We start from the raw sequence: 143,587 nt of genomic DNA on the forward strand, positions 1-143,587 counted from the left end.
CCTGCCCGGCCGTGTCTCCCGCGGCTCGGAGGCGTCGGGAGCCGCGCGGGGCTCGGGCCGGGCGCGCGGCGCTGATTGGCAGAGCGGGCGCCGCCGTCCAGGAAACGGCTCGGGTTTCAGCGGGGGCGTGACCCGCGCGAGGAGGAGGCGGCGGCGCGGGAGGCGGCGGCGGCGGAGAGCGCCGCGGAGAGCCGAGCGGGCGGGCGGCGGGTGCGGAGCGGGAGCGAGCGCGCGGCCGCCACAAAGCTCGGGCGCCGCGGGGCTGCATGCGGCTACCTGGCCCGGCGCGGCGACTCCTCTGCGGGCTGCCGGGGGCCGGCCGCGAGCCCCGGGGGCGCGGAGGCCGCAGCGCTGCTGCGCGCTCTGAGCGTTCGCAACTTGCAAGCAAAGTTTGGTGGAGGAAACGCGGAGCCTGAGTCCTTTCTTCCCCTCGCTCCCCACATCCGAGGGCAGCCCGCGGGCGTCATGCCCGCGCTCCTCCGCAGCCCGGGGCGCGCGTGAAGCCTCGGAGCCTTGGCACCGGCGGGGACCCAAGGACCACTTTTACTGGAGTTGCCCCCGGAGCTCGTCGCCTGCTCCATCCCGACCCACGCCGGGCGCGGGACAGACAGATCGCGGAGGAGCGTTGCCATTCAAGGTAATCGCCGTGCCGGCGTCTCGGGGAGCTTCGCCAGCGGGGAAGGTGGGCGCCGGGGAGCCGGGACGCCGGTGTACCGTCCCCAGGCGGAGGGCGCGGGAGAACTGGCATTGTGCAGGGCGTTCTCTGTCCTCGCTCTTGGCTGCATAGGTGATGGAGGATGTGGGTGCGTGAAGACGGCTGGCGTTTGGGAAGTTCTGCCTCCTCCACCCCCATCCAGATGCCGACATCTGCCTCTGGTGCTGACACCCCCCTGCCTGTCAAACTCCGGCAGGCGCAGTCCCGCCGGCTGGGCGCGTCCCTCTGACCCCGGAGCGGACAGACAAGGACTGTGCCTGCCGGTGTCCCAGCCCCACAGGCCAGGCCCCCGAGGGGCATCTTTGGGGTGCCTCATCCCTGGGCCGGGGGAGCTCCTGCCCCGTCTTATTCTGGCCTCGCGGGGGACCCTATTTTGGGAGGGAGCTGCTGGGGCGAGGCCGGTGACATCCTTGTAGGGGTGGCGATGGACAGGGATGGCACTTTTGGGGAGGCGGCAGCCCTGGTTCCCGGGTTTCGGGGCCGGGCGCCCCTGCCCGCAGCCGCCGTCGGCGCCGGAGGGAGCGCTGCGCGCCCGGGGCTAGGGGGCGAGCGGGACCGACTTTTCTCAGTTCGCCCGCCTGCTCCGCCGCAGCCGCTCGGAGATGTCGAAAGCGCCGGCGAGTTCTAACTTGCGCGCTCATTCCTTCGGCGGCGGGGCCGCGCGGGGAACCAGCGAGGGCCCTGCCTGGCGCGGGCTCCGACCCCTGGCTGCGCGCGGGAGTTCTGCCCGGGGTTCACCAGCTTCTGCCGCTCTCCTCGCGGCCGGCTCCCTTGCAAACTATTCTCCAGACCTTCCTCTCTCCCAATTCAGTAAAACCTACCCTTAAAGGCAAACCTGCTTTCACACTCTGGGCACCCATTATGTGTTTGGTGTGAAACGCTATCAACATTTAGAACTCCATTGTGTCCCTAGTCCCAAATCCCTATAAATCTTCCACCGGCCTCGACTCATTTTCATCTGAAAAGCCTGTTTAGTTTGAATAGAAAAGCAATCAGGCGCCCCCTTCCCTCTCCCTGGAATGTCAATTAAAATGCAGATTTCTCTGAGCTCTTTAGCGCCCCGAGAAGGGGGAGAAAAACGGGATATTCCAGGCAAACTAATGAGAGAAGTGCTGCCCCGAGACGGGGTGGTGCGGAGCACCCCTAAACTGCTTGCAAGTGCCCGCTGGATTGCCAGCGTTGACCGGGAGAGAACTGTGGTCCTGGGGCAGCCTGTGTTTTTTGAGAGTTCAGTGTGTTGAAGAGTTCCACCTCCAGACTTGACCCCCGGACACCTCCCAGCCCTACTCAGTGCTGGGAGGAGCAGGGAGCCCAGCACCCTGACCTTGCCCGGCACTGTTGACTTTCCTGATGCGAAACCTACCCGGGAACAAAACACCAGGTGCTCAGCGTGGGGGAGTTGGCAGCAGATGCATCACCCCTTAGGTGGAAGCCGGACTTGGTGGGCACCGGTGGGCACCTTCTTGGAGGGTGGGGGGTTTGGGAATGTTCTGGTAAACTGAAGAGCCCAGCTCAGGCCTGGCATGGGCGACCACTCCCTAGCCAGGCTCTTCTTGCTTGTCACTTTGCCTGTCTTTAGGGGCAGGCTTGTGCCGAGGTGAAAATGGACGGGGGTTTGGGAGGTGGCTGTGAAGAGCCATCCATCAGAGGGAGGGTGACAACTCCTCCCGCGCAGGCTGAGAAGAGAGTTCCCTTTCAAGGGGAAAAATAAACACGCTGAGGCTTTCACTGGGGCTCAGACTCCAGGAAGGATTATGGTATTGAAGGCAGGAAGCCGGGATTGTGGCCGCCAGCAACATGCTGGGCCTGTGTTCCCAACACCGAGCCTCGGGACCTAATTATCCTGCCTAGGAGGTCGCGCCATACTTTTGTCCACTGGGGTAAGGGACTGTGCAGACCTGTCGCCTTAGGTCTCCGCCTTCCAGAGATTTGGGGAGGGGGCTGCCGAGGGGCCTGGACCTGGATGTGGCTGAGATGAAAGTTTCCAGCGCAAGCTGTTGGAAAGACTGGATGCCTTGAGATTCAGGGGAGGGCTCTGTCCACCGTTCTCCATCTAGAGCTAAGGAGGCTCCTCTGGGTAGGGGTGGGTGGGTGAGGTGGCTGGTCAAACAGCCTGGGGCGAAACCTCTGTGAGGACTCTAGATTGCTCCTGAAGTAGTGTTCAAAGTAGAAAATTCCCCTGCATTCTGGAAATGCTTAGTAAATCAGTGAGAATGTTTGTGTACTTTCCTCCCACATGTATGTAGAAATAGATTTGGAATTATCTTTTGAGGTTCTCAATTTTAAGAGGAAAGAAATGTTAGGGGGAAAAAACCCTTCAAGCAGTCTGAAAACACAGTAGTCTGACAGCAGGCACGTACACTTTTCTTGCTTTTGCTGTGAATCATACAGTTTTCACTGGAGCTTTCTGTTCTGCAGAGGTTTTCTTTCTTCCGCCTTTGGAAATGGTGGTGCATCCTTTCTGCCCTCACCCACTTTAATCCTCAGTCGAGGCTAAAAGGAGCAATTTTCATGATAGAGCTTTGGGGAGGCTCCAGCAGTGTTGAAATCCTGTGTCATAATTGGAAATATCAAGTCCAGTAAACAAAAATCACACGATTTAGAGAGTTTTTGTATTAAAGGCCTCTCCACCCCTAATCCTCTAAAGTTTTGCATTTTAAAGTTGTGCATTTTGATTTTACACATAGTCACTGAAGTTACTGAATGAATTTAAAGTTATTTGGAATATTTTAAGTTTTCTTGGAAAATTCTCTTTGCCCTGGATGAAATGCGTGAACAGAAGAGTAAGTCGAGTGCCCCTTTGTAACTTCTATGCCGAGATTTCAGCCAGTAGGTTAGCGTACTCAGAATCATTGGTCCAGTGGCATACCATGACAATAATTTACATATCATCATCATTATTAATAAACTCCTGCATTATTCATCAAAGTTTGCATCTGCTCTGCTTCTTGACCCCCTCTGCAGAGATTGAAGACATTTAGGGGGCCGGGGCTGCCACTTAGTCACAGTGGAAGGGAGTTCAGGCTTCGAATACCTTTTTGGTTTGGCTGCTTTGAATGCATCTCTGTTCCATTCATTCTTCCTAAGCGGCTGCCTGGCGAAACGTTGACATACGCTTCTGCGCTTGAAAATGAATCCTGACAAGTGTAAACTGGTGGGAATTTTTCATAGCCTTCCTGGGATTCTTTTGATTTTGCTGGTCTCTTTCGCTGCTTCCTGAGAAGCACAGTGAGGGTGGAACAAACCGCTCGGCCCCAGCGCAGCAGAAATGCGGGTCTGTGAGCAGACGCCTCCCCAGTTTAGCTTTCTAAAGCCCGGCTGGACTGAGAGAAGTTAATGAGGTTAGCTATGCCAACCCGAGCATTTTTAACTTGCTTTTGTAGCTGCCCTTGAAACTAAGGTCACGTTGCTTCTGCTTTTTGAGGGCGGTAGAGGCGACAGCGGGTAGTGGAAGGGAGCACACTTCGCCTAACTGGAGCGGCTGCGGGTATCTGTTGGCGTCCTGTAGCTTGTTTTATCTCCATGTTTCTTAAAAGTATGCTTTCTGAAAGATGAGCCTAACACGTTTTGTGGACCTGTTTGGTGGAGACACCTGGGACTCCGAGGTGCGGCTGGAAGGCTTTTGCAGAGAATGGAAAAGAGCTCCGTTTGCACACATTTGAGAGGCTGAAAAACGGTTTGATTCCACTTGGGTTTCAGTAAATTGGGGAAGATTCCACTGACTCGCCAAATCTCTTTCCTTCTGTGACAGCAGCAGCAGGAGCAGTAGCAGCAGCATCTCGGTCCCTGAGCCCACCGCAGGCTGAAGGCATTGCTGGCAGTCCATGCTCGTAGAGGAAGTGTGCAGATGGGATTGACGTCCATATGGAGATATGGAAGAGGACCGGGGATTGGCATTGTAACCATGGTCAGCTGGGGCCACTTCATCTTCCTGGTCGTGGTCACCATGGCAACTTTGTCCCTGGCCCGGCCCTCATTCAATTTAGTTGAGGATACCACATTAGAGCCAGAAGGTAAGTTATTTAATTTCGCTTTCAGGGTACCAAGTTTGTTTTGGGATGTGGTTGGGGGGAGTGGCACTTACGTTAGGGCCTGTTTTGGAATCAGCTGCCCTTGCATTGTAAATGCAGCTTCTAAATGCACCGGGAGAGGGTCTCTCAGCTTTTCCCAGGGCAGAGATTATGAGAGAAGGTTCTTAGCTGCAGCGCTGTAGGCAGAATGGTATAATTAGATGGTCTCTTGGTGTGTGTGTTTGTTTCTCTGTGCTGGGTGAGGAGGCAGTAGCAGTTCACCTTTATCCAGTGCCCAGGAGAGCTGTGGAAGGGACGGGCTGTGGGAGCATGGAGGATGGAGGGTGAATGCCGTCTATAGTCTCCTGCAGCACCGTTCTTACTGGAGCGAGAGTCTTGCTTACAGTGTGGAGAATTGCTATTTTCTGACAAAAGAAACCTGTAAGGGAAATTGCCAACATCTGAAATGCTGACGTCTTATTTTCATTGTTTAAGGAGCAAAGAAGGCTCTGAAGTTCAGCACAGGGAGAGGCTTGACATAGTAGATTTTTTTTTTTTAGCCATTGTAATTCATAATACTTAAGCAATGCGTCACAGAGTGGCGGATTCTATTTTAGGTAAACTTGAAAGTGAATATGTCAGGGGGTCTCCCATTTCTGGGAACTTCAAGATCTCGCAAGGCGTGCATTGGTGTTTGAGCTTTGGAAATGTCATTTTGAAGGTATAAGGCCAGTTGTAAGGACTACAGGAGGCGAAAATTATTCAGCTGGGCAGATTTGGAGCCTCTCTCCCAGGTCCTCTGGAGACGTTAGCCAAGCCTCTACTTGGTGCTGCATTGAAATCTGTCATCAGTCGGGAATATTGGTAGCTGAGTTATTTTTCGAGTGGTAATCCGAGAATAAAACGGCAGATCCTAGCACTCATCGCCACTTAATGAACCTGTTTGCTGGGAGCCCACCTGGTGCCTGCCTGGCTCTGGGTGCCTGCCTGGCTTTGGGAGCCCGCGGCTGTCCTGAGTGGCAACTGGGGTCAGCTGAGCTGCTCTGGGAACACATCCTGCGAGTGGAGTGTGTGAGCAGCACGCTTCACCGGCGGGAGGCTGGGAGAGGACAGAAAGCCCAGCCTCCTTAGCCTGCCAGGGCGATCCGTGGAGGAGGGTTGTGTTCCATCTGAGCTGAGAGTTCTGAGAGACCTGGTCTCCCCAGGAAGACCCTGTGCACACGTCATTAAGGGATCAGGACCGAAGCACTTATCACCCGCAGCAGTTTTGTGAGACTGGGGTCCTTTTTGTTACACAGAGGCATGCATGGTGGCTTTATAATTAACAGGTGTGGTGACATCGACCTACCACATCTCCGTCACTGGGAAGGGAATCTGGTAGGAGTTTGCGTCTGAAGCTTGTATAGGCCACTGCTCTAGGCTGATTATGGAATGGCCTCTTTGTGACTTGTGCTGGGACATCAGGACGAATGCAGTTTGCAATGGTGATGCATTTTTAAAGGGCTTATTGTGAGGGGGAAAAAGTTTCCAGTTTCTGAAAGTCATGCCTGTACTCTTTAATTTTGCTAATAATTAAAATGGATGTTTCCCTAATTGGTGGTTTTCCCTTGAGTACGTGGCTCAGCACAAACTGAGGAAGCTGAGCTGGGGTTTCTTACAGTGTGGGCTTCAGGAACGGCCCAGGTTAGGAAAAAACTGTCGTTTTTCATTTGGATTTTCAGGGCAGTGTTATTTTGAGTTTATTTCAACGTAGAGTATAAAATGGTCCTGGAGGATTTCTTTTACCATCTTTAATTATTGAAAGAAGTTTAAAATGTGTGTAAACATGCAGGGAGAGACGGATGAGGCAGAGAAGGAAGAAACTGGAAAGGAATGGAGCCCCCCATGGGGCTTTGTGTCAGAATTTGTGTCCAACAATGTGAGTATTGTTGGAAGCAGGTCTTCCCAACCTGGGATCTGCAGTTGCACTTAGGTCAGAGAGGAGGTTCATGAAGTTCCTGACATTGTAAGTAATGTTTCCTGAAGATCCTTTTGTGCATTTTTTAGGTTCATAGTTTCCATGAGGTTTGTATCCATAGTTGTGAGACATTAAAAACAATGGAGATGATTTAGAGGAAGGTGCAAAAGCCTACTAGGAGAAGGCTTTGGAAAAGCATGGAAGGTCCTAGACCTCAGTTTCCCTTTCTGTCATCTGAGGGTTTGATAAGATTATCTTTAGAGTCTCTTCATTAATATTCAATGACTATTAATATCCTCAGAAGCCGTTTGACTACCTACCTCTAAAGGTGGTTACTAGATTGGAATTTGGCCTGGATATAAAGAGCAGTTAGCACAGGGCCTGGTTAGCTAATAAGCACCTGTTGCATGGTATTGTCATCATTGTCTCCAGTGAGCTGGGAACATGGGTCTTTCCAGTCCTGTGGGCTGGCTCTGCCAGTTGCCACAGTGTCAGGAAACATCTAGGCTGTTGGATACAGTGGAGAAGAAAACAGCTGTGTTTGTTCTCTGCAGGGTCCAGGCTTCTCTCATCTGTTAGTCTGATGTTGGCAACTGATTTGGGCCCTAAGACCACCAGTTCTTCCATTGCAGGAGTTTTGCTTTGGTGTCAGAGGTGATTAGGAAGGTAATTGAATTATAGATGAGATAGGAGTTTTTGACAACTGAAAGTGAGCTGGGGTTTAGGCCCTGTGGTGTCAAATTGGAGTGTGTGTTGTCTGTGTGTCTGTGTCCCCATCTGTCCATCCTCCACGGTTAACATAGCTATGGCTTTGGTTAACAGTAAGTTCGACCCTGACCTTCTGTTGCACAAGGCCTTATCTTGGAAGACTTTTTGGTTTGCTTATTTGGAAGCTGAGTTTAGATAATTTCTTTTGGACAGGAAAAAATGTGACTGCAAAGTTCCAGGAAGGAGCCTGGGCCCTAACACTAGAGGATCCTTTTCTTTGGCCTTTTCAAGGAAAGGTTGTGTCCAGTTGTCTCAGCTTTGTACAATATTATATCATGTATCATGTCATATCATATATGTCATTTGTCCTCTGGGCACCTTCTGAAGTGGTAACAGTGGGGTTGGGTCTACTCAGTTGACTTAAGAAAACAATCTCTAGAAGATTTTTGTTTTTAATATTTCAGATTAAAAATGATTATTTCCAGTTGGTCATTCATTATTATAGGGGACCAACAGAAGGGTGGGAAACACAGTTATTGACTCAAAGTGGGGGCTGATTGCAATGCTAAGTACTATTCTGTTGATTAATGTTCTAAATATTTAAAGTATAGTCAAGCTTGATTACCCTGAGCAACTCTTACTTTCAAGTTCTTTCTGACATTGTCACCTTACTCTGGTTAATTAAGTCACTGTTGACATTAGCAGCATTTTTGTTTACACCAACCCAGTAGGAGCTAAAATAAAAGGGCTTTTCCAACCCAAAACCCTTAATTACTTTCCCACCCTCCACAAAGTGTGATTCTGAAAAGGAACAACTTGGGAAAAAAGTAGTTTTCATGCTTTTTTCAAAAAATTCAATTTTATGGGGCAGTCTTTCAAGAGGTGATGCTGTCCTAGACCAGTATGAGTTGGTCCAAAGTTCAACAGCAGAGAGAAGTTGAGGATGGGATCCACATGGAGACCTTCCTAAGTGAGATTTTTCCAGCATGGTTTAAGTCCTTTGTTAGAAGTATTGTAAATACCATAATATCAGCCACACGCATTTAATTGTAAGTTAAAAGAAAAGAAAAGAAAAAAGAATATATCCGCATACCAAGAGTGAATGGTTTAAAATAATCTTCTGTTTTGTATTATCTGCATCTTTGTTCCTCAATGAGTGTTAATATTTAAGAGTTGACTGTAACTTGATAGTTAGCTTAGGAACAAGGACTTATTCTTGGTCAATTAAACCAAATGCAGGCTTATGCAGTTAAATACACAATGAAGTACACATTCTTTATTAGTATATAAAGTATTTCACAATTCATAGACAAAGAGCTGTGTTTAATATTACTTCTAGAGCAAAAATCTGGCAAGCCCAGAGAATTCGTATTTGTATCATTTCTATACTGGCTCTGGTGTATGTGCATGTGTGTGTGTGTGTGTGTGTGTGTGTGTGTGTGTGTGTGTGTGTGTGTGTTGCCTGTTTATTTTAACCAGTTAAAAGACTGAGCACCTGTTTTATGCAAAGAGCCCCCACCAGCCCATAACTGAAGACTTGTTCTGTCTTCCCTATCCAGTTGAGGGTGAGAATTCAAATAACCAGAACACTCCAATATGAGATGTTTCTAATATCAGACTTCATGAATAATTACATGGTTATGAAATAATGGGGGTAGTGTTTAAATTGAAAGAGTTTTGTTTAATGTTCACCTTCTCTACCAAATGTATCCACTAGACCTCCAGCTTGCAGACTGTTATTTGTTTGGGTGTTTATTTAGCCAAAGTTTATTGCTAAAAGCATACCAACCCCGTTGAAACCAGAGTCCAGCTTACTTTTATATTTCTGTTTCAGCTAATTTCAGTCTTTAAAGGAAAACGTGGGAAATAGGTTTTTGGGGGCTGCCTGTTAGACTAGGTAGGAAATACAGCTGGTGTGGGACTGTTACGGTTGAGTCTTAGTAGGGTGACTTGTCCTGGTAGGCAGTGCAGAAATTATTTTTTTGGAAGTTTGTCAGGCGAGTCCACCAGATAATTCTGATCCAGTGGGTTTTATGTGGCTGTGCAAAAATGTGCATGGTCTTTATTTTTAATTTTTTTCCCCTGAGGGATGATTTTAGCCTTAGATTTTGCATTCTTTTTACCCGTTTGTTATGTCCCACGTGAGATTTAGAGATGGCTCTAGTTTTTCAGCTTTCCTAGGATGGAAGTGCTTGGTGTCGCTAACTATACCACACCGTCTTCCTCCCTGACCTGTTATCTTAGTGTAGTTTCTTTTAACTGATAGCGATGGTTGTTGAAGGCTGTATGTGGCTGAACAGTGAGGCTTAGGTAAGGGCTGCAAGTTTAGCAGCTACCTGAAGGGGCGGGTTTCTGAGCAGTTAATTATGTATCAGTATCATTATGTCCAAGATGACTCTGTGGAGGAGGAACAAACCCCTAAGAACTCAGCTTTGACTCGGTAGCACCTCTTGAGCCTGAGTTTTTAAAGCTGTGTATAACTTGGGTTCCATTTTGGGGAGAATGTTTATCTTGGTGGGAAACCTTAAGCAGGCTTTTTGGAAGCCTGATTCTCTACAAACTGGTCACTCCTCCTGCTAAGCCAGGTGGACATGAAGTGACCCAGCCAGGTCGTAGCTCTGGCCTTCTTGGATTAGGGAATGTGAGGTTGGATTAAGCAATGTGAGGGGTTTGGAAAGGGCGCCTGAGGGCAAGTTTTCAGGAGAGGTCAGGTTGGACAAAGTTGCTGGACACAGCACTGTGATGTGTTCTTCAGTCTTGGAGATGTCGCCTTCCGAAATTAATAAAGGTCACATTTTTTTCTAGTTTATCTTCCCTTGCTCTGATCTGTTACCACCTCTTTTTAGGGCATGGTAGAAAATCCCAAACGGTAGCCCCATCAGTGGTAAGTGGTGACCATAGGCTTTCACTGGCTTCTAGTTATGTAACGTCAAGCTTTTACCATTTATGTATTCATACAAAAAGGTATTCACTCATTAGGACAAGCCATGGTTATCCTTGGCTTGAAGAGTGTGCATCAGGTAAAATAGGCAAGCTTAAGATTTTCAGTAATTTTGGTTTGGGGAAACTTTCACCGTGAAGGAGTTTTAAGGGATGGGATATGTTATTTATTCCACTTTGAAATTCCATAAGTAATTTTATTTCATTGTAGACTTTTACCATATCATGTGAATATTAAAACTTCCTGATTCTTTTAGATAGTACTGAGTCAGAGAGCTAAGCCGTGGCATATGTTTTATTTAGACCCCTTATCCAACTAAAGAGGGGTAAATTCTAAGTCATTTCTGAACAGAATGCACACACAGAATTTCAGGTTATGTTGAACATGTATTTTACGAGGAGGCTAAACGTAGCTTCTAAGGAAAATGCTGATAGATTCAGGAATGAGAACAAGGGACATATTTGTATAATTTATGTAGCATCTTTTCTTGAAACAACTCCATTCTGAGCTTTAACATTAATACAGTAACCTCTATATAAATTGTCATAATTATTTTCTAACCCTAGAGCTCCTGTATTACTATATGTGACCTAGTTTTACACATGACAGTTTGCTGTTAAGTGTCCCATATGTGACCAATTGTAATGTTTAAAAAATATACAGACATCGAAAAGGCCAACTATGTGTGTGTATACAAGGGGGCTTGCTGTAAAATGAAATGTCAAGATCATTGCAATGGTTAAGTTTAGGGTTCAAACCCTTTGAACACCCTCAAAGTTCAGATTGTCAGTTGATGATGGAATTGCCACAGAGATGTGTGGCTGCTTTCGGGAGACTTCTTGTCCTGCTAAGCCTCCTGGATTTCCACCAAGACATGTTACATTCTTAGCTGGCTGCAGTAGGCACAGTCAAATATACAACCTAGATGTTATAAGTGTTTCACATTTAAAACCCCTCAAATCTTTACAAGACTAAGAATCTGCTGTGCAATTAATCTAAATTCTGCATCTGACATTTTTTAATAGAAATAAATAACATTGTTTTGAATGGCATATAATATGCTTTATGGAGACATACACTAATAGGGAGTTTGACCTTGGGAGCTAGGTTTAAATCTCCACTATCTACTGGTGCTGCAATCTCAGAAAAATTAGATAACCTCTCTGAGCCTCAAAGATATTGTCTATCTTGAAGGGTGAATGTATAGATTAAATGCAAATGGAATGTAAATCTCCTGCTATAGTTCCTGGCCCAAGATAGGTGCTCAGTAAATGCTGATTTCTTCCCTATTCCACTTCCTTGTCAAAGTAAATTTAAAACCAATATTTCCTGGACTGATAAGATACTTACCCTACAATAGACAATGATAAATCTTCTGTTGAGAGGCATTTACATTAATTAAAATAGAAAAGCAACTCTAGGCCCTGGATTTGTCCATCCCTTTTTATTATCTTGGGCTTTTGCAAGTGCCCTGGATTTTGGGAATGGGATCGTCTTGTTGTTTGTGGTCCAAATGGTTCAAGGTTGACATTGTTTTCTTCCCTGATCAAAAAAGTCAGTTGCAGCTACGCAATGACAGCGGGACATGCAATAACAGCAGGACACATACTTCATGAGGAACAATATATTTTGGCAGAAGAGTTTTTCGTTTGAGGCTTCCAAAGGGTTGTCATTAGGCACTGTGAGGAGTGACAGGGACAGGTTATGGGATTGGGTGGGGTGGGATGTAGGTGTAGCATGTCCTGCTTTTGTCCAGGCTGGTGAGGGGAGCTCTGTAGCACATTATGATCATCCTTGCCGCATTTGCCTGTAGTGACGTCCCCTGGTCAGCCTCCTGGGCGTTCCTAGGTGCACAGGTTGCTGTGCTTCCAGGCTGCCTGGAAGAGGGCAGAGGGAATTGGAATGGGACCCACAGTACTGAAGGGGGCAGAGCTGAACGGTCATTTGCAGGTTTTACCCCTGTGGGGGTTACTTGATGGGACAGGCTAGGGGGCCAGTGCTGGTGAATGAGGTCGTGTTTCTGTAGTCCATTCCTTGAGATAATAATGAGCATGACGAGGATGGTGGTGATGATAACTAGCTGCCATTTAGTAGGTGCCCGCTGGATGCTGTACTAGGTACTTTGACCTATATTACCCCTAATCTTAATAATCCAGCAGATCCCAGGTATTCGTTTTCCTGTTTTATGGACAAGGTAGCAAGTTCTTGGAGATGAAGTGATTCCTCCAAGACCTCATAGTGAGTGTGGAACCAGGCCTTTGGGTGAATGTATTGGTGCAAGACAGATTTCCCAGTTGACTCCTCCTTTCTGAGCCGTAGGATCTTTTGTGGGATACTCTGGTGACCCTCTCATTTTTTCCTAAATCTGTCCTTTGAGTGTGAAACTTGTAAGAGTACTACTGGTTGATTCTTTTTCTTTCTCACATATCCACACCTAGTTCCCTTAAAGTCATTTGAAGAAAAATCTTGGACAGTAAAAACATTCTAAGATTGACATTTTGTGATTCTTCTAGAAAGGCCTCTGGTGGTATGTGGCTTATTGGTAAGACACTAACCCTGTCTGGTCTGCCTCCCAAGGAGACCACTGGGAAACTGCTCTGGGTCCCAGTGGGTGGCCAGGCTGAGCCATAACTCCGCCGTTCAGGACGAGAAGGGCCGGCCTATTGCACATTGGTATATAAGCCACCTTAGCAGAGCAGGCTGTCCCCAGTTCTTCCTTGTCACAGGTACCTCTGGTGGTTTGCCCTGGAGCCTACTAAATGCTAGCCTTTTTGGTTGCCACTCGGATATTATGTCAAGCTTTTCCCCCCAGCACTTCTTTTTTTTTTTTTTTTTCTTTGAGACAGAGTCTCGCTCTGTTGCCTGGGCTAGAGTGAGTGCCGTGGTGTCAGCCTAGCTCACAGCAACCTCAAACTCCTGGGCCTAAGTGATCCTACTGCCTCAGCCTCCCGAGTAGCTGGGACTACAGGCATGTGCCACCATGCCCAGCTAATTTTTTCTATATATGTATTTTTAGTTGGCCAGATAATTTATTTCTATTTTTAGTAGAGACGGGATCTCGCTCTTGCTCAGGCTGGTCTCGAACTCCTGACCTCGAGCGATCCACCCACCTCGGCCTCCCAGAGTGCTAGGATTACAGGCATGAGCCACCGTGCCCGGCACTTCTGATTAGCAATTGCGTGAGAAGTCAAGGCCCATCTGCAGAGACCCCCATACCTGGGACTCCTGCAACCTGTGGTCATGGAAACATCAGGCACCAAAGCCTACCTGGCCCTTTTAAGGTCACTCTCTGCAGAGATTAGGAGCAGAAAATAGGAAAGCCAAAAAAAAAAAAAAAAAAAAAAATTCCAAGAATGAAAAGGCAGAAGCAAAACACCTACTCTTCTTCCAGCCTTGGCCAGGAAAGGTGTCCTTAAAGGGGGACCAGGGAATGGAATCCATTTTTAAAGCAAGCAAAGTTCAGTTTGGTAGTTAAAAAAAAAGTGAACTCTGATTGGTTCCAGCTGAACGTGGAGGCGAATGGAAGCCGGGTTACTCAGCTGCACTTTGCACTGGTCCCTTGCCCAGTGATTGCAGAATGCCCAGGGGTCGTGGGCATTTCCAAGTGGGAGTTTAGTGTTGGAGGAAAGTCGTGGAATTCTTCACTGGAAGGAGACACGGCAGCTTTCCCTCTTAAACTTTCAGCCCCGGGTGTGATGACAACTTTCAGAGCTTGGCGGAGGCGAGATGGTACAGACAGGCTTTCCGGGTTGCTGGGGAGCTGCTGTGGCATCTGAGTTTCTTTACCCATTTGTTCCCCCAAATAATTTTTGAGACACTACTATGTGTCAGGCCCTGTGGGGATAGAATGGCAACCAAAAAACAGTTCCAAGTCCTGTTGAGTGGGAGAGATAGGCTTTTGTCAAATAATCACAAAAATGAGGGGCTGTTCCAATCCAAGCTGAGGATGCTATGAAGGAAAAGCAGGTGTGTCTCAAAGGGATTTGGGACCCGCAAGAGGCCAGTGTGCTGGGCAGGGCCGGGATGGAGGGCATGTGCCCCTGTTAAGGATTCTCTGGGGACTTCAGCCTGTGCAGCTCCCCGAGGGTGGTCTCCTCCTTAAGGAGCTGGGCACCTACCCCGGTTCTCCAGCTAACCCACCTGCACTGGCTCTGCTCAGTACCAGCCGCAGCCACCTTGCTTGCCAGGTTGACCTTGTCCATTGAGGTGACTGTCCAGGGCCTGGCCTCTCCGCTGTCTGTTGCTGGCTTCCCCTGTTGATGGGGGTGGAACAGAGGCGGCCACGTGACCACCTTTACTGAGAGGTGCTCGCCTTTGAAGACAGAGTGAGGAGGCTGGCCTAGGGCATCTCTGGCAGCTGCCAACCCGCACTTGAGCTGGTCCCTTCAGCCTGCTCCTTGACTGTCTCTTCCGGCACCTCCTCTGGTTGGCAGAGTTGCTTGCCAGGCCAACGTGGAGGCAGGGAGATGGCCGGAGGGCTGGGCGGCTGGGGGAGCCAGGCCAGGCCCAGGCAGGATGGCGATTCTGCCCCTTCCAGGGCACAGCCCTCTGGAGAGCCAACCAGAATGCTGCTTGCAAGGGTTTTGAAAGGGACTCTGCGGAGAGGTAGCAACTCTTCAGTTTGTTTTCTCAGAGCTCTTACCTCTATGCAAATATGTGGTTTAGGGTAGGGGAGAAAGGTTAACCATGGTGGCGTCTATCTCTTAATTTGGAATTTCCTGAATTAATGTGGGTTTTGGTCGTCCAGCACAGGATCCCGGAGGGGAAGTTTTTCTTTTCTCTGCAGAACACCAGAGTAAAGGGATCCCTGCAGCTCCAGCCTGCCTTTCTCTGGTCCTGCTGCGGTGCACAACCTGCTGGGAATGTGTCCCGCCCACCTCGGAGGCTCCCTGCCCCCTCTGCCCAAAAGCGATTTAGGAAAACCTCTCAGCCAGGTCATTCCCGCCCAGCTGCGTCCTGACGACTCCTTGGCCTACAAATCTCAGCCGTGGCCAGGCCCGAACTTGCTGAGCCTGGAGCCCGTGGATCAAACCCATTCAAATAAGGAAGGCCATCTGTTCCTGGCTCCAGCTGCTGTCCCTTCATTTGCAAATGGCTGGGGTGCTGCTGGGGGGACTGGTCCTGGGACACATCTGCAGCCACCGAAGGAGTATTAGAACCAGGGTCCTGCTGAGAGGAGAAAGGCCGAGCCCTTTAAATAAACTTGCTGAACAATACCCCCAAAAGGTCTGGAGTTGAAAAAGCAGGAGGCAGCCTTGCCCTGGTGGAATAAATGTTAACCTCCCCCGCCTCTTCCTTTTTTGCTTTTCTTTTGTAGCTGGGGCCACTTTAAAGTATTCAGAAAGTACTTGCCTGTTTGGGGAAGATGTCAAATAGGATTTGGACATCAATCTGACCTTTCAGTAGCGTACAGGGCAAATGTATCCACTCGACTACACACCGTTTATTGGATGTTTATATCAGTTTCCGAGAGGTGAGCTTGTCCCAGCATCAGCTGCTAGGAGCCACAGGTAACACTAAGTGTGGAAAGGTGACTGTCCCTGAAACCTCACCTCTGGAATGTAGTCAGGCTGCCAGCTCTGGGGCATGCTCTCCGGAATGCGGGCCGGTCACCCAGACTCGCAGCAATGCAGGCCCTCGAGCTCACGGGCTGTGTGGAGGCACAACTCTCGGGCCTCTTGCCCACGGTTTGCTGTCTGCAGGGCTCTTCCCGGCACGCTGTGGGGTTGGGACAAGTTATTCAGCTCCTGAGCCCGTTGGGATCCTCACCTCAAGGGCATTCTGCGGGATGTTACTGTGCCCCACGTGTCAACGTCAGGTACTCTCAGATTTGTTGGAGGGGTGGATAGTAGATGGTATTTTAAGCCACAGCCTCTTCCCTTAGCAAGCTCATCAGACAGGGTTACACCTGGGTGCTGATAATGACAAGTCTCACAAGATTTTCTGATATTTAGTCCCATTTGGGAACATTCCAGAAATCCCCACTTAGGTAAGTTACACATATATGATGTGACAGATTTGTTCATTTGAAATAAAACCCTGTTTTGAAGGCAGAGGAATGCAAACTGAGGTTCCCACGTGGTTGGGAAAAGCAATCTGCTGACCAGTTAGTGTCAAGCTCTCACCCGCAGACAGGAGCCCAGGAGTGCCCTCCTGGCCGGTGAGCTACTGGCAGGTACACAAAGGCCTTTCCAGGCATCCTCTGGTTCTGTCCTTGTGACCTTGACCTGCAGCAGGCAGGCCTGGAGGTATTTTTCCATTCTGTAAACCGTGACTCTAAGGCTCAGTGATGTGAAGGGCTGCTCACGCTGACACACACATTCCTGGCAGAAGCAGGTCTCCACATCTCGTCTTTGGACACTAGAGCTGAATTTCTTACACTGTGGTCCTTGGACCAGTCTTTATGCACAGTACAGTCTGAGGAGCACTACGTGGAACTCACTCCAGAAGCTCTCTGTACGTCTGTTGGGTGGGGTGAGTGGGGGGCCAGAGGTAGACTGTATTTGGTTATGCTTATACTAGACGGACAAACAAAGGCTGTGGTGTCTTGGAGATGGGAGCAATGCAGTGTCTTAGTGGGAATCAGGGGAATTTCCACAGAGGGGTTATCTGAGATGGACTTTGAAGGCTGCGTAGGAGCCTGCCAGGAAGCATAGCAGGGTGGGCATGTAGGTGGAGGGAACATTGCGTAGGGAGAGAGGGATGTGGGGCCTGGCTCATGCCTTAGTGCGGGGATGTTCTTTGGGTTTTATCATATCTGAGTGTGGAATGGTCTGTGCCTTTTATTTCAAAGTAGAGATCAGGTTTGCTTTTCAGAAGATCTATGTGGGTCTGCAGTGGCACATCACGGGAGGTCCTATGGAGGGGACCTGTGGCATGCAGTCTTGCCTGTGCTCGCTTTCAGAGCCATTTCAGGGATTGGCTTAATAGGTGAGGGGATGTGGGTATTGGTCAGAGGACGGGCAAGAGGAGAAAGGGGGCGTCAGTGAGGCCTCGGAGCCTGGGCTGCTGTTTCCCGGCGACTTCCTTCAGTGAGAGGCCAGCGGAGGAGGAGGAGGTGGCAGGTCACTTGCTTGTGGACAGGACCTCTGCAGACATCCAGGTAATGTGTTCCTTCCCCCTAGGCAGGTGGAAATATGAACCTGCAAGCCAGGAGTTGAGTGGCATCCACTCGGAGCTGGGAAAAGCCACAGGGGCCCAGGAGATTGGAATGTAGGGGAAGGACCAGCAAAGCCAGAGGTGGAATTCTGAGCACATTCACGGATACAGGAGGGGCGAGGAAGAAGTTTCCTAGAAAGGCAGGAAGACCTCCCTGCCACGTTCCTGTGCTTAGCACACACACATACCCACGCTGGCTCGCACCCCAGCAGAAAGCGGAATGGTAACCGAAGACAATTAACCCTGAAGTGTGCGAATGGGGTTTGAGAAATAGAAGGCTTCCCCTCTCCCCTCTCACATCTCATTCTCCCGGCTGAGAAACCCGGTTGGGTGGCGGAGGAATAGTGATGCCCACTGGAAGGTCTTTCCAGTGGTGGGTACATTCGTGCCGGGCAGCGTGTGAGGTGCTCTCTCTTGGCTCTGGCATGTGTTATTGTCCCTGGTTTGCGGGCGAGGTGGAGTGAAGGACTGGAGAAGCTGAGGGCTCGTCTCAAGGTCATGCAGTCTGTGAAGTTGCAGAGTTGTCACTCAGGTGTGTTCAGTCTGTACTTCAACATCCCAGCCTTGTCCTCACCTTTTCTGAAGAGTCACCAGGGAAGGGACGAAAATGAGACCCTAGCCTTTGTGCTACGGTGTGTGGGAATGAAGGTTTGGAAGGTTTGGAAGGTTTGCTGACAGATCAACTCACAATAAGGCTGATTAATAAAGAGGAAGAGATTTATTCACTGTACACACAGGGAGACTCACAGCGACAACCCAGTATCCCAGTGGGGTCTAGAAATTTATATGCCCTCGTTTTAGAGGGTAGGGGGAAGATGAGGAATCCAGGTAATTTTGTTTAGGGGCAATAAATAGTTACTAGGGAGGATGAATAGATACTTGGGAGAATGGATGGATAGGGGGAAACAGATTGACTTGTCAATGATTCTCTTTGGAAATTAAATTAACCAGAGAGACAGATACTGTATTTAAAATGATTTGGGCCTGGTCTGGTTGCATTCTTCTTCTTCTTCTTTTTTTTTTTTTTTTTTGTGATAGAGCCTCACTCTGTTGCCTGGGCTAGAGTGCCATGGAGTCATCATAGCTCACAGTAACCTCAAACTCCTGGGCTCAAGTGATCCTCCTGCCGCAGCCTCCCAAATAGCTGGGACTACAGGCCTGCGCCACCACACCCTGCTAATTTTTTCTATTTTTAGTAGAGACATATCTCACTCTTGCTCAGGATGGTCTCGAACTTCCTGAGCTCAAAGGATCTGCCCACCTCAGCCTCCCGGAGTGCTAGGATTATAGGCGTGAGCCACCGCCCTGGCCTGGATGCATTCTTGATCTTCTTTCTTGCAATACATTGATAACAGGGAGGGGAAAGGAAGTCAATTGTTCTTTTTGATGAGTCTGTCTGGTTTTATGCACATAGAGGAAAAGCTCTTCCAAGGGCCTGTTGATCTCTAAGGGCCTTTAATTCAAAATACTGTTTATATCAAGGAGACCTATTGGGGTAAAATTTCCTGAGCTCCTTTAGGTGCCGTGAGGGGCTCGGGGTTTGGCTGTAGGAATTTGAAGGAGTGTCTGAGTAGACAGGTGGTTCACCACTTTATAAAATGAAGAAGGCCGCCTCACGGTGAGCACCGTTTTTGGGGCAGAGGGGTAGGTTTCAGAACCGGAGATGCTGTGTGTTCATTTTACAGGGCAACAATTCTGCAAGGCCACTCTTGACCTTAGGATTGTGTCGATAAAGGCTAGAGGCATCCCATTCGCTCCTTCACCTCCTTGTGGGTGCCCCACTGGCCTTCTGATGATAGCGTTTCCCCTAGAACACTGTGCCCTAAGGAGCCCCAAAGAGCTTAAGACGCACCACCTTCCTCTGCCATGTCCAGCAAATATATTTCCAGAAGGCGGGAGGCTCGGGCCCGGCATGGCCAGGCAGCCGTGTACACAGACTCCTCATTGTACATCCCAGCCGGGGCGTGCAGAGGACTTTGACATAACTTGTAGCGCAAGTTTCTACTTCCTGGGCACTATATAACCTAATGGCCTGTCGCTTTGGGAAATGCTTTCTGAACAAAGGGCTCAATTTTGAAGTTCTTGCTCAAGCAAAACTGCCAATATCTAGGGATTTTATGCAAACGGTACTGATTCAATACCTGCATCTTGGTGGTCCGGTGGGAATTTTGCTCTAATGACTGTAAGAATTCAGTACACATATTGGGACCAGGGAAGACACGTTCCCTTTGTGCCTCTCTGCCTTTTGGAGAACACTGTCACGAACAGCCTAAAACATCAGGATCAAAAGAGAGGGATGCTGACAGAACAGGGAGTAAAGGTTTCCATTTGGATCCAAATATTGGGTGACCCAGGTGTCTCACTCTTAAATGAGTGCATTGTCAGGCCCTTTACTGTTCGTACATTTTTATTTTCTCATGGACAACCACATAATTTCTTTCCAACGTGGAGAGCTGTTCACCATGTCTCCTAAGACAGCTCTAAATTGTATGGGGGCTGTGCCTAAATAGATACTTGTAAATGGTTATCATATTGGAAACATTAGCCATTATCCCATCTGATCATGAGGAATGGGAGCCTGTCTGAAGTTTCTGGAACAGTCAGCCTGCCGCGGCAGAGGTAGCTGTTACTGGTTGTTCCTGGCACCCATGATGCGGACGAGGAGAGGTTTAAGTCCCCTGCACACCCTGACACTGGGCGGAGGGAAGACTGCAGCCTTGCAGACTGCTCACGGCTCTGTTTGCCCTGCTTTGACTTATTTTTGTGCCTCGTCTTTATGGTGGCAGTATTTCTTGAGGTAGAGAAATTTATATTGTTTAGATTATTTGTCCCCTCCACGCCCCCTTAAAGAACACGTAGTACCTATGCCTTATAAGGGCTCTGTTTGATGTGAGGAATTTCGTCTTCCTGCAAGTCTGCTCTTGTGAAGGGGATCTCTGAGGGTGTCTGAGCTGCAGCCGCCAGCTCTGCAGGGCTGCCTTCGGTGTCTGTGTGCACGGAGCCCTCGTGGTGGTACACAAATGTGATCTTGTCTGGCTTCATCCTGGGGCCCCCACTGCCTTTACACCATCCTGCTAAGTTTTGATGCCGGCAGGACTCAGACTGTGCCGTAGGAAAGCGGAGGCCAGGCTCTTCCAAAGCCCCTGCCTTGCAGAACGTCCTGGGTTACTAAAAGGCTGTGCTGCACCTGTGTGATGTCCATCTGTCCGTCTGTCCGTCTGTCTCTGCACACTCCCTCTCTGTTCCTGTGGACAGAGAATTGGGTATCGGCCAGTTAAAACTTCTTATCAGAGCCCCCTGTGTGGCCACTGCAGGACATCTTAAAGACCGGGAGGGCCAGGAGGGGCTACCTGGGACAGGGAGGACCAGTGGTCACTTACTCACCACATGCTGTGACTCTGCAGTGACGCTTGTAGCATGTCTCCGTGTGTTTCTTCTGTCGAGACGTCTGGCAGTCCCACAGCCGGGACGTTTATTCCTCTTGTCCAGAGTGGCAGCAGGTCTGGGAGGGCACCAGGAGCCCAAGGCCATTTTTCTGCTCTTGTCCTCAGTGCTTCTATTCCAGCTCCTATGGGAGGCACGAGCTGTGCCACGAGGCAGCGACAGGTTCAGCCCTGCAACCCACACCCTGCAGCCTGCCTCTCCCCTCCCCTGCCCTCCCTCGTCCTCCCCGCCCCTTCTTCCCTGCTTGTCTTCCAAAGGAATCCGTTCAGGCTCCCCTCTCTTTCTCCCTTTCTTCCTCCTCCCAGGGGAATGTGTTCAGGGATTGGATGCCCCTGACTTTGGGGGAGGGAGAAACCTCAGTGGGACGTGTTCCAGGGCGACCCCGCTGCATCCTTGAAACAGGATCATCGAGACGTTGCAAAAGACCTTCCCGGGGAAACCCCAGAAAAGGCTGAATTTGCGAAGGGCAACGTAGTGAGTGTCCCAGGGGCACACACTGCTTTTTGCTTCCTTAACAGTTTAGATCTGTCGTCCACCCTCCACGAACTGCTTGGACAGGGCAAGACTTGGGTTTCCCATCTGTTCTCTGTTTGCACGTGGGCGCCATTTCAAAAACCACACGGGAGGAGTTTATAGGCAAACATTATAAAAAGTGACAGTCTGAAGTGCTGCTATGGCTGGTTTGGCAACATGAAGTGTTACCTGGAATAGCTCACCATTTCCAAACTCTCTCGAGCTGTTTCAGCCGTCTCATGACAACCCTCCTGATGACAGTGGTGACGAATTCAGCTGGATGTGTCCAGCGTAGTCATGGAAGTCACAGCCTTTTTGACTTTCACAGGGTTCCCGCCTCCCAGGGCCATATTCACATACAGTGAGGATTTTTTTCTCTTAGTTTACTGACAGAGGGATAAACTCATGCAGCTTGTAGCTAGTGACAATCAGTGTGATGTTGCCCTGACAGGTCATGACCTCTGCCTTGATCTGCTGAGGGACTTGGAGGGTCAGGCAGCCCCTGCCTCAGTTTCCTTCTCACCCTGGTCGAAGGCCCCTCAGTTCTAAATTCCTGTTAGCTACCGAGGAAAAGCAGCCCGAGCAGTTTCTTAGGGCAGGAGGAAGGTCCCCGGAGAATGACACACAGGCTATGTGCAGATGCCTGGTTTTGTTCAGACCATTTATTTCTTGACTGGCTGTGCAGGCATCCATCTCTTTCATTCGTTTACTGTCAGAGGAGTCAATTGATTGAAAAGAAACTGCCTGATAACATGCTGCTGGCACTTCCCAAGTGTTGGAAACTTCTGGGAGAAAATTCAGATGGACACAACTAAACCTTGCAATGGGGCTATGAACAGCGGCGTGGCCATCCAGGTGGAAACGAGTGTGTTGAACCTCCCGGAAAGGAGACCTGTCCCCTTGTGTGTTTAGCGATTTTAGGTAACAGTGACAAAGAATGGCCAACACTCGCGTGTGCCTGTGTTTCAGCTTGCTTGCTTCTTTTTGAATTTTAATTTATTTTATGAAAAATATGTGGAAACATATTTTCTGTGTGTGGAAGCCTCTGAAAGAGCATTTGGTGTGTAGCAAAGCAGCTTCTGGAAACTTCTCCCTGTCCTGTCTTGGCAGGAGAGGAGGGAAATGTTGGACCGTGCGTGCCACGCAGATTTGCACAGGAAAGGTGAAAAGTATGCCACAGCACCAGAAAACAGTAGACCCAGGAAATGTTCATATTGCTGCAAAAGGTATCGTGTACATTTCCTGGGAATTCTTTGCCCCGTGTCAAAGGTCCTGGTTCCCAGAGCAGGCGGTGCAGTGTGTGGAGTAGGGGTGGCCGCGTCAGTGGAAGGTGATCGGTGTTAGGGAGGCGTGTCGGGGCATGGCAGGCGTAGCATCACTGGTGTCAGAGGGACCACAGGGGCTTGGGGAGCGCGTATCTGCAGGGAGTGGGCGGTGAGGTCACCTGGAACATTCAGACACTGAAGTGCAGCCCCCTAGACAGCAGGTGGCCTCCTGATATGCCTTTGATGTGTGCTCATGTGCAGGGACCTGCATGCTGGGACACAGGGTGGCAGGGAGGTGACTGGGTTGTCCTTGGGCCCTCCCCTGCTGTGGCCCCACGCCTTCCCCACCTCTCTTGTTTTACGTCCTTTTCTTACTGTTTCTCCTCAGTCTCTTCCTCCCTTCCTTTCCTGTGTATCCACCCATTCTCCTTCTCCCTGCCATGTGCTTGTGGTCATCCCAGGATACCTGGGAATGTTGCTGGATTGTTTGCTAACAACACTGCTGACCCCCAAGATGGGGCTTTTGTGAAATGATCACATAGGGGAGGGAGGGAGGGAGGAGTCCCTGCTTTCAGAATTTCCTGAGGCGGTTGTTACTGGTTTGAGACTTTGAAGTCGGGATGGCTTGATTTTATGGGTAAATGTCATTACTTTACTAATGCATTTTGGGGAGATTATTACTCTCCTTGAAGCTCAGAAAACTGGATGACAGTTTTGACCTGGTTGTACCGGAAATAAAAACACTTTTTAGTTCATCATCATCATGTCTGTTGAGATGGGGGCCCATGAGTAAAACTTTTCTGTATTGAGAGATACAAATGCAAGTGTTCTTGGAGTATCCTCTGAAAATCATGGTGCTCAAAAATGTGGCATTTTCAGCTTTGAAGAATAACAGTGGTAGTGACAGTTGTTGGGAAATCAGGTTTGCAGCTGTTGGCTCCTTGGCCTGGTAGGTGGGTGTTCTTGCTCTTCAGTAGTTGGGGAACCTGGGGCCAAGAGGTTAAGCAGGACCGAGAGGTGCGGGAGCTCAGGGCTCCATCCTCCTCTCATCCAGGACAGCGCCCTTTGCCAAGCATCCTCACGGTCCCGCGTTCTTCCTTCCAGAACGGCAGGTGGTGATGTCTTCTTGGTGACATTGGTCTAGCATCTCAGATATCCCTGGTTGCAGCAAGACTTTGCGGTTTACTGATTTCAGGCAAAGGAAAAGATTCTTAGTGAAAACACTTTCCTTTAAACATGGAGAAATCATAAGTCACAACTCTAGTTTTGTCAGGATAGAGATTTTTCTGCATCACAATTGTAAATGTCTCACTTATCTTTTTTTTTTTTTTTTTTTCCCATGTCCCGATGCGGTGTTAGAGCATTCCACCGCACAGAATGGACTTCACTGTATCTGCGGGGCAGGAAAGCGGGGCCCCAGTCGCCTCCCCTTTAAGGGAGGGAAGCTTTGCTGCTTCTGTCCCCCGCTCGGGAACCTTGGCCAGTTCTGCCTCAGAGCAAAGCAAATTTCACAGCATTCTTGACGACTTGCTGATCACATCACGTGGTCATAATAAATATTGATTATTTTATGACCCCAGTTGATCCAGTGTAAATTCATTCTGACACTGTGGGTGCTGCTTCAGTACTTAGTTGTTGGGGACATGGGACCCCAGTGACACCTGATCATTGCTTCAATCAGCTGCGAAAGGGATTGGGCCGGGTCTTTGAATGAATCGGTGACTCTCAGACCCTGGGAATGGGAGATGTTTTGAGACTGGGGGCCAAACCGAACCGTCTCCTTCTGTCTTTCTCAGATTTCTCTTCCTGTCTTTTTTCCTGTTCAGTGTTCAAAATATTTCCCTTAGTCGCTCAGTTCAGCCACGATACAACTTAACCAGCCTTGGGAGAGCTGATCTGAGAACCTTCCAGCTAAGTTCCCGACAACATCTTTTAAATTTCTCTTTGTCCTTCACTTCCCAGCTCAGATGGCTGCTCTCTGGAGAAGCTTCTCTGATCATCTCATGCAACAGGAGTTGAAAAACTTTCTGTAAAAGCGGGACTGTAAATATTTTAGGCTTTGCGGGCCATAGGGTCTGTGTCACAACTACTCAACTCTGCCCTTGTAACACAGAAGCGGCCCAGACGGTGCACTAAGGAGTGAGCGTGGCCGAGCTCCAGTAGGGCTGGTTTGCCCGCGGGCCACCGTTTGCCAGCCCCTGCTAGGGCACGAGCCCTCGCCCACCATTTCTGCGCGTCCGTTACCTTGCTAACGCGTAACATTCTTCTTCTGAACACTTGAGACCACCTCACATACTTTCTATTTTTTGTAGATTTTTTAATTTATTGTCCGTCACCCCCACCATACTGGAAGCTCCACAAGTGCAGGGGCTTTGTCTTGTCTCCTGTTGCTCCCTGAGCAGCCAGAACAAAGCTTGGTCCATAGTAGGTGTTCAATAAATAACTATTGAGTGAAAAAAACCAACTTCTGAAACATAAACTTGCCCGTCAGTGGGCAGGCTGTTTGGGGGTTTCTGTTATGTTGGGGGTGTGTTTGTCCACGTTGAGTTTAATTTCTGTTTTCTTCCTTTTGTTGTGGTTATCTCTTTAGGTTTCCCACTATTAGTGTCTGGGCCTCTCTTGGCTTGTCTGGCATTGGTGATGCCCCTCTAGGAAGCCCTGGGCCTCCCCGTTGGCTGTGGATTGTGCTGGTGAGGGGGGATTTCCTGGACCAGATGCTTGTGCCCCTCACTGCCCCTTTAACAGTGGGACTGAAACATGAATTGACTGTATTTCAGTCTCATGTGGGAGGTTGTCCTTTTGCTGGGGTGTGGGCAGAACAACTGCCCTGTGATGCTGCCCAGGGCTGGGAAGCCGTGTGTTTCTGGGCACCGTTCGCAGTTCTGTTGTAGGGATGAAAGCTCGCTGCGTGGACCTTCGTGGCCTCGCCCGCCAGCAGCTCTGGCTGCTCTGAAAGGCCAGTGGTTTCCTTTTCTGGGTTGGATGCTCTGCTGTATAAGTGCCTCGTGCTAACCGATTGCACCACTGGAGCATGCTGGGTTAGAGGCTCTGCAGTCTCATCCTGCCTGCGCTGCGTATTTGGGGACTGTGGTCCCATTCAACATGGCCACCTTTGCTGTGTATGCCAAGGGTGGCCCAGGTGGGCTGGAGTGGGGAACACAAAGCGCCCTGAGACCTGAGCTTTCCCTCTAGGATCTTGGTGTCTGCTCAGGAGATGGGACGTTGTAAGAAATGTGACACATCCCATGAGCTGGTGAAGTGGGCAGACGTACGGTGGAGGGACAGAGATCACTTCTGGCCAGGGTAACTGATAGGCTGTTCCTTGTCATGGAGGGCACGGCTCGATTTGGGCCTTGAAGGATAGATCGGGTTGAACAGGGAGGAGAGGGAGGAAGGAGTGTCCCTACAGAAGAGAGAGGCACAGGAGGCTGGGAGGCTGTGGGGCCCCAGGTGCGTGTGGTGGGGTTGGTGGGCAGGGTGGGATCCCGCTCTGTAAGGTGGGGTGAGGGCCACGCAGCACTCAGCGGCCTCGAGTCAGGATCCGTTTAAGTGCAGTGGAGACGTCCTCTCAGCTGTCTGGGCATTTTGTTCTTTTTGTGTTTGGTATTAAGGCCTCCAGCTTTTATCATTTTGAGAAAAACAGCATGTTCCAGCTCACCCAGCACAGAATTTAAGTCTTGATTCCCACTAAGTACTGATTTGAACTTGAGAGCTCATGAAAATTCCAGGCAGCAAACCATTTTGTGCCGGGATCCATCAGTTTCCCTTAAGTGGGAGATGTTTCGACTGAAGAAGCTTGGCTTTGTGAGAACAGGCTGAGTCTCGCACAAATAAATGGATAATTAAGAGTGTATGTGTGCATGTGTGTGCTCGTGTGTGTGTGTGTGTGTGTTACACATAGTCACGTTGAATGCACACATTTATAAAACTCAGTGTTCTTACAAATAAAATGTGCCACAGTGATAGACTTTCCCAGGAGTTACAGTGCAAGCGGGCTTTGGACTGGCAATTGACTGAAACATTTTCTTGCGAACTATCCTTCCACGCTGGGGTTTGGTTTGTTTTTCAAGCCCTGCAGTGCCTGGAAACCAAGGCAGGACAGCTTTGCTGGGTGCTTCCTCTGGTTGCTGTGTCAGATGCCCAGTCTAGTCTATGAGTGGGGGCTGCCTGGCTTCCTGGCATCCAGGGAGAGATGGACGCCTGCTGGGGCCATTTGCAAAGCACGAACAGCTCTTCCTGGGAATCAACAGGCCTCCACTGACCTTTGTTGGACGTTCTCTCCTTTCCCTCCTTCCCATCTGTCTCCGCCTTCTCTCCTACCTTTCTGCAGAGCCACCAACCAAATACCAAATCTCTCAACCAGAAGTTTACGTGGCCGCGCCAGGGGAGTCGCTAGAGTTGCGCTGCCTGTTGAAAGATGCCGCCATGATCAGTTGGACTAAGGATGGGGTACACGTGGGGCCCAACAATAGGACAGTGCTTATTGGGGAATACTTGCAGATAAAAGGCGCCACGCCTAGAGACTCCGGCCTCTATGCTTGTACTGCCGCTAGGACTGTAGACAGTGACACTTGGTACTTCATGGTGAATGTCACAGGTGAGTTGGCCTGCGAGCACTACGCCCTCTCTTCTCTGTAGCTGTTCTCTGGTTAGAATTTTTTTGGCCAAGTGAAATCATAGTGATTCCTGCTAATTGGATGCTAGGCACACAGCTTCATAATTTATTATTGATCTGTTTCTGAGATTCTTCCATGGGACCTGGTGCACCAGAGAGGCTGGTCATTAAGAATGACAGAATTCTCGTGCACAAAGCAACATTTTTCTTTTTAAGACAGCATGCTTCTATATAAAGGAAAACATACCTTCCCTCTCACCCCCATACCGATAACACCCTTGGCATTTAGAATACGGGATTGAAATTTGAATGCTGAAGATTTCCAATTTCTTTATTAAAATTTGAGTTTCTCTCCGTGATTTTCCTTCCATGCAGTGAGTGGGACTGGACAGGCCCTCTTTGTGGCTGAGTTAAAGTCCTACTTTCAGAGTGTTACTTGACAATCAGAAGGGCCACACAGGGGCTAAGTTTTGTTAGGGACTGAATTCCTTTCTTGAAGGGGACCCTGAATCCTGAATGGTTATGCTGGGAAAAAAAAGTCTTTGGATATTATAAGTGGGAAATTTGTCAGAGACTTGAACCCTGTTTGAAGCTTAAAGCCCAGTTCCAGTATATCCAATTTTATGGCATGTTTAAATAATGTGAAAGCAGATAGCACTGAGAATCATAACATTGACCAACTGTCATCATGGAGAGAAAATTTAAGCCATAAAAACCGTCTTAACTATGCACAGTCCCAGGCTTTTCCTGTGGGTTCCTGGGTTGTTGAATTCGCTACAGAGAAGGGCTAAGCTGGAGATAATTGCAAACTTTCACCTTGCAAAAACACATCCATGGATATGTTCTTTTGAATGCAGATGCCATCTCATCCGGAGATGACGAGGACGACACGGATGGCCCTGAGGATTTTGTCAGTGAGAACAATAACAACAAGAGTAAGTAACTGCCCAGCTCCAACGGTCCCTGCAAGAGGAGCGCGGAGGGAAGTCCTGCCTGTCACCTGTCTTGTCCACTCTTCAGCGCGGTGCTGTCTCCTCGGCCCTTGCCTGTCCCTGCTGTGTCTACTCTCCTGACTTTCAACCCTCAAATAAACCAGTGTTGCTACACACCTTCTCTACTGTTTGTCCTTTTTCTTCTCGTGTCAGTGGCCACTCGCTCTTCAGAGCAGTTACTGCTTTCCTTGGTTTTCCTTTTCCCTTTGGCTTCTCACTGTTCTGAGCGGTAAAGATAGTAGACCATGTAACACCTTGGTTTTCTTTGTAACCATTGATCTGCGCTTGGCTCAACCGAGGGATTCCTGCCTGGGGGTGACTGCCCCCTTCTCTGCTCTCTGGGGACATTGGGCAATGTTTGGTTGTCACAACAGGGGCAGGGGGTGCTAGTGGCATCTAGTGGGCAGAGGTCAGGGATGCTGCCTGTAAACGTCTTAAAATGCACAGCGTGGCTCCCATCACAAAGAACTGTCTGGTCCGAAATGCCAGTCATGCTGTGGTTGAGAAACCTGGGCCTTCTAAAACGTATGCATCATGCGGAGGGAGGGAGGGAAAGGAGTGTGGCTCACCTTGTAGGCCGTGATGGAAAAGGGGTCGAGGGTTTGCTTACTGCAGGCAGTTAACAGTGAGCACTGGCACCTGGGAGGCCACTGTCTTGGTGAGTAGGAACATGGCAATGGGGCAGCCTGGGTTCGAATCCTGCTCCTCTACTTCCGAGTTTCTCATTTAACTCTGGCACCCAGTTTCTTCACCTGTAAAATGGGGAAAATTAAGAAGAAGAGGAATAAATCTCATGGGGTTGTTATGAGGATTCAATGAGTAAGAATTTGTACAGTACTCAGAAGAGCGAGTGCTTGTATTTGTTCAATAAAGAAAATAAACTATACAGCATTAGTTGCATTTTCTATTGACATGGCTGGAATGTTCCTAAAGTGATTGTACATTGGGGTTCTTTGCTTATGTAGTGTATGCTACATGTTCTCAAAAGGATTTTAGAAAATTTAGTAAATTTAAACAAGGCCTAAATAATAAGACAATTAGTTAATAAAATAGACCCAGAGTTTTTTTTTTTTTTTAAAGAAAAAAAGACTTTAAAAAGAGTAGTTTTAGGGTCATAGCAAAATTGAGAGGAAAGTACAGAGATTTCCGTTATAGCCTTGTCCCCACACAGGCATGGCCTCTCCTAATATCAACATCCCCACTCGAGCGTACATTTGTTACAATTTCATTATCACCCAGAGTTCACAGTTTACATTAGGCAATGTAATCTTTCTGTAGCTTCCTTCACTTAGTAGTAGGCATTTATGTTTCCTTCATGTCTTTTCATGGCTTGATGGCTCATTTGTTTTTAGCACTGAGTAATACTGCATTATTTGGATGTACCACAGTTTGTTTATCCATCCACCTACTAAAGAGCATCTTGGTTGCTTCCGACTTTTGGCAGTTATGAAGAATGCTGCAGCAAACGTCTGTGTGCAGGTTTTTGTGTGAACATGGTTTTCGGCTCCTTTGGGTAAATATGAAGGAGTGTGATTGCTAGATTATATGGTCAGAGTATGTTAGATTTGTAGGAAACCACCAAACTGCCATCCAAAGTGGCTGTACCATTTTGCATTCCTACCAGCAATAGATAAGGGTTCCTATTGTCCATACCCTAGCTAGCATTTGATGTCAGTGTTCTGGATTTTGGCCATTCTAATAGGTATATAGTGTTATGTCATTGTTTTAATTTGCATTTCTCTGATGAAATACAGTGTGAAGCATCTTTTCATATGATTAATTGCCGTCTGTATGGCTTCTTTGGTAAGGTGTGTGCTACAGTCTTTGGCCCGGTTTTTTAATTGGGTTGTTTTCTTATTGTTGAGTTTTAAGAGTTCTTTGTATATTTTGGATAGTAGCCCTTTATCAATATGTCTTTTGCAAATATTTTCTCCCATTCTGTGGCTTGTCTTTTCATTCTGTTGACCGTATCTCTCCTTGAACAGAAATTTTTAATTTTTGTGAAGTCCAGCTTATCAAGTCCTTCATAGATTGTACCTTTGGTATGGTATCTAAAGTCATCCTCAAACCCATGGTCATCTAGATTTTCTCCTATGTTATCTCCTGGGAGTTTTATAGGTTTGTGTTTTACATTTAGGTCTATGATCTATTTTAAGTTAATTTTTGTGAAGGGTACAAGGTCTGTGTCTAGATTCACATTTCTGTGAGTGGGTGTCCAGTTATTCTAGCACTGTTTGTTGAAAAGACTGTCTTTTAGACCAGAGCTTTTTAAAGAGAGAAGAGAAAACAGATACTGTTAGGCACCTGGGATAAAGGTGTTAGGTAAGGGAAGATTTGGATTTGTCCCTGAGTCTCTGAGCAGCTTGGGCAAAATGGGAAATATTTTGGTTTATGCATTTTTTACTTTCTGGCAAGAGGAAGCTTAGGGGCAGTGGTTCTCAAAGTGAGGTTCCCTGGACGGGCAGCATTGGCATCATCTGGGAACTTGTTAAAAATGAAAATTCTCAGGCCCCTCCTCAGACCCACTGCATTAGTGTGACTCTGATTCACACTAAAGTGTGAGAGCCCCTGGCTTAGGGATTGGCACATGGAGCTCTGCCTTGAGTGGGGGTTCACCATTAGCTGTCTTGTTCACACAGCAGTGGGTAAGAAGGCCAGTGAAAGTGTCTCCTGTGACGATTTGTACCAGCCTGGTAAAGAGGTCATTACTACTATTTACTGAAAGCCCTGATACAGCAGAGTGCGTCACTCTCTTCTGTGGTTCTTCTGGCGTGAAGCTGAGGGCTGGCTTTGGGCAGGCTCTGTGCTGGCTGTTGGCTCGGTTAATGCCACCAATAACCCGATAAGGTAGAGAAGAGAGTATTTGTGTTTTATTGATGGGAAAATTGTGACTCGGTGAGCGAAGGCAGAGCTGCGATTCAGTCGCAGGCCTGTTGCACGTTGGGCATTCCAGGGTGGTGAGGGGGGTGGCGTGGGCGTGCGCAGACGGTTGTTTACGGCTTTAAAATGATACCTGCATGTCAGTGCCATTGCTGTTGATTGAGACACCGGATTCCGCCAGCTTGGTTTTGTTGGCATGCCTGGGAGCGGTGTTGTCCTGGTGGTCAAGCACCCTGCCTGATTGCAGGTCACCACGAAGCCACGTGGAGTAATAAAATGCAACAGCAAGGTATAGGTCACACGACACCCAGGCCAAGTGGTTTGAGTGCTGTGGACCTCTGGCCTTTCATTGTGACCTCGTCCTGACTGCCCAGAGCCCCTGCAGAATGGCCGGGCAGAAGAGCGCTTGGTGTGATGAATGCCAGCCCAGTGCACTTGCCATGCCTGCACCTCGCAAGCAGGGTTTCTTTGTAATTAGCTCTCGAATGACACCAACTCTGCCCCCGCAATGGGTGCTCTGCCGTGATTAAGGGCTGGTGTTAGCTGTACCAGGGAGATACTGCTGTCGGGAGGTGCCTCTCGTTGGTGCCTGTGAAACATTAGATGCTATTTAAAGTGATAGCAGTTCTTAGCTGGCTACTTGGCCCCTGCCATCTGTTAGTGTGATTAGGCCGGCCTGACTCACAGGTGCAGCCTGGGGCGGCTGAGATTAAGCAGCTGTGGCCTGTGTGGACAGAGGAATGCCACGGCCAGGGTAATTGGCAAGCCAGGGAAGGGGATGTTGCCATTAAAACAATTTTTTGCCACCTCAAGTGTCAAATGCCTGACCCGATTAATAGGGAAAATTGCAGAAGCACCGAATTCTTTGCATTTTCAGCCACCTGGAAAACACCCACATGTCCAGATTGATTCCACTGGTGCCTTCTGATTGTCTGGAAATGCCACTGGGGTGTGTTCGAATTTTCCTCTATAGTAACATTAACAAATGATGCTCCAGGGACCCTGGGTTGGCAAGTGACAGTTTTGGGCTTTTCTAAAGAGTTTAGTTTAGTGTTTTTTTTTTTCGTTTTGGATTGAGACATCACATATTTCTGTATCTTCCGACTTGAAAAAATACATTGCACGTTATTCCCCGTGCTGGAATGCGATATGTTGTTTATTTAATTTTGATGGCGAACTCTAAGAAGGCCAGCGTATCTGCCTGGCAGAGTTCTTTTTGGGTTCTGTATGGAGTACAGAAAGCATGCTAGCCAAATATAGTGGCAAAAATAACAGTCAGGATTGTTGAATTTTGGCCATGAAACTGGTATCCAGTAGCATCGAGGTCTTGTTTGAGTTTTATAGGAATGTTCTGCCATATTCAGGTTGCTCTTAGCTCTTAACCCATCATCTGGGTCCATCTCGGCAGCCAGCTTCTCTGTGGAGGAGTTCCTTGCTCTCGCTGACAGATCAAGTGGCTCATTTTTGAGCATTCACCTGTTCTATTATATTGCACCAGGTGCAATATGATGTAGTATTTCAGGCTGCCTTTTCCAGTAGACTGTTCGCTTCTTGAGGGCAAGAACCATGTTGGGTGAATATTTTGTGGAATAATAGTCCTCACATATATCTTTTATGGATCTCATTAAAAATAGAGCAATGTTCAGGCCTGCTCTGTACATTAAGAAAATAAGCTGGTGTCTCCCAAAGAATATTGCTTGGAACCCTCGTGCAGTATAATGCTCTGCCAACATTGAGTTGTATTTTGAAATAAATTTGGAAAATACTTTGACTCTGTCTTGGAGACTTACAGTGTCCTTCAGCACAGTACAAGTTCTGAAAAGTTCTGTAGTAAAACATCTGTTTAATTTTGCCCTTTTCCAGGCTTTTCCAAGTTTATTGACCGTAAGACCCTTTTGAAAATACAGCATCTATGAACATCCTGTTGCACATGCATTTCAAAACCCGGCCATGGGCTGATTTGATTGATCTGATTTTCCCCTCCTGTTTAAGTCGAGTTCTTCCATCACAGATGTGCAGGGCACTCTCCGGGCATATTTTAGCAGCTGACTAGCTGATGACCTCACACCTTACCAGCTAGATGTTTCCCGAGCAGAACAATCCTGTGATGTCATCGTGAGCCCGGCTGCCAGGAAGCGATGCTGCTGTGTCGGCCCATCAGGGCAGCACATTTTTCTTTGGACAGAAAGTTGCAATTTCAAATGCTAATTTTTGAAATGCATCCAGGTTGAGGGTTTTAAAAGGATCAGAACCTATTTTTTTGCATAGGAAAGTGTAACTTGCCTTCCCTAGGTACCAGGTATCTTAATGGGGTATCTGGCAGCAAATAGGTAGACACATCTGCTCCTTTTGTCCAAGGATTTTTTATCTCCTCCAGCTTGTCTTTAAGGGATTAATGTTTTTGAAGAGCTTAAGATGTAGTTCTTGGGCAGATCATGATTGACAAAAAGTTCAGGTCCGTTGTGGAACTAGAGGCAAGTGATAGTGAGGTGGCTGTGTTAGGGTTCTTGCTGCCGGAGTGGTTCTCTCTATTGAGTGAAGAGAGAGACAAGGTGATTTTCTATTTTGGTTTCAGTCCTGTTGAGACCTGCACATGCCCAGATTCCACGTCAGGGAGAAAGGCCATTTTTTTTTTTCTTGTTTTTTGGAAGTAATTAAGGAAAACAAAGGTAGTTGGCCTGAGGTTCCAAACTATATTGATTAACTTGTTGATAATAGCAAGGGAAGCCACCTTTGTTCTAATTGGGATTTTTACTTGGTAGAGATTGTATCTAAATTGGTCACCACAGGTTTGTTTTGTTGTGTTGAAATTTCTAGGAATTGAAAAGAACAAAAAAACAAAGCACACAGGCCTCCTAAATTTTTGGAAATTCCCTTTGTGGTAAAATCTCATCACTCATTGGGTTTGGGCATTTTGTCCCAAAGGCTGGTGATGGTTGGTGTTGTATCCAGTGGACTGGATTGAATCTCTCTTCTTTCTCAGCCCCTGCCCTGCGCACAGCATGGCTGATGACGGGAGCAGTTTCCTGGCAGATCCCGGGAATTCCCGCGGGCGAGTTGGTCCGCCAGTGGACTTGGTCCTTTCACTTGTGGGTAACTTGCCTAGGTTTTAAAATATGTATTTCTGAGTGAATGCCTTGCTGGCCAGTGAGTTGTTTGTTGTTTTAATGAGATTTATCAAATAAAACCACAGACACAGCCTGTCATAATTATACCCTTGCTCACATCTTCATGTGTTGTTAGATTTGTTTTCTCTTAGTTTATGCCAAATGAAAACAGATGAATTGCAGTCTACTGCAAGGACAGTGGGGAGGTCTCAGAGACATTATCCCCAACCCCCAACCCCCTACCCCCCGCCGTCAGGGGTCAAAGCATTCAAATGTTCTGATTAGTGATATTTTTAAAAGCCCTAATTATAGACTTAAGACAGAGGCCTTAGTGGGGCTTTAGGGAGTTTGGGAGACTTAATCTAGGAGCTGAAACAGGCTGTGTTTTCAAAAATTTTTGCATCAATAAAAATACAGTTGGCAGTCATCAGCATCCACCACTCACATAAATCTTGAACTTTTGACTTGATTACCATGGGAGAGTTCAAAGGGCAGGCTGGAGTGGTTGCAAGAGCTCTGCTCAGGGAGCTGGAGACGGGTCTGGCCTTAGCCTGGCCTCTGGCTGTGCGACCTTGATCAAATCACTTAACCTTTCTGGACGACATTGATAACATCAGCCTGTGGGCCAGATGGTCACGGAGTCTCTTTTGGTACAGCCTGGTAACATGATTCCATGTTTTTCCTTTAAATCATTTGGCTGTGTTCTCTCTTTTTGGTTCCAGAGAGAGAGAGAGTAGATTGTAAACCTTAGGTGTCAGTATTGGGATACATCAGGGCTTTTGTGGGAGCAGGCCCAGTAGTCTATGGTTTCTCATTAAGTTTAAATTGCAGGGCCAAAAGATACCCTATAATCCCACCATTTATTGACAGGATCAATACCTGCCGAGCATGTAGATACCTGGAAAGAGTGTTAGAACTGGGAGGTACCATATAAAGCAATTCCCTCATTATATAGCTAAGGCTTTTAACAGTCATTGATCCATCTGTCCACCGCCCCCATCCATCCATCCGTCTGGTGAGTGCTGAGTGCCTGCTCCACAGGCTGAAGATACCTCCACCTGTACCCTCTGGGTACCCCACTCTTGTCGGTCAGCGGACATCAAATGGAATGTTGTTCAGTGCTGAGACACCCTGATGCTGGAAGCACATCAGTAATGATGTGATGAAGAAGTAGCCCAGGAAAGAATGGTGAATCTTCCCCGTGGGATGATTGGTAAAGAAAGGCTGCACTGGGTTACTTTTCAGGAGGTTTCTATGGGGTTATAAATCTCTCTTTAACTCACCATGTCTTAAGAAACTTCTGCTGTGTTAAAGTAAAATTCTGCTTGCTTAATATTGTCACTACTAGGCGATGACTGTTTCAGTGTAGAAAATGGTAGTAAGTGGGCAGGTGTGCAGTACCTCTGATGGAATTTTAATTCATTGATTGTGGCTGGGTCTTACTGTTCCTTTAATCTGCTCATCATCAGTATTTAATGACTAAGAGAACGTTGTTCTCTTGCTACGTATTGTATCAGAAGATCTATGAATGTCAGTGCCAAAGGGACCATGCCTATCATTGAGGTCAACTTGTTTACTTTACAGGTGATTTAGTATAATTCATTTTTCTTTGCCATTGGAGGTTTTTCCCACAGCTCTCCCTCTATGAATTGACTTTAAATCATGACCTTCATATACCCCAAAGAAGGTATATGAAGTTCAAACAACCTGGTGTGTTCCTGGCTTGCAGATTCATTTGAAATAGGATTTTGAGTAAACAGCTGTCTTAAGCACCTACTGTGTGCAAGGGTCATCTCTGCCTTTGTAGATCTTTAGTTTGTTAACCCAGTTTCTTCTCCACATGAAAGTTGTTAAAGCTGTTCCTGAGCCTTGGTGTACAGGAGGTGCCCTTAGGTGCAGAGGAGCTTGTCCACGCACCTGGACCGTTTCTCTCCTGCGGCATTCTGGTTCTTTGGAAGCCGCGGTGTTTCTGTGTGTGTAGAGGACAAAAAGTGGCAGGAAAGATGAGGACTTGAGGCTACTGATGAAGGAAACAGTAGGGCTCTTCTTAGAGTGTTATTATTTTTCTAGATCTTCCAGTTTCTTCAAGCTTCATATAAAGCTAGTTTGTTTCAGGACGAGTCATTGTGAAATAACAAAATAGTCCCTCCCATTCCAGTGCCAAGTTCATTAAAAATATTCATGAGCTGGACATCTTAAAGGGAGACTGTCCTGCCTGTGTTAGCGCTCGGCAGAGTTGGGGCTGCTCAGACAGACAGGAGCCTGGCGGAGGGTTGTTGATGGATTGTATGGGTGCCCCACCCGCCCGGATCTCTTGGGCATTGATGAGAAGCGTTGTGCCCATACCCTGCTGCATGATTGTGTGTCTGTTTTGCAAGAGCAGATTTTATATGTGTAGTTTTGATGATTGGAACTTCATCCCAGGAAAGTGGCTACCTGCCAGAAATTCCAGCAAAATTCTTTCACCCTAGTCCTTAAATCATTCCTAAGGCACCGAGACAAAGGTGCCGGTGGCCAGTGTGCTGTTGCCACAGGACGGGGCTGCACGGGCACCCGTGGTCTGGGGCATCCCTGTGTTGTCGCAGCCTTACCCATGACCAAGTGGAAAAGAACAACATTCCTGGTTCCTTAAGCTAAATCCCACTTCTTGACGTTTTAGGGAACATAAAAATCATGCCTAATGGTATGTAAGCACATATCTGTTGCTTTCTTTTATGTAAAAAAGAAAAGACATTCCAAAAGATCAGCTCAGCGTAATTGAGGCAATCTGAAAAAGTTACTGCATTAATATTTAGCTAATTCATATGAATAGGCTATTGTGTTTACTTAAACAAATGACATGAGTGCAGACACCTGACAGCATGAGGTATGCTTTTCATTTAGGTCAGATTTGTAAAAGTCTTTGTGTAGCGACAAAGCTCATTATTTGTTTTGTGCTCTCAATGGTTTCTTTTTAGTGGCTGTGGCTGTGGATGGATTTTTCTAAGTAGAAGCTTTTAAAATGAAAGATTATTGAAATTGTTTCAGTATGTGCCAGGCCCTGGAAGTCTTGTGATAAATAGGAATCAAGTACCCCCTGGTAAACCCCCCAAAGAATAGGTGGGCTTATGGGCATGTGACACCCAAAGCCAAATGGCTACCCAAGCCGCCTGCTCATTGCAAATGCAGCTAGATGCAAAGGAAAGAACACAGCACCTTGTCCTCTGGCCCTCCCTGCCTGCTCTCTCTCTCTCTCTGGTATATATGACTACCAAGTTTTTTGTCTCTTTGCACTGTCTTGGCTCACGTAGATGCCACCTAAATCCCTCGACACTTAGGTACGCACAGGAATAAGGAAGATGCAGTGTGCCCTTGTTAGGAAATCTCAGCTCCACCTTTTATAGCAGGTCCAGAGAAAGCGTAAGGCAAATTGGGGTAGGTGTTTTGGATGCAATGATTCCAATCCCTAATTGTACCGGAGTCTGACTGCTAAGTGAAGGCGATGGTTACCCCCACCAGGGGCGTGCTGTGCCCCCGTAGAATAGAGGAGACTTCTGAATGTGCATCAGAGGCAAAGTCCCTGCCTAGGACCATTTTGCCTCTGGTTTGTGGTTTGTGAGCTGTTGCTCAGTCTAACGCTTAGCAGAAATAAGTACAGTTATGAATTGGCAGAGCCCTGTTGATGGATGCTTTAGGGGAATACGGAGAGTTGGATTACCAGTTCGCAAAGACAGAAGCATACATGTGAGAAATTAACTTGAGGTACAAGACTCCATTGGAAGTTCTGGACCGTAGTGAAGGAGGAAGTGTGCCTTTCGCCCAGGTGGGCTGCTCCCGACTCTAGACTTAAACGTCAGAGTGATTGAAGGTATGGGTTCCGGATCCCAACCGTGGGAGAAGCCGGCTCTCCCTAACGGTGGAGAGTAGGGTTGAAGACAGTGGGCTCTGGCATGAGACAGATTTGGTTCAAATCCTGGCTGTGCTTCTTCCAAGCTTCGTGTCTTTTAGCAGATTAAATTAACTTCTCTGTGCCTCTGTTTCCCTACCTGTAAATGGGGATTATGGTAGTGCCTTTCTCATTGTGTGATTGTGAGGATTCTGTGTCAGGCACCTTAAGAGCTGATCAAGCCGTGCTTATTAGCAAGCACATCAGACGCAGTCAGGCAGTCGTGGTCAGTACCAGTAGGTGTGAAAAATTTACAGCGGGATTCGGACTGATGCTGTGGCTCTTATTTAGATAAAATGGACTTGGCAATTTAAAACCTTACCTCTTTTCTTGAGTTTAAAAAAATTCCCTTGTATTTATGACTTCAAGGGCCATTTACAGGGCACGACTTTACATGACATTTAATTGGTGGCCTCCTATCAAGTTATCCACATGGGATGGTGGTAGGATAATGGTGTTCATAAGCTCCACTGAAGAGAAAAAAGAAGGTTTTTAAAATATATTGATTTTTTTTATTTGTCATGTAAAATGCTGGGGAATTAATGATACCTCTCTGGATTATTTTGTCATAATAAAATAATTTATACCACTGAGTGCCTTTTAAAGCTCCCATGCATAAGTTGGTGAGGCTTTTGAGGGACCACTTGTTACTGGTGTGTGTATGTGATCATTTACTAGGTGGGGCGATCTAAAAAGATATACTTTTGGAGGACTCGGCTGTTGTTATTGTATGTGTGGTTAATTTGTGTATAAAGAAGCATTTTAAAACACGGTTCGGCATGAAATTATTTTCTGGCACCAAGAACAAGAGAGAGAACAGGCCTCAAACACTTTTTCCTGTTAATAGACATAAACCAATAAGCAGTCCCTCTCTGGGACCTTCTGCTAGGCCAGCTGGATTAGACTTCTGAAACTATTTTCCAAATGTAAATATTACCCAAAGATGTAAAAACTGTCAGATCTTTTACATACAAAGTGAAATGATCTTACCTGGTTGTAGTTTACACGTGGAGATGAAGCTATCCATCTGTACACATTTTAATGCTGTTTTCCAAAACAGGAGCACCGTACTGGACCAACACAGAAAAGATGGAAAAACGGCTACATGCCGTTCCTGCGGCCAATACTGTCAAGTTTCGCTGCCCAGCTGGGGGGAATCCAACACCAACCATGAGGTGGCTGAAAAACGGAAAGGAATTTAAGCAGGAGCATCGCATTGGAGGCTACAAGGTAGAATTAAGCTTTCAAACTATTCTATTTCTTAAATTCCTGTTTATTTTTAAAAGCACTCAAAAGTTAGCAGGAACTAGAAGGAATTTTTTAAAAAAATCAGTAATTATCATAATCGATCACGTCCATATTTGATGTTTAAAAAAAGATTGCCGTGGACTTGCATGTCATTTTAAAGGGCAGTCTCCATTTGCATTGTTCTTTATGGGAGGAGAGTTTAACAACAGAAAGGTCGAAAGTTGAGGGTCTGTTTTCTATATGCTTTATAGTTTGTAAAACTAAAACTAGAGTGGAATTTGAGAAGCCTTAGTCCCGTTGCCCTGTTGGAGCAGGATCGCATGAATAGTGAGTGGACTTGGATTAGAGACTGGAGCATGAAATATTACTCGTTAAGGGAGAGCACATGGAAATGACAGAGGCCATCCCTTGTCCTCCTTTTTCAAGGATTCTGAAGAGCCCATCACACAGTGCCATGAAATTTAGCCTCATCACTCCCTGGGGAGTTTGAGATTGACAGCTGTCTCCCTGCAGATGCTGGGATGCACCTTCTAGCCTTTGCTCATCCGTCCTGCAAATGTCGATTGAGCGCCCTCCGTGCCAGGCGCCATCCTAGGCTCGAGCAGCCCCTAATCCAGCAGGGGAGGCAGCAGGAGAGCTGGCTGTGAGCAGTGATAGGGATGAAGTCACAAGATCATGTGTTGTCCTGTGGATGTGCAAGGAAAGGTGGTGTTGGGTCTTCGGGAGAATAAGGATAAAGAAGATCAGGGAAGGATTTTGGTCTGAGTTGGAAGGAAGGTTGTCTCAGAAAGAGAGAGATAGAATCTCCAAATTTTTTAGTATGTAAGTGGAGAACTTTAAGACTTTAACATATGAAGAGGACTTAGCGAAACCTTATTATGACATTCATTGTTGCATTTGGAACATAAGTGGGCATATTAGTTACCTCTTATTGCATAACAAATCACTCTGAGATGTGGTGGCTTTAAACACCATTTACTGGGTCAGGAATCCAGCTGTGGCTTGGCTGAGTCTTTTTTTCTCCAGGTCTCTCCTGGGACTGTGATCAAGGGTCAGTTAAGGCTGGGATCTCATCTGAAGGACGCACTGGGGAAGGAGCTGCCATGTGGCTGCTGTCAGGATTCCCTTCCTCGCAGGCTGAAGGACCAAAGGCCTCAGTTCCTCACGGGCTGCTGGCTGGAGGCCGCCCACAGTTCCTTGCCTCATGAGCCTCTCCCTAGGGTGGCTGATGGTGGCAGTGGCTGCCACCAGGGTGAGCAAACAAGAGAAACCAGAGAGAGAGAGTACAGCAACACAGAAGTCACAGGCTTCTGTAACATAATCAGGAAAGGGACATCACTACCTTTGCAGTTTTCTGTTATTAAGCAAGTCACTAGGGAGGAGATTGCCCCAGGACATGAATGCCAGGGGACGTGGGGATCACTGGGACCCATCTGGGAAGCCACACAGTGGGTAGAATAGAAGACACTTCAGCTCGGACCCCAGGTCCTTACAAGCCAGGTCGAAGGGGATTTCTTGGTGGCAGCAGAGGAATGTCTGGAAGGACCGTCTCTGGTGTGAGTTTATCACACCAGCATCACTTTAGATGGCAGGAAGCCCCACTCCATGCCTGCCTTTGGTAAATGAGCTTCCCCTCTACCTAAAAGTGCCCAGGAGCCCTTTGCTGAAACGTCATACAGAGTTATCTTTAAAGGAGTATTTGCTTCTGCAAAGTTTTTGCCTTTTTGTTTTAACATTGAGAAAATAACATCTAGAGGTCAAAAGCCAGAGGAGAATGAGGAAAGCCTGTGAGTTAATTTCTAAGAGCAGGTAGTGGGTGGGGGCAGTTGATGTGTGAAACAGATGTGAGGCAGAGCTGCTGGAAGGTGGGCACTTTCGAAGCTTGGAAGTAGAAATGCTTTAGTCGGCATCCACGGCTCATACTTGCTGGTAGAACCAGGAGGCAGGGGAGTGATTTGTCCTTTTGTTCTTAGTTCAGTCCTTAGACCAGGTACAATGAGATTGGAACATTGGCCCTTTTTTAAAAAGACAATCTTTCTTTTTAATAATGAATAGACAAAGCTTCCATTGGGGATACTGATGAGAAAGGAAGAGTTATACCACTAAAATCATGGTCCCTGGGATTGCTTAAACCACCACGTGCTTTCTGAAAACTCACATAATTGGTGCACTTTCAAAGATTTATCTAAATACAATGTAAGTGTGAGCATGGTGGTCAAAATCTCAGTGGTTAACTAATCTAGTCAATTAAGACAGCCTTGCAAATAAGTACAAAGAGAGCTGCTGAGCCCTCAGAGTCTCCTGGTCTCAAAATAAATGGAACTAGCATCATTATTATGGGTAAGGAGCTTTTTGCAAATCTGAATTTGTGATTATAAATATGCTGGAAGACTAAGTGTGCCTAATGAGAAAATGCCGCTTGATTTTTAACAGGTGCAGTTTAGTTTTAATTATTTATGCCAACATCCTGCTAAATGAAGGCTCCTATATCCTAAAAGCAAAATGAGTCACCCCCCACCCCCAACACAATGCCTTTAATAGCCTATCCTCGCGGAGCACAGATGACTGAAATGATTTTGTTGTGTCATATTTGAGACGTTTCTGGAGTGAAAGAGAATTAGAATTTGAGTGCGTGGGAACAAAAACTTAAAATGTATTTTGCTTTAAGAAAAAAAGGCAAAAGGGGAAGAGTATGACACCTTGGACATGGTGTGTTGGCTGTGACTGGGGTGAGTTTCTCGTCCTTCTGGACTTTCTCTGCTGGACAAAGAGGCTGTGGCCTTGGGGCGGGGCGGCCTGGGAGGTTGTTAACCTGGACTGAGTGAGGGGCTTTCACAACAGTGTTGGCATTGGGCATTCATTTGGGGCATACTGGAAACTCTAGAAATTCCACAGTTACATAAAGCATAATCCTTGCTAATGAAGTGTTAAGCTAACCCCAGGTACCCAGGTCTTGAAGTCACTGGCAGTCAAAGAGGCCCGTACCCACCTGCGGGCGTCCCCACGTGGCTCCGAGCACCCCGGCTGGCCCCGGCCTGCTTCCGCCTCACCGGTCCTCGTCGGGGTCTGAGCAGGGCAGAGTTCGGGGAGCATGGTCCTGGTGTTGGGTTTTCTCTTTGATGTTTTCTTCATTACTTATGCAAACTTGTAAAGAAATGTGCCTCTGAACATTTCACCTGAGGGAACTATAATTGTGCAATTTCTAGTTTTCATTCTTCAGCACTTCCCTAAAAGGAAAGAGACCCGATGGAAACGTGGAGGGCCTGACATCTAAACGATCCACTCCTCTGATTCCTGTCCACTTGCCACTTTATTTAAACAAGAAGCAAAGTGTCAAGTTTTCCAAGATACGTTTTTTCAGAAAGCAAAGATCCGAAAGCTTCTGCAAACAAAACACTTGTTTTTCTTTGTCCTTCATCAATCTGCTCATTCCATAAACCACGGCTGTGCTTTGGTGGCCTTTCCTTCTGGTTCTTTCTACCTGTTCGTGGGTCGGGCACCTTGGCCCTCATCCCCTGTGTTACAGCTTGTTTTGAAACGGTATGCATATGTGGCCAATAAAGGGAGAAGGGAAAATAAAAAAAAAGCAAAACAAAATCAGAGAGAATTAGGAAACAGAACAGGAAGCTCATTTTAATTAAAATGGCCAATAGAACGATGTGGTGTTCTGCAGTTCAGTCTTGTTTATTAAAGAATTCATGCTGAGCCCTCTTAGGTGGTTAAGAGGCAAATTATTATTTTTTTAAGGATGTGGGCAAAGGCTGGTTGGACATTATTAATGTGTAATTAATTTAATATAATCGTAAAGCTTGACTTGAGTCATAACTATATCTCCCTAATTGTCCTTGTTCCTGGGCTTTTCCATCGGTCTTGACCATGGGTGAGTGTTTAAGGCTCTGTGTGCCTCAGATCCCCTTCCTTAAAACGGGAAGATTGGGTAAATAATCCTGAACATCTGATCCCTGCTAGCTCTAAGAACTGTGATTTAATAGCATAACCATAATTCAGCATCAGCCATTTTTCATCTTAAACAACAGCACAGATTTTTTTTTTTATAAAGAGGTTGCCTTTATGGCTAGATATTTCATATGGCTCTGAACAGTTATTGCTATTTAATGGAGAAAAGCAAGAAGACCACTGAGATAATTAATAGACACCCTGAATTCCCAGCTCATTCTTAGGTAATGACTTACGTGGGGGCAATTCTTAAAAACTATCTTTCACGCCATTTCGAAGTGTACGAGAACATAGACCAAGAGGGATCTCAGGATAAAGGACTCTTCAACCTGGCTGTGAAATCAGCACAAGAGCCCACGGCACCATGTGTCCTCAGGCTTAACATTTCCATGAAGCCCCTCGGCAGAGGGCAAAGCATTACTGAGGATGGGCCGTTCATTTCCAAGTCTGTTTCAGATAAGACAACTTAAAACAATGTTTTGTTATCGTCACTGCTAAACTGGTTGTTTTGAAGCATAGATTAATTAGGTTTACATTTTCTAGGTTAGTTACTTAAATGTCATTGTAAAGACTTTTGATGTAAATGCTATGCTTAACCTGCAAGTGCGTTTAGGGGACAATCAAGACTAATGTACTTATCCGCATATTTATACTTTCTTGAGGTTTTTCTCAGCTAAGATGTTTCAGCCTTAATCTCCCAGATCAAGCAGTCTGTGATGAGGAAACAGGTGTGGGTTGGTATCAGCCAACATTTACTGAGCGCTCCCCTGTGTGGGGACTGTTAAGTGCCCCCCAAGTGGTGTGTCCCTCAGCCCTTCCACAGCCGGAAGAGGCAGGCACTGTCACTTTGCCCCCTTACAGAGGAAGCTCCTGTGCCCCAGGGGTAGCAGCAGAGCTGCCGTCTGGACCCAGGTGGTTTTGCACCAAAGTTCATGCTCTTCCTAAACTGCTCTCTTCAAATCAGGAAGCCCTTCTAGCACAGGGTGTGCTGGTGAGAGCACGGGGGCGGGGTATGATGCTCTTCTCCCAACTTCCGTGACCTCTGTGGGCTATGAGTATTTTTTTTAATTGCGGTAAAATATAAAAATTTACCAGTTAGATCATTTTTAAGTTTAGTAGACATGAATTATATTCACAGTGTTGTGTAATCATCACCACTATCTATCTAAAACTTTTTCATCACCCCAAACAGAAACTTTGTACCCATTAAGCAGTAATTCCCCATTTCCCCTCCCCCGAGCCCCTGGTAACCTCTAATCTACTTTTTGTTGCTATGAATTTGCCTATTCTAGCTACCTTGTATAAGTGGAATCATAGGATATTTGTCCTTTTGTGTCTGGCTTGTTTCACTTAACATAATGTGTTCAAGTGTTCCTTGTTGTAGCATGAATCAAAACTGCATTGCCTTTTATGGCTGAATTGTAGTCCATTGTATGGGTACATCCTATTTTGTTTATCCATTCATCTGTTGATGGACACTGGGTTGTTCCTACCTTTTGGCTATCGTGAGTAATGTTGCAGCTGCTGTACGAGTGTCTGCGTGAGTCCCTGCTTTCAGTTCCTTTGGGTCCATACCTAGGAGTGGAATTGCTGGATCATATGGCATTTCTCTGTTTAGCTTGTTGAGGAAGATCCTGAGATTTTTGAAGAGATAAGTTCAGCAGGCAACGGATGCCCTTCTCCAGTCACATTTGTGAGTGCCTTCAGGCAACAGGCATCTAAGGAAACAGCCTTGCATTTTGTAGTTCACTTCCCACCTCCTCTGGAGAGAGCCAGTGACTGTTTACTGAGCGGAGGGAAGAGTTTCTCTCACTGGTCCAGAGGATCAGATCGCCCCACCCTGTTCTCTGGACACCTCCTGAAAAGCAAACTTCTTCTATCAAGGTTGGGGTTTAAGCATTAACAGGTGTTTGCCTCTACAGCCCTTGACACATGCAAGCTCAATTTGCACAAACACGTTTTGGAGGGATGGTTTGTAGCCCTCCAGGAACCTGCTGGAAGTGGGGGTGGGGAGGGGGAGAGTAAGATGTGCATCTTAATGACAACTGATCTGTGGAATCGCCGCTGATGAGGTGCCTTCCTGAAGGCCAGGGTTACAGGGGATTGCTGCATTCCTGGCTAAATTGGACCCTGATACTGGTGGAAGAAAATCTTGGCAGTATTTCTCATCACAGGGACCCAGCATTCAACCTGGCACAGAGTAGAACTTCCCACCAGCTTCTGCATGTTTATTCTGCTTGCTATCGACCACCTGGGTATTTGGAAAAGTCTGAATTTTTTTTTTTTTTTTTTTTTTTTTGCAGTGTGGATGCCAAACATCCAGGTGACAGCCTGAGTCTTTGACCTTTCACCTAGGTGTTTTGGTATCATACAAACCAAATCTGCGTTCCCGGTTGTTGCTTGGAGGTGGCTAGGAATTTAACAAGCACCTTGGGAGATTTAGTAACAGAGAAATTCCAAAAAAACCTGTCTGGGCCACCTTTTGTCTTTGCATTGACAGGGTACGGAATGTGTATGGAATTCGTTTTTTTTTTTTTTTTGGTACTACACTTGAGAGTTTAGGCCATTAGCTTCGATCTGCTCTGTTTCTATATTGAAATGTTATTTTAAAAAGTCTGCAGTGAACAGTTTTGAAGCCCACACTCTCCTATTCTGTTACTTGGCAGATGAAAAATAATGATGAATTTCACAAAGGTTTGGCCAAGGGCAGGAATGAAAGTAAAGAATTGTGCTTGTGTGGGTCGGCACAGGATTTCTTTCCTCCCTGGCGTTTGTGCTTGGTTTGCCAGAGAGAGACAGAGGCAGCGGCTCTGTAGCGGAGCAGCAACTACAGAACCAGTGTCCAAGGAGTTGTGTTATTTTACTTCTTGTGTGTGTGAGCGACTTCTGCTTAAGTCTGAAAAGTGAGAATGAGAAAAAAGTAAACAATATTCGTAATCCCACTACTTACTTGTATAAAGTGCATTGCTGATTTGACATATTTTCTTTCTGATTTTAGTGATGTTCATATAGTCACATTTATACCTTCAGGCCTGCAGGCTTCTATAGGATTGTGCGTGTGTCTGTTTTTTTTTTTTTTATAAAATGTAATCATGAGTAAACTTCTTTGTATTCAATCTACTGTTTTTCATTTACCAATAATTATATATTGATATCTCACCAGGTCTGAACGTAAGAATACTTCATTGTTTTTATGACTATAATTCATATAGGATAAACTATACCTTGTTTATAACTCTCTTCTTTGATGGACTCCAGTTTTTTGCTGTGACAAACAGTGCTTGAAGCAACAGTTTTGTTCATGTGCCTCAAAGTAATTATGCTATTTTCTGTGGGCTAGATTTCTAGAAGTAGATTTAACTGGGTCCAAAAAAATCTGCATTGCTAATTTTAATAGGTACCACCAAATTATTTTACAGAAAGGTTTTTCCCAATTTATGTTCCATTCTCAATTTGGTCTCTATTTTCCTACACATTTACCAAGTACTGAATAACATTGATCTATCTAATTTTTGTTAATCAGCTGGTGAATAACAGTGTCTCATTATTGTTTTAATTTGCATTTCCCTGGTCATTAATGAGAGTAGGCATCTTTTCATATGTTTATTGGGTATTACCTTCCCTGTTCTGTGAAAGCAAAGATGGGGTATGTGCATTCAGCCTAACTGGCAAAAGAATTGTAGCACTGAAAATCTGAGGAATTTAGAAAAACTCCTTGAAGGGCATATCTTACATTTTTGTTGGAAAGATAGTTTCTTTAGGTTTATACTAAATATTGGTTTAGAAACAGAGTGATTGAAAACAACTCAAACTTTGTGCTTTTGTTTGCCATCTTTTTAAAGTTCCTGTTGTAGAGGCTTAGTTTGCTATTAAGCAGCTGCTTGCTAATTAATGGTAGGATATCCCCTACAAAGGTGTCAAACATTTTGAATGTTGGTGGCTTCAAGGGCATCCATTTGGAAAATGCCACAGCTCATAAAATTTGGGATTGGTGGTATGTCAAGGAATCAAATACTGGAGCGATGGTGTAAGAAAATTAATATTAACAGCACTGCATGTGGCAATATTGATTGAGTACAAGGTTTCTGGAAGGGCAGAAACACCCTGTTTGGTAAATGTGCTTCTCATTGTAAAAGCATTTGATAAATGTTAACTTATTAATATTTGTAGTACATCTCCACGGAGTAAATATTCAGGGAGCACGTGCCCTTGAAGAGGGATCTTGCTTGGAATGCCTTGGCCCCACCGAGCATGACCTCGAGCTGACCATATGCCCTGGGGTTAAAAAAATGGGGAGCAGCATGCTGAGCTGCATATGCCAAGATTTAATGTCTGGGCCAGGAAGACAGTGTCCCCTCCCTGTGCAGTTCAGGTTCAACTCCATTTGGAATACACCATGTGCCAAATCTGGATCCAGGCGCAAGAGAGACATTGACAGTTTGGATGGGGTCCAGAGACAGGCACTAGCCATGATTAAGGGCTTATGGGCATGACATTTGAGCGAGGGCTCAAAGAACTGAATATTTACAGCAGGGCTAAATGCTGGATTACGTGGCTTGGTGATGTCAGGGCCTGTGGCTATATCCTAAGTTACCCACATGTGACTGGTTCCTCAGAGTCAAGGAGAGAACCATTTCTGATATCCCTAAGAGCTTGGGGGCAGGGGGTTGTCCTTGTGGACCCATCTGCCTCAAGACCAGTCAAGGAGCTCATCCCTGCCTCTCCCATGCTCTTAGCATGACAGCTCCAGAGTAGCTCTGGGAGGCCAGGATTTACATCGAGAATTCCCATCACACTGGAAAACTTAGCACCCACATCTCTCCTTCAGAACACCCATCCTGCACCCTCCGTGCTTATCTCTCCTAAGGGGAGACCTCGCCTCCTGTTTTGGTTCTCCTACAAGTCTGTGGCCCAGCCAAGAGCAGCATGTGGGTCTTCTCTGATGCTGAGTCCAGATTCTCGCCGCTGTAGCTCAGCGGCCTTCAGGTTCCTGTCACCTGTGGCAGCGAGAATCAGTTCCCCATCACCAGCTGCATGATGTGAGACGCTGAAACAACCTCTGTGACAGCAGCAGCTGAGTAAAGTGACTGCCCAGAACTGTCCTAACTCGCTGCTTGTGTCCCGTTAGGAAGAAAAGAGTGCACCCACTGCCCCAGTGGTCCTTCCTAAGACTGTTAGTGGTGAGCGGCGATCTTGCTTTTGAACTCAGCAGCGATCACTCCGCTCTGCAGCGATGGCTTGAGCAGGACGGAGTGCCCGGCATGAAAGCGGTTGTGCTGTCACTGCTCCTGTCCCGTCGTACCTCTCTCGGCAGGCTGATCACTGGCGCCGCTTTGCAGAGTGGACAGCTGCTCTGCCCTCCTGTTTTTACAGTGGAGTAGTTACAAGGCGGTTTTCTTCATTCTCTAGTTTAGTTCCTTGAACCACTCACGTGCTTGCGAAGGCTCTGCCTGCATTATCGGTTTTTGCGTGACTAAGGGCCAAAACACTTGAGATGCCCAGGGCACCGTTCAGAAGGTCAGTTGAAATTCCTGAAATGATAGTTAAGGTTAGTAGGACCTGGCTTTTTGCTTTTTCATTTCATTTCTCTGGAGTGCCTCGTCCAAAATATCTGTAAAGAATGATTTGGATAAAAATGTCAAAGCTTTGTACCCTGAAGATACCGAATGTTGCATTTTGTCCTGGTAAGGAAAACTCGTGCTTGTTTGAAAATTTGAGTCTATAGAACTATTTTAAAAGCACATTAGCGTGTTTGTGTATTGACAGAACCGTGGGCAGGAATCACTCTAACTTATTTTCACATGTGCTGCTTATCTTTGAAGTCTCAAGGAGTTTGTGAACAGATGGATATACAACTTACGTTTCATAAGGATTCATTGCTCCCATGTTTGGAATTCTGGGTATGTCTCTTGGGAACATGTAACATCTCTTCAGCCACCAGGAGCACCAGAAGTGGGAAAGGCAGGCCTGAGTTCCCAGCTGAAACTCCTTGAGACTCCACACACCACCTGGGGGCCCTGGGGCAAGAAATGAAGAGCTTTCAAACCAGAAGGCTCCAGGAACGACACCAGTGCCTACTTCACGTGCTCCTTGGGAGAATTAAATTAGCTAAGGCAGGAAGGAGGGCTCAGAGCAGGGCCTGGCATGCAGTAAGTGCTCACTAGTGTTGGCTCTAGATGGTCGTTGGTGCTTTAGGGGCTGAGGGTTCCTGGTGAGTGGCAAGTCGGTTGCTCAGCTGCCCAGGGGCACTGAAGCTATGCAGGCTGGAGTTCAGGCTCCCTGGGCCCTCAGCCTCTCCTGGAGGGTCTCTCCAATCCACAGCAGGGACAGACCTACTCTGCACCCCCCTGATCCTCCTGCCCATCTGAATGTGTCAGTATCCACTTCACAGGCACTCACCAGCATGGTGATGATCGTTTTCATTTGTCACCATTCTGAGTACTTATTATGAGGAACATTTAGAAGTCAGGTGATTCTTTTCTTCCCTCCCTTCCCTGCCTCCTCCCACTTCTCTTTAAATCAAGAAAGCACAGTCGTTTGTATGCTGTGCTGAGATTAAATAACCACCTTTACTTTGGTTTTTTCAGGTACGAAACCAGCATTGGAGCCTCATCATGGAAAGCGTGGTCCCGTCTGACAAAGGCAATTACACCTGCGTGGTGGAGAATGGCTACGGGTCCATCAATCACACCTACCACCTCGATGTCGTGGGTGAGTTGGCTTCTCCTCGCGGTGGCAGCTGCGCACCAGCCTGTCCTGGCTCGACTCATTTGGAATCGTGAAAATGAGGCTTGTTTCTCCCAAAAGTTTAAGGAGAATTGGTTTATGCTTACTCTTTTTTCACACACCCTGTCATTCGAGAAGGATTCTCTGCCATTTGATAGTACTCTGTTTTCCGATTAGCCAGGCTGTTGAGCCTCACGGTGTCATCCTGTATAAGATGCATGTTATGTGAGATTACTCTGAAAAATGTTAGTGTGGACAGGAAAAGGGTACACATGCATGGCAGGAGGGCTCTGTTTTTAAAAGAGAGGCAACATTGCCCCAGGAGGGACAAGTGTATGACGCTGGCTGAAGAGTAAAGGAAAAGACATGGGGACTGAGCCTGTAGCTGTCTGGAAAAAGGGCCCTTCACTTCCCTGAGAAGAAAGTCATTGGACAGGACAGTGCCCGCTCAGTGTCTGTTCCTGGAAGCTATTTCCTCTGGGAAAAGGGCACATATATATGAGCTCGTAAGTACCTTTTTGTCAGAGTGCACAGATAAATGGACCATTTTAATTAAACATCTTAAGGCCAAATTTTTCCTAGGTTTTGCCTCTTACGATGAGGTTGTGTTGTAACTGATGAAGAAAGGGTGTTTCCTGCCTTGTTGGAGGATTGCTAACATGTGGAACTACACCTGGGCCGTGTCATTGTTGCAGGGATGGTGGGTCACGACCTCTTCTATGTAGGAGCCATCTTCTGTCTGTTTTGTTCCATGCCGTGGCGCTCTACCTGCCACCGTGAGCCGTTTGGGTTTGCCCTTCTCCACAGGCAGGTTGCTGACTTCTGCCAAAGTCTCAACTCACAGTTCACCCTGATTCATTTTTGCCTTCATGTGACTGTTGGTAACGCCACAGACACATGCCCAGCCACGGTGCCTGTGTCAACAAAGTCTGTCCTACATCACTGCCTGTGTGCGTGCCCCCTCAGCTGTCTCACGTGTGGGTTTTCTTCTCCTTCAATGAATTATACTCTTTGAAGAGAGAGACCCTATAGGTATTTGAATTGTCCAAAGAGCCATTAAAAGAAATTTCTGAAAGCTGGATTAACCAAATTGCATAGACTTGGTTAATTTAAATTTTAGGTTAATAAAATTAAATTGAAAACCATTTTGATTTTCTATCAAGTTAAATGAAATTAAATCTATAAGACACCCTGCCTTAGACAGCATGATACAGTCTTTACTTGCATTTGCATATAAGCATTCAGTGACAAAAGTATTTATTTGCATGGTTTAATCTTGTTATTCAGAAACCTTAATGTGAAATTGGATAGGTCTTTGTATGAAGTTGACCCTGTGATTCCTAAGAGTGAGTTTTAGAATGTCTTTTCTCAAAGAGATATTTGTGGTGTGTTTCTTAGTGAGAATTATTATGTTTAGATATTTTACAAGACAAACACAAAGAGAGGTAACACTCCAATATGAGAACAAAATGGTTAACTTTGTCTTGGCATCGATGCACCATAAATCCATCCATCAAAGAGCCCATGACTTGGAATTTACCTTGGGGCTCACATATACTGAATTTGACATGAAAGTGTTTCTATTTTGGTGCAGAAAGTTAGATTTGGGGCTAAAAGTTCTAAATACCTAATTTTGAAATTAAGTAATTTATTGTAAGAAAAAAATAATTGTACTGTAAGAGTCTTCAGAGATCATGGCTTTATGTAGGTCTACAAATCTACAAATCGTTCATTAAGATTGGCTGGGGCTGTGCCAGGAATCTGGGAGTCATGTCAGGGCCACTCCAGCCAGCTCTTGCTTACAGCAGGTTTTAGGTTGAGTTGTTATGTAAAACATGCAAAACCCCTCACCCCACCTCCCCTTTTGAGCTTTCTGGCAGCTCATCCCTGTGAAGCCCTGAAATCTCTCTTAGAGTTTAGGGCTGGGATTTGAATTGGGCTGCTGAATAATGGAATTGTGCTGTCTAATGTTAATCCCCTGGCAATCGGTCTTGTTGAAAAGAGCGTATGATTCAGTGGTGTAACGCAGAGGGAGCGTGGAGTGTATGGAGTAATGCAGAGAGAGGCCTGATTATGTCACAAATTTGGGAGATCGCCCAGCTACACGCGGGCCAATAATGACACAATGCTGGTTGGGAATATCCATTAAAGCTCAACTCCAATAATTTTCCAAGCCTTGAACCTTCTTTATAAATAGAAGCCAAAAGTCAGTGGAGTATAAGACATTTTCAGCAAAGATGGAGGTGTGAAATACTCTCATCTCTGCTCAAAACCCCAGTAATTGCTTTGAGAAGCACTAATAAAATAAGAATTGAGTCAGCTAAACAGTCTCATGTAGACTTACAGGGTTGGCAGTCATTCTGAACATCTCCGCAAATGGAAACAAAAAGGATTCATGCTTAAGCAATGAATTTCTGGTGGCCCACGGGCTTGAATTTAAACATTGCTGTGTGATCACAGCTTTTCGGCTACCTCTCTGTTTCCGGGAAAACCAGAAACTCTTCCCCAGTGAAAGTGAAGTCCTGTTCACGTTCACAATTCTTCGAGGTTTTACCTTTGTTACTATGATACATAGATTTGTGGTTCAGATATTATGAAGCATCAACATGGGTGAGATCTTTTTATTGAAATTCTTCCTTGGAAAAGGCATTCCCATAAGCGCTTTAATGTAAAAGCCGTGTAATTTAAGTGACATTCTTGTGTTCTGGAATTCAACAGCGGGCCATTGTTGTATGTGAGGGAAATGCTTTCATTTATAGGAGCCCTTTTAGGAGCCTTGCTTGATCCTCATTAAAATTGACACCATTACTTTTCAGCTATTTACTGCAAGAGAAAATTAGTGTGACGCTCTGCATTTTGGTAATTGTGGCAATCACAAAATGGGGTCCCCTAAAGTAGCTGGCTCATGGAGGTGGGAAGTCTTCGCACCATTCGTCAGCGAGTGGTGCTGAAGGCCTGGATTCTGACGGGTCCCTGCCACCAAGAAGCCACAACCTGGGACAGGTTACTTAGCTTTTCAAAGTCTCTGTTTTGTCAGTGGTACAATTGGAGTGATGATACTTCCCTCGTTCCTGCAATGGTTATATTCATTTCCTAGGGCTGCTCTAACACATTATTACAAACTGGCTTAAAACAACTGAGATCTATTCTCTTACAGTTCTGGAGCCTGAGCGTTCAAAATCAAGGTGTTGGCAGGTTTCATGCATGCCTTCTGGTGGCTGGTGGCTTTCCTTGGCATGTAGATGGGTCACTCAAACCTCTGCCTCCATCTTCTCAGGGGTCATTTTCTCTGTGTGTGTCTCAAATCTCCCTCTCTTTCTGTAGTGAGGACAGACACCTGTCTTTGGATTTAGGGCCCACCCTAAATCCAGGATGAGCTAATCTCACTATTTTTAACTTATTTACAACAACCTTTTTTTCCAAATAAGGTCACGGTCATAGGTTTGGGGGCTTAGGACAGGGACGTGCCTTCCTGGGGGCCATAATTCATTCCACTGCAGTGGTTGCGAGGCGTCGCTGGGGTTAGCGGATGAGACCATCCACTGGGCATGTGGGTGGCCAGCAACAGAGGCCAGTTTCCTCCCTTCCCTACCAGGATTCTTCTGAGGGTTAGAAGGCGTCTTTCATAGCTTTTATGAGACTCAATCAGAAGTCTTATTCGACAAACAGAATGGCATTTGGGACCAGCAGAACTGGCCAGTGGCTGACATTTCACGTCTCCTGCTGAGAGTTCCACCTCTGGTCAGTGCTGTGCTCAAGGCCGTCCCAAGGCTGACGTGGTGGCTGGACTTGCAGGAGAGCATCGTGGAGTTTGAGTCCTTAAAGTTCACTGAGTTGGCCTCTCGACCTCCACCTGTGCCCCTCACCCCACTTTACAGTTGAGGAAACTCAGCTTCCGCTGGGAAAAGTGATTTGCTGAGGACTTGGAGAAGGTGCCCTGGAGCTGGGGCCTCGGCCCAGGTCGTCTCGACGCCCCGCTGGACGAATGCTCCTCGCACTGCGTCTCGTGCTGACTGTGGTGTGGACCAGCAGCGGCTGCTGCGGCCAGACTCTGAGAAGGTGCTGCTGCTCCTGACCCCGCTTCCAGCTCTTTGCTGCAAAAAACAAAAATGTGAGAGAGAAAGATGGATGTCTTCAGGAAACCGGGTGTCTCACGGAGACCCTTTGTCTTTGAATCATGAACTTCTGCTCCTTTGGGGTCAGATGAGCTTTCCACCTGGCATTTGATATTTTGGGGAGCAGAGTTCAGTGGGGGTGCGAACAGTGCCTCTGGATTTGCCACGGCCAGCTGTGTCTTCTCCCTTATCAGTTTAACTCCGGAAATTTGTCCCTGCCCTCTGCTGTCCCCCTGAGTGACAGCTGTAAGCAGCAGACGGTGTCTCAGGGGAGGGCTGGGGGCCTGTCGGGCCACGCGTCACTTCTGGCTGGGTGGAGACCACAGAGGTGTCACCACCAGCCCCAACTTGCCTGGTGGCAGACCAGGATGGCGCTGTCGACCAGCCCTTGACATATCCGTCGTGTCTCAGCTCTGGACATGATGGGACACAGCCGGAAAGCACAGGGGAATCTGTCCCAGCCCTGACTCCCCCTCAGGTGTGTGTTCAGGAGGAACGAAGCATCTTTTATTCCAGGCACTGACTGATAAGCCCAACTGTGGAGTTGACACTTGGCATTGATGTTCTGGCAGCCTGTCCTCAGCGGGAGAAGGAGAAATTGTGCAAATTGTTTACTGCTTGGGGCAGCCTCTGTCCTGGGGAGACAAAGGTCCCAGTGTGATCACGGAGCAGAGGAGAAGGGACAGAGACAAGTCAGAGTCCCTCAGACCACCTCTGCGGTGTGAAGTTGGGACTCTCTTGAGGGTTTGGAACAAACTAGTAGTTAAGTAAATGAAGAAGTGGTGACCTCGTTAATTAATTAACTGGTGAGTTTATTACCAAAGCTGTCAGAATTCCATCCTTCCTGCACACTTGGCCCTGGTAGAAGGCAATTCTCTGTCCTGGTTTCTCATACCATGGCTTCTGGACAGAGCTTTGTTTCTTTGTGTGATGAAAAGTGGCCGTGGTAGTAGCTAAAGGACAAGAGTCTGAGTACCTGGAGATTTTCCCGCACTGAGCGCCTGACCGTTACCTTCTAGTCTAGGTTGTAACACTTGTGCCTTCTGAGACACAAGGCCTTGGCTCCCTAGATCCCGGAGGGGCTCTGAACTTGAAGCCTCCTGACTTACAGGCTTCCTGGCCGGGCCTCATTTGATTTTTCCATATTCATGATCTTGCTGCCAACAAATTCTTTTGCATTTCTTGCTTTAAGTTTAAGACTTGAGGTTTTATCCTGATACCGGCTCTGCGTGCCAGCTCCAGAGTTGTGAAATCTCGCTGGAGGGAGGTAGAAAGCCCCTCTATTAAAAATGGATTGAGGTGGCATGCCAGGTAATAGGTCACAGCGACTGCCTTTCTGAGTGGGCTCGTTTGGTTAGCGGGAGATCACGGAACTGGAGTAGGGATATGCAGAGGGAGCAGACTCTTGGTGCTGTTTCTGTGGCCCCAGCAGCCCCCTTTTCTTCCCAGCCATCACTGTCACAGCCAGCCCACAAGGGTCTCCCCTCCCTGCCAGAAGGCATCTCGGGAGGTTCCATTGGGAATGATGTGGGGGAGGGGCATTCAAATTATCCATCCTTGCTAGCTCTGTGGCCTCAGAAAAGTCACGGAACTTCTAAGCCTCAGTTCCCTTGTCTGTAAAATGGGGGTGATGGCCCGCTTTCCTTGCAGCTCTGTGGGGAGGAGGGGGTGGTAGGTGGGGCAGTGCTTTTATATAGTATTAACAGTACCATGTGACTGTTGACCACCATCATTAGGTGGTCCCGTACCTCCTCTTGCATCTCTAGACTGAGACACGCACACTTGGCCGATCCCTGATGAAAGCAGGGGTCAGTCCTATCCTTCCGTCCAGGACGAGGTTTCAGAACTTCCTTCGGTAGCTACTGTCTAATGAGCTTCTGACTGCTGCAGGGCAGCTTTTCATTCCTGTTTCCCAACAGGGATTCCAGGGGGCAAAGGCTGGTCAGCGGGCAGCTCGATCACACCAAATGTACTGACTGGCAAATCCAGCCTTCCCTGCAGAACTGATATCCACAAGAAGTTATTCCTTCCAGGCCTGGAGAGCAGGTGGTATTCCGTGGGTGCCAGCTCCCGGGGTTGGAGCAGGCACAGCCAGTGTGGACGGGGCATGTTAGAACTTTGCGGTATCAGCGTTTTTGCCATGTTCCCTGCAAGCCGTTCATTGCCCTTTGCCCCCAGTGGAGGAAGGAAGCCCTATTGATCGCTTTCGATTCTGGCAGGGGGCCTGCGTGAGGTGGCTGGAGAGAGGGCTAATATTTGGTCTGTTGTCTAATCTTGGCATTAAGTGTGGGCAAACAGGATGTAGAAGTGTTATAATCAAGTTAATGTCTTACAGTTTTATGTAAGAAGAGGGTCTCTTCACCATACCTGAAGATCCAGGCGCAGATGGGCAGAGAAAGCTACTTGTGTCAGAGCTTGGGCGAGTGAACTCGCCGTGAAGATGCGAATTCACTGATGGCAGTCATGGTGCGCAGCCGTGGGCCTGAACTCAGCACGGTTTCTATCGTTACGTGCCGAACTGAAATCATGGAAAAATAGTTTAATGAGTGACTTATATTGGGAGTTCTGTGGTTCTTAGTGTATTGCAAATTCCAAAGCAAGAACTCTGCAGTTTCTCTCTAAACTCACTCGTACGGCTTAATCAATGGCCAACTTTACAAACTGAAAGGCCCCAGTTAGGAAATTTTATGCCAACTCTTGTTAAGATGTGAGTGTGGACACGCCACTGTATTCTTCCCCTCTTAAATAACGTGTCTCTTGGTTTGCTTTCATGGAGTCCCTCCACCTTAGAACACCCCACCCTGGTAGTCATGGCCTTCGTGTTTGCTAATTTTCACAGTCAGGGAGAAGGTGGGGTATTATAATACGGGTGTGCTCCTCACTTGGAGAGCAGGTTTGATTTGGAAGGGTGGCTTTGAGAGTTGCTGAGCGTCTTTCACTGTGGTTGGTCAAATGCAGGAGGCTACGGGGAAGAGATGCCGAGGGTATTGGTGTTGCTATGGGAGCTGGGTCTGGTTCACCTTCTGAGAAGAGAGAGATGCGGCAGCGAGAACCTTATCTCCTTGGTTTGGAGAGAGAGCAGAGCACAACAGCTGGGATTGTCTGATGAGTACTTATCATTGCAGTGATGAGTACTCTGTCTATGGAGCACATAATATGTCAGTGCAGCCTGGGCTTGATCTAGAGGGTGAACGTCACTTGAATGGGACATAGGCTTTGCCCTCACAGAGTTCTCATTTCATGGCACCAAAGATCCCAGAGAGTTCTCACCATGAGAAGATGATCAGTAGGGATGGAGATTCCTGGATCACTGTGGAACTCCAACTTTTTCTTTCTTTCTCCTAGCACCTCCCCATATAGGATCCTCTCAAACAAGGCCTGTAGGAATTCTGTCCCTCCCGGCTAAGTATACAGATGAGCAGGTCAGATGGTGTCCCAGACATAGGCCCCATCACATCAGGGAGCAAGTGCATCTTTTGAGAAGACAGGCATTGGATATTATGCTAGAAGGATCTTTTGGAAGTTGTGCTTCAGTTGAGAAAGGGAGTTCTCATGTTATTGGTTCAGTGTACACTCTGCCCTGAGACTGAACGCTGACGGACTCAGTCCTTTACACTTTATATTCTGGTCAAGAGAAACAAAATAATTCTGTGTGTGAGGCCATCGCTGACCCTTCACTGGGGAAGGGGCTGACTCCAGGCCTCCCACCAGGCTGGGCGGTGAGAAGAGACGCGGGGGTTGGATGTGACCTTTTGCGAGCTGGCTGCCTGTTCTGAAGCTTCTCTTAGGGGATGCTGTGCAGAGGAGTATCCAGAACCACCGTTATTTCCAGTTTCTGGGTTTCGTCTCCAAGAAAACAAGCAGGGTTTATCCTTCAACTTCTCACGTTGTTCACAGCAAAGGGAGGCGTTTCTTGTTTGCTCAGATGGGCTGAAAGCTTTTCTTTCTGCTTGAAACTCCCCAGGAGCAAAACAAGGCATGTGAGAGATTAGCATGATGGGTTTCTCTAGACTTCCTCTAGAAGAAAGGCTTTTAGGTGGTGAAAGTTGATGAAACCTGTCAACCTGTTCACCGTGGACATCCTGCCACGTCTGTGCGTGTCTATCTACTTCATTCTCACTAGTGGCCGATATGCCATCCTGTCATTGATTCGGTGTAGTTTATTTAATCATATTTAGGTTGTGTACATCTTTTGTCTTCCAGTTATAAGAAAAATGCTACAGTGACAAGCTTTGTACACGCCTCTTTATTGGGCATCTGTATGAATATTTTTCTAGGACAGATTTCTAAACGTGGGCTAACTGGATCCTGTTTGACAGATATTTTCAAATACTTCAAAGCCAAGGAGCTTCATGTTGAGTGGTGCTTTCTCTGACTGGGGACTCCCCAGTGGTTTGGTTTTTCGCCTCTTTGCAAATCATTTGAGAGATGATACTAGAGTATTGGAAATTCAACTTTTGTAACAAGAGTATTAGTTCTTGGACAATTTTTTTTTTTTTTTAACTTTTCCAACATCTTCTTCCCATGAAGGAAACCCAGCTATGCAGACACCAGCTGAGAATCTCGCATTCCTGAAAGCTGCTGCACCCCCTGTGGACTGTGGTGGGGCACCAGGCTCTGTGATGTGGGTCTCCTGCAGGCCTCTGTCAGCTGTGTTTACCCCGGCTCCTCAGGAGGCAGCTCAAGGAGGCTGACGTCTGAGTTTTACATCAGCATCAAAACCAAAGCACAATATAGGGAGGGACCTTGTGCAAAGTCTTTGCGTTGGGAGAGAGAAAAGCTCTCGTTTAGTAAACTGGGCAAGGTAAATACACTTAGCTAATTGAGAAGGTAGGTTTTCCACGACCCTGGAAATATATCTTGTTACCTCTGTGATATTCTCACCTTTGCCATGTCTCCTTTTCTAAAAACATGGAGGTAAAATATACATAACGTAAAAATGTACTATTTTAACCATCTTTGAATGTATAATTCAGTGACATTAAGTGCATTCAAATTCTTGTGCAACCATCACCACTATCTGCCTCCAGAACTTTTTCATTACCCCAAAGCCTTTTAACACATCTCCTTTTAACAAAAGGAAAGGCATTTTTGAACCTATATTTGGCATAACTCTGTGGTCACCAAAGAGTCTTAAGTTTTGGTTAAACTTTTTGAAGGAGCAGAGCTCAGGGTCTCTTAAACATTTAGGGTGTAAATAGCACCCGATCCACTCCTGTAATTCACCCAAGCAGACTCAAATTGATACCCAGCTGGTGGAAGCCACTCAGCCGCAAGCCAAATAATATAGTCTGTGACGTTAATTAGGGAAGGTACTTCACCTCCACCTGCTTCATTCAGCCTTCCCAGGCCGGAGCCCCACCAGCACTTTGCTGGGCTTGTCCACATCATTGAGCCAGCACCAAGAATTAATGGTGTTTTGCATTTGCAGTTCACATGGTGCAGCCTCCGTAAGTCACTTTGTGACTTAAGTGCTGGAGGGAAGACACCTCATCTTTCTTTCCCCAAACAAGCTTGCTCTGAAGACTTTGCTGCCTCTGCAAAGAGACTTGTGTGTTTTAGAGGAAGCTGATCCCCCGCCCAATTCTTCAGGACTTTTGAGAGTCAGATGTCCAGGGAGAAGATGGGGACACCTGAGTGACCCGACAGCAAAGGGGAGAGAAGAACAAAATTCAGAAAGGAAAATGCAGCCAAGCCTGCGAGGGAGAAAGAACAGCAAACCTGTCACCTTCTACAAAAATGAGATTTAAAAAAAAAGTAATACAGGGTGCCCAGCATCCCAGGTCAGTCACCTGTTCTAGTAGGTGACACGCCAGAATACTGGCACCTGGCCTCTTTCTGAAAGTATAGTACTCCTTCCCATCCTCACCTTCCCCTTTTCTGCTGATCAGTTTTAGTTCTGACCTTCCTTTGTGCCTACCTCCAGAGGCTGCAGAAAGCTTAGGGAAAACAAAACAAAACTCAGAACCCAGCTAGATTTAGCCTGTCTGGTTTGAGTGCATTAGGCAATGAACTCATTCTACTAATTGTAATTAGCGTGAGGCCTTTAGCAGGTTATCGGGCTCCTCAAACTTCAGAGAGCTTTGATCTGCCTCCTCCTCCTAATAACCGTGCCTCTTGCTAACTGGTTTAGTGTGTTTTTATGCAACAAAAGCAACCACCGCCTACTCTTTAGAAAAAAGCTAGGCTAGGCTTTAGAAAAAGAATTCTCGGTTGTTTTCACTTGTCCTGCAAACTGCAGAATGTTCTTTCCCTATTCAGCCCTTTGGAGTTGCTAAGAAACTGCCATTTTGGAGGAAGGGTAATTAAATTTTGATTTTAATTTAAAGACAGAGCAGGCGAGGTTATCCGTGCTCCCTAAATGAATGGGTGCCTGAGAGCAGGAGACTGGCTGTTCCCAGATCAGTACTGGGAACTGGGTGCCATTCGAGTCTCTTGGTGTTTGGCTGCCAGAGAGAGCGACTTTGACATGGTTCTTTGTGGCAAGCACTGCTTAACTTTTGGGGAGAAATACTCAGGAGACCAGTGTGTGCCAGGAAGCCAGCGACTCTGGGCTTGATTAATTTATAGGTGTAATTTAAGAGCCCGGTTCTCTGGGATGCGTGTTTACTGAGCCTGTAGACATGAGGCCTCTCTGCTTGGTGGATGTTTTTTATGGCCTTTGCTACGTCAGAGCAAAAGTTGTAGATCTCCTATGAGCAAACATACTACTGTGTCCAGAGGAGGACTGGCCTGTTATAAAATTTCAATGGTCAATTAACAAAGATTTATTCTTTGTCACTCAGGTATTTTCTCTTTCTCTCTCCCTCTCAATAATTACCTTTTGGAATGAGGCAGGCTGTGTTTTCCTCGTGCAGTCTGTAGCTGGGTTATGGCTCCCAGCTACAGAGCAGGGCTTGAGAGAGCCCAGCTCAGTGTTTAAACTCTCAGCAGCTGGGCTTTCTGCTTTTGCAGAGTGGACACTTGAAGGAAGGGGTGAGACAGAGAGAGGGGGAGAGAGGGAACGCAGGAGGGAATGCAGTTTTTAAAGCACTTCAGTCTGTGTTTACTACGCGTTTATTTGGTGGAACCTCATTCCAGCAGTGCAGCCAACTGTCCCATCGGCAGCAGCCGCACCCTTTGGACTGCTTTCCAGTCTGCCTTCATTTGGAATTCACACAGGGACCTTTGAATTGCTATTTTAAAGTTTCTCATCCTGTTCCAGGTCCATGCACTGTACCTTTGCAACCTGCTGAACTCAGAAAAAATATACATATTGCAGTAAAGAAATAGAGGCAAGCTGTGCGTCCACCTTTCTGTTTTCCGTGTATTTATTGCACTACTCCCCTGCCTGCCCCCACCCCCCGAAAAAGAAAGATCTGTTTCATATACGTAATATCTGAGATATATAAGATAACCTTGCCTAAAATTGAAAATCCTTCCTGGTGGAGAAGATGTGATTTTTGTTATCACCTGGAAGAAGAGGAGAGCCAGCCCCGGGCTGCAGTCCACACCCAGAGATATAATTCACTGGCTAATTCTCTTTATATCAGCTCGCTACAAAAAGCTGCCAACTTGAGGGGTTTGGTCTGCCCAGGGCCTGGTGAGGTTCCTGGTGGGGAGACACACTGGCCGTCAGGGTCATTGTTCCCACTGCCTCTGCCTCCTTCCCAAGTGGAGGGGCCCAGTGCTGCTCAGCCTGCGTCCTCATCAGCCGTCTGCACTCTGCTGTCACCTCACTTTTTCAGAAGTTAGAACAGGAGTCCAGGGGCTGTCATGCACTTCCTGATCACCGCTCTTAAGATTCCGATGGACTCCGAGGGGAAACACCGCTGAAGGGCGGGAGAAGAGTGTGGGGCTTGGTAGGCGGATGCTGGCATCCAGGGACCTTTTCCAAGACGTTCAGGCCTCCTTCTCCGACTTGTTTAAGGGCAGAGAATAAGGTTGCAAAGGAAATCAAAGCCTGATGTGGAGAAACGAAACATGAGACCTACTGACTTTTAAAAAACATTTTAAATAACATTCTCTAAGGTTTCATTTTATACTGAAGGCAGCTGTAATAAGTTTTGGAAGACAGTGTAAGGTTTCTATTACAGAGTGATCCTGCTTGCAGTTTTTGTACCAGAAGTGAGAAAAGGGCTGAGGGGGAGAGGGGGTGGTTAAGAAGTTATTTTGTATAAGGTGAGAAAATTTGAAAAGATGTATTCAAGACTGTAAGCGTGTAACATTTGGAATGCTGTAATTTGCAAATGCAATAACATTAAACCATTGCGAAGGTTGGTTTTGTGTGTGTGTGTGTGTGTGTGTGTGTGTGTGTGTGTGTGTGTGTGTGTATGTGTGTGTGTGAGAAAATAGTCCAGATAGCAATGGAATAACTTAAAATAGTCTGGATAGCAATGGAATAACTTAATAACTGGAGCTCAACAGCACTTTGACCACAAGTAAAACAAGACTGCAGCTCTGTAGTGGGCTTTGCCAGTGTTGCCCCAGCGACTACATTCCCCGTGGAAGGCTGGCGCGGGCCGGAGATGTCGGGCTGTATGAAAGCACTCATTGTTCGTGGGGCATCATTATTTGGTATTACATGCACAATGTTTGCTTGTGAAACGATTTATTAGAAACAAGTATGTTTAAGAAAGACGACTTGGTTTGAAATTCAGTTGATCTGGCCTATGACATTTAAGACTTTATAGTACTTTTGTTTCTAAGAATAGGTATTTAGGCCCACTGTAAGTATTTATCTTAAAACACGCACACACACACCCCCACACACATGCATACATACATACATACATGCACCTGAGAGCACAAAACTAGAAAACTAAGCCAGGGAATGAGTTGATACCTAAAGTTGCCTTTTCTAATGGGAAGGAGTAAATCTTAATATTGGCTAGGTACAAAGGAGCAAGGTTTGTGAACTTGGCTGGCAGTACCCAGCCCAGAGGACAGCTTCACCTCATGCTGAGAAGTCTCTTGGTAGGAGGCTTGGTGAGGAGTGGGGAGAAGAAGAGTGTGTGTGTGGATTTAACTCCATCCTTCCCACATGCATGAACTAGTAGGGATGAAACCAGACCTCCGTCACTGCCAGCTGCTAACCAGGTCCCTGTGGTCCTTGCTGCGGCCCATCCCTGGGCCGGCCTATCGGCCAAAGAACAAGGGTTTCATGTGCTTTTTGGAGGGATCCAGCTTTGAGATTTTCTGCCCAGAAAAACTAGATGTCTTGACTTCTGGTTCTTTGCTCAGCCTGTGTGGGTGATATTGAAGCAAATGAATGACTTCTTCGGAGCTCTGAAATCCTTATCTTTATAATGTGAAAATGTCGGTGTCCGTAAAGTGGTGGGAGATTCTGGAATGAAATGTGCTAAGGATAACCTCTAGCACTTTTTTCTTTGTTTTAACAAAGTTTTCTAAAGGCCAGCAAGAGACTTGTGCAGTAAAATCAATTTACACGTGGTCTGGCTCTTGTCCAACAAATTCAACTCAATGATATTTTCATCTGAAAGGATCAGATACCGGAAGGCGTAGGTATCTATTGTTCTAATTTGCTGTTTCCAGCCCAGTGCACAGGGCTTCTCAGGTGCATTGTGGAGACATCGTTGTTGTGTTGAGCTGCTGGGATCTCTGCATTTCCCTTGGCTGTTTTTTAAGCTGGAGGCTGAAGTCAGGGTTGCTCACAGCTGCGGGAGGAAGACAGGGGGGAGGCTGGTAGGTGCAGGCCTGTGGGATGGAGTTGTATTTGTGAATGGAGCCATGCTTGGGTTTTGTGTGGTTCTTGACAGAGCTGCCATGTAGGAAGCTCCCAGTAAGTTTGTAATCTTAGTGCTTTTATAGGGACAAGATCACACAACAGTCTGGTCTGTTACTTAATTCTTTTAATTTAATTCATTTTATTTTATTGTTGTAAGAACACTAAACATGAGACTGAACACTAAAAACATTCCATCTTAACAAATTTTTAAGTGTATAATGTGTTCTTGCTGACTACCTGCAGGTACAGTGTTGGACATCAGATCTCTGGAACTTACTCATCTTGTACTACTAAACCTTTATGGTCGTGATTAGCAACTCTCTATTTCCTTTTCTGCCCCAGCCCCTGGCAGCCACCGTTCCACTCTTTGATTCTATGAATTTGGCTGATTTAGACACCTCACATAAGTGGAATCATGCAGCATGTATGTGTCTTTCTGTAACTGACCTATTTCACTTAGCATAATGCCTTCCACGTTGTCACACATTGCAAGATTTCCTTCTTTTTAAAAGCTGAATATGATATTCATTGTATCTATAGACCACATACTTAATTTTATCCATTCGTCTGTCAGTGGATATTTAGGGTATTTCTAAATCTTGGCTATTGTGAATAGTGCTTAACATGCAAAGGAATGTGTACTTGTTCGTCTAGTGAATACCTGGCGTAGAGTAACACTTGATGTTTATCAAAGAAATGAATGGGTGAATAAAGAATAAATGAATGGAGAAAATTCCATTATAAAGAGATGAACCCCATTGTTAGCATGATCTGTTCATAACTTTGGGCTTCAGCTTTTAATTTAATTTTGTGAACAAGGGATGGATGGCTTCACGGAGCATCTTAGAAATGTATCGGGAGACACTGTGCCTGTAGGGGCCATTTTCAGTATTTAAGGTGACCTTAAAGTTAGTCTTGTCACTTGCCCATGATGTTAAGCTTATGATCGAGGTGGGTCTTTGAGATTTTCCCAAATGAAATAAGTGGAGAGGCTCATGTTCCCCTGCCACTTGTCTATTAGATTGTCAAAGTGAAATCCTTCCCCTTACTCATTAGGTGGCCAAGGACAGAAAATATTAATAACTTGGATATAATACGTTCTTTTCCCGATTTTCCAAAATAAGTATTCTTTTCACAAGAGTCATGTTCCAGCGGTGTCCTTTGAAGTCATTTTTGTTCTGCACGGGGCCTCAGTGTTATTCCAAGGGAGTCAGCCAGCAGACTTGAGGCCTTCCTGGCTCGAGTTCACGGACAGCCTTCTGGACAACACGACTTATTTATTGGCCTCTCCTTCTCCCATCCCTGCCCCTCCTTTCTTCCCTCTCTCCATCAGAGCGATCACCACACCGGCCCATCCTCCAAGCTGGACTGCCGGCAAATGCCTCCACGGTGGTCGGAGGTGACGTGGAGTTCGTCTGCAAAGTTTACAGCGATGCCCAGCCCCATATCCAGTGGATCAAGCATGTCGAAAAGAATGGCAGTAAATACGGGCCCGACGGGCTGCCCTACCTCAAGGTTCTCAAGGTGAGGACTTTCTGAATCTGAACGTGCCCACAACTGGGGTCTCTGTAGTGGGTTTGGCCACTGGTTCTTTAATTTCCTGTTGGATTTGAGAGAAGAGGATTCTCTTTTTTTGACTGGCCAGTAGAGAATATGTTAAGGAATTAGCAGATGATTAGGCTTGCTAGTAACATTTCAGAAGGGAGCCCTGGAGTAGGGAAGAACTACTAAACTTGGAGACAGAATAGTGCAGTTTTTTATCAGCCCTGAGATCTTAGACACTGAGGCTTAGCTGCAGGTCTATAAAAGTGGGGATCACAATATTATCTCCCCAGCAGGGTGGTTGTACAGAATAAACAGATGGAGCAGATGGAAAGAGCTTTATAAGCTCAAGACGTTGTACCAATGTTTATTGTCACTCTGATATTGTTTTCTAGTAATATGATGTTAGGATTCAATTTTAGTAGCCACCTATTAGAAACAATTTAGATTTTCTTTTTCAAAAAATCCCTTAACCTTTGAAATTCACTGACACGTGATTTCAACAGTAAGCTTTAGGAAATGTTTCTGTACCAGTGAAGTGCTGAATGAGGAAATATCCTTCCCCTTGTATTTTTTGTTTGGTCCTTTGCAAGCCCCCATTGTTGTAGCATCAGCGTCTTTATTTTTTAGATCTAACTTGTTCTTCAGGAGGGTGACAGCAAGTGGCAGCCAAGTCTGAACAGCTAGTTCGTAGCTCCCTGCCTGTTAATGTCTCCCGCATTTAGTTGCTCATGGAGAACATTCTTAAAAAGAACATTTTTTCCAAAAGATCCATAAGTGGCTCAACTAAGAACGCTCAACTAATGAGGTGTTCTCGCCAGCTGACAGTACCAAGAACCAAAAAAGTTGGAGAAAGATGACCCTTCTTCCCCGGGGAACTGCCGACCCATTCCCCGGCCAGTGGTCACATTGGTCACTTTCACCCTTCTCTGCCAGGCCTTTCCCTTGTGCACCACTTGTTTTATTTTTTCGTGGCCCATAGCCCTTTAATGCCACTGTTTAGATACAATGGAGGTTGTTTTCTTGTGTTGTGTTGGTGGTGGGACCGTAGACAGTGCTAAGTCCTTCCTGGTTGGCCGTTATATTGTTCTCCTGTGTCTGTTCTAGCACTCGGGGATAAATAGTTCCAATGCAGAAGTGCTGGCTCTGTTCAATGTGACTGAGGCGGACGCTGGGGAGTATATATGTAAGGTCTCCAATTATATAGGGCAGGCCAACCAGTCTGCCTGGCTCACTGTGCTGCCAAAACAGCAAGGTAACAACGTTTTTGTTTTTGTCTTTTTTTAAAAAAGAAAGCTGGATATAGAAGCTGAAAAGACTTGGTGCTTTGGGAGACTGCAGGCAGCTTATAGGCTAACTCTTGTGGCCTTGGTATATTTATGATAATCTTTCTTCGGTGATGCAGCTGGTATAATGCCAGTAGCCATGGAAAAATGCCCACAATGTTCAAAGTGCTTGCTCTAATTTCTTCTAAAGATTACCCTCCACCCCCACCCAGTTTTCAAGTTGTTCCTTCTGGTTTGTCTTGTTTGGCCTGCACTTTTCCCATCATTACTGCACATTAGCATCATTTTAAACACACACCTACATGCCCATTAAATTTGCGGCCTTTGAATATCGGCAGAATTCATATCTCCTTCTACCCCAGGATTTTAGAGACATACTGGCATGATCTGATTTGTGCAACAAAGCATCATTTCTTTGTTTGCATACCTGATCCTCATGAGATGCTGTCCTTGACCTTGCTACCCCAAATCTGAGGGGAGTTCATCTTCCCGAATGACTGTACGACTGGATCCCATTGAAGGCAGAAAGTTGACTTTGTCTGTCTGACTCATATTCAAATGTTTATATTAAAAAAGAAGAAAAAGCCTAACTTTTTTGTTGCCAAGATCACACTTTCTTCCATTTTTTTTTTCAATGCCGTGTAAGGCAAGATGGTTTTGCAAAAGTAAAAATAGCCAGAGCTGGTCACCAAGACAGCCTTCCACCGTGGTTGGTGTCCGCGGGGCCAGGAGGCCATGGGAGGTGTCCGTCCACCTGGGCTTCCCGGCAGCATTCTGCTTCCCAACAGAGCAGTTTGGATAGATTCGTCCATTTCCTGAGGCAGGAGCCTGCAGCCCACAGGACCAGACCTCAGCTTGGCCTTTTGAGCTCTACAGTTTTGGAAACTCCCCCCACACCCCCCACCATCCAAACCAAAGCACAGGCCAAGAGAATAGGCCTCTGTGGGTTGATTTTTCCATGCGTTTGATCGCGTGCATGTCTAGGTGGTGACGCCGGTGTGGTGACGGGCCTGCGGAGGTGAGCTGGTCAGTGTCGCTCAATGTCTCTTGGTTGTGGGCTTTGTGGATGGGCTGCAGTCGGAATCTCCCGGTGGCCAGCACCCCCTGGAGCGAGCCCCGTGGGGTGACACCTCGTGGTTCCGTGGCCCCTTCCACAATCATTCCTGTGTCTAGCCTGTTCTCTCGCTTCCCTTGTTTTCTAGGCCGCCGGTGTTAACACCACGGACAAAGAGATTGAGGTTCTCTATATTCGGAATGTAACTTTTGAGGATGCGGGGGAGTATACGTGCTTGGCGGGTAATTCTATTGGGATATCCTTTCACTCTGCATGGTTGACAGTTCTGCCAGGTACATACTGCTCTTTCTCTCTGGGTTTTTTCCCCTTTTCTTGGTTGATTGCTATAAAATTAACACAGCTTCTGTTAGCAGAAATGGCCCCTTTTATCCTTGCATAAAGATAAAAAAAAGTGTTAAAATTTATCCCCCAGGGATAAGAAAATTGCCTTGGAAATTCATTTACAATGAGATCCCACACTCACATTTATGATCAAGTAAAATTTCACCCTTAAAACCTAAAGGGATCTTATATTTCTAGTGAGTCATTGAGCCAGTGTATAAATTAGCCCATCCCCCTTTCTCTTAAGGAAGAAGTAGAAATTACTTTGTGAAATTCAAAGTAATTTTTTTCTCATTTCAAATTCCATTTTACAAAAATCCCATGCGTTTTTATCACTTCCGTCCCACTTTGTATTTTTAATGAGATGTGAATAGAAGGGTGTCTAGTGAGGCGCCCGGGGACAAGTACCTCTGATCGCTGGGGGCACAGAAGCAGTGTGTTACCTACCTCGGGGGATCGGTGGCTTGTTGCATGTTGCCGTAGAATGGACTCTTGTTTGCTTTTATTGCAAAGCATGCTCTTGCCATCTTGGGCTTGATGTTATTTCTGCCTTCCAGAGAAATAAACATCAGTGAAGCCCTGTTGCCTAAACATTGCTGCTGTCTGAATATTTAACTGACATCTCCATTCTAGTGAAACTGTCTTGTTAAATGCTGTCCTTTCTGATGCATCTGCCTTTTTGTCATTGCCTTTGTGAAACTGCGTAGACTGTGATCTGCTAGCCTATGATGTTCCACTCCAGTTATTAATTCCTTATTTTTAGCGTACAGTGCCTACCTGCATGCTTATTTTGTATCTAGTAAAAATAAATTGATCGTTTCATTTTGTGCTGTTGCTGCTGAGAGTTTTGACTATCTTGCAAGTATTTTTCTGAATAAAACATACAAGCTTTAAATAATACCATTGCATCCATTTTTCCTTTTGTTATGAATCTGCTCTGTGAACATTTGCTTTGAAACAATGAGATGCCTCTTATGTGGCGCTTGCTTTGACTTGCAGTACTGCATTCTGTGAGTGCCTCGTTGGCACTTCTTAACCGGTTTGCCTGACAGTACTAGCACAGTAACTAAGAATGCAGTTTGAGAAAAATACCGTTTGGAAATACACTGCTTGTAGATTGATTGTTGAGGACAAGGAGAGGACAGACATCGAAGTTGACATAAGAATGTCCTAAATTACATAATTATATGTAGACTCACGTGCAGTTACCGTTTATATTTTTTCTTCAAGAAAGTTGAAGTGATGTATCCGTATAAGCAGATACACAAAAATTTAAATGATTATTAAGGAATATTATAAACTTTATATATTGTGGACCTAATGATTTTATACTATAACCAATTCAGTCTTATGTATTCAATGCATTGATTTGTTTAATTGAATAATATGCTGTACTGTATTAAGGAACTCACCAAAACGTTTTCAGACCAGCTTTCTAGATGAATATTTATGTCATGTGGAATTTTGTGCATCTGGGGTAGATCTTATCGAGTCGTCCTTTGGAAGAGCCTGCCCACATAAGACTGAAGCATTGTCACTGTCTCCTTAGAAACAAAAGTGGGCATTGTGGACATTTAAGAATTTTTCAGTTATTTGTGTTCAGAGATCATCATGAAAGCTGGTTGTCCTCCCTGCCCAAATGTCTAACAGAAGGTGGCCTTGTGGCCTGCCATTTGTAACTTGGTGGCAGCCATTCACCAGACTGTAGGTGCCCACTGGGCTGGAGACAATGATCTCCTGGGCCCTCGTGGTAAAATGAGGAACCCTTGGTGAGTCATTTTCACTTGGGCCCCGGCAGGCCATGGCCCGTGCCACTCTGCAGCGTTGAGTTTGTGGGACGCCCACCTTGCCTTGAGAATGGTCATCGCCTTTTGATTCCTTCGGTGATGCTGTGATGCGTCAATGTGTTGCACTAACGATGTGGCCTGCTTATCTCTTCCTCCCGTGTGACTGCAATCTAGCTCCCATAAGAGAAAAGGAGATCACAGCCTCCCCAGACTACCTGGAGATAGCCATTTACTGCATAGGGGTCTTCTTAATCGCCTGCATGGTGGTCACAGTCATCCTGTGCCGCATGAAGACCACGGCGAAGAAGCCGGACTTCAGCAGCCAGCCAGCTGTGCACAAGCTGACCAAGCGCATCCCCCTGCGGAGACAGGTAACAGAAAGTAGATAAAGAGTTTAAAGAACTTTACTCCTGCCCCATGACCCAGCCAGCTCTTGGATCTCTTCCTCTGCTTTGATGCCATCTCATTCCGTGAGCTTCAACGTGTGGGTGGGTCCGTCGTGCCACTTGGTGGTCGCCCAATTGGTGTTTTGAGCTTGGAGAGCCTCATTGTGGTGCATGGCTGGGATGAGCAGGGTCTAGTTCGAAGGGCAAGAAAGGACAATAATGTTTTTGAGAGTCAGGGCGCTAATTGGCAGGACTGAAAATTACTCTGGGGGCAATTTCCACTGTGCATTTGACACAACTCAAGTATAGTGGCCTCTTCTAAGTGTAGGCCTCGTATGTCTCCTGTGATTTAATACCTTTTTTGAGATAGGCATGAATTATTCTCATGGGGCTTATGCCACTAGTAGGAAAGAGACTCTAGTTCTCTTTGGCTTATTTTTAAAGTCAACATCAGAAACCTATGTATGGGGGTGCATCTGACCTACTGCTTGATTTAAAGTGGTGCACAATGTCTTTCTACACTGAATTTTGGCTTAACCCCTCTGCTTCTTAAAATAGAATCATATGCATATATTATGTTGTTAGTAGTTCACACGTGTGGCTGCGGATTCAGTGGTAGAATGATTTTTTATCGAACCAGCAACAGATTGTTTTTAAGCTTGAGCTTGGTCTTTGGTGGGTACTTTTTGCTTGTGTGTACCTTCTGATTGGTTTGAGAGATGGGGCAAGATAGAGCCTCCACTTCTGCCGTAAACCAAAGCCCTGCAAAGGTGGGTGGGACAGGAAATGCTTTGACTGTTTCCTGCTTGTTCATGAAGAGGTAAGAGAAAGGCAGACGTGAATGCAATGTGGTTATAAGAGCATTTGGAACTTGGTTCCGATAAAGGCCTTCTTTTTGAAATAGCAAGTAAAATGGCTAACTCTCTGGCTCTATTTCAGTGTGTATGTTAGTAGAATTTATGAGGCACTTGTTAAAGTTGCAGATTCCTTAGTCTCAGCCCCAGAGATTCTTGGATGGGGCCAGGAATCTGCATTTTAAACAAGTCCCCAGGTGATTCTAAAATGCACTTTGAGAAACTCTGGGTTAATCCCAGCCCTGCCTCTCCTGGGACTTCAGGTAGCAATGTCACCTTCTGGACAAGGTATTAGGAAGGATTAGGAACCAGTTGGTCAGCAGCAGGCTTGGCACAGGTCGGGCTGTTCTCAACCCGGCTCCAAACTCCTGGCTGAATGGGTCCTTGTTAACTTCTTTGAAGCCATGTTTCAAGCAGGTCTTTCTTTGTGGAGGCTGAGGATAGAATTTGGAATGTGTGTCAAGTACAGGCAAATGACTAAATTGTGCTAAACAAGGAAGGAAAGGGGCTGCTTGGGTCACTTCTGCCACCAAGAAAGCTGTTGTAACTTTGAGTGACACCACTGTCATTCTTGGGGCCAGGGAAGCAATGATGGGGCCAGCTGCCTGACCAGTTTCGGGGAGAGTGAGAGTCCAGTCCTAAGATATCTCGTACATGGCCAGATGGTGCTGTGGCCTTCAGGTGGAGTAGCCACCCCATCCTTCCCCTCCCACCTTACCAGTTACCCCTGGGCCATCCTTACAGCCACCATCTTAAGAATCTGACTTGAGGAGCTGACAAAAGGGAGTGGTTTTCCCATGTCTAGTAGTTTTTTTTTTTAATAGGGAAAAATGTTGCCTTGGGGCAGAAACCCGTTAATTTGGTGTAGTTCGGCCATTGTCCCTTAGTTACTTCATCATCTTTTTTCTGCAACCGTTACACTGCTCTTCTTTTTACTTAATACAAAAGAGGCAGATGCCCTTAAAATCTCTTTAACTCAGGCGTAGTCGTTGTGTTTTCCTTTCTCTTTCCTTTCTCAACTGGTTTTTCCTCCTCATCGTTCTCCACCAAAGTTGGTCATTTTTCTCAGCCTCCCTGTGTAAGCAGAGGGAGCAGTGGGGTTCCTTCCTGTTTTTCTTCCCTCTTTCATTTGATTCATCGTAATTTACCATGTGTTTGGGCTAAACCAGGTTCCGTGGCCTGTCGTGTTAGCTAGTGGCTCCACGGTTCTTTGGGGGCCTTTATTGGAAATGTCATTGCCTTGTGTTCAGTGGGGTCAAGGTATATAAGAGAAGCTGAGGAAAGTGGGCAAATACCAATCCCCGCAGAAAAATAAAGCTCTGGGAGATTAATTTCACTGGGGGAAGATCGACACACCTCAGCTCTTCACATGGGTGCAGAACGGGGCCCATAGTGGGTCTTCACAGTCTTGGTCAATAAGCACAGTCCCTTCGGTGGAGGAGGTGCCTGTTGAGTGTCTGGATAGAAGAGGGTTAAAAGCCCCAGAAAGGCCCACAGATTTGTTGATGACAGAGCAAATACCACAGGGATGCCACACGTGCCTATACCTGGAGACAGGTGAGCCTGTGATCAGATGTGTCGAGGATGGGTTGCTTCTAGGCATTTACAAGGCCACTCTTCTGTGCTGTGTTGGCCCAGCCAGCCCTGTGACACAGGTGGCATTCAGTGTCCTCCTGGCCCGACCTGTGCCCCTCCCTCAGCACCCCCCATCTCACTCAACTCTCTCAATCCCTCATTGTTCTCTTTTTAGAACAAGAAAAGTTGGTTTTTTGCTCCTCTGATGAGTTTTTCCTTCTTGACATTTATCACTTTGCAGTGGAGTTACTGGAGTAAGACAGATATTTCAGTTTGTTTTTCTTTTGAGCAAAAATATTTTTTTCCAGTACCAATGAAGAAATTTCTTGCAGTCATTTTTTTAGTAACTGAATTTTTTGAGATTTTTTTATGTACTTTGCTTGGAGAAGGAGAAGCATCTTTTGGGTGAGGGAGGAAGCGGTGGCATGTGGTATCTCCCTGTTTCCTTTGACAGGGGCTCATCCCATGTTTGGTGTCAGGGCTCGGACATCGTGCTGGGCACTTGCTCACTTGTTCCCACGCCTTTGGTGCTCAGCATTTTACATGAGACCAGCAGCGGCCGACCCAGAGAAGAGCATCTGTGTGAGCGTGTTGGTTCTTGCACGGGGTGCTGGGCAGCCCTTGGCCGTTGGGCAGCAGTCTTTGCGCATCTATGAGTTAAGGGCGGGGGCACCACTTTCCATGTTTTCTTTCCACACAGTATTGGGTGGTGGGGGTGGGGCAGGCATAGGAAGGGTGCAGAGGGGACCGAGGATGCTTGTTCAGGAGATGCACGGTGTTGCTGGGTTCGTCGAATCAGGTTCTCAGTGAACATATCAGGTTCTTTCTCAGGGCCCTGAGGCTCCCATAAGGTAGGATGGAGATTTAACCATCTACGATTGGCTCCGTCAGATGAATTGTCTCCCTGCAGCTCATGCCCTCTCCCACTGCCACCAGCATCTCAGGAGGGGCTGTAGGGTATTTTTTCTCAGACTTCAGTTTCACCCTCCCTGTTGCGGGTACAGGTAGACGGCAAACCAGATAAAAATCAAGGGCACTCAAGGTCATCTTTTGTAACGATACCTTCGAGGCAAATGGCATGTTCCTGAGGATCTTCAAGGAGGAAGATGAAGGGCTCCTGGGTGCCAGGAGCCAGTTCTCCACCGAGTATTAGTGATCCTTAAACACACTGAATTCCGTGAAGGGGACTTCTGCTTCCAGAAGCTCATTTCCCACCTGGCAGCTGAGCGTCACAATCTTGGAATTTTCTCTGTTCTTGCTCAGTCAGGTGGTCTAAGAAAGCCTCTGTGATTCCAGAAAACATTTGGGCGAACAGAGAGTGGTCACGGATGGCTGAGCTGGAATCTGCCCTTTCACGTGGCACCTCACCCTCCCCTGCCCCGCATGCTCTTCTCCTTTCTCTCCTCTCAGCCTGCACAAGGCACGACGGTTTGGCTGAGCTGACCTGGATTCTGCCTGATGCGACCAGGTAGATCTTCCAGGTAGAACCAGCCGGTCGGGACTGGCGTGCCATTGCTCTGATGGGTTTACTCACACAGTCTGGGGCAGGGGCTTGGTGAGGCGGAGATTTGTTCAGGGAGAAAAGTGAGTGCCTGATAGATAAACTGCCTCACCTCATTACCTAAATTTTCTTATGGAGGAAAAAACATGCAACCTTAGAAACCCCTTTACGTGTTATCTTAGTCACCCAGCTTAAGGTGGTGAAAGCATAGTACTGCGCAAGGCTTAGATCATAACTGCTCACCCCTGGACCTCGAGTTCTGGTTTGGGAAGGTGGTCGCAGCCTACGAGGCAGCGTTTCTTTGGCAGCCCGAGGTCCAAGGGCGTTGGTCAGTCCTCAGGTGAAAACACACAAATATTAATCATCCCTCCCCTATAGCATCCCTGCTCTGTTCACGGTGAGATCCCCTCGAATTGATAAATTTAATCTAGTATAAAGAGATAATATTATTTCTTGGTGGCCCTTTAAAAAGAAAAGAAAAAAACCACTTCCTCACTTAATCTCTTGTGCTATGGAAATATACGAAAAGCACATTTAGTTAAAAGCTTGATTTATGGCACATGGTAAAGAGATTCCAGAAAGTGAGGAAGCTGAATTAGAGATCGTAAAAAATACGTGCTTTAAAAAAAAAAAAATGCCTGCCAAGATTTGGGAGTGGGAAAACAGTTTATTGGAGTGTTAGCATTGATCATAAGTAACTTACTTATCACGAAGATGGAATATCTTTGAATTATTATAATTAGAAAGGAAACTCCAGAATTGAAGTTTCTAGGTAGGAATTGAAGAATATCTGATAGCGAAGATTATGATTTTGTGCAAAATAAAAAAAGATGATAATCTAATAGTGCGGAAGCAGAAGGATACCAGAGGTGGGCAGTGAGAATTGCTGGAGGGTCTGACTCGGAGAAGAGAAGTTCCCGGGGAGCGTGGTGTTCCCTGGGTGTCCCTGCAGGGAGGGCGCCAAGCCCCCGACACAGCTTCGCGCTTGGAGTAGAAGGCAGTGAAGAGAAAGCCAGTCGTATTTTACGGTCCCAGAGGGGATTTTAAAAGCATAGTAAAAATGCATGGAGGTAAAATTAAGATATACATGTACTTCAGCAGACAGAGCAATCAAATTCTTATACTTTGGGCATTTTCTTACCTTCCCCCTCCCCCACCTTGTGTTTTTACAAAAGTATTTTCCAGATTTGTACATATAATCTGAATCTCTATACTTCATCTGAATCAAATTCCCATAAGTGGTCCTTTTTTTATAAACATCCTTTTTAAATTTTAATAATAATGAAAGCAAAATTTGTACTGGTTTTCCATTTTATTTGTTTGTAGGTGTTCTATTTTAAAATCTGTCACATTCAACTCTTGTTGAGATCGGACGCTCTGTTTGGGGAAAGGTGCCACGGGTTTGTGGACGCAGATTCCTTTTGGGTCACAGGTTAGCTACAGAGCAGTTAACTTCAGACTGCATGTTAAATTTTCCTGTTCTGAAGTAGCCCCTAAGCCACATTTGTCATTAGAACCTTCTTACCCTCCAACTTCCTTCCCGCTGAGACACTGTCCCCCCAGCTCCAGGATTCTTTATTTCTAGCTTGCTGGAGCCCCAGCCCTGCCGGCTGTGAGCAGAGGGCCTGGTCTTCCAAATCAGATGTGTCCCTTAGAAGTATGTCCTCTTCTGCAGTCAGCCCTTATTGTCACTGGGTTTCCTTTCTTGGTGCCCACAGTTTGACAGTACAGTCATTCCTCAATACCCATGGGGGCTCAGTTCTGGGATCTCTGCAGATACTGAAATCCATGGGTGCTCTAGTCCCTTGTATGTAGTGGTGTAGTATTTGCGTATAACCTACGCATATCCTCCTGCATGCTTTAAATCATCTCTAGCTTATAATACCTAGTACACTGTAAATGCTATGCAAATAGTTGTTACACTTTATTTTTATTTATATTGTTTTTTATTGTTGTATTGTTATTTTTTGTTTTTAATATTTTTGATCTGTGGTTGGTCCAATCGTGGATACTGAGCCCATAGATACAGAGGGCCGACTGTATCTTATATACAGAACGGCCCTGGGTTCCTAATGCTCCAAGTTATCCAGAGAGAGGTGCCATTGTTTCTTCTCTTGGATCTGGGTTGCAAGTGATTCTAAAGACACTAAGAAAAAAAAGTTGTGGTGTTGGTAGCAAATCTTAACCGGGCTCAGCACTGAGCATTTTGTTGGGTTTTTCCCTCATTTCATCCTCACATTAACGCTGTGCAGTTGGAACTGTTCCTGTCTCCTTTTTAACAGATGAAGAAAATCGGGCTTAGGAAAGTTAAGTGGCATCCCGTGTTGAAACCAGGACGTGGACCCCGACGGTCTGACTGCACAGCCCCACGTTGGTGCGGTTGGTTGGGGTGCAGCCCACCCAACGTGGGGTCTCCCGTCGTGCACACTTACAGGGGAGGGCAGCACCAGGGTTGGCTGCTTGGCTATGCGTACTCAAGGGGGCACCCACACTGGTGGGATGCAGAGGAGCCACAAAACCCAGCCTGGTAGCAGAAGGAAGGGCCGAGAGCAACGATCTTGTAATTTCTAACCTGTTTTAGAAGTCAGTATATTCAAGCAGATGCCCTTCGTTTTCTTTTCCCCTTGTTCATTGCCTCACTTCAGATCCTTATTATTCTAAAAAATATTTTCGTTAAAGAAAGTACTACTTCTAAAACATAAAAGGAATTCGTATACATGGTAATAAAATCCAAATGGTCTAGAAAGTTCTGAAATAAAACACATTTTCTACCCCATCTCCCAACCCTTAATCTTTCTCCCCAAAGGTGACCACTGCTAAGTCTCTTATATATCCTTCCAGAAACTTTTTAAATTCCTGTGTTCTCACACCTCGCTGTGGGAAGGCTGCCTCCCCACATCCTATTCCGTAAGCTTCACTGATGAGGGCAGTGACTTTCAGGGACAAGGTGCAGGAGCTTGGACCTGCTTCTGCCTGCAGGGCATTCTGGTCATCCAGAACCGCGGCCCCAGTGATTGCCCAGTCGGTTCCCCATCTTCACTGATTACAGCACATCGTGTACCCTGATAGTGGAATTTGGGGAACTCTGGTGTCCAGTGATGAAAGGGGGGGGGGGGGGGGGGGGGGGGGGCTATGCTACCGGCCATGTAGAGAGTGTCCTGGCTGCAGAATTTGCCGAGTCTTGGCCATTCAGGGCCTGTAATGTGTCATTGCTAGTCTGACTTTTACCATTCACGGAATGGTTTGGCATCAGCACATCCGTCTCCAGAAGGACTGGGGAGAAACCACGCGGCCCCCAATGCCAGGGTCTTGGGTTACCTTGAATAAAGGGACTCAAAGCTACTGGAATGTCTTTCATATCCAAATCCTAGACCCCTTCCCTAGAGATACTCTGCTTTACATTTCAAAAGACAGAGGAAACACTGAAGAGCTGACTTCCTAAAAGTTGTCATGAATTTCATAAGCACGTGGCATTGATCCATGCTCTGAGCAGGTCTAAGAGGAGATTGGTTATCCGGGGGGCTCCAGTACAGGTACAGGTATAAGTAAAAAAGCGGTAATGAACTTAGAGCTGTCTGCATGTCCTCAAGGGGACTATTTGGAGGAATTAGGACAGAAAGAAGACATATTTTGATCAGACATTTTATTTGAATTTTATTTGAAAACCTGATCTTAGGAACATGTAATTTGGATGAAATCTAGTACTGCATAGATGGGAGGACTGAGGAATTGGAATCCAGCCCGTTTTTTCATTTTGGTTCATGACTTCGGCCGGCCCCCACCCCCTTCCTTTCTAAGAATCGGTATTCCTGGCTGGGTTTGGGCTGACTTCCGGCCTTCTCTGGTGGAGCCAGGATTACATCAGGGTCTTTGCATTTTGTATCCAGGTTTCTGCCGAGTCCAGCTCCTCCATGAACTCCAACACCCCGCTGGTGAGGATAACAACACGCCTCTCCTCAACAGCGGACACCCCCATGCTGGCGGGGGGTCTCTGAGTACGAACTGCCGGAGGACCCAAAATGGGAGTTTCCAAGAGATAAGTGAGTACTTCTACTAGGCATTTTCCCAGAAGGGAGACTCAGCTATAAATGGGGTAATCAGATTAACATTTTTTTGCTGCGACCTTTAACTGCAGAGGTCTTGCTCTGATGATGTCAACATGAGGAAGATTGTATTTCTAAATAACCAACTCCTAGAAAATAAGAGAATGGACTTTTTTTTTAATAGCTCCTGTAAAGCAGAGCTACTAAGCCCTTTCTGGTCTCCAGAGAAGATGGCACTGGTTGTCATTTTTTAAGTGTCTAGGCAATTCGACACCCAGTCAGATGGAAGAAAAATAGAATTATCCAATTTATAAAACAGATCTGACATTCTAACTTTTGGTTACTAGAATGTGACTGTTCCGTAGTTCATTTCTGTGTAGAAATTAGATGCAGAATATAAATTGCCTTAAGGATCGTTACCCAATGTTGCTGTTTTCTGATGGTTATTAATGTCATGTTGGGCTGAAAAGCTTCAATTATGGTACTTCATATCTAATTCCTGTGGTCCATAATATTTTCATTATTGGATAATACAGAGGTGTCATTATCAGATGTTTGGTCAAAGCATGGCCACATGGGGTTTGTTGATGGCATTGTTATGAGCTGTGTGTCTCATGGTCTGGCTTGAAGTCCACGTGCTCTGGGCTCTGTTGGGCAGGATTTGAGTCCTGGCTCTGCCAGCCAGTGGCTGGGCAACCTTGAGTGAGTCACCTGATTCTCTGAACTTCACTCCTATAAAATGAGTGCTGTGATACAGACCTCCCAGGACTGCGCATGATTCTTGGCTCATGCAAATTTCCCTTCCATTTCCATCATATGTTGGTAACCTAGGAGCTCTGAACTGCAGACCTCAGCAAGATCATTGTGCTGGGCACAGAGTCAGTGGTAGCCCTTGTCCTCTAGGCAGGGACCAACCCCCAGACCCACCTTCTGAAATAAAGTGTGGCAGTCATTGAGGGGCTGTCAGCTCACTTCTGGGGTACTTCTTATAGTAATTAGAGTCTGAACAGCCTGAAAGTGATGGAAGGTAGAAATGCTGACTATATTTCTGCACCAAATACACTGGAATAACCTCTTGACTTGCTTATACACAGCTACCCTGTTTGTCTTGACATCTGCAGGAGCTCCCTGGGATTATGTTAGGGAAGTCTTGAATATACCCTTCTTGCATATACATATACAAATTTGGACACACAAAGATAAGCTTTTCCAGAGATGAGCAAGATATGACGAGCTCTATTTGGAAGGGAGAGGTAGCTTTTGTGGCACTTGGAACTTTGAATCACCTGACTTCACATTGTTGTTTTTAATATTTTTGATCTGTGGTTGGTCCAATCGTGGATACTGAGCCCATAGATACGGAGGGCTGACTGTATCTTATATACAGAACGGCCCTGGGTTCCTAATGCTCCAAGTTATCCAGAGAGAGGTGCCATTGTTTCTTCTCTTGGATCTGGGTTGCAAGTGATTCTAAAGACACTAAGAAAAAAAAGTTGTGGTGTTGGTAGCAAATCTTAACCGGGCTCAGCACTGAGCATTTTGTTGGGTTTTTCCCTCATTTCATCCTCGCATTAACTCTGTGCAGTTGGAACTGTTCCTGTCTCCTAGTTTTATTTCCTAGTTTTATTTCCTTTTAGTTTTATTTCCTAAAAGCCGATGTAGACACACTAATGTGTACCGTAAGCTAGAATGGAGTAACTGTATGGACATCATTCAGTCAGAGCAATACTAGAAGTAATTTCCAGCTTATTTGTGTACTATAGTAAAAAGACATTCGTTCATTCACTCAAGACATGTTTATTGGACACTTGCTGGTGAGGCACCAGAGAAAACAGAAAGAATGATTTCTTCACCTGTAGAATGTGGAGAGAGAAAGGGGTGTTTCTTGTGAACCCTGCCAGCTCTCTAGTTGGTGTGATTATAGGGGTGAGTTCATGTGCACATTCCTGTGTAGATGTGATTGAATTGGGGGAATTGTGATCATGTTTTAAGAAAGTACAGTTTTAGGTTCACTTTTTGCCACCTGTGACAGACACTGCAGTCAACAGTGGGAGTCTGTGTGTGCCGACCTCTTAGCTCCCACCCGGGGGTACCCCCGAGTGTGGAAAATCTGAGTGTTCAGCGTTTCGAAACAGCGCTTAGCACAAACGTAGGTGGAACAGATTTCCAATGAATGAAGGGCTATTTAGAAGCAGTTTATTAGATCGGAGGCAGAAGTTATACAAAGAAAGGATTGTTATGCTTGTAGTAGCAGAGCACTGGGACATAAATTAGCCATTTTTCCAATGCAAATGTTTATTTTTCTGCCAAGATGTTAAATTTAATTTTAGTTCTGATAGAAAGAAACAAAATGACCTCAGCATAGCATACACTGCCCCCCCCCCCCCCCCCCCCCCCCCCCCCCCCCCCCCCCCCCCCCGGTAAGCTGAGCTTTTCAAAGCATTGTGTACTTACTGTAGATACTGTTTACTAATGGCAGCTCAGGACTTTGCTGTGTTATGCTGAAGTTAAAAAACTATACTCACAAGTATTCCAAAGCCTTCTCCATTCTGTTGATTTCTGGAATATCTAAGGACGATATGTGGCTGTTCGTGTCATGTACATAGAACTTCTACGCTTAGAAATTTAATCTGTTGTGTTCACTTTAGATTTCCTTCATTGTTAATTATATGTAGCTCATAAGGACTTGTAAACTTATGCCAAAAAAATTCTCCCCTAATTTATTTGAATTTTCTTTTTTCTTCAGTGAAAAATTAGAGATTCCTTGAAATGCTTTTAAGATTCACATCCTGTAACTTGGCAAGGAATGTGACCATAAAAATCCATCGGTATTTGAATAATAGTAATTTTAAAGTCCCCGCTTTACAGGGACAAAAAAAAAATGAGAACAGCCTTAACGTTTTTCTTTGAGCCATTCTAAATTACAAATATTTAATTGGCTCAAGATCAAAAGCTCATCGTTGGCACTTAGGCAAAGCTGACCACCTCACTAGCAAGGATACCTTCCATAAAGAAAATAAATCGAGAATACAAATGTGAAATTTAATAGCTGTTCCACTAGTAATTGACATTCTCTAAAACGTCACTAAGAAAATACTCGAGCGCGTGTGTACCCTGAGCCTCATTAGTTCCATATGATAAATACGCCGTGCTTTTGCAAGCCGCTGAAAGATTTTTATATTTAGTTCTGGAATTTTCCTCTCTGCACCCCTCACCAGATGCCGTGTGCTAATCCCCTATTTACACATTTAGGCTGACGCTGGGCAAACCCCTGGGGGAAGGCTGCTTCGGGCAAGTGGTCATGGCAGAAGCCGTGGGGATCGACAAAGATAAGGCCAAGGAGGCGGTCACCGTGGCAGTGAAGATGTTGAAAGGTGAGTGGAGAGGCGGGAGGGGAGAGAGTCTTATCAAGAATGTTCCTTTTGTGGCATGTGAACTCTATCACGCCAGGGGGTCAGAGAGCACATAGTTGACCTGGAGGTTGAGCAGTGTTTGGTATAAATCAGCATCTTGGGCAGATGATTTATCTTGAGCTGTGTGTACTTATCAAAAAGAAAACCAGTTTTGCTAGAAAGCAGTCGCCTCCCGCATGGAGTTCTTCTTTTCTCCCCTTCTAGATGACCGTGATTGTTCATTTTCTCTCTATGTTTATGTGCTTAGAAAATATCGACTCTCGTATGATTGTATTTAGATGGGGGTTAGGACGTGAGAAGTGGGAGCCAAACCCTAACTTGTAAGTAAAGGGAAATGGGCATTTTGGAGGCGGCCCGGAGGCTTGGGGAGAAGAACACCTTCTCTTTTGTGTGAGGAGCAGAGTAAAAATGACACTGGTCTGGGAGAGTCACTTGGAAGCTGAAAAAGGAACTAACAGTGGTGGGGCTGATTCGGAGCCTCCCGGGACACGTGACAACCACCCTGAGATGGAAATGTCGTTCTGCGCTCGTGGGAGTCTGAGCATTTCTGCATTGACCTTCCAACCCTGCTCATGCCTGTGTCCTAGGAGCTTAAAGAACTTTTAACCATTAACTTATTCCTCCCACAGTATTCTTTTATGAGAAGAGTTATGGGGAACGGTCACATTATAAATCCCATTGTAGGGATCTTGGACAGGGGACCCCGGCGGAGCATTTCCACGTTCCCAGGCGGAGAGGTCTGACCTGGATGTGGGCGCCGGCACGTGGGGGCGCTCCAGGGGTAGCCTGTTTCTCTCTTTCGTGGGTTCCCGTGGGATGGTCATCACATCCTTCCCTCGGGGGAAACAGCAGGCCGGAAATAGTCAAAACGATGTTGATTTTTAAAGTTATTGATCTGAATGGCTCCCAAGGAAAACTAGGGTGTTTTGAGATGCTCCTCACCTTGGGGCTTGATGCCAGGGAGAAGAACTGTTGTTTTCTCACCTAAGGTATCGTGGCGTCACCGACAGAGGCAGGTCCCTGGCTTTGTGTCTCTATTGGCAGAACTTCTGGTTTTGTTAGTGGGCTCAGAGTGACTGCGTATTGCAGAAAGAAGTCTGGGAGGTTCTGTTTCTCCAGCTGTGCCAAGGCTGGCAGCCTTCTTTTCAGGATGTGGAAGGACCTTAGCCCCCGAGCCTTGTGGCATGTCCTTTTTTTATAGCCAGTGGATGGCTAAGAGCCTGGGGAGAGGGGGACAGCCTGTGCCATGTGTCCACAAGTGTGGCTTCCTCCTCGCGTGTGGCAGGAGGCTTCCTTCTCCATCTGTGGCAGTGTACACTCTGCACACATAATCGTGTCGCTCTTCCTTGTGTGTGAAGCTGAAAAGCTCTTTGCCACGTGGTTCCCATCCATAGTCCTATTTCATCTTTTTTAAGTAAGCCGAGTTTTTCCATACCAAGTTATCAGGACTCTTGGGAAAAAGAGTCTTGCCACTTACTAGAAGCTCCCTGTGAGCCCGTGTAGGTAGTGTCTGTGCCATTCCTGCTGGAAATTACAGAGCAGAAGTTTACGAAACTTTTTTTAGGGTAGGAGTTGCAGCCCCCTTTGAGAAACCACTAGAAGTCATGGCTTTTCACCTGCTAAGAATACACATGCATGCACACTGTGGACACAGTCACAGGGTGCCCCCTGGACCCAGCCCTTCGCATCAGAGGGAGGCCTGCGTTCTACACCTGTCTGGGCCTTTGTCCCTTCACTGATAAAATGAGATGACTTGGAAAGTCTTTTCTGGTTCTGAGATTCAATTTCATGCTGTTTTAACTAAGTTTGGGCAACTAATATTGGCAGCCGGTGAGTTCAAGGGTACAAACTGATTTGTGATATACCTAATGTTCGTAGATGATGCCACCGAGAAAGACCTTTCTGATCTGGTGTCAGAGATGGAGATGATGAAGATGATTGGAAAACACAAAAATATCATAAATCTTCTTGGAGCCTGTACTCAGGATGGTGAGTAGGAAGAAAAAAATGCTTTTATCCAAATACTCCACGGTTTAATGTTAGAATCATTTTGGAAACAGTTGGGCTTTTAGATCCTGCTCCCAGAGCCCCTCAAGTGCATGTTTAAAGATCTCTTTAAAATACCCTTAGGAAGATGTTCCCAGCCACGAACACAAAGGGGGCTCTGTGCCTGTACCTGGGGGACTGGGGAAAGGTGGGTGTTGGGCGACTTCGGATTTGAGGGCATGGAGGGTCCTGTTTTTTCTAGATTGTAACCTGGAGGGCGTTTGGGGAAAGGCAGTCTCCTTATGTTTTTGTTTTGTAAGTGCTAAGAGCAATGTCTCAAAATAAGATTCTGTGTTTTGGTTGAGAAGCTCTTCCCTTAAAATGGCGATTGAGGAACCCGAGTCTTGCTGGGATCAACAGATGGCTGAGCTCCCAAAATAGCTTAAAGGAGGAGAAAGTGGCAGGAAGGGACACATTCTCTTCCTTAGGGGAGAGAGGGTGCAGCTTCTTCCATTGAGTGTTTACTGACGCTTCGGGAATCAATTTGTCAGTTATTAATAAACTTGAAAATGCCTATCTTTGACTTTGCAGTTTCTCTTTTTGATCTGTTCAGGAATCTGCAAATCTGCAAACTTTCTTCTGTAAAGGATGACCATAGATATTTTAGACTTTTGTAGTCCTTATGCTTTTTGTCACAACAACTCATTTCTGCCATAGTAGTGAGAAAGCAGCCCAAGAAGTACAGAAATGAATGGACTTGGCTGTGTGCCAATAAAATTTAATTACCCAAACAGGCAGTAGGCAGGCTTTGGCCTGCAGGCTGTAGTTGGCCAACTCTCTAGTGTATACCATGGAGAAATTATTGCACATGTGTACAAGGAAACATGTACAGGAATGTTTGCTACCTAGTGTTTGTTATGGCCAAAACCTGGAAGCAAATGCCCATGAGTACAGGGGAATGGATGAATAAAGTGGGGTGTACTTATAGGATACAACGTATGTAGCTGTGAAAAGGACTGATCTAGACTTACTTTTATCTGCCTAACTGGGTTCCAAAAGGACAATGTATGGGTAGAAAATATTGCAAAGTTCTACATCTATTATTCCTTTATGTCATTAAAAATAATATATTATTTATTGATACACATACGTATGTAGATTAGTTAAAATGAGCCAGAAGGATACACTGGAGGGTGCAGATTTTTGATAGCCGCTGCTTCCCAAGAGGATAGGGAAGAACACTTCAACTGTATCTTTGTGTATTTCTTAAAGCCTTTTGAGGTTGTCATGACCAAGAGTTAACCATCATTTTGGATAGATTAGGGTGCAGGCATTCTGTTTTTATGCATGCTTTTCTGTACGTTAAAATTTTTAAAAACCAATAACAGTGAAAAGCATTGGGTCATAATAACTAAAAATCCTTGGCTGAGTGGCTGAAGGGCAGATCCTGGATTCTGTCTCGAGGGGGCTTCTCTTCTACCCCAACAGGCCCTCTCTACGTCATAGTCGAGTACGCCTCGAAAGGTAACCTCCGAGAATACCTCCGTGCCCGGAGGCCCCCCGGGATGGAGTACTCCTATGACATTAACCGTGTTCCCGAGGAGCAGATGACCTTCAAGGACTTGGTGTCATGCACCTACCAGCTGGCTAGAGGCATGGAGTACTTGGCTTCCCAAAAGGTAAGTCCTTCACATTTGACTTGGTTGGATAGAATCCAGTTAAAAATGTCTTTGAGGAAAAGAGGCACTTTGGATGTGCTCATTTGCTAGATCAAGCCCTTGCATGTCTTGTATGACCTGGAAAATATTTACTGCATTATTCACATTCGGGTTTAATGAACTCTGTGAAGCCAGAGCAGCCTCATAAACCTGTAACGACACTGCAGAGCTGTGCAGAAAGGGTGTCTTTCCTTTGAGACAGGGCAGGGTTTGACTCTCCTGGGAATTCAGCTCTCCAGGTGGAGGATGGCTTGTTCAGAGGGTGTTCCCTTTAATTCTGATGATTTATTTACTTTTTTGGGGAGAGCTTCATTTGTTTCGTGGTTATTCAGTTTTTAGACATAGACTTTAGGTGTTGTGTTTAGGTTTTGAGTTCGATATGGCATTAAATAGTCCAAGAATAAAGATCAAACAAAGATGTATTTGAGCAACAGTGAGTCCTGGATATCGGAGTTTATTTTGATTCATTTGGCAGGTGACCCTCTGTGGTTAGAAGTTGGCCAGGTCCCCTGAGGTGAATTGCCACATTCCAAGCATGCCACTCACCATGGAACTTTAAACATTTCAGTTATTCTGAAAGCAGTTAGACAGGTGCCCAGATGTCCTTGGGGACATTTCAGATGGCCCAAGAGACCCCTCCTTGGCCCCACAGTCCGGGAGGAGAACTGCAGAACCGCCTCTGTGGGCAGCGGTGGGCTCAGCTCCTACCTGTGGTGGAGCTTGTTCCAGCATCAGGAAGCCCTCGGGTCCCCACAGAGGTGAGGTCCTGTGGTGGATGTGGGCCCTCTGTCACCTGGGGGCCTGGGCTGCTTTGAAGGGTCACAAGCTCAGGTCTCCACAGAGGCCATGCCAGTTGCTGAGTGCGTGAGGCGGCCCATCAGGTCACTAGAGACCCCAGGGACGGCTGCACCTCAGCCCCATTGTCTGGTCACGTAGGGACATGGCCCAGAGCTGCCACATGTTCTGGGCTTTTTTTTTTTTTTTTTTTTTTTAATGTTTTAAAGTTTTTATTTTTAAGAGAATCCAGAGTTTAAGACTTTCTAAAAATTTTTTCCCTGTAAAAGTTCCCAATGTGTAGGTTTTAGGACACTGATGAAAGCCTAGTGTTGAGTTCTGTGATTGTGTGTGTGTGTACAAACGGGCAGGGCAGTTTGCCAATCGAAAGTCTTTGGCGTCCAGAGACAACCAGACTGCCCCAGAATGGGGGGGACGAGACACCGCTCCAAAGTGTCAGCATTGTGCAAGACAAAACTGCTGGGGAGACAGTTCTAGACGGAGGGGGGCTGACCAGACAACTAGTAAATGCAATGGCGTGACCCTGGGCATGATCTTGTGGGGGGGGACGGGGGGCAGCTCTTACAAAGGACATTTGTGAACACTTGGAATTTGAATATGGCTGTGTAATATTCCTGATATCACTGCATCGGTGTGGATTTGGGGGTGGTGGTAGTGGTATTGTGTTAAGGTAGGAGAGAAATGCTAAAGAATTAGGATGTGAAGCATCAGTGATACCTGCAACTCACTTTTAAATGGTTTAGTCATAAAAAATGTATATGGGGTGTGTGTGTGTGTGTGTGTGTAGGTAGGGGGAGACAGAGAGAAAGCGCACATAGCAAATCCGGCCAAGGTGACCATCCATTGTACTGTCCCACCTCTTCCGTAGCTGTGACATATTCCCGGAGAGTACTGGGAAGGGCAGCCTGTCCGCAGCTGCATGCGTGGACCCTCTGGTCGTGGTCGCTCCGGGCCACCTGCCCCCGTGTGCTGGGGGACATAGCCCTGCACCCAGCGGGGCACTGCTGCTGATGGCTGCGGGGTAGGCGTGCCGGCCTGGTCATTTTGCTCAGTTCCTCAACACACATTCCTAGGGCACCGGATGCCTCGTGCCGTTGGTTAGGCTGTCCGGTGAGGAGGCCGGAATGGACATGGTCCTTGCCCTCTTGGGGCAGAGACCGTGGGTGACAGTAGGAGAGATTGACAGTAAATGTGGGGATGAAAATAAGTATGTAAAAGAAAAATTGGGAAATGTGCTGTGGAGGAAACAAACAGTGGGATGAGGCCCTGCTCATCTGGGGCCTTGAAGACGCAGGCGAAGACCCTGGACTCTCACTGCTGTGGGAGCCATCGACTGGGGGAATAATTGCATCAGGGCTGTGCTTTAAGGTGTCTCTTGCTGCTGCTTTCTTGGCCGGTGGGAAGCCCGAGTTCTGCAAAGGTGACGGGGGTGTGGGCTGGGCTGTGGGTATATTAGGGCCAAAGACACCGAGAGAAGCCAGTAGGTTGGTGTTTGATGTGTGTTGCCATCTGGATAGTTAATGGATCCATTAGGGATGGGGAGGGAAATCGAGATCAAGCGTGACGTCCAGATTTCTAGCTCGATGAACTGGGTGGTGGCGTAGCCTCCCAGGATGAAGGAGGATTTGGAATCGGGGGTGGGGCGGGGGGCGTAGATGGTGGAAAATCCAGAGCTCATCTTGAACGTATCTGGGAGTCACTCAAGGGAACACGTCAACCAAGAAGCTGCAGCTCAGCTCCCAGGGGTGGGCCGAACACCTGGGAGCCAGCACAGGTAGTGTCGTTTCAAGCCATGGGAATGAACAAATCGTCTGGCGAGAAGCTTAGAGAGGGCAGATAGAAGCCTGAAGTCAACTCCTGAGAAAACTCAAATATAGAGATTGGCTAAACGTGCAGGAAAGAAATAGCAGTGGAGGCTGAGAAGGCACAGTCTGAGGTGGGAGAAAACCGGGACGAGGTTCCCAGGGAGGAGGGAGCGGCAGGTGGGCCTCCTTCTGCTCAGAACAAGGAAAGAAGTGTGTATGCTGGGTCTAGTCTTAGAGCCAGTGGGGGTCCCCCCGGCCCTGAGGACTCTGTGATCCTGCCTTTTCTGGAGCTTCTCAGTATGGTGGAGAGAGAAGTGAGAGTCAGACAAACTTTTTGAAATGGGGCAAATGAATATATTATTTTAGAAGGGAAGAATGGAAGTACCCTTACTAATAGTGGTATGACAGCGGTAATTACTGTTATTACTAGTCACTAACTACTGTTGGAGAGCCTAACATCTGCCAGGCAAGGAGGCAGGCGTTTGACATACAGTACCTTACGTACCCTCAGAACAACTCTGAAATTGGTGGCATTGGTGTCCCCATTGTATGGGTAAGGATGCTGAGGACAGTCGGGAAGTGACAGCAACCTTTGAGCCCAGATATGTCAGAATCACTGTTTTCACTGCTGAGATGGGGACACGTGAGTCCACAGGGTGAAGTGGCTGGTCCCAGACCTAGGCCTCCTGGTCCTCCACCCAGCTGTCCCCTGCTCGCAGGTGACTCCTGCCTCTCCCTGGACCAAGGCAGGACCATGAGTTTCCCAGTGCTGGAGGCTTTGTGTAGTAACCCAGTGTGGGCTTGTCGCCTCCACTTGGCATCAGAGCCCACGTTGAGAGGGACATTGCATGGCCTTGAGGCAGTGCCCGGTCCCAAAGCCCCTTGCTGGAGGCCACCAGCAATTAAGGACCTAGAATAGGTTTTAAACTAGAGGTAGATAAAGATTTTAAGAATGGTCCCCTTGGGAGGAGCCTGCTTCCTCGGGGGACAGGGGTGCGGACAGACAAGTAAACAAATACTGCGCAGTAATGCAATTAGGTAATGGGGTATTTGAACCTTACACAATTTATAAAATTTTTGCTATTTTTAGCTCAAAGCACACTAATTTTTCTTTTTTAACTAAATCCCAAACCCAATTAAACCTCCAAAGTGTTAAACCTGAGCAGATTTTTTTTTAAAGGAAGCCCCAGCTTCCCTCTCTGTAAAATGGGTCTAATAATCCCCAACTCATAGGTTGCCATGGGGATGCAATGTGATCAGCCATCCAGGGCACCCAGCACGCTGTCTGCATCACAGGGTGTTAGTCTTTCTTCACTCAGCAGCCACCTGTTGACCTTCACCTATAGAAAAATAGAATCCCAAACTGTCCCGGGCTCTGATTATATAAAATGATCAGCTCTCTGTGCTAGAGAACAGCTCAGGTTTCTGTGGATGATGGGGATTTGGCTTGCTTTTACTTGTTTTCTTTTTATTGGGTATTGGTTCCAAGTCTCCTCTTGTTCAACCCAGGGGGTGGGCGTTGGTGTTTCCTAGTGTCCTGGGATGAGGGATGTCCGTGCGAGATTCTTTTCTTGCTGCGAAGATGGTGGCGGTAGCCGTGGGCAGCGTCTCTGTCCAAGCTGAGCAAGGTGCGTGGTCAGAGCCCGGTGCATGGGAAGCCACATTCTTCTGACCACATAGCTCGCCAGACACACAGGGCTCGTGTCGCAGGAACGCACCACCGGCAGAGTTTGGCCCGGGCCTTGGAAGTTCAATTTGAGGAGGCCTCCAGAACTGGGAACGTTGCTCTCGCCCCAGCTGAACTTCCAGGCGGCTGCTGGGAGCTCTCACGTTTCCTGCTTCCAGTCTGGCCAAGAGCAGACATGCCTGCGAGGCTTTCCTGCTGCCCCGATTCTGATCTCAGCCCATCAGCGGGCACGGAAGCGTATGGACACAAGGAGCAGAATAAAGTAATTCCTTATTTATATTTCAGGGATTGTTCGCCTTGCATCTTTTTTAATTGGCCATTTCTTGGAGTGTCTAAGACCAGCCCGGTTTCAACCTTGTCGAGTGGATTGATGAGACTCTTTGCTTCATATGCTAGCCAGCCTTTGCCAGTAACCTGTGGAAATGCTTTTGATGGGGATATCTGCTTACTTCTATATATATCTTACTTCTTCCCAAAATAAGGCGTGATGACTTGGGACCCTAATTACCATGTGTCATGATGAAATCTTGGTATATTAAAGTGTAACTAAAACACAGCAGCTTACAAAAGCATATCATTTGTAGAAAGGAAAAACAAAAGTCAGAATACCTAGATCTTTTTGAGACCAAAGAGTATCGGGATGATAAATTAGCTGTTCTGTAGCAAGCATTTCAGCATTTAGTCCTGATGTACGTGACACACACAGGCTGAGCCCTTTGCATGGGCCAGGTGTTGTGATGGTGTGGACTGGGAATACGGATAGATGGGCATTGGTCATGAGAGGCCAGGAAGGGACAGGATCGGTTATTTCAGAAACACAAGCCGTGGGAAGCGTAGAAGGTGCAGTAGGGCTTGGAAGCGCAGAGACCGCTAGCAGGCAGTGTGGCAGGACGTGGGGCAGGGGTGGGCACTGGTGACCACCTGGACCGAGGGATTAGCAGTGGGAGAGCAGTAGGGGGTGCAGATTGGAAATCACTTGGAGTTGAAACGAACAGGACTTGGGAGGAGAGTGTGAACAGTGCCGCGCACACCTCTCTGATGGAGAGAGACAAAGAGGGTGAGAATGAAGGGAGTAGAAACCTGGAATTTGAGATGTCAGGGGGACATCAATGTGGGAATGTCCCATAGCCTGTTGATAATGAGAACCTGGGTCTCAGGAGAGAGGTCCGGATGGAGATAGGAATTTGCAGATACGTGAATGCATGTAAGAACGGACACCATGAGGCTACACGGAAATACACACATGTAATGGGGCGGCAGCTCTGTTCGGGGGAGGAGGGAGCCAGCCAGGGTCTGTGAGGGGTGGGGAGAGAGGGAGAGAAGGAGCTGGGAGGAGGGGATGGGGCGGAACCCGGCGCAGGGCCAGTTTTCAAAAATGGGCAAGAGATCGACAGCATTCACAGCAGCAGAGAGGGGAACAGCGAGGGGCTGGAAGAGGTGCTGTGGGCCTAGCAGTTGGGCGGTTCCTCGTGAACTTTAGGAGGGGCAGGGGTGGCAAACAGGCTCGAATGTCTAAGCAGTGACCAGCAGGTGAAGAAGATGCGATGTTGGAATTTAACAAACTCTTCTGGCAGTTTGGCTGTAAAGGACAGGAGGGTGTGTGTTGAGATAAAAGATTTTAGGATGATCTAATTCGCATCCGTACATAGCTGAAAGGAGGACACTAGTATGGTCGGGCAATGCAGATAGGAGGGAGTGGGGTTATTTGGTCTGCCTTTGCTCCTCAAAGTGATTGGTTTATGTATTTATTCATTTATTTTTTATTAGAAAACAAATAACAAGTGTGGTGATTGAGGCTCCTGAGTGGTCCTAGTTGACCAGCTTAATCTTTCGGCCACACTATGTCACTTACGTTACATCCAGTTTTTCACATAAGCTGTATTTTCTGTCTGCATTTTAAGAAATGAATATATTTTCTTCTTGTCCTTGAAGGGTTTTAAACTTAGGTCTTTCTGGCCCTTCTTTCTCAATTTCAGTGTATTCATCGAGATTTAGCAGCCAGAAATGTTTTGGTAACAGAAAACAACGTGATGAAAATAGCCGACTTCGGGCTGGCCAGAGACATCAACAACATAGACTATTACAAAAAGACCACGAATGTAAGTCTGAGACGTGGTACGGGGGGAGGGGCGGGGTGGGCACAGAATGTTCCGGGAAGAGAGGCCGTAGACACTGGGAGGCAGACGGGACTCAGGAGGGCTCCTTCCTGTTTTTTTGCTTTATTCTTAGTATGCTCTCAATAAGCAAATTTAGGCTCTATCTAAGATAATTTTAGTGAATGGGAAACACACTTACGTACGGAATAATCAGCAGCGTCTAGAATTTTTCTCCGGGTCTTGTCGAGAACTTTCATGGCAAAGATGCGAGGTTGGAAGTTACTGGGTTAATTTTTGCCTGTGAGTTGCTGAAGGAATGTCTGCGTGCTGCAGAGATAACGGACAGTGAGACTCCAAGGGGGTGGGTTTTATTAACGTCCCCAGATCTGTGCATCTCACACATTACATAGGGTCCTAGTTGGAGCTTTTTGCTGTTCTAACGACTGACCACTTAAAAACCACCCGAGTGTCAGCTCTCAAACAGGGCCTAGGCCTGTCGAGCCTGCTCATAAACTTGTTTTAATATATTGGTTTTTACATTTTCTCCATCTGCAGGGGCGACTTCCAGTCAAGTGGATGGCTCCAGAAGCCCTTTTTGATAGGGTGTACACGCATCAGAGTGATGTGTAAGTAACTCCGTTTTCTCTGGCTTCTGCATGGGGTTGAGTTGCAGAAATATTGTATGTTCTTTGCCTTTCTTCATTCTTGGTGGCTGCTGCGTTTCACACGTTCATAGAAGGTGCAGGAGCCGGCCTGAGAAAGGACGGATTTTATGGTAGGCTGGTAACCAATGCTCTGTTACTAATCTGCCCGGCTTCAAAGAGCACAGGAGGTGGAACCGCTAACCTCCTCCCGCCAGGGCGGAAGTCCTCCCCCCCCAACGTATTCACGGATGTGCGGCTACAAAGCTGCTATCTGTTTTGCCAAGCTCTTGGCGTGTTCTTCACCCTCTTCAAGAAGTAATCCTGCAACTCTTCCTTCTTGAGGGTGGTTTGTCATATGTCTCCCAACCCACGTTTGTCCTTAAAAGGTGAAGCTGAGTGAGGCACAGTCTGCTCGGATGGTCTCCACGGGGTCTGCTCGCTGTGTTTATCCTTCCAAAAGAAAAAAAGAAAAAAAAAGTCTGGTCTTGTCTTAGCATCCTTGATAATAGTCTAGAAATACGGTAGAAATTATGTAATACTTCTATTATGATACCCTTAAAAACATTATTAGGGTCAGACTCCAGCAGATATTTTAGATTTGGAAATTCAGTTGAAAGATGTTATCATTGGGAGAAGTGGGGTCAAAGTTCCTATGAGTCTATAATTATTCCAAAGGAAAATGTTTTTTGGAAAAAAAAATCACTTGGGCTATATTTTATTTGTGCAAGCAGGAGGATTTCTGGGATAGGCATTGATTCTCTGCTCCCGCAGTTGGTGCCCTCAACCCTGGAGAGAGGAGACATTATAACCCCATTTTTGCAGCGAGCAGACTGAGGCCCAGAGGCTCCGTCTGCCTGTGCTGTGCGGCTGCCTCTGCTCCGTAGCTTCATTTCTGAAATCCACCACCTGGAGTCCAGAAGAGCGAGTTTCCAGAGCGCCCACGACGTAGTGCACTTGGGTCCTGTGCTTGAGCATCCCAGGGATTGAGTCTCCTGAGCAAGGCCCAGGAAGTCCAGCTGTGGGTCTCTGAAAAGTCCAGTGGAGCTCGTGCCCTGGGAGATGTTTTCAGTTTCTGTTGTGGGAGGATTCCTCCCTCCTGCCCCCAGCCCTGCGCTGACTGCCTTCGCGATCCTAGGGAGCCACAGGCCCTCTGTGCAGCAGGGGCTCCTCCCGCCACGCAGGGCAGCTCTGACCTCGCAGGATGGGCTCGCTGGCCTTGCCCTGTCCACTGCCCGTCCAGGTGGGCCACAGCCCTTGGGGCAGGCGTGCAGGCAGCTGGAAGAGTTGCAAAGGAGCGCAGAGGGCTTTGAAACTTAGAAATTGAGATCCTGGCATCGCTAACACCGCATTTAAGATGAGCAACTTTATTGCAGAGTGTTGGCGGTTTGACTTTTTGTCTACAGATGGAAAATTCCACTGGACCATCCCCATGTCGTCGTTATTTGGGGATGCTCTCTGTGGGGCAGGAAAGGGCATGTAGGGTGAACTGCAGGAGGGCCCATTTGTCTTTGAACTGAAGAAGTGAGTGGATGTTTCTTTTCTTAACTGGGCATGTTTAGGTTTCTGCGATTCGGATGGGTTGGTGATGTTCTGTTTTCTCCCTTCCTTGCAGCTGGTCCTTTGGGGTGTTAATGTGGGAGATCTTCACTTTAGGGGGCTCACCCTACCCAGGGATTCCTGTGGAGGAACTTTTTAAGCTGCTGAAGGAAGGACACAGGATGGATAAGCCGGCTAACTGCACCAATGAACTGTAAGGACCGTCGTGGACGCGCCACGCCAGTAATGCCTGCCTGACTTATCTCCACTTTCCAAGGCCCCCCAATTTTCTAAACACGCTCTAAGAAGAATTGCTGAAGCTTTCTGGGCTCAATCCCAGAACTGAGCTAGATAGCTACACTGACAACCATGACTTGTCCAAAAGAAAGAACATCATTCGGAGGTGTATGGAGCTGGCTTTAAATCAGAGGGTGTCCAGCCACCCCGCCAAGGGCTCCTGACTTTGCAGGGCCAGTCGGAGTGGTCTTCCTGTCACTGTGCTGTGCTTGCTGCGGTCCCCACTCAGAGTGACAGGAAGACACATGGTCCGGAAACAAGCTAGAAAGCCACAGAGCTGCCCCTGCACAGTGTGGGATTAAAGAATGGATGACACCTGTCCTCAGTGTTTGTGCCTCTCCCCATCGGGGCGAGTGGAGAACGGGTGTTTCCAGAGCTTCGTTGACCATTGAAAATTGCCATTACAGATTGGCATCTACCACATTTCCTCGGAGTGAATGAACCAGTGTCTGGTTACCTATATTTCACCCGTCTTTTAGCACAGAGAATTAAAAATTTGTCTAGCTGCCCTCCTTAGAGTACCAGATCTGCCTATAAAACCATGAGCTGGTTTCTAGAAAAACCTACCTCACACTTTAAGTGGCGTTATGTTGTGCTTGTGACGTGTGCCTTGTGCGGTAGAATCAGTGCTTTGAGAGGAGTCTCTCCACTTCCCACCCCCAGGATTAACTAAGAACAGCGATTGTCCCAGAGACTGCAGCCCTTTGTGTGGCGTTTCACGGGGATTTTACATCCGTAATCCCATGAGTGCTTTTTGGTGTACAGTGGACGTCTGATGAATGGCCACACTTTATAGCATATTATATAAAGGCATTTATTGTGCTCTCGTCATTCCCCTTGCTTTTCCTAGCACGGAGGGTCTGTCGAAACCCATAATCAAGATAAGGCCTGGGAACGCAGGCCCAAGGCTTCAGCAGGAAGTTAGTGTGCAGCCCAGCGGTGACAGATTAATTCATGAAATCCTTACCTTAAAGTCGTGGTTTTCAAACTTTATTATTTTTCTTAACTGAAGAACCTTTGTTAACTGGAATTGTTAAAACAAAACCCTAGGTGTTGGGCAGATAATGTCAGAGCTGCTTGAGTCCAGGCCAGGGGTGTTTGGGGAGGGAAGACTGGACAGCAGAGTGTGATACCAGGCCGGGCACAGTGGCTCACGCCTGTAATCCTAGCACTCTGGGAGGCTGAGGCAGGAGGATCTCTTGAGGCCAGGAGTGTGAGGTTGCAGTGAGCTACAATGACACTACTGCACTCTAGCTGGGGTGACAGAGTGAGATCCTGTCTCAAAAAAAAAAAAAAAAAAAGAGTGTGATACCATTGTGATACAGTTACACGGATACCAGTGAAAAACATAGACGCATCTTTATGGATGACATAGATGCCTTTCTGAAACATTTTGGTGAAGTGATGTTTTTATGAATCAAGGTGCCTTTCAGAGGAGCCACTTTCTTTTGGGAAAGTGAATACCTCCTCATGCAGTTGATTGGAAAGTTCTGCTGCATTTTCATAATTTAGGGCACATCTCCATATTGCCTATTAAAACTGTCTATAGCCAGGTACTTTGTACTTAAAAAATTAATCCACCAAGGAAATGCATCTTTTCTAGGTATATGATGATGAGGGACTGCTGGCATGCAGTGCCCTCCCAGAGACCGACGTTCAAGCAGTTGGTGGAGGACTTAGATCGGATTCTCACTCTCACAACCAATGAGGTAAGAACCTCCTTCCAGAAGCCAGTTGTCCTTGCTTGGTCTGGAAGACAAGCATAGCTTTTTACAGACAAGCGCCCTGTTGGTTTTTGGTTGGAGTCTGTGGTATAGTTTATCATTTTTCCAAGGGGGTCAGGCACAGTTAAGCTATGTGTTCCTCTCAAATCATGATTTTTCTCAGAACTTCATTTTGTGAGTTCTGACTCATGAAACCAAAGACTGAGGACGTACTGGTGGCTGCCCTCACCAAAGCTGGTGGTGGTGTGGGTGTGTAGGAGAGTGGGGAAGCGGAAGAAATGTTCAGTCGTGGCATTTTGGTGTGCGTGGGAAGGAGCTTGGATTTGTGTGCTAGTTCCATTCTGCACCCTGGTTGTTAGTGAGCACGCTGATGATATTCCAGTCGGATTCAATGAAGTTCTGTAATTCCAGCTTCTGTACAACACCACACGGTTCGGTGTGATCCTGTCTGGTCATGGTTTGTGGCTTACAGTCTCTTTCTGTATATGTGTAATAATTTTCTGTAATGAGTGGCTTATATGATTTTTAAGTAAAAACTTGTACCTTTTGTTAAAATATTTATTTTCTACAAAATATTTATAATTGTTGCCAAAAAAAGAAACCCTGAAATGGGATCTGAATTCAGCCACGTCAGTAGCTGCTTCAATATGCAGATAGAGTAGCTTTTATGATTATGGGAAGCATAGGTACCCTGGCCAGGAAAGGGGAAAATCCCATCAAGTCCAGTAAAACCCACGATAGAAAGAAATTGTTAATGAATGAATTTTGAGATACTTAATGAGGATACAGAACAGTGTTCCTTTACATAGGGGAAAAAAGCCAAAACCACACAATTGTCTCAACAACAAAAAAGATTAAGATGTCCCAAATATTTTAGAAGGAAGATAATACACTTAAATTTCTGATTTAGAAAATTGTTTTAAAGTGATTTTTTTTCAAAAATAATCAAATGTGGTGATATGAAGCCTTAACTCAGCAACTTTATCTTGTGCGTCTCACTGTGGCTTGTGCTGGATAAAGGGAGAGATTGCATTTAAATGAACACAGCTGACCTTCAGAAGTTGAAAGGAAAGGAACAGTTCAAGGGGGGGAAAAACCCTAACTTTCTTCTTCTGCCAAAATTGTTGTTTCCAGTATAAGTTCTTTTAACCCTAGACTTGGAAGCCATTGATATCCCTATTTTTTCCTATCAGATCTGAAAGTTTATGGCTTCATTTAGAAACTGGGAAAAGCACTAAAGGTCTGTTTTAATGATCCCATGTCTGTGCTCAACGAGACCTATTTATGTATTTACATTTAACGTGGGTCCGGTCATACTCAAATTTGTATCTAGCATCCTGAAATAAAAAAGCAGAATGCCATATTGTCTAACGGATATAAAAATCGAAGTTTCTTTCCTTCTGAAAATCATTACCATATGCTCGAGAAAAATGGTTCCATTTAGGACAAAATTTCATTTTTATCATTGTAAGCAGAAAGTTCTCTTTTGATGTGGTGGGCGTGTTTGTTTCCAGTTGTGTGGTTCATGCTGATGTTGTTGGAACTGACACATCCCCCTTCTGCGACGGGGACTCTTTCTCTTGCCAACCCGGGTGATGAATTATAGTGGGGTTTTGTTTTGTGTGTGTGTCTTTTAAAATGTGTAGTTGCCAACATTCCGTGGGCTCTTTGCTGATAACACTGGGGCTGTTTGTGCTGTGGTCTGCACTTTTTGCCCTCCTCTCTGCAAAACCACACGCCATGGAATAGTCGTTGGCTTCTGGACGTGTGAGCAGAACCTCCCCGAAGTGCCAGCCCCGTTGAGGCAGTTGAGATCCAGAAGTTCCCAGTTTAGAAATCTGTTCCTAGCTTCAGAGCACTGGCCAGCCAACGCTTCCTGTAAAGAGCCAGAGAGTAAATATTTTCAGCTCCGAGGGCCGCACGGTCTCTGTCGCAGCTCTGCCGTTGTGGCACAGAAGCAGCCACAGGCAACGTGTAAATCGGTGTGTCTGTGTTCTAGTAAAACTTTATGGACCCTGAAATTGGAATTTGATATGAATTTTGTATCATTTTAATACCACAAGATAGTCTTCCTCTTTTAATTTTTTTCAACCATTTACACGTGTTAAAAGCCATCTGTAGCCCGTGGGCCATCCCCAAACAGGCTGTGGGCTCTCGCCCTGCCTGACCTGGGTCGGGGAAGTGTCAGCCTGGCTCGTTGGCAGCGACACCAATGGATGCTTTGGGGAGCAGAAAAGACCTTCCGAATTTCAAACCTTCAGAACTTTGAAACTCAACCTCTATTTTCCTAAACTTTCCTTTAACAGCCCGTTATGGATTTAACATACATGAGTACGTCCAAGCCTTTTTTGAACCTGTTTACATTTCCAACTCAGAGAGCTTCTGAGAGTAATGAGTTACATCTGTTAAATTACCCACCGAATGAAGACGTATTCCCCTTCAATTACCCAGGAAACTACAATAGTAAAATGTAATTCAGAAAGTGAATATTCATGGGCTCAGCTACTTAAAGGGGTCCTGGGGACCCGCAGCAGTGACGCGTTTCTGCTTTGCTGGGGCTTGAACTCGAAGCACGTGCTCAGCGAGGGGGTGTGTAGACAGCCGGGCATGTAGGTCCCTGTGATGGGGTCTGCCCGCCTGGCCCCTGCAGAGCCGCAGGGGGTATCGTTCTCCACGTGCCAGCAGTTTATTCTTGATGGATTCTGAGAGAAAAGCCTGGGGTACATAATCAGGCTGGGGTCTTGGGAGGTCTCTGTGGAAGTCGGGGGGCTGGGTCTCTGTCAGCCTTCCAGGGGTGCCCCGTCCTGCCCCACCTTGATAGCAACATCTCAAGAGCCTGTGTTTGCAATAAAACTCTTCTCTTCCCTTCTTTCAGGAATACTTGGACCTCAGTCAGCCTCTTGAACCGTATTCACCTTGTTACCCTGACACAAGATGAAATAAAACGTCTCTCTTCCCTTCTTTCAGGAATACTTGGACCTCAGTCAGCCTCTCGAACAGTATTCTCCTAGTTCCCCTGACACAAGGAGTTCTTGTTCTTCAGGAGATGACTCTGTTTTCTCTCCAGACCCTATGCCTTACGAACCATGCCTTCCTCAGTACCCACACAGAAACGGCAGTGTTAAAACATGAGTGAGCGTGTCTGCCTGTCCCCAGACGGGACAGCGCCAGGAACTGACCCACACTGAGCAGGGAGGCCGCGCCTCCAAGAGCTTCTTGTCTCTGCTTGTATATATGGATCAGAGGAGTAAATAATTGGAAAAGTAATCGGCACATGTGTAAAGATGTATACAGTTGAAAACTTGTAATCTTCACCAGGAGAAGAATGCTTCTGGAAGGATGGACTGCCACAGGCCACCACGCGGCCACTCTGACCCGCCGCGGACCCTGGCTGTGGACCAGTCGGACTCAAGGCAGATGCCCGTTCTGCCTTCCTTGTTAATTTTGTAATAATTGGAGAAAATATATGTCAGCACACATTTACAGAGCACAAATGCAGTATATAGGTGCTGGATGTATGTAAATATATTCAAATTATGTATAAATATATATTATATATTTACAAGGAATTATTTTTTGTATTGATTTTAAATGGATGTCCCAATGCACCTAGAAAATTGGTCTCTTTCTCTTTTTTTTAATAGCTATTTGCTAAATGCTGTTCTTACACAGAATTTCTTAATTTTCACCGAGCAGAGGTGGAAAAATACTTTTGCTTTCAGGGAAAATGGTATAACATTAATTTATTAATGAATTGGTAATATACAAAACAATTAATCATTTATAGTTTTTTTTTGTAATTTAAGTGGCATTTCTATGCAGGCAGTGCAGCAGACTAGTTAATCTATTGCTTGGACTTAACTAGTTATCAGATCCTTTGAAAAGAGAAATATTTACAATATATGACTAATTTGGGAAAAATGAAGTTTTGATTTATTTGTGTTTAAACTCTGCTGTCAGATGATTGTTCTTAACCCTGCCTCCCCCCTCCCCAAATGCCCATAGTAAAAGGACCCATTAATAGGAAGGTGTTTTGTTTTGTATGCAGCTCTGTCATTGGGCCAATGCGACATTTAACTGGACTTCCCAAGACAAATGGTACCAGTGACCTCTTTAAAAAATGCCTTAATCCATTCCTAGAGGACAGGCTGGAGCTGAGATGATAGTGAGCGTGTCTCCCCGGCAGCTGGCCCTCTCCCCCTGGGTTGCACACTGATCAGATTAGCCTGTATTCTCTTCAGTGAATTTGGATAATGGCTTCCAGATTCCTTGGCGTTAGAGAAGGCGTTTAGGATCTTCAAGTCCCATCATAGAGAACTGAACACAAAGTTGTTCTGCTGATAGTGTTGGGGGGATGCTTCCATTTTTTTAAGGGATTGCTTCCATCTGATTTTGGTAGGACCTCACCCAAAGATCCCTCCTAATACCTGCGCCAGACAGAACATCGCCGTGTTGTCCATTCTGTATTAAAGTATTGTGTTTTGCTGTCAAAACACCCACTCACTTTGCTATAGCCATGCAACATGAATGCAGATGACACTGATTTTACGTGTTACAAAATTGGAGAAAGTATTTAATAAAACTTGTTAATTTTTATACTGACAATAAAAATGTTTCTATGGATATTAATGTTAACAAGACAAAATAAATGTCACGCAGCTTATTTTTTTAATACTCGTGTCCTACCACATGGTTTCCTATACTTGGAGGTGTTGACAGGGTGCCGTTCGTGACTGCAGGAGAGGCAGCTCTGGAAGGGCGGGTGGCTGACTGCAGGGGGATTGGCTGAGGCCAGCGGTACCTGGGACAGGTTGACCCGATGGAAAATCAGAATCAGTTGGTCCAAGCCCTCGCTGGGTTGCTTCCTGGCACCTCAGGGGAGTCATTGTTTCTTTCTGAGCCCTCCTGCTCCCCAGAGGAGCAAATGAGGAACCACATGGGAGACAGATTTGCCAACAGAGAGGTGGCTTTAAGGGCGAGAGGTGTCAAATAGGAGAGATTCTGGTGATCTTGAAACCTAGGCTGGTTTCCTTGTGATGTACGGAGGGAAGGATTTGCTTCAAATTTTCCAAAAGAAAACTTGGACAAATTGTAAAATAATTGTTTATTTTCATCCCGCCAAGCGTCTGACAAGAGTATATTCAAGAGCATATTCAAGAGTCTACCTCAAAAAGTCCAGCTGGTGGTGGGCTCTGGCAGGATGGGGAGGCTGTAGAAGCAGGGTGGAGGAGTAGCACCTTCAGGGGAGTTCTGCGGCTTCTAGGGGAACAAGGTACCCCCACCCACCACTCGTCCTCTCCATCCGTCCCTGGGCTCCTCAGGGATCTTCTCTGCATCTGATTTTGCGGGAAGTTCCTCAGCCCCACCCACACACAGGAAATGAAACATGCATTTATAGTGAAATGTAAACTTGAACACCTGATTTGAACAGCTATGGATTGAGGACCCAGCCACCATTCTGAAAACAAGAAATTGGTCTGCCAGGTCGGACTGTGTAATTAAAACTTTAGAAGGGCCAGGTCCAGAGGGCTCAGTTCGAGGTTCCTGAGGGTCACATGAAACAGGACTGTAGCCTTGTGCAGTACAGGAGCAAGACGGTGGGCGTGGGCAGGATGGGATTGGTTTATTTCTTTACAGCCGGGTGATGTTGAGCAAGTCACAGCTTCTGTCTGGACATGCAACTTCTCTACTAAAACTGGCTCTCGCCAGCCTCATGCTTACCATGAGCATTACCTGTAGGGGCTTAGCTCTGGCAGAAAGCACTGAATAAATGTTAGTTTTCCTGAGGATTTTTTTGGTACATTTCAGTAATGTTTTTGGTATATTCATAGTTTTGTGCAACCATCCCCACTAATTCCAGAACATTTACGTTACTGAAAAAGAAACCCTTTTCCTGCCGGCAGTCACTCCCTAGTCCCCTTCTCCCAGCCCTGGCAACCACCGTCTGCTCTCTGTCTATGGATTTGTCTGGTCTAGACATTTCACATAAATGGAATCAAACAATATATGGCCTTTTGTGTCCGTCTTCTTTCACTTAATATGACGTTCGCAAGGTTCATCCATATTGCAGCCTGTAACAGAACCTCGTTCCTCTGTGTTGCCAAATCACATTCCATCATGTGGATATACTGCATCTTGTTTATTCATTCACCTGTTGATGGACATTGGGGTTGTTTTTACTTTTTGGCTATTATGAATAGTGCTGTTATGAACATTCATGTACTGTGTAAGTTTTTTTGTGGTCATATCTTTTCATTTCTCTTGGGTATATACCTAGGAGGGGAATTGTGGGGTCCTATGGTAACTGTTGAACCAGACTGCTTTCCCCAAAGTGGCTGCACTCTGTTAAGGTCCCGCTAGCAATGCGTGACGGTTCCAGTTTCTCCACATCCTTGCCAGCACTCACTATTGTTCATATTTTTTATTATAGCCATCCTAGTGGCTGTGAAGTGTCTTCCTAAGAATTTAATAGCTGAGGAGATACCACTCAGATCATGGATCAAAGATACATTGTACCTAACGGGGCTTTCCAGGAAAAGATAACTTCAGCTAATCAGCCTGGCTGCTGCACTTACGAAATGGCTGAGATCGCTAAGACGCCTCAGTGGATCCTCATGGAATAGAGAAGCTAAGAAAGTAATTAATTCCGTCTCTTCTCTCTTGGCCGAGAGAGGAAGGAAGCCCTGCCACGTGACGCAAAGAGATAGATCCTTTCTGGCTGGAATTCTCGAGTGCATCTCTACCTCACCTCCCTGGTTTTATACCAAATAAAGTCTAGCACGCTGGGCCCTCCACTGGGACTGACGAAGGCAACATTACTTATGTATGCACATTGGAGTCCTCTTTGTCTGCCTGCGTTTTGGTGTTATTTATGTTTGATGTGTTTAAAGATGAAAGCGAAGTGTATCTTCTCTCATATTTCATGCCCAGAAAGCCTTGAAAGGACTTGGCAGTCTACCCTGGGCAAGAACAGCAGAGGCCGTCTACGTCTGGAGGGACATTCTGGAATGGAGACCTTCTCGTGCCCCTTTTGCTCAGGGTTTCTGGGGGTTTTCAATGGGTTCCTCAAAATTGCCTTGAAGTCCTGTCTCAGAGGGTCATTGAGGTGCTGTCGAAGACAGTGGAAGGCAGGGTGGTCAGCGTCCCTCCCTGGGAAACCATCCTCTCCGAACCTTTGCCATGAAAGGCGGTGGATCCCTGCCAACCTGCAAAGGGACATGAAGCAGTTTGGTGACAGAGTTTAGCTTAAGATGCATACGTGGGCAAGTGATTTTTCCTTCTGTGGCTCAGAACACTGCCTCCTTCGGGGTCGTGTCTTTTTAGGCTCCTTTTCCTCTTCGAATTCATTCGTTGAGGGCACTTAACACGTTGCCTGCATGCTTTACAAGTCAAAATCTGCAGCGTGATGTACTTGGAAAGGGAGAGAGGACACTGACAGATCTGTAAATTAAAAGTAAAGAAGGAAGAGTTTTTAGGCTGTAAGTGGGCTGACAGATGATGCCTATCTCAAATGATTGTTGAGTTCAATGAGATTTTACCTGGGAAGTACCAAACCACACCTGCTACATAACACGCAGAATATTAGCTGCTCTTGTGCTCTCTCTCCATAAGATGTAGAGACAGATGTAGGTATTGAGACAAATGTAAAGATAAAACATATATATATGTGTTTATAAAATTGTCATTATTACTGAAGAAATTGTGAAATTGCTAGTCAGTTGTGGATACAATTAGGGCCATGCATGTCTCCCACCCACAATTTTAAACAAAAACTAAGTTTTTTTTTTAATTGAACAAGATTTAATCATTTAAGATGAAATCATAACACTAGACACAAAGCTGTACATTTCAGGAGGAACTTTAGCAAAAAACTAATAAGTTTTAAGTCAATGAAAATAATCAGAATTTTTAAAAACAAGACTGTATTTACAACATTCAACCTGTTATGTTCTCCTTTTTAAACAAGCATTCACTTTACAAACACTAGTCAGGCAATGAATGCCTAATCCGATCTTTAAGGGACAATTCGATGCTTTTAGAACTGCACGAACCAAGCTGGTCAGTGGTTTTCAGTAGCACAGTCCAAAAGGCTGACCAGAACAGGAGCAAAAGTCCAGGAGGGTTTATTGCAAGGGAAGTGCTCTCTGGCTCCCGGTGTGGTGGTGTTATAAGCAAATCAACGCTGCACACATGATCACAGCAGGCGAGGAATCGGAAACCTAGCCTCCCTCCTGGCATGGTCTGGACTCCCGTGAGACTAGCCCTTGGGTTGCCGCTGGCTGTGGATTTAAGTTTCACCCAAATGCAAAAGTTCTTCCTTCGTGTCTGGCCATCACCTAGTAGCACCCAGAGCTATAAATGACAAAGGCAAAGTCAGAACATCTGAGCACAATCTCATGAGTGGTATCACTGGGCTGAGGGGGTGTGGGCGGTGGGAGAGCTTGTTCTGCTGTGGCTTAGATTGGGGTGCACAAACTGTGGCCAACGGAGCAGACCTGGCTCACCACCTGCTTTTGTACTGCCTGTGAGCTAAGCACCATTTTCACATTTTTAAATGGTTGAAAAATGATTTTAAAAGGATATATTTTGTGACATGTGCCAATTATATAAAGCTCCAATTTTTCGGGGTTCATAAAGTTTTATTAGGACACAGCCGTACTCATTCATTTCCATAATATCTATGACCACTTTCTCACTATGGCAGAGTGGATAGTGGCAACAGGAATGGCCTGCAAAGCTGAAATATTTAGCATTCATTGCTCTTTACTAAAACATTTGCCCACCTCTGGCTTAGATAACGGTGTGCTCGTTGGCTGCCAGGCCCATGTGGGTGACATGTGGATGAGGACAGAACAGATAACCAGGGCCTGAGATGGGTGATGCTTTCAAGAATAGGGGTCCAAGCCGGGTGCAGTGACAGGCACCAGTAATTCCAGCTACTCGGGAGGTTGAGGAGGGAGAATCGCTTGAGCCCAGGAGTTCGAGGCCAGTCTGGGCAGCATAGCGAGACCCTGTCTCTAAATAAAACAAGAATGAGGGTCCACTTGAAAGAGAGACCTGGGAATGGGAATGGAAGTCATGAAAAAGCCCTTTGGCCAAGTGGGATGTTTTAAGATTCTTTGGAGACAGTAAGTGGCCAATGTGATGTGTCTAGACCAGCCTTCCTGGCATCGTGTCACCCCCTGGCACACCATGCAGCAACATGCCCACAGCTCTTCCAAACAGGGTTGCCACAGAGATCCACAAACCAAAGGCTAAATAAATAATGTGGTTCTTCCAGAAGGAGGGAAGGTGAGGGGTTGTCATTCGGATTTGAGCGATGTTTGTTTGGCGGAAAGTAAACCTGGTCTCTTAGGGCTAAGGAACACCTTTGTACCGTAACACTGTATTCCTTGGCCGGCCTGGAACACCGAGCTCAGGGAGCAGGATGACCCTCTCCACAACCTTGTTAGCCAGGTTTTCTCTCCCATCAGCATTCCATGCATGGGACGCCAGGCACACATACCCTTGTCCAAGCTCTTCTCCAAACCCAAAGGCAATCCCAGGACAGACTCCTACTGGAGCCACCTTAGTTTGCCTGAACATGTAACTGAGTGAGACTTCTTTTTGCTTCCAATTAACTGGAGTTAAAAGCGTCTCTAAAGCTCTGATGACTGAAGGCTTGAAATGACACAGTCACTTGCCCCATAAATCAGCATGCAACTCCCCACCACGTAAACAGATCTGGAAAAAATCTACATATACGTGTGTGCGGTAATGGAGACTGGCAATAGAAATGCTCGGATCTGGTTCCAGGTTTCCCTTGTCTTCTAAACACGGCTGGAAGCAAATCAGGCACTAAGCCCTTCTTTTTTCTGACCTGGAAGCAGGTGAATTTAGTCAAGTGCAGGAGACATGAGATGAAGGGGGGACCCCTAATAAAGGAAGCCCAGGTGTGCATGGCCTCTTTGGGGGAGCCCTGCCAGATCCTGGGGGTGAGAGAGTGATGGGGCAGGTGTGAGGGAGAAGCCAGAATGTGGCCCACGTCGTGGGCCAGCTCTGACCTACTTGGCACCTGCAGGCCCGGGGAGGACCTGGCAAAGGGTCCCAGGCCAGCAGCCGCGCGGTTATTTGTGGTTGTGTGTGCGTGTTGTAGACCAGGCTTTCACAGCTTTTCAGAACAATGAAAACATTCAGAATTCTGCTGGTGGCCTCAGGACATAGGGCGTTCTGGTTATTTAAGATCTCCAAGGAGACCCAAGTGCATCTTAGGAGGAGAGTTCAGGTCGGCTCCACATCTATAGAAGAGCACAGCAGCTGGCAAGAAAGAGGGATGGTGTGTGTGTGTGGGGGGGGGGTGGGCTGGGGGGCATGGATGGTTCCAGAATGTGTTTAGAGGATGAATCAAGGGTCTGAAATTGGCATGGTAGGGGGTTGGGAGAATTGACTCTGAGCTGCTTTTGCATAGCAAACACACTGCTTTTATGTCGATCAAGTGGTTCCTTTGGTTGAATTTGAGGGGCTGGATTATGAACAGGGAGGGTCAAAATTTCCCAAGCCCCACCCCGGCCCACCACTTCCAAAAGGTCTAAGCCCACCTCCCAAGCAGTCTGCCAGACCGAAGTTCTGATGCCCCTGCCCCCCATCCTTCCCGGTAGGAAGGAACATGAGTATCATCCCCCGCCCCCGGCACCCCCTTGGAAGTCACGCCCTGCTTGTATGGCCGCTTGGTGTGCCTGGCTGATGCGGACGGCTTCAAAGCTATCAGAGTTTGTGCAAAGGGAGCCTTGGGTGGAGTGTTTAACTTAGCTCCCATGAGGCAGGTGCTTTGACACTTGGCAGAGCTAAGGGTCATGGTACATTCTAGAAATGCATAGCCACACCCTGTTTCCAGGCTGTTTGGGTAGAGCTGGCTATGGATGAGGAGAAAGGGGGATTGTACCTTCAGGGACGGCCCTTTTAAGCCTGTCTCAAGGCAGGTTTGTGAAGGTGCTCTGTCAGGGCCAGACCTCTGGGACAGTTTCTGGGCTCATTCTCCTACTCCCCGCACGCCAGCGGGTCAGGAGTGATGTCCGCGGGCCCCGCACTGCCCTAGGGACGGGAAGTTGAGTTAGTTCTTGACCCTTCTTGAAATAGTTCTAAGGCTGTTGTAGCAGTTTCCTGGGCTGCTGTAAGAGATTATCACAAACTTGGTGGCTTAAAACAACAGAAATTTATCCTGTCACAGTTCTGGGGGCCAGAAGTGTGAAACCCAGGTGTTGGCAGGGCCACGCTCTTTCCAAAGGGCTCTGCAGAGAATCAGCTTTAGCTCTTGTAGCTGCTGGGGACTCCAGATGTCCCTTGGTTTGCAGCTGCATCACTCCAGCCTCCGTCTCTGTCTTCACACGGTCTCCTCTTCTCATGCGGGTCTCTCCTCTGTGTGTCTCAGGGTTTAGGCCCAGCCACATAATCCAGGATGATCTTATCTTGAGATCCTTGACTGAATGACAGCTGCAAAGATCCTATTTTCAAAAAAGTCCACATTCACAGGTTCCAGGGGCCAGGACGCGGACATACTTTTTGGAGGGCCACTGTTGGACCTGTTACAGAAGTGGGGGTCGGAGATTTGGGACTGGGGAACCCTCTCCAGCGATGTTGCAATCAGCTTCATGGAGAACAAGCTGGTACTCATGAAATAGTTTGCTGGGAGCTTCCCTTGTGCCCAAGGGCCTTCAGGTGTGCCAGATGCTGCCTGGACTAGAGCGGTGAGGCCTGTTCCCTGCTGCACCGCGCTGAGAGGGGAGCTCTCCTGCAGTGACCCTCCTAGCAGCTTTTCTCAGGCCATTGTCACTACCCTGGTGGAGGGAGCATGGGGAGGCAGATTATCACCTTCACGGTGACACAGTGGCCATGCGGGAGAGCTGGGCTGCAAAGCCAGGCCGGCCTCCTCCCAGATCTGGGGAGCTTTTCTCAACACCTGCAACTCTGAGGACTGCCTGACAGTCCCTCCCTGACGGGGGAGCTTCAGGTGAGGCAGGGACTCGCACTTCACCCTCCTGGAGGCTAGAGCAGGCCAAGGAAGGCAAACGAGGGGGACCCGGGTCAGAGGAAGGCTTGAGGATCATTCCTTGGTGGACAACAGCTGTAGGAATAAACCGTGCATGGGAGGGAGAAAATGGGAAGAGAGAAATGGCTACCAGAGCTGACCGGGGCAGACCTCAGCCAGGGCTCCACGGAACGGGAACAGGGTCCTTGTGGCCTCCTGAGGAGGGAAGAGATTTTTCAGGGGATTGAAGCAGAGAAACTGGGGGAGGGGGTGACGTGATGCGCCCTGGGCAGTGGCTGCCACCGTGAGGTCAGTCTGCTCTTTCCCCTTCCCCTTCTGAGTTTGTCCTTGCGTTGGTCAGCTCGGCCGCCATTACAAAACACCACAGACTGGGCGCCTTAAAGGAGATTTCCTCACAGTTCTGCAGGCTGGCAGTCCAGGATCAGGCTGCCGGTGCAGCTGCGTGCTCCGTGAGGGCTCTCTTCCTGGCTTGGGGACGGCCACCACCCCACTGTGTCCTCACACGGCCTTGCCTCAGTGCATGTGTGTGGAGTTTCTCTTCATCTGGGCCACCAATCCTTTTGGACTAGGACCCCGCCATTATGACCTCACTTAATCTTAACTACCTCCTAAAGTCACCGTCTCCAATTGCAGTCACACTGGGCTTTGGGACTTCCACACATGAATTCTGGGGGGACACGGTTCAGTCTATAACGTTCCTTTTTCTCCCTCCCTCCCTCTCCCCTTTTGTCCTGGCCTCACGTCCAGCCCTCAGAAAGTGTCCACTGTAGACACAGGGGCTGGATTTCTCCACAGACCACAGGCAGGAACTGGGGGCACGGGGCCTTTTCTCTCCAGGCTGGCACGGTGGCTTTTGAGTAGCCGCTGGCTTCGAAGTCAGCACCAGCATCTCCTGCCTGGCCTCCCTGTACGGCCCACAGGGACCCCCCCACCCCCAACGCCCGCCTTCAAGTGAGGGTGCGCAGGGGCGGCAGGTGGCCCGGCAGCTCAGCCCCGCCAGCCAGTAGCCCTGCCCAGATCACCTGGTCCCTTCGAGCCTCAGATTTCTCACTATAACCTAAGGGTGGCATTACAATCCCGGGCCCTGCTTCCTTTTGGGAAAATTCTGGAAAGAGGCAAAACGTGGTCCGGGTCTGAAGGGTAACTGCAAGTGTGTATAAGTAAGAAACCAGCAGCCCTGGGCCATGAAGAAGATGCCATTCCCCGGATCCGGGTTCTGAGATTCAGTGCGGGCGTGAGTGGGGGCGGCCCATGCGCACACTGGGTGGGCAGGGGCTCCCCCGCTGGTCCTGGTTGCTCTGAGCACACATTCCGGAAAAAGGGAACCTCAGTTCTCTTGGGGGACGGGGGAATCGCATTTCTCTGGAGACGAGGCATGTTTGCCGTGTCCTCCCTGATGTCAGGTGGCCCCGAGGTGAGGGGGCCCCAGCAGGCCTGTCCCCACAGACGGCAGGTAGACATCCGCAGCAGTTGCCACATCCAGGGTTCTGAAAGAAAATACCATCAAAGATAAAAGAGAAAACCCCATTTTCTTTTCCGGAGATGAATCTGATTTGTTTTTAGACTGAGTTCTGTAGAAGGAGGGCGGGCTGCTTGGTTGCAGAAAGTCTTTTAACAACAGAAATGTGGTCGGACAAGATAGATGTCGCTAAGTCAGGCTGCCGGCAGAGCTACCCACAGCTGCCTTTGTGTGGCCCTTGAGGGTCGGACAAGGGACAGAGCGTGAGAAAATGCTGAGAATGGCCCATTTTAACAGAGGCTCCCTCTTCCTGTGGTATCTGGGTTTCTGTTGCCCAGGAATGGGCAGCCTTTCCTCACAGAGGCCAACCTGCGTTCACCACGGCCTCCTCTCGGCTGCCTCCTTGCTGGGTGCCCTTGGGTAAGACACTTAACCTCTCTGGGCTTCTACTTCCTCATCTTCAAAGTGCAGACAAAGGTGTCAACAAGCATCCCTGTCTTCCAGGCCTCTCGTGAAGTGTCGATAGAGCTGAGAGTTTCCACACCCATGCAAGCACAGGGTGGCCATCGTGTCACCAAAGCCTGAGTGTGACATCAGTTTATCAGCTCATCTTCCTTCCAGAGGCTTGAGAGACTCCTCCCGGGAAATCCTCTGATATTTGTGAGGGTGGCACAGAGGGCTGTACCTACTCGAGTTCCGGAATTTGCCGTTAGCTCACGGTGGCCTCTGCTTTCCCGAGAACACCTCTTCCTTGCCGCGGGGTGTAGAAGCCAGGCGGTGTGGCCGGGCTCCTAGAGTCTGCTCACCCTGCTCCCTCTCTTCTCAGATGGGGAATTGAGGCACAGAGAAGGGGGCCAGGCAGCTGGGCCAGTGACACACAAGGACAGGAACCCCGGTCTCCTGACTTCCAGTATTTTGAAGTTGCTTAAAGAAAGGGTCCTCTCTTTTCTCTCCTCTCGGCGTGTTGAAGCCCTGCCTTGGTAATGTTTAGAGGAACAGAGCACAGACCTCAAACGGTGCCAGGGAGCTGTGCTTTGTTTGGCCTAGTTGTGTTTAAAATACTTTGGAATTGGTCCCCAATATTAAAATTCAGAAGATTTCACAGAAACATGCATATTTCAAGTCCTTCTCTTAGAAATTCAGATGTTGGTGACATTGGCCCACTTTTCCGCATGGCCTGATCCCTGGGGGCGGAGGGGGGGATTAGCATTCGTTCCTTTTAGACAAGACATGTGAGCACCCATGGTCTGGTCAGTCCCCACCTGGCTTGTGTCACCCCTTCATGCGTCTCCTGCTCTCTGCGGACACTCAGCCTGTGACTCGTGAGTAGCCTGGTTGCCCGGGATTGTTAATTCTCCTCAGCTCGCAGAGGACACATCTGGACAGCAGGTGATTCCTGTTTTGCTGCCCTCTCCTTTTTGTGCCCAGCTAGCTGGGCTTCAGGTAGAAGTGAAGGCAGCAAGACATCCCATTCCATAACAGAGCTGTTTTCCTAACGTCCCTTTGAAAACGCAAACTTTCCAGAAGAAACTCTTGCTTTCTTTCCCAGTTGACCTAGTTGCAAAGGAAAGTCTTATTTTCTTAAAGAGCTGAGATCTTGCTGGTGTGGTATGCGGAGAAGCTGGTCAACATTTCCATTAGGAACACTTTACTGGGCTTTCAGACCCAGCCATAAAGATGTGTTTTGGCCGAAAATCGGTCCTTCCCCAGTCGAACCTGGGAATCTTTATTTCAAGGACTCTTTCAAAAGACCTTTCAGTCTTGAAGTGCAAATGTGTGTGGTTTGTGGCTTACTAGACCACATTTGGGGTTTGGGATTTTGCTGCATGATATTTTTCCAACCTTTAATTTTAAAGCCATCATCTCTTATATTTATTTCCATGGTTAAAATTGATATTTTCTCTCTCTTTTTTTCTTCTATGAGGAGAGGGTTGCATAAAAGGGAACTTTGTCCATCATTCCCAGCCAGGGTACAGACTGACATGGGGCTTTGGAAGAATCCGACAGTGGGTGTTAATTTATGTTAGTGGACAAGATTACGTGGGCGTGATTCAATTGTGCATTGAGAGGGTTTGCATTTCCACTGGCGTTTTGCTTGTGACTCTCGTTCCGGGCCTTACCTGGCAGTCACAGGTATTTATAATGATCTTGATTGTTTTAATGATCAAAAAACCAGAGCTCCTGGCCCGATAGGATTATTCTCAGGGAAAATTTTGAAAATCTACTCTGTCTCATCTATTCACTTTCTTTTTTCAAGAATTACTAGACATTTGAAGTGTGAAGAAGTGGCTACTTCTGTAATGCAAACCTAGCTCATCCAACATGCAGCCGTTTGCCCCCTTCATACCCACCTACTCACATCCATCCTCCTCCTCTATTCCCTGACTCGGTCAAGACCATGGGCCCAGCCTCCCACGCTAGACTCTAGACTCAGCCTTGACTCCTCCCTCCCTCTCCTGTCTGATATCTGAGCAGCCACCGCTTCCTGTCTACCGTGCAGGCCAAAACGTCCCAAATCCTTCCCCTCCTTCCCACCTCCGCGGCCGAGGCCTCGCCTGGGCTCAGCAACCTAATGGGCCTGCCTGTTCCAGTCTCTCCCCTCCAGGCCACCCTCTGCCCTGCTACCAGTTTTAGTCCTAAAAAAGTCATATCTCATCCCATTCCATTCTCTTGCTCAAAAACTTCTGTTGGCTCCTGCTGCCTCAGGATAAAGTCCAAACTCTGCAGCAGAACGTACTAACCAACTTTCCAGGCCTGACACACACCACTCCCCCCTTCGGAACCTTGTGTTCTGCTGCTCTGAAACCATCACCGTGTGGACAACCAGGCCCCTTCGTAACATAAACAATCTGCTCACTATATCTAGAGTGGCTTCCCCCAGACAGCTTTCCTTGGCAAATGCATTCAAGGCCCAGGTCAGGCATTGTGTCTCTCGGAAGGCTTGCTGGTCTCTTCCAGGTGGGATTAGCACTTTATTCCAAGCTCAGCGGTAGCATTTATCATGAGGTATTGTGGTTTATCTTCCTTCCGGTCTTATCTTCCCCTAGACTATGAACGCTGGGCAGGTAAGGTTCCGGATGTTTATTACTCTGAATTTCTGTCACCCAATACAGTGTCTGACAGTGTCTGACCTATAAGAGGTGCTTCATCAATGTCTTATGGTTGAATAATCATTGAATAACCACAGCTAATATTTATAAAGCATATGTCAGGTGCGAGGCACTATTTCAAATGCTTTACACATTTTAATTTTCACAACTGCCTTTGAGGTGTAAGCGCTCTTTGAATTCCATTCACTGATGAGAAAACAGAAGCACAGAGAGGTAATGTGTGTTACCTGAGGTCACACAGCCTGGACCCAATTCAGGCTGCCTGAGTGCAGAGCCTGCGTGCTGGCTGACTCCCTACATTATTCTGTTTTCCAGTAAATGAGTCCTGAGTCAAGTGCCCTGATAGTCTCTGGATAAATTTGAGACAAAAGTCATAATAGAGGCTTAAACCCTGGATCCATTCCTGGCCCTGAGATGTTCGTCCCAGACTGTAGAGCAAAAGCGGAACCCCAGTGGCCTTCGCCTGCTTGGCTGTCCACCCTGGGGGAGCCACAGGAGGCCTGACAAAGTGCTGGCCAGCCTTTGGGAGCAAACCGTGGAAAACCTGAAGTCCTGATCTGAACAAACTCCTCACAGGGTGTGTCACAATCTCAGGGACAAAGGCAGGGACACATTAATCCCTTCATCACCATCATCATCATCATATCATCACGCTCCTTACTTAGGAGTCCATTTGAAGTCAAAAATAGACTTCGTGCAAGAATGAGTTTCAGATTTCTGCACACTTGCTACAGGGCATGGGTTTATAGGGGAATGACCCTGTGTAACTAGAGTGTGTTGCTGAGGTTTCCCCAGGAACCATAGTCAGGAGAACCAAGGTAATTACCTCCTTCCTAGAAGGATTTGCATGGAATTCATCTGTCTGGAATGGTTTAGTACTGTCTTCCCTGGAGGCAGGACCTGAACTAGGTCCCTTCCCAAATCTCTTCCACCTGGAGCCTGGGTCCAGCAGACAACACCTAGGCCAGGCCAGTGAGCACAGGCTGGCCCCGCTGGCTGAAGCCACTGTCCAGGGTATGTCACCTAGGCTGGTCCAATTGGAGGATTTTTTCTGGGAATACAGGACAGTGAGACTCTTTCCCCTTTGAATGAAGCCTGGTGTCCTATAGCCCTAAAGGCTTGTTAGAAATACAGATTCTTAGGCCCTGCCCCAGGCCTACTGAATCGGAATCTCTGTGTTGAGGCCCAGGAAACAAGCCTTCCAGATGATTCCCATGAACGCTTAAGTTTGAGAACCATTTCTCTACTTCATTCAATTTACAGATGATAAAAACAGGCACAAAGAAGGTGACTTGCCCAAAGTCACGCAGCTAGTGAGGGGCCACAGCAGGGTGAGAACTTGGCTTTGCTGCCACCAACGCCCCTGAAGGGCCACCTCTTTGTGTTTTCGTTAAGTTATAAAATTATTCTAACAACAGAAATCTCACCCTTTGAGGCTCCTCCCTTACCCAGGCCCCCTTCTCCAGGGTTGAAAATACATTTCACGTGCTGTGAGGTTACACGGGGTGAAGCCTCCCTATTACTGTGTCCGTATCACAGACTCGGCGAGGGCTGCATTTGGGAGAACTTGGAGTCAGCGAGGACCACACGATGCCTGCAGAGACAGGTCCACGTCTGGCCTGAGAGCCAGGCTGTGCTGGGGGAAAGGTAACTGCCATCATTCCTGGGGTCGAGCTGCTAGTCTCTCAGCTGGTTCCTTCCTACTTGATCCGAACCCCCAGTTTTGGCTGCCACCCCGAGGCTCCACCCCATGTGTATGCGAGGGTAGGTGTGGGGGGGCACAGTTGGTCCCTGGCCAGAGTCGTGGCTCCAGTCTGGAAGTCCAGGCATACCTAAGTCGTCTCTTGTGGCTCCCCGATGCCATATTAGGCTGCCCCCTCTGAAGGGTGGAATCTCTGACTCATCCTCCCCCTCCCCCACACCTCCTTCCCTCCTGCCAGTTTTGGCCAAGATTAGAATTCACTCAAATCTGCGGGTTCTAAGGTTTATGTGCTATTTCAGTTTGGCTAATGACTCCTCCTTGTTTCAAGTCAGAAAAAGAATCCCTTTCCCAAAAGGGGTTTTGGAAGGCTTTATCTTGGCGACCCAGTGTTTTGTACAACTAAAAAGCAATGTGGTGATTTCAGTGCACTGTCAGAAAGAAGCTGGTTGTGTTTCTCAGATACATCCTAGGGGTGATGGATGAGAAGCAAGGAGTTTCTAATCTGAACCGTTCCTGAGTGACAGTGGGTGAGGTTCCCAGTCCCGAGCAAGGTGGCTGTTCTCTGTGCAGTTTGTTACCGCACACCCCAGCCCTACCAGGTAGGCAAACTTTCTCCCATTTCAGAGCTGAGGAAATCGAGGTTCAGAGAAGTCAAGTCCCAAGCCCAAGGCCTGAGAGGCGGATGAGGACTGGAGCTGTAGTCCTGACCGGGGTCAAGGCAGAGCGTACGCCTGGTTCTCGGGAACAGGCAGGGACGTGCTCTGCTACCTCGAGGTGACTGGAATTGGAGAAAGTTATCAGGACTTTTGGGTTTGGGGAAACAGGATGGGAAATTGAAAATGAGGGGGGTAGCTGGGGAACCGGAGAGAAGAAGAAGAGAGGGTGGAAAGGACTGGAGCCCTGGCTGTCCCGAGGACGCCCTGGCAGAGCTGAAGGGAGGTCGCTCCAGGGTGCTGCCCCGGCATCAAGGGGCACCAGCCTCGGCCCGCCTTGTGGTCTCTCTGCACCTGACCCGGACTCCAAGGAGAGCTTGTGCAGTCGGCTCTGCTGGGGTCAGGTGCCCATACCTTGGCTTGGGAAGGGCAGGGCACCTTGAATGACGGGCCCATCAGACTGCATGGAGGTGGGAAGGAGGTCATTCCCCAATAGGAAATCAGGATGCTGGTACTAGAAAAAAGGAGGAGGAGAGCGGGTGCTGTGATGAACGGCCAGGAAGCAGAAACGTGCACAACGCCGGGTGTCGGGTGGAAAAGCCCAGGTCTCCAATCCTCTGGCTGTGGGTGAGACTCTTCCCTCCTCTCTGACATGCGTGGGCCAGGGATGTACTTGGAAGTGCGGTGACTGAGGTCTGTCCTGGGCTGACTGGTCATGCTGAAAGGTGGCTTTGAGCCACAGGCCAGTTGTGATAACGATGCTGAGAAATAAAAGCCGCACAGAGCGGGGCCCCTCCCGGCCTCTGGGACATCCAGCCGCGCAGACCTGCAGCCCGCGGGATTGCAGCACCAGCCAGGGCCGGCCACGGGAGATTTTCACACCAGTTATGAGGACTCCCTTGCTGGCTCCCCAAACTTGGAAACTCTGGGCAGAAAAGACCTGCAGATACTGAGAGCTGGACCAACTGCTCTCCCCAACCTGCCAGGAGATGCTCCCAGGGATGGTGGGATAGAGGAAGCCCGAGGGGTCTCAGGAGTCTGAGCTGAGCTAGGTCTTTTCCTTCAGAGGGAAACTGAGGCTGGAGAGGAGATAACAGTGCCCAAGTTTGTTCCATCAACTGATGACCGAGGGGGGAGGGGACCCAAGGTCTCTAGACCTTCTGGCCTGCCCATGATGGTGCCACCAGCTGACTCAGTCTCCTCTAGCCACTGCTCTGGCCAGCCTCCCTTCCATTCAGTCTACCAATCACCATTTATTAAGCACCTACTGTGTGCACTTCTATAGGAATACCAGGACTCATGAAACCTGCCGGCCAAGCCTCAGGGTGTTTACGGTTAACAAGGAAGAAACAAGGAAACCCGTGCAGTAAGAGGCTGCAGGTGAACCCAGGCAGGCAACTCTTTCCCTCTGTGGTTTCTGATGGACCCAAGCTCTTGCATCTGCGGGTGTGCACGTGTGTGCAGGCGCGGCTGAGGTTTCAGGTCAAACCTCTTTCTGTTTTCTTCCCCGTCAGGCATTGCTGGGAGCTGAGTTATTTGTAGCGCACCTACCACGCAGGGAGGAGGTGGATTGGAGGTGGATGTTTACGGTGCTTTCTGGGGTCATGTGTGTTCTCATGTTCTTGGCTTGGCCAAAGTTTCTAAGAATGAAGAATTTACAAATTCCCTGGCAATGGCATTCCCACCTGGGCCTTGGCGGCCTCCTGTGCCCGGCAGCTCCATCACCTGACTTTACACCTGCTAACCCTTGTCCTAATCCTCCAGGCCCCAGCTCAAAAGGCCCACGCACTCGTCTGCTGGGAGGACTTGTTCTGTCCCAGGACTCTCTCTCTGCAGATAGAGGACAGTGCCTGGGGCCAGCCCAGGGATTGGGGGCAGGAGAGGGCACTTTGCACACGGTGAGGAAGGTTCTTGATGAATGGTGCCTTCCTCTACATAGGATCCCCAGTGTTTGCCAACCTACTTTCCCTTTCTAGGCTAAGTCCCTTTCATAGTCTGTATTCTGTTGCTATAACTGAGTACCCGAGACTGGGTAATTTATAGAGAAAAGAAATTTATTTCTTACTGTTCTGGAGGCTGGGAAGTCCAAGGTCAAAGAGCTGCATCTGGTGAAGGCCTCCTTGCTGTGTCATAACATGGCGAAGGGCATCGCCTGCCAGAAGGCAAGAGCACGCGTGTCAGCTCAGGTCTCTCCTCTTCTTCTTAGAAAGCCACCAGTCCCATCATGGGACCCCACCCAGACAACCTTATCTAATCCTAATTACCTCCCAAAGGCCTCACCTCCAATCAACACATGAATTTTGGGATCGAGTTTCCAACACAGGAAATTTGGGAAACATTCAAACCATAGCATCCCCGATAGAACTGCCCAATAATGCTTCCTATACTTGCTGAACAAACATTTCATTCCATTCTAGAGTTCTCAAATCATCACAGGTAGAAAACTACGTTTTGTTGAAGTGGAATTTGGCAAGCGTGTAGTGGCAGTGGCAGCATGGTAGGTTTGAACTTGAAATTCAAGCCCCAGCTCCCCCATTTAAAGGCTGTGTGACATTGGACCAGCCTGCCCGTGAACTTTTCTGAGCCTTAGTTTACTGGTTTGTAAAATGGGTAGACTATTGGTACCTATCTCACCAAGAGGGTGTGAGGATAAAATAAAGGAGTGTATATATAAATCGCTGGGTGAGCCTCAAAGTAGTAGGCAACTATTACTAACTACTATGATTACATAACCCCTTTACAGGATCCATTTGAAAAAAGAATAATTCAAGTGTTAGTGCCTGGGCCTACTCTTTATGATGAAAAAAGGAAAAGAACTCTAGTAACCTGTGGTCCTATGGTTTTCTCTAAAAAATGAAGTTTTTATAATCCAAGGGGAAAGGCCTGGGGAACTTGACCTGATGAGATAATTACCTGAGGGGACGTGCAGTCCCTTTCGAGCAGGGTGGGGGGGGCCGCCTTATCGCAGGTCTCAGGCGGAGCTGGCGTTGACATCCCTAAGCGAGCGCGCCCCCACCCACAGGAAAGCCTGGCGAGTGGTTGCCCGGCTGATGTTATCTTCAGGGTGTGCCTGCTGCAAGGAAGGACTAGGGACGCCATCGGCGCCCAGAGCAGCAGGGGCAGCACCCGCGCGCGGGCAGACATGTCGAGGCCGGCCGGGGACGCGCCAGGAACTTTGCCTTCCTTGAAAGAAACTCACACGCTCCCAGAGCAGGATGGGGAGTTTGAAAAACTGGCCTTAACCTGATTCTTCTCCGGAGAACTTGATCAGCTCTCAAACACGTGAAAGGGGACATCGTGAGGAAGGGGTCACTCACGTTGTCTCTGGCCCAAGGGTGGAGAGACCCTGTGCCTGATGTGAAGAAGTTGTGGGCAGAGCTGTCCCCCCAGAGAAAAATATATGGACCCAGAGGCTGCAAAGGGAGTGGGGAGGGGGTGCTATAGAGAGAATTCCCCCTTTAAATGGGCTGGCAGGGTCGAGGGGCATTTAGACTCGGGTCCTTCTGTGTCTTCCAGATTTGAGGTTTGGGGCTAAGATCCTGACAGCACTTTATAAAGTTATAATCCACCAGCGTGGCACGTGTGCCCCACTGCACTGCAGGGCCGTACAGGGCAGGGACTTTGGCTCTTAGGGCCTCCAGTGTGCCCTCAATTCCTCCCATACAGGCCCTGCACAAATAATTGTTAGTTGAATGATCAATAACTGACTAGAGTCCAGTGAGTGAGTGCGTCGGATCTGTGGTCAGACTGTTTGATTTCCAATCACAGCCCCACTTCCTCCTCCCTGTGTGACCTCGGGCAAATTATTTACCACCTTATGCCTTGTAGTCCTCATTTATAAAGTAAAGATGTAAATACACTCTGCCTCATAGGTTGTTGTAGGGTTCAAACAAGGTGACCCATGCAAACTGCTTAGCACAATGCCTGGCATGTAGTAGGAGCCCAAAGAAAGTTGGCACAGAGGTCACTAAGACATTGTACCTGGGACAATTATACTTCCCCACCCCTGAGAAGTTCAGTAGGGCCATGTGTCTTGCTCTGGCCATAAAATGTATGTAGAAGTGGTGTGAGGAACTGTGTGGGTAAGAAGGCTTTGCTCGGCTACATTCCCTTCCCCCCACCGCAGCAACTGCAGAAGCCGGTGTTGAGATGGGTCCCTGGGTCCCCGAGTGACTATGATGAGCAGGGTCCCCCTGCTTCCCTTCACTGGACACGTAATGAGAGTGAGAAATGGATTTTGGGGGGGTTAAGCCTCTAAAATACTTGGTTGATTTGTTACTGCATCCTAGCCTAACTTGTCCTGGCTAATACAACCATGTATGATTATTCCAGTTTCAGGGTGCAGGTACCCGAGCAGAGTTTGCCTTATGCCAGACGCACGTATCTTCTTTTCTGGGAAGAAGCAGCATGACAGAATGGCCGGAGCCCAGGCTTTTGCACAACAGACCTGGGTTTGAATCCTGCGTGGCCACTCTCCAGCGCTGCATGCTCGGGTGAGTTATTTAACTTCTCAGAGCCTCAGGGTCCAGACATCCCAATTTCTGCTTGGTTGGGTTGTGAGGGCGAGAGGTGCTGTAGGAGAGTGCCTGGCACGGCCTGGCGAGTTGTGCGTTCTCGGCACACGCCGACGTGGTCAGGGCTGCTGATAAGACCTGTGGTGTGGGCAGCGGCGCATCGCCTCCTCCAGGGCAGGCAGGCGGAGGTGTAGCCGTCGCTCGGAATCCTCTGACCGTCCCGGCTGGGCCGGACAGCTCCCGTCTGCCACCTAGAACCACTCCCCCCACTTTCTACCTCTCTGCCCCAAAGGCTGACCTGCACGGACACACAAGCTGGCCACTGGCTTTGATGAGGTTTGGAACGAGGAAGGGAAGAGAGAATTTTCCATATTGATTCCTTCTACCCCTATTGCAGCTCTCTTCCTGTGAGCTCGCCTAAGGCTGGCACTACCGCTGACCCAAGGCCCCCGCTCTCCCGCTGGCCTTGCCCCACACCACTCCCCAGCATGCAGCAGCTGCAGGGTGGTGAGCACTGTGCTCTGTGCATCCCGTGCTGCTGCTCTTACCAGGGGTCCGCCTCGCCCTGTCCACAACCAGCTTGAGTTGTCCTATCGCAAATGTGCCGTCTTGTTCCTGTCGGGATCCCGGCAATGGCTCGGCCTTCTTCCCTGGGCCCTGTCTCTCCTACTCATGGCAGAGTGGCTTGGCCCCCTCCCCAGGCCTCCTCTTCCCGGTGAGGTTACAGGTAAGCTGCTAAAGCCAAGGGCTTTCTTATTTCTTGGGTGCCTGCCCAGGGTGGCCCGGAGCGCTCACACATCTGGAGCCGGATACCTCACGTGCAGACGCCCGGGGCAGAGCTGTGTCCAGATCTCTGGGTGTGGCATGGGACTGAGTGTGCAGACAGGGTGGAGGAGCAGCAGAGAAGATGGCTGGTAACTCTGTGTTTGTGAGGCTGTGCCGTGCCAAGGTCCTGTTAATTATATCACGACTGCACGAGAGGCTTGGTTTTGGATGTGGTCACTCCCTTGTATATGTACTCATTCAGTCTGGACACGTGTGCACAGGTGTGTGCGAGTGTGTGCCTGAGCAGGCCACTAGTCTGTCCTGCAGACTCTGCTCATTGCTTGTTTTGAGTCTCCGTTCACACTGATCTCTCAGACATCAGAGTGGAATACCTTCCTCTTCTGCTCATGTCCGTCTCCTCTCCGATTTCAGCCCTAAACCATTGCTTGTAGCACACAGAGGGGGATAAAGCCCCTTTTACTGTTTACTGTTGTTTCATGTACAACAGAACAACCCCACTCTCTATATATATACATTTTAAAATGGGGATGAAGGTTTTTTTTTTTTTTTTTTTTGATTTTGAAACACAGTCTCTCTCTGTTGTCCCGAGTTGAGTGCAATGGCATCATTGCAGCTCACAGCAACCTCAAACTCCTGGGCTCAGGTGATCCTCCTGCCTCAGCCTCCTCAGTAGCTGGGACTATAGGCATGAGCCACCACGCCTGGCTAATTTTTTCTAATTTTAGTAGAGACAGGGTCTTGCTCTTGCTCAGGCTGGTCTCGAACTCCTGACCTCAAGCCATCCTCCCGTCTCAGCCTCCCAGAGTGCTAGGATTACAGGTGTGAGCCACAGCGCCCAGCCTCAGGGATGAAGTTTTAAGCCTCCTTTTTCCTCCTCTCCTTCTCCCCCTCCTTTTACTGTTTACTGACTGCCTCACCTATGCCAGGGACCATGCAGGGTGTTTTAATATGTCAGGTCATTAATCTTTGCAGCCACCCATGAGGTAAACATTGTTATCACCCTTCTACAGACACAGAAGCGAAGGCTGGGGGAGGGGGTTAAATAACTCATCCCAATGGCAGAATTGGGTTTTTAATCCGGGTCTGTGTGACTCCAAACCACTGTCAGTCAGTGGCTCTCCAACTTTGGCCTCAGAACTCCTTTACACTCTTAAAAATTATTGAAGATTCCCAAAAGCTTTTGTTACATGGGTTCTACCTATTAATATTTATCACACTAGAATTTAAAACTGAGAAAAACTTAAAAGTATTTATTTCACATAAAATAATAATAAACCCATTAGATATTAACAGATATAACTTTTAAAATAAAAATTAACTACATTTCCCAAAACACACAAAAAAGTGAAAAGTGGCATTTTTTACATTTTGCAAAACTCTGTTGTCTGCCTTAATGGAAGACAGCTAGATTCCATGTGCTCAATCAGTTGTGATACTACATATCGTGTAGGTGCCGGAAAACTCCATGGTACACTTTTGAAAGAATGAGAGTGAAAGAAGCAAATAAGTTCCTAGTACTGCTATGAAAATCCTTTTGAACTCATGAACCCCTGAAAAGATCTCGGGGTTCCCCAGTGGTGAATCCAGGCAATACTTTGAGAACCACTGCTCTGTGTTGCTGAGCTCTGTCTTCTTTGTGTTGTCACTGTTTCCCGGTATTCTTGTCCGTCCTTTTTGGCACAGTCTAGAATTCACGGGTGCCCATCCCTGGGCTGATATATGAGGGTTAGAAGAGGATACACTGTCCTTTTCTGCCAGAAAGAGCAGCTGCTGAGCTTGTCTCTGCCACAGGGATCCTGGAGAGAGGCTGCTTTATTTCCCGGTGAATATTCTAGGTTTTCTGCACTATACAGGGGACATGGCGGGGGTGGGGATGGGAACTGGGTATTCCTGGCCTGGCTTCATGACTCTTTGTGATTTCAGCTTTAGGATAGTACTAAGATCCTAATCAATGGACAACATTTATTTTCAGGGGAAAAAAAGAGAAAACTATATAAATTTCTTCAGCAAATCGGAGATAAAATACACCCGTGCCAGTTTGCATGGAGGGAAGGATGAGCAGGGGGAGCACGAGGGATTTTAGGGCAGTGAGACTACTGTGCGTGATACTGTAGTGGTGGAAACATGTCATCGTGCATCTGTTGAAACCCTCAGGATATGCAAGACCAAGAGCGAGCCCACATGGAAACTGCGGACTCTAGTTAACAATAGCGGACCAATACCGGCACATCGGTGGTAAGAAATGTACCACACTAACGCCAGATTTAGTAATAGGGAAGGTGGGGTGTTTGAGGGAGTGTTGGGAACTCTCCGTATTTGCCAATCATTTTTCTGTAAACCAAAAACTGCTCTAAAACCCCCCTAGAAAACAGTGTCCAAAAATAAAAAAATTCCCCCCTGCCAGTCTGGGCCTTAGCTGGAGACTTTCTGTGGTTTCAGGGGCTGGAATGGCCCCTGGAAACCTGTGACCCCCTGTCTGGACTGTGCCAGTCTGCTGGGAAACTGTCCCCACTCACATCATTCCTGCAGACGAGAGGTTTTCTTGGGCTCTTCCTCCCCTTGTCTTCAGCTCCTAAAAGTCTACAGTAGCATAAACTAGGATTTGGAGGGTGTAATTCCAAGGGGAGACTAGTAATTAGAGGATTGTTTAAAAGACTGCTGGCGTTGTTTAATGACTGGAGAACTATCAGCCCATCAGCAGGGATAATGGACCCTCTAATGCGCAATGGAGCAAGAACAATGTGTGTCACTTTCTGCGGCTGGGGAATCTGCTGGAGTGAGATCTGGTGGAGAAGGAGTCCCAGCTCTTCTGTCCAGGCCACTGGGGAACTCTTTTAGCTGGGAATTCCACGGGAAGGTGTCTGGGGACGGTGGGATGGGTCAGAAGACGCGGCAGGCTGTGGTGTGTGACCTCTAGCTGATGGCCAACTCAGGCAGACATGCTTCAGCTTGCTAGGACACTCCCCTCCCCAGTGGGATTTTAAACGCAGCCAAGCGGGGGGACTGGAACCTGTTATTGCCGTGCTTGGGGACCTGTAGACCACAGGGCTGAGACTAGGATGCAGCAAGAGAGACCCCTAGGACATCCGTCTTGAGGATGTGCTTACTCTTGGGCTCACGCAAGTGCAGGGTTGGCACCTGGGAGTGAGGGGGTGTTACACCCAAGGTGCCTTTCCCTCCTCACCCCAAGAGCACCCTAGTCCTGGCCCTGTCACACTCTATGCCTTACCTCGACAGCTCTTCTAATCTTCAGAGATGCCACCTGTCTTCAGCACACCTGGCTTATACACACTCTGCGTAAGCTCAGCGTGGTCCCCTGGGGTTCCGCACCTGGCGCACATCCTCTTCCCCGACCCTTTGGGACTGGTGAACTCGAGATGCACTTGACTTTGGAAGGTTTCTTCCGCAGCCCATGAGCACACAGATTCTCAGATAAAAATGTGCTTAGGGGACAATAAGTAGTTGTTCTGAGATTGAAAGTGGGGACCCTAGTGACGAGGTGTCGCAGAGCTTTCCTCAAGCTGTTTCGTAAGACATTCCACGTTCAGGAGGGGAGTAGCTGGGTGCTGTTTGTGAAGACAGGCGTTGTGGTGACCCTCTCGAGGAATTTGGGTTTTCTTCCCTCTTTGCTCCCACTTAATTGGTAATATTATAACTTCCAATTTAATCATTGACCCAAATGAGTTGCATTTTTATCTCTGCAGGGGCCTGGCTGGGCTGCAGGAAGCAGCGGTGGCAGCTGAGTGAGGGGGATTCTTACCAGGATATTGGGGCTGGCAAGTGACGCCCCTTTGCTCCAAGATAAGATGGAGACTTTTTCAAGCTGTGTTGGAAAATCACAAAAAATCAGAGTCTCCTGCTAGAGATAAACTATGTGTGGATCTGGAGCATCTCAGAGCTGTAGGAGAGGAGGAGGGTCATGCTGGCTTTACTGAGATGATTGCCGAAACCAAGATTGTAAGTCATTAAGGGCTTGAAAGCTTTCCCCAGGTGCACAATGGGCTACTCAGTATCTTGGATTCTTCAGCTGGGGTCAGGTTAACTATTAAAAGGGGACACAAAGTATTGCTAACAAAAGCTGGTGTTTATTGAAAGCATACCCCATTCCTGCTGCTTTGGCAGGTCTTGCATTAAGCCTGAGTTTTCTTTTCCTGGCTCTCAAGAGCCCCACTGTTAATTTACTTCTATGCCTAAATTAATGGTGGTTTCCTTCACTGTGATGTTGAATTAGCTGGCTTTCGGATATCCCTCGCTGCAATGCACACTGCCATCGTCGCAAAGACGCACAGCCGTAGGTTATATGGGGACTGATAATCGTTGCATTTCTGCTCCAACTTGCACTCCCTCGGCTAGGACTAAATGCCAGGCTTGCACGGGAGACTCTTGCTCCCTTTCTTTCTCCCACAGAACAGATTGCATTTTTCCTTGTAGAAGCACACATGCTACAACCTTTGTGTGCCTAAAATCTTCTTTTATAGGCATCCTGTTTCAGTATCTTTGATCTGGAGGATGCAATCACATTTTCCTTGAACAGATAAATCATCCAGAAAAACACAGAGGAGGAGAAAATGCCCTTAAATAACTCCTCACGCTGAACTGAAAACATACATGAATTATTTTGAATTATTCCATAATTCTACCTCTCCTGTCCCTTATTCTCATCTGGTCTTTGAACAGGAGGATTCTGGAGCCATAAAGGGTCTCATCTCTGGGCTGGCCAACCTTTCCCTCAGGTGAGACACTTTGTTCACAAGGGGAAATCTTGCAGTTGGTAAAATTGGTAGGGGACAACTTTCTCAGAATTAGAGGATTTGATTTTATTTTTAATCTTTTAAAAACCAGAAGAAATCTTAGCAATCATTTAATCAAAGTTTCACTGTAGTAGTCAGAATTTCTAGTGTTGCAGGTTCCAGAAACTCTGCTTAAGAACAAGAGGAGGCTGGGTGTGGTGGCTCAAATCTGTAATCCTAACACTCTGGGAGGCCGAGGTGGGAGGATCACTTGAGCTCAGGAGTTCAAGACCAGCCTGAGCAAGAGTGAGACCCCATCTCTATTAAAAATAGAAAAAATTAGTCAGATGTGGTGGCATGGGCCTGTAGTCCCAGCTACTCCGGAGGCTGAGGCAGGAAAGATCGCTTGAGCCCAGGAGTTTGGAGTTGCAGTGAGCTGCAACATTCACAGTGCTGTGTAACCTTCACCACTATTCATTTGGAGAACTTTTCCATCATCCTAAACAGAAACTCTGCACTCGTTAAGCAGTAACTTGCCATTCCTTCTTCCCCTAGCCCCTGCAACCATCGTTCTACTTTCTGTCTCTATGCATTTGCTTATTCTATGTACCTGGTATAAGTGGAATCATACTATATTTGTTCTTTTGCATCTGGATTATTTCACTTAGCATAATATTTTCAAGGTTCATTCATATTACAGCATGTATAAGAAGTTCATTCCTTTTTTATGGATGAATGATATTCCATAGTATTGATAAACCACATTTTGTTTATCCATTTATTTGTTGATGGACCCTTGGATCGTTTCCACATTTTGACTCTTACAAATAATGCAGCTATGAACACTGGTGTGCACCAAATGTCTTCTGGCACTGCTGTGTGAATATTCATTTTCACAAAAATGATGCTAAGGTATTTCCAATGATTATACAAAAATATTAAGTTTTCCATTAAAATGGAGGCTCCGTGGGATCATGGAGAAAGTATGGGCTCTGGAATCCTACAGACCTGTCCTTAACGCTGGGAATAACATTTCCTAGTCTGTGACGTTGGGCAAATGATTTAATTTTATGGGCTTTAGTTTCCTCATCTGACAAATGGCTGACAAGAAAGGCTGAAATTGATGTTTCTGGGCTGCTTTGAAAACTGGGTGCTTCCCAAATTCACTTAGTAATCAAGCAAGTGCTTTGCAGGGCCTTAGAAAAACATGGATTCCTGAGCCCCATTCAACAACTCCTGGCTTGGAATAAATCCCTAGGAGCAACACCTGGAAATCTGCATTTTGCCAAAGTCTGCAGGTTTGAAACTCATCGCTGAAATCAAGCTTAGGAAGCCAATCACATGCTTGGGAGCTTGATAAACGCCAACTCTTCCCTCCTCGCCGGCTTTATACTCTACCTATGAAGAAAGGACAGGGGACAATTGCATGTTAAGGAACACTTGCAAAAATGGTGACATCAGATCACAACAACAAAAATTCTGATAATGGGTTATTTTCTACTCTGAACAACTAATCAGTCACCTTTGACTGGAAATGATGTCTGGGTTATAAAACCAGTCACTTTATTCATTTATTGGGTTATGCATTTGGGTCCAATTGCACGGTGGACAATACAAATCTGCTAATGAGGGTGGTGGGGTGAAGAGAGGCTGGCAGAAGGCACCGTCATGTTATGTAGAAAACTCTTTGGAGACAGTTGTGCAAACCTGAGACTTCAATGCAGGGAAGGAACCAGTGAATTTATATCAAACAAACCCAATTTATGTTCTTTTCTTCTTTTGGGGGAAGGGGTTCCCTTCAAATTATAAAAGGAGTGGACAAAGGGTAGGCATGTTGTAGATGTAATTTGTTCCAGGCTCGAATAAAACATATTTGTGTCTTTTGAAATCTTAAGAGAAAAATGTAATTCAAATTGGCTTGGAGATGAGAGCTGTCAAATAGATTGAAAGCTGGATTATAAACCAAGACTAATGAGAGCCTGCAATGTGCACAAAGTTAGGGACGGAGTCCAAGAGAATCTCTGCAAGGTCTTACAGGGGAGGTAAACAGCCTATTAATTAAGGTAGCAGATGGTAGTAAATTGGGGGATGTTTCAGATTCCAAGGACAGAAAAAGAAATGAAAGCATGGGCTCTGTATTAGGTAGTTAGAAGCCTCAGCACGAAGTCAATGACAGGAAAATAATAAGAGCTGCAGGTAGTCTTGGAAGTGATCAGTATTTGGAATACCAAGGGGTTAGAAAGAGACTAGAAATGTAGTGGAATGGCTAAGAAGCTATTAGAGAAAGTGGTCCGCAACACAAAGCAAAGTTTCAGGGAACCAATGGGTTGGTTTGGGCACGTGTGCTCCAGCTGAAAGTAACACATCTTTGGGGAGATGTGGTCTTAAGATCTCCTCAGCAGGTATTTGCAGCTAAGGAAGCTGCCTGAGTAGAAGGGACTAAATTGGATGTAAATTGAAGAAGTAAATTAGCACAGAGGAAAAGGCAGGTGAGCTGAGATAATCAGTGTGATTTGGCCAGAGTTGGAAGGCAGAGTGATGAAAAGGATAGGACGTGAGCTTTGGCTCTCAGGTTGTTGGCCACCACTGACTCTGCCACTCGACTGGGGTTAACTGTTTAGCATTTCTGAGCCTAAGTTTCTCTGCTACCAATGAGGACAAGATTTCTTACCTTCTACAGATATTGTAAGTTTGGATGAGATTTGCATGTGGATCACCAGGGATGTAGTAAGCTTTGAATACGTGCAGACTCTTCTCTGTGTACTTGGGTAATGAATGTGATCAGGACATACTTGTGGGAGAGCAAGATGAGGGATGTTTGGGGAAACTGTGGGTACTATCTAGACAACTGTCCCCATTTCTTAGTTCTCATGTGCTACATGGAGACGTCAGCTGTACCCTGTTGCTGTTACAGTGGTGTCACATTTAATTCAGGGGTTAGAGTGTAAAGCCATCACATGAAGCGAGAATCACACTTGGTCAAAATTATCCTTGAAAATCCCTGAAGTCACCCATAAAATACAGTACTGTCCCGTCTCTCAAAAAGTGTGTTCAGCCAGTTTTTCCTTCAGTGTTGGAACCCATCACAGTTTTTTGTTTTTGGCTTCTTTTTTTCGATTGAGCACCCGGTGAAGTGGTTGGCTTGCATTTATGGGTCAGGCTATAGGAAAATGCTTATTCTTTAACACTAAAATGGCATTTGGCATGGTGAGATGCTCACACCATAGGGCCCCTGGGAACTGAGGGCAGGGCTGGGGCTTTCATTTCATGCTGACTCCACACCTGTGCTGGGCAGGTAGCACTATGAATCTTTTTGTTCTCTCTCTTCTTAGTTAGTTTGGGCTACTCTCACAAGATAGCATAGATTGGGTGGCTTAAACAACAGAAATTTATTTCTCACAGTTCTGGAGGCTGGAAGTCCACGATCAGGGCACTGGCAGATTTGGTGTCTGGTGAGGACTCTCTCCCTGGTTTGCAGACAGCTGCTTTCTGATTGCATTTTCTCATAAGGGAGAGCAAACTCTCATCTTTTTCTAATACTATCATGGGACTCCACCCTCATGACCTCCTCTAAAACTAATTATCTTCCAAATGCCCCACCTTTTAATACCACTATAGGTTAGGATATCAGTATATGAATTTTGGAGGGTTACAAACATGCAGTCCATAACAGAATTGGATCTGCAACTCCTCTGAACTGAAGCAACTGCAGTGGATCAGACTGGCTGGCTGTGGGCCTGTGGGCCATGCTTTGGTTGTTGAGAGAATGGATATAATGAGCCTCCATGCTGGTCTGCTTGCCTGGGCCTCCTGCTCAGCTGGTTATAACAGGGCACAAAAAAGGTGGCTGTGCCAAAGGACATGAGCCCCTGCCAGAAGCTGCCTGCACTTGGCCCAGGATGAGTACAGGTGAATGGGGCAGTCTAACTGATTTTGCACCCTGCATAAACAAGGCCTAGTGGCAAGTGCTCACTCAGTAGCTACATCCACCCTGGAGAAGGGTGTGAGCTTCCCCTGAGTCTGCAAATGGTTCAGGTGTGGATCTGTTCACTGCTTCTCCTCCCAGGGTAATAAGTTATATTAAAACTTGGTCAATTCATGCATTAGAAAAACCAGAGACGATAGCATATATACCCACTCTTTTGCAGTAGTGTGCTTACTTTTTGTTTTTAAGTTAAAAAATATGTTGGAGATTACTCCTATTGGTAAAGAAACTTATCCTTTTTTATTGAAGTGAATATATGTATAAATAAAAAAATAAAAAATATATAAGTATATATATTTATATATAAAATTTTATATAACATAAAATTCACCATTTTAACTATTTTAAAGTACACAATTCAGTGGCTTCCAATACACTCACAATGTTGTGCAACCATCACCACTATCTAATTGCAGAATGTTTTCATTATCACAAAAAGAAACTATATCCATTAAGCAGTCAATTCTCGGTGGTTTTAATTTGCATTTCCCCAGTGACTATCGATATTGAGCACCTTTTCTCATGCTTATTGGCTGCATCTCTTCTTTGGAGAAATGTCTATTCTGATTCTTTGCCCATTTTTTAATTAAATTTTTTGTTTTTGTTGTTGCTGAGTTATAAGAGTTCTCTATGTATTCTGGATACAAGACTCTTATTAGATATATCATTTGAAAATATTTTCTCCCAGTCTGTGGACTGTCTTTTCACTTTCTTGATAATATTCTTTGATGCAAAAAAGTTTTCCATTTTGATGAAGTCCAATTTATTTTTTTCTTGTGTTGGCTTGTGCTTTTGGTGTCTTATCTAAGAATCCATTGCCAAATTCCAGATCATGCAAAATTACCCCTATGTTTTCTTTTAAAAGATTTATCATTTTAGCTTGTATCTTTAGGCCTTGGATCCATTTTGAGATAATTTTTATATATAGTGTGAGGTAAGGGTCCAACTTAATTCTTCTTCATGTGAGAAGCTCATCTATTTTTACGTCTGTGTAGCATTCTGTTCCACAGTTTATTTAACCAGTTGTCCACTCTATTCTATCTGGGTCATTTCCAATCTTTTACTACTAACACCAATGATAGGATAAATATTCTTATACATGATCACATTCTTATATGTAATCCTCCATATCTGGGCATATGTGTAGGCTAAATTCCCGAAGGGCGGAATTACAAGATTGAATGTTGACAGTCTCGTTGCTGTCCCTGGAGGCTGCGTGGATGTGTGCCCTCCAGCACGGGTGGAAGATGTGTTTCCCCCCAACTCCTCCCCAGCCTTGCATGTCTCTGTCAACCAGATGTGCAGTTTTAATTTGGAATTTTCTTACTATAAGCAAGGTTGTATACCTTTTAATATATTTTAAGAGATTTTTATAATTTCTTTGGTATGAGTATTTTATAGCCTTTGCCTATATTTTCTGTTGGGTTACTGGTCTTTGTTTTATAGGAGGCATTTATGAAGTGAACGAGGTCTGTGTCTATAATATGTTCATCACTTGCCCTTTAGCTTTATTCAGAGTGGTGTTTTTCTTCCCAGGGGGGAAAGATTCACGTAGTCCAGTGCTTCAGTCTTTCTTTTTAAGGCTTGTGAGTTAAGTGGTTACTTGTAATAGCCTTCTCTGTTCCAATATCATAATATTATTTTATTTTCTCTTGTATTTTTATGATTTCAATGTATTGTTTAATCTTTGATACAGTTGGAATTTATTTGGCCATATGGCGTGAGATAGGGATGCATTTTCTCCCCTAGATGATCGAGGTAGTTACTTTTGAGGTAAGAAATCCTCAGTTTCGCACAGCAAATAAAGCAGTAAAAGTTCAGTCCTGACCTGAGAGGGAAGTCCAAACCCCCTTCAGTGTTTGGTCCGGGCGGGAAGGGGCATCTCTGTGCACTGGGACCAGCGGGCAGCTGGTTCTTGGCTTTTCCTGCTCGAGGACGCATCGAGCAGGGGTTAAGGGTCCAGAGCCCATGAGAATGAACACGCTGCTCTCTCAAGACCTAGTTGCACGACCCTGGTCAGATTTCCTAACCTCTTTAATGTGCTTTCTCTTCATCTGCGGAAAGTAGATAATAACAGTACTTACCTCATAAATAGTGATGAGACGTTGTTTATAAACAAAGCCCTGTTTATAAACCACTCAGCACAGTGCCTGGCACGTGGTACACACAGGGAGCTGCTGCCATTGTCACTGTCGTCACCATTATCTGGCCACTTCATGGTGGCTCTGACCTCGGGTCTGCCCTTTCTGTCACAGAAGCGACCAGAAGGTGCTGGCTCCCCCTCTCTCCCAGGGTCAGGAGCTGACCTCTTCCCCCTGGCCCGGCTCCAACATTCGGCCAGTCTTCTCCCAGGGCAGCAAGTGACCTCAGGTGTCCGGCCTTGGCCACCTGAGGGGGATTATGGGCTTTTTTTGGTGCCCCATCCATTTCTCAATCTTTTTAATTAAGTGAAATGAAATAAAAACACAAATCAAGTGTAGCCCTGCAGGCAGATGAGATCTCACAACGGGTTGGCACCAGGGAGTCATAGAAGATTCAATGCAAAGTCACTTGGCATTTAAACCTAAATCAATGATTTCACAGTAGACGAGGACTCTGGCCCGGATGCCCCATGAGGGGCTCCATCCACACAACCACAGCTCCCATCCTACTCTGTCACCACGTTGCAGAGGCAAGGTGACAGGAGCCCTTCTGATAAGCCTCTGGGCAGTGGCCTTTAAGCTGCTCAAAGTCTGAACTGTGCTATTCCACGTCTATCCGGGGAGTAATTGGACAAATTAACCCTGGTGGGCTTTGGGTAACCATTACTTTCTGCTATTTTGTGACCTTTGGTGAGGCAGCTACTTCTTCCTCTTCCTCTTCCCAGCCTCATTGTGACACAGTTCAGAGAACAAAAGAGTAAAAGAGTCCAATTCTCTGCCTTTGGAGCTTAAAAGGAAAAATAGCTGAGAGATGGGCTACCCCACCCCAGGGTTCTGAGGACTGGGGAGAGACCCCAGGGAAGGAAGAGAGATTAGGCCCAGCTGGGTCCCCTAGAAGGGACTCTATGGCTGCCCGTGGCCTGAGGGAGGGATGACAAAACCAGAAACCCCAGGCAGGTTGTGGGGATCTGAGTTCCAGGGGATCTGGGCCCCCTCCGGGTTCTCCTCTGGGATATCTGGTTCTAGAGTTGGATTATCTGCCCGGGGGTCTTTACAAGGTTGGCCTAAGTGTCTCCGAACCCAGGGTAGATTTACCTGTTCTGGGGCTTGAGGCTAAAACAATTCAGGACGCTCTTTAGAAAACAAAATTCAAAATGATGAGGTTAAAACGAAATGCAGGTAGGGTCCCTGGTGGAGGTGGTGAGATATTCTGGAATGCGTGGTTGCTCATGGCATATCTTTGCAAATATACTACAAACCACTGAACTGTCCACTTTAATGGGGTGAGTTTTATGATGTGTGAGTTAGATCTCAATTCAAAACTACATTGTTGAAAAGAAAAAATTAGGTAGAAGATTCTAGAAAGGGCCCAAACCAGGGAGGGCCTGAAGCAAAGGTTTGTCAGCCTCTCAGGGCAAACTCTGTACCCCAGTGTGGCCCAGAGGGGTGGGCAGAGGGCAGGAGGGCAGGGAGCGCTGCTAGGAGCTGTTGCCTGGGCTGCTGCCTCCTTGAGGGCCAGATCTTTCCTCCCCGGCCCACCTCCCGCAGCCAGGCCTGAGTGAGCCTCCAGCAACTTTGACGTGATCGTGGACGAAGAGTGGGAAACAGAGTGGGAATTAACGGGGTGAGGCTTCAGCTTTGTGCGATGGAACCAGGGAAACAAAGAAGCCACAGTTCTTGCACTCCTGACTTTGAGTGGACACGTGTGTGTACAAGCTCTGGGCTTGGAGGGGCTCGATGACCAGGCCTCCCTCCAGCCCTGCGGGTGATGATGAAGCAGGGAAGACTGGCCAGAGGACCCCGCTTCTACCCCTGTGCCTTTTTGGATGGAGAAAACTCCTGCAGTCTGGGCAAACAGACGAGGCTCTTCCAAGGCCAGGGATATGCCACTGTCATATTTATAATCGAATCCTTGTTTATCTTGAATCAGACCCGGCTCTCTGCATAACTTCTGTTCCTCGCATTTTGAAGATTCGGGCCCAAAACACATTGCAGGGAATAAGGAGAAAGCTCTTGTTTGAAAAAGAACCAGCAAAATAAATCATTGTGTTTCTGACATGATGCCCATTGCATACTTTTCAATTCTTAGCTTTGGCAGCAGCAGTTTTCAAAAAGCACACACGCAAAACCTGTCACATAATTCTTTCTGAAGGGCGCATTCAGCAGGCCTGCCCCTCTCAGTCCCCTGCCTCCTTGCTCTTTTCCTTCTCTCTCTCTTTTTTCCTTTCTTTCAAACCAGCCCTTCTGGTGAGAGGGCAAGTGTACATACAGCCCTCCATTGTGTTTGTAAAACAGAGCCTATCAGTGGAGAAGTAATGATAACATTTGTAGTTATGCAAGTGGAGATAACAGTAATCAGATCTCTGCTCTGGGCAAAAAGAAGGAATAGCCAAAACCTCACAATGGGCTGGGGTGTTATGCTGAAAGGCAGGGAAATGTGTATATGTGTTTTTGTTTTATCAAAGCATCAAGCACTTTTTTTTATTTTGCTAAAGGATCTCCTGGCTAAAGCACTTCAGAGGTTGTCCAGTTAGGGAGACCCTCGCCTAAACAGAGATCTTAGGTTCTCCTCCTTGCTTAAGTTCTCTTGGCTGTTTTTTCTTGCAGCAAATGATTCAGGGTTTCCTATGCTTTCCTGCAGGTAATCTGACCTTTCCAGATTGGAAGGAGAGAAGGCTAATGTATTCGCTCAAGCAGAGGTGATAGCATCCGTTTGCAATGCTATTTGGATTTTTTAAAAGAAAGGTGTTCTGGAGTCGCTCTTATTTTTTCTAAATCTGATTCCCCTGCGGGGGCTTCTGTTGTGTCTTTACCCAGGCAACATGCAAATATATTGACACCCGGGTGTATCAAACAGTGGCAAGAACTAGAAGTCGCAATTTCCCAGGTGTGCCAGGCTGAAAGCAGCACCCAGGCACGTGTAGATAAGATATGATGGAGACCAGATCCTCAACATGTGAGCTGTATGTAGAGATCTCGAAGTTACCCAACCATAAGGTGTTGGGTATCTGAGTTTCTCTGCTAGTTGATTTCTCTGATTTCATTTTTGGGTTGCAGTTCAGTTATGTTGGGGGGAAAGATGTAGTTTTGAGTTCTCCAGACGTAGCAAATAATATCTTAGTGTAGACTGATTGCCCCGTCACAGGGTGGTTGTCAAGAGATACATCCTGATTCTTGTCAGACTTGGGCAGAAACTTGGATCCAAAATAACCACAATTTTCAATGAAATGGAGGCCAAAATATGTTTTCTCTTCTGCTCTGAAGTGTTCCTAATTATTTAATACATTTAAAATGGATTATTTATTTTTCTACTTTTCTTTGGGACACTTGAAGAAATATCCCACTTCATTTACCCCTCCTGCTCATATCTACCCAGAAAAGAAACTGGAAATCTGAATGTAGACATGGAGTTGTGAAAAGTAGCAACATAGTCCATAAATTGCTTGGGGTAGGGGAGGGAGGTAGGGGGAATTGTATACGGAAATACAATCTTGTTTCATTTTTTAAAGATAACATTTTCTTCCCTGTCACCAGACTTAAGCTTTGAATTAAAAATTGTACTTCGAATGATGTGCAGATGTTGGCATTTTAAAACCAAATACTATTGTCCTGCGGGTTGCTAAGCAACCTGTGCAACCCAATCAGATTGGGTTTGAAATGGAAACTATTCCTGGAGATAAGAAAAGGCAGCTTCCATCCCCAGTGTTCTTTAAAGAGAGTGTGAAGCAGCGGCCGGCAGGAAGGACTCTCCCACGTGCCTGCTCTAGTTAGAAGTTTAGCCCTGGCTCTCCTTGCCTGAACACGCATTTTAATTTCACTGTGTCAATTCTCATTATCTGTCTTTATGGAATCCCCTTTTTGGTTTTCAGAAACAATTAAGTAAAAAGCCCTTTCACTCACTGCGTTTTTGGCATTGATAAAGACATTTGAGGCGTTTCAGACAATGCAGGGGCCAGTATCAGAGCAAGTCTTTGAAGATGTTCTTTAAAGAGAGTTCTGACAAACAGTGGCAAACAGACCAATTAACCCCAGAATCGAAGTCCCGGCTGCTTTAAACTCTCTTCAAAAGAAATTAGCCCTAATGTTAATAAAGTGGGTGTTAGACCATTTCGGAATATCAACTTCAGCAGATGGAGTCAATTGGAATGGAATTGTTAACGTGGGCCTGCCAAAAGAGGAGCCCCGGGCCGGTGTGAATTTTTGTTACAGTTGCTGTCTGAAAGTTAGAAAAAATTTCCAAACCATAGTTGCAGCAAAAACTCCAAGTGGAATAGCATAGATTTATTAAAAAAAAAAAATGCTAGTTTTAAAAAAGAAATGGAAGCCAGGGAAGGTGGAAAAGCAAGTGCCCAGAGTGTGTCCTCTGACGTTGGGATCTGGGGTTGGCGTCAGGGTCGCGTTGGGGCGGGGCCGCGGTGCCAAGCCCCAGCCTACCTTGCTGTTAGCATTTGCCCGGGAAGGCTGGCAGCTCGCTGGTGGTTCCTCATTGATTTTCCAGATCTCAGGAGAAGTGCAAGTGCTGCAGGCTCTGCAGCCAGTGCTAGCGCGTTGCCACAGCCCCGGGGTGTGCATTTGTGTTGTGATGCTTTCTCATAAAAGAAAAAGGAAACTTTTTTGCTGGGAGAATTGTTTTCATCCTCTGGCACCACACAATCACAATTCAGTTTTGTATCCTTTTGGCTAAACGTCCATTTTCAAGGGTTGCGTCTCACACTCTTTCCTTGAAGAGAGACGTAGACCTTTAATCAATGCAATCACTGGGAAAGATAAGATTTTAGTGTTCGCGCCACCAGCATGAGAAAAGGAAAGCAACCCCAACTCCTGGGTGGCTGAGAAGGGTGGCAGAAGGGAATGGTGTTCTGTGACCTGAATCTCGGTCTCGGGAGGAGGGACGTGTCTGGGACAATACGACGAACCCTTCCTCAGACGTGCAGTGTGAGCGGCCGGGGCCTGGGTGTCGGCGATAGAATCGGAACCTCAGCTTTAAGGAGCTACGTGGACAATCTCCACTGACCCTGCCGCTCTCGCCCCGCCTCTCCCCGGCCAGCAGCGTTCCAGGAAGGAAAACAGGGCTGGGAGGAGATGTAACTTGCCCGGAGTCACATGACTGCCGAGTCCCAGTTCTCCTGCCTTCACTGGAATTCTTCAGCCGTATCCTTGCAGCGTGTCCCTGAGGGCTCCCGTGCACGGGCAGGGCCAGGCTCCTGCACGTGTGCCCGGGGCTCTGCTCATCCTTGCATGACGTGCTGTTCTCGGACCTGCTGTGGGTTAGGGGCTGGGGTCCCGTCCCGTCGGAGGCCCTGGGTGCCCGCATAGGCAGGGCAGATCCTAGAGGTCATCTCCCTCCACCGTCCCCATCTCTGTTTTCTCACGCTGGGCGGAATCGCTCCCAGGCACTGCTCCCTGTCCCAGACATCCACAGTCTCTGACCCCCAGCAAGTGATTTGGTAAGAAAAGGGAAAACCCTTAAGACTCAGGACTGGCTCTGCTTGTTACACTAAGAGGCTCTTCGATCATTTCTCTTTGTTACTCTATGAGAATGAAGTCCCTGGTGCTGATGCCCTGGGCAGAGCCAGCCCGGCGTGGTCCCATTTTGGTCTCCGTGCCCTTTGCCCGCCCTGTGGGAGATGCCGCGACTCCTGTGCAGCAGCAGCAGCTCAAGTGTCTCAAAGGGTGACTCCTTTATTTAGCTAAACTCTCAATTTAATGTCTATTTTGAGCCCCAGAATGGCAGAAATCAAATGTTTGACATTTGAGGGAAACTCTTCTCTTTTCCTGGGGTTGGATCTGAAAACCCAGGGGCGAATGAGGCGCTGAGCTGGCGTCTGCTGTCCGAGAGCCTGCCGCTGGGCTGTCCTCGTTCCCTTCCGTGAGCCTCCCCAGGTACGCTGGTTCTCCGCGCCGTGCCCTGGTGCCCTGGAAACACTGCTGTGCCCACGCTGTGCTAGGACATGGGGACTTTGCTGAGGGGCTGAGGCTCTGTCTGCCTAGACACAGGGCTGTCTTTTTCTTTAATGGAGTTTTGCCACATTCTTGGGGCTCCACCCAGGATATGGTACATAGATCCTCCCACTCCAGGGTTCTAATAATTATTCTTGGATTTTCTCATTTTTCCTCTAAACTCAATTCTTAGGGGTATGTGTGTGAGGTGGTTTGGGACCCTTATTAAGGACCCACCCCTTATTTTCTAAGTTAACTTCCCTTCTGAATCCCTTTCTCCCAACCTGGGAGTCTTAGTCCAACATCAAGGGCAGGACTTCCCTTGTTTTTATTCAAACGCTCAACTCCTCACGTAGGCCCCAGTCTGATCCTCACAGTTCTGGAGGTTCCTTTTCCTTTTGCTTTATGACTTAAAAAAATTATAGACATACACATGCACACATAAATGTATAGCTTTACTGAGATATATTTTACATATTACAGAATTCACCCATCGTAAGTCTACAGTCAGGTGAGTATTTGTAAATTTACGTACTTGTGCAGCCATCACCACAGCCCAGGTTTAGAACATTGCTTTCCCCCCGCAGAGTTTCCTGCACCCAATCACTGTCAGTCTCTCTCACCTGCAGCCCCAGGCAACCACTGATCTGCTGTCTGTTTCTGTAGTGTCGCCTTTTCTAGAAATGCCGTATTAGTGGAACAATATAATACGTAGCCTTAGGTGTCTGGCTTCTTTCTCTTCTGCTCTATCCATACATATTTTTACAACTCCCTAGTGATGATCGTGACTCAGATGGTCCGAAGATGAGGCTTGGGAAACACAAGTTCCCCTCTACAAAGTCTGGCCATGGAGGAAGGCAACAAACGTGACGGTGCCTGGCGTGGCCAGGGGTGGAGGGCAGGGCTTGTTTATTCAACGAAATGAAAGCTTGGTTTTATGAATATAAACAAAATTGATAGACCACGAGCTAGACAAACCAAGAAAAGAAGGGAGAGAATCTGAATAAGCTCAGTCAGAAGTGAACAAGGAGACATTACAACTGACACCACAGAAATACATAAGATCATCCAGGATGACTGTGGACATCACTCTGCTCTCAAACTGGAAAATCTAAAGGAAATGGATAAATTCTTGGAAAAATACAATCTCCCAGACATGACCACTATACAATATATACATGTAATAACACTCAACATGTACCCCTTAAATCTACTGAAAAAATAATAATAAAAGAAATTTCAGGGGCTTACATGCTGATAGAAAAGTCATTAGAGAAAGAGAGGCTGAGAATGCAGGGTGGGGACACGGGCTGGGTGAGAGCTGAGCTGACAGTACGGGGCTTCTAAGATGGGGAGAAGCTGGAGCTAGGACTTGGGTGAAGAGGCTCATCTTGGCCGGGAGGATGGGGCCATCCCTTTTTAAAAGGAGGGAAAGTGGGAAGGGTAGGCAGTTTTTGAGACTTGGTGAGTGTGGAGGACATTCTCCTTCAAGGTTTCTTGTTTCTCTGTCACCTGCTGCAAGTGAGATGGGTGGAGAATAGGTAAGATATTTGAGCAGAATGCGTATTTGAAATAATTATTGTGGAGAATGGAAGATTGAACTGATCACGGAGTCATAATGGAGAGCTAAGTGGTGCTGGCAGATGTCACTGTGTGATGGCACTAATCTGTTTGGATATACCCTTGACTCCAATAATACTCAGTACTCCAGTGCACATGGTGAAGGAGATAGAGGATTGGGTGCATGTGGTGTTTGAGTTTCGCCTGGTAATAGTGATGGAAGTATAATGGGCAAAGCATTTGTGGTATTGGTAGGAGAAGGTTTGAATAATCCATTGAACCTAAGTTGAATATGAAAGAAAATAAAAATAAAGAGGAAGGGGAGAGTGAATGGAAAACAGGACAGATAAGCAGAGTATTGGGAGTCATTGAAAGAACAGCCAGATGAGGAGGTGGGATCTGACAGAGGAAGGTCTGAACTTGGGATTCCAGAGGTGGGGCCTGCCACAGTGAAGGCCGGGGTGGCAGAATGGGAGGGAGAACCAGGCCGGTGGGATTTGAGCAGGCACATGTAGTAGGGTTGTCCCTGCGTAGGCACAGCTTCCTCCTAGGTCACTGTGGGGTTGGCGTAGAAAGGGGGTGTGGTGGAAGGGCCATATGGGCTGCTTGTGATGGGAAGAGGCAAGGGTGACAGGGGGGACAAACGCACTTACCTGAGGGTGGAAGGATGGTGGCCTGGAATTCTTGAGAGGGTCAAGGAGGGTGCTGGGAAAGGTGCACTGGGTGAGGAAGAAGAGGCAGCCTTCGTGAGAGATGGGCCGTGGGGGCAGTGGGCTCCGTGGAGTTGGGTTTCGGACAGAACCGGCAGATCCAAGCCTGGGATGAGCAGGTGCTCACGGCCACCTCCTTCCCGCCTGCTCTGGGGAATTGGGGTGAAGAGCTAAAGTCCATCCCAGGTGAAAACTGCTCTCAACAGTTTCTCTAGAAGTTTAATAGCAGCTCAGCCATGATTCAATAGCTGAGGGGTAGGGGGAGTTGCCTGGTTTTCCAGAAAGGAATTGAGATCTCTGGTGACGCTTTTCTGTTCAAATCTGCATTCTGTGCTAGAAGCTTCCTCTTCGTTGTCCTGCATGTCTGCAGTGTGTGTGCTGTCTGAAGGACAGGCGGGTTTAGACAGGACTGCCTTCAGCCAGGCAAAATGGGCTTTTCAGTGTCAGAACTGTTTGTATAGGTTGCTGGCTGTAGTGACTTGTTCCGTTGAGTAATACAAAATCATTAATGGAAATTCTTTGTTATGAAAGACCAAAAAAAAAAAAAAAAAAACCTCTTTGTGAAGGATACATGCTCCATTGCATCCACCTAAATGATTTTTGTTTCTGAAGGCTGAGTGTTATTTATCACTTTTGTTTGTCTCTCTTAGGTCAAAGAGCCTTGATCTTTTAAACACATTTCATAATCTTCCAGAATCTGAAAACACCAGTTATCTGCAACTTCTGGGCAAGGGAGGAATAGCTATTTCGATTGTATGAGCTGGTCCACCGCCTTTGTCTAATAAATCCATGTCCTGAAGTGACTTTGCAGTGAAAGGTTAGACCCTGCCGGTCCTCAACTGGCACCAGTTCCTGCTCATCTCTCTTAAGAGAACATCTCGTGCTGAGTGAGATCACGAGGCTTAGAGGTTTGTAGGTATTTTGACTCTGATGTTTACTTTATGCTCTGACTATGAAACTCAAATCTCACATGCAATCCACTGCATTTACTGTGGGGTCAAAGAGATCCCACTGAGTTCCTTACCACCGTCTTACAGAGGTACATGGGTAGGGCTGTTGTAACATATGATGAAGGAAAGAATATAGGACCCTCCTTGAGTCTCTACTCTGGCGCCAAGGTGGACATTTATGGGATTCGTTTCCTGATGTCCCCCTTCCTTATTATCTTGGGGACGCCTCCCACCCAGAGTTCACATGGCTACTGCATGAACTAACATGCTCTCACGTGACCTGCCCTGCCAGTCAGTTGGCATTGGGTGACCTCTGACCCAAGCTGGGCCAGTTAGTCCTTTACCTTTGGATGTGGGAATGGAGTAGGATGATGTCCCAGTTTGCCCGGGACTTGTCCAGTTTAGCACTAAAAGTTCCACGTCCTGGGAAACCCCTTGGCCCCAGCAAAGCGAGGCAATTGGGTGCCCTCGGCTGGAGAGAGCGTCAAAGCCAGTTTCTCTCTGGCAATCACAGCTCTAAGCTCATCTGTAGAGAGAGAAAATGTCTGATGTGACAGGTTGGAGACAGGGACAGAGAGCCCACCTCCACCGCTGCACTTCCTGTGCTCTGCACACGTCCCTCCTCAAAGCCCGCCAGCCAGGGTGTTCCGCTTTTTGCCTGATGTATGCTAAACAGCACTTTGTCACCTCGACCAAAAGAGGCCCCATGGCTGGAATGCTCTTCCTGGAGCTGTGCCAGGCCTCCCTCCTTATTTAATCTAACAACCCATGTGCCAGACAGTTATGTGAAATTTTACAAACAAAGAAATAGTAACTCAAAGATTTTAAGTGACTTAGGGTCAAGGTCACCAAGCTACAAAGGTACAGAACTGGAAGTCACATCTAGGTCCAGAGACTTCAAGTTTATGGTCTTATTGTTCCTCTGCATCTGCCTTTGCAGCTGATATCTGACTCTGTTAGTATCAGCAAGGTGTGGGTCCGTCTGACATTCTATTCTGAAAGGCGTCAGAAAGGGTCAATAGGCCACCTTGCACTCAGTTCTTAAAGTCCAATTTCCTCCTTTTGCCGGGGGAAATCCTTAGCAGCAGCTAATGGTTCTCTCACACTTGCCTCCCCTCGGTGTTTTACACAGGTTAGCTTCTGTAATCTTTACAGCAATCCTTCAGGGTATGGACAATTTTATCCCTACTTTGCAGGCAAGGAAACCAAGGTACAGAGAAGTTAGGCCATTTGCTAGTAAATGACCGAGCTGGGACTGTGAGCCTAGCTGTTTGGCTCAGGTCTCTACACTCCATCACGTCAGAACACTTAATGGTGTTCCTAAAACCGGGTTGGGACTCAAGGTGCATTGCACTCGCTCCTGTGTAAGCAACTTGCTGCTATGGAAGTTGGAGATGTTATTCACCAATTTGACCTTTTTCTTTTTTCCCTGTCTGTAAGGATTAAATGAGAGAGTTATACAGATTGCCAATTTATGGTCCTGGCTCACAGTGAGTGCTCCGTAAATGTGGTTAATTTAGTGTAGGCTTTCTTTCCAGATGTGTCACTCAAGTTTCAGTTGCAGAGAACAGAATCAATTCACATTGTTTAAGCAAGTAGGTTTTATTTTGTTTTTGCCCCTGAAGTGTTCAGTGGCTTACAGAATTTTCCAGAAGGTGAAGAAACAGACTCTAGGTTCACCAAGCAAGAAGATGTCCCAAATCTAGAGTGCATAACTGACCACTGAGGAAGATGCAGGCTTTTCTGTGAAAAGGAAACCACTGGCCCCTACAGTCCAGAAGGCACTCTAAGCAGGGGACAACTGCTGCTTCCACCAGCTCCAGAGCATGGCCACACCCACTGTGATCTACACAAGCAAAACAGATGCCCCTGCTTCCTGACACCCACGAAGCCAGAGATGCTAACGCCTGCTGCTGCAGAGAAGCTCAATGCTCCCAGGCCAAGCTCATCAGTACGGAGATTCAACAGAAGCCTTAGTCCTGCCTTCCTCCCTCACATGCTTACATCTGATTGGCTGAGACTAATTCACACCCAGAATCTCAGTTGTGGGGGACTCTGGGAAATGCAATTTTTAGCTTTCCTGCCTCTGCAACTCAAGCAGGCATGAAAGAAGAAAGGTAGGATGGACGTTGGATACTGGGTGCCGACCCATTATGCTAGGGTTGCCACACAGGCAGGGCAAGCTACAGGATGCTGAGTGGTGCTTCTGGGTAGAACTCCTGATGTTCCCTAGAGCTTGTTGGGTGCTCAGATGAGGAATGAGGGGTGGGCCTGGCAGGAAGCCAAGCTCCGTGATCCCCCTCTGCCTTCACGGAACTGTGAGTATAGCTGCTATGCCACACACGCCCCTCTGGGGCACATCCGTCCCTGCCCATCACGTGATACAGGAAGCAGGCAACATGGTGTGGTGCAAGGTGCCCCAGGTCAAGGTTCTTGTAGTCCTTTGCCACTGACAAGGTGTGACAATGTGGGACATGCTTCCTCCTTGGTAAACAAGGGGCCTGGACACGACTCCTTGTCACACTGAGCGACCTCTCCATTTATAAGAAACAGATTCACATGTGGTCGCTTCATTCCAGAGCAACGCTGGAGAAATAACATATTTCTTTTCAATATCAACGTTGTCAAAACCACAGTATCTGGGTCTGCTTGGTTTCTGGTAAAACAGAGACTGTTAAAACTCCATCGGTGCAAATGTGGACATAAATAGATAATAAATCTTGATAGGTATATAAGACTGCTATATTTGGATTCAAACCTGTGAACTCTCATAAGATAAAGTTCCGTTTGATGGCTCAGCTCCCCAAACTGGGCAAAGGTTCAGAAATGGAAGGTTTGTGGATTTCATTGCTAAGAAAACAGTAGAAGTAGCAATCTAGAATGTCAATATTGAAGCTGAATTTCACTGTTGGAACCCAGGCCAAAATTGGGCTCTTCGTCTTTGGCTCTGTGGAGATCAGATGTGAATTCCTGGATTCTATTAGGCTGCCATTTCAAGGGACTAGAGCCACTGGGAAAAGCAGAATGTGCGGGCACAGACCCACGTGCGCGGGCTAGTGTTCAGACTCTGTTAAGGACCCCTGGCAGCCCGGGTGACCTTCCTAAGCACAGGTCACCTGTTTAAGAAAGCCCAGCTACAAAAAAGTCTGATCAGGGGCTAATATGAGACTATTTCCGTGGCAAAATCCCAAGTATCATAGCAGCTAGCTTCGTTCTGCATTTTACATAACTAGGTCTCTTTTGGCTCT

At 46.9% G+C, this 143,587-nt stretch overlaps 1 protein-coding gene across 1 annotated transcript; it reads left to right on the forward strand.

The window, feature by feature from the left end:
• Positions 1-233: 233 nt before the first annotated feature.
• FGFR2 (fibroblast growth factor receptor 2) lies at positions 234-100,746 on the forward strand. Its single transcript, XM_045569389.1, is given in 19 exon segments — positions 234-637; positions 4,467-4,728; positions 27,042-27,308; positions 28,184-28,261; positions 39,291-39,460; positions 50,023-50,146; positions 65,337-65,527; positions 68,034-68,127; positions 70,189-70,385; positions 78,218-78,313; positions 78,315-78,370; positions 81,626-81,747; positions 83,665-83,775; positions 85,261-85,451; positions 91,754-91,876; positions 92,429-92,499; positions 94,130-94,267; positions 95,954-96,059; positions 99,042-100,746. Coding segments are annotated over 18 exon segments (2,466 nt in total). The 5' UTR covers positions 234-637; positions 4,467-4,562; the 3' UTR covers positions 99,207-100,746.
• Positions 100,747-143,587: the final 42,841 nt, after the last annotated feature.

This window comes from Lemur catta, chromosome 14 (genome assembly GCF_020740605.2).
Source record: "Lemur catta isolate mLemCat1 chromosome 14, mLemCat1.pri, whole genome shotgun sequence".
In the NCBI taxonomy this organism is placed as follows: Eukaryota; Metazoa; Chordata; class Mammalia; order Primates; family Lemuridae; genus Lemur; species Lemur catta.